The following is a 144,179-nucleotide window of genomic DNA, read 5'->3' on the forward strand; positions in this document are numbered from 1 at the left end:
CTAATACTGGGATATCCTGCAATCACACCTAGCATTCCCTGGCACAGAGACATTAGGAAAATTCTCAGGGGAGACGAGCATAGGCATTCCATAAGAACCCACGCGCTGCCGACCGTTGGTGGAACCTCCCCACTCTCAGGATTCCGAAACCATTGTTAGTGCGTGGGGGAGCTCGAGAGACAACTCCACGCAGCTCTCTTCAGTCACAGGTGTTCCCTGTTCGGGGAAGTCCGAGAAATACCTTCCCTGACCTTGGGGAGGCAGCCTCTGACACTGGGATATCCTGCAATCAACCCTAGCATTCCCTGGCACAGAGACATAAGGAAAACCCTCAGGGGAGACGAGCTTAGGCATTCCGTTAGAACCCACGCGCTGACGACCTTTGGTGGAACCTCCCCACGTTCAGGATTCCGGAACCATTGTCAGTGCGTGGGGGAGCACGAGAGACATCTCCACGCAGCTCTCTTCAGTCACAGGTGTTCCCTGTTCGGGGAAGTCCGAGAAATACCTTCCCTGAACTTGGGGAGGCAGCCTCTGACACTGGGATATCCTGCAATCACCCCAAGCATTCCCAGGCACAGAGACATTAAGAAAACCCTTAGGGGAGACGAGCTTAGGCATTCCGTTTGAACCCACGCGCTGCCGACCGTTGGTGGAACCTCCACACGCTCAGGATTCCGGAACAATTGTCACTGCGTGGGGGAGCTCGAGAGACAAATCCACGCAGCTCTCTTCAGTCACAGGTGTTCCCTGTTCGGGGAAGTCCGAGAAATAACTTCCCTGACCTTGGGGAGGCAGCCTCTGACACTGGGATATCCTGCAAACACCCCTAGCATTCCCTGGCACAGAGACATTAGGTAAACCCTCAGGGGAGACGAGCTTAGGCATTCCGTTAGAACCCACGCGCTGCCGACCGTTGGTGGAACCTCCCCACGCTCAGGATTCCGGAAAAATTGTCAGTGCGTGGGGGAGCTCGAGAGACAACTCCACGCAGCTCTCTTAAGTCACAGGTGTTCCCTGTTCGGGGAAGTCCGAGAAATACATTCCCTGACTTTGGGGAGGCAGTCTCTGACACTGGGATATCCTGCAATCACCCCTAGCATTCCCTGGCAGAGAGACATTAGGAAAAAGCTCAGGGGAGACGAGCTGAGGCATTCCGTTTGAACCCACGCGCTGCCGACCGTTGGTGGAACCTCCCCACGCTCAGGAATCTGGATCCATTTTCAGTGCGAGGGGGAGCACGAGAGACAACTCCACGCATCTCTCTTCACTCACAGGCGTTCCCTGTTTGGGGAAGTCCGAGAAATAACTTCCCTGACCATGGGGAGGCAGCCTCTGACACTGGGATATCCTGCAATCACCCCTAGCATTCCCTGGCACAGAGACATTAGGAAAACCCTCAGGGGAGACGAGCTTAGGCACTCCGTTAGAACCCACGCGCTGCCGACCGATGGTGGAACCTCCGCACGCTCAGGATTCCGGAACCATTGGCAGTGCGTGGGGGAGCTCGAGAGACAACTCCACGCAGGTCTCTTCAGTCACAGTTGATCCCTGTTAGGGGAAGTCCGAGAAATAAATTCCCTGACCTTGGTGTGGCAGCCTCTGACACTGGGATATCCTGCAATCACCCCTAGCATTCCCTGGCACAGAGACATTAGGAAAAACCTCAGGGGAGACGAGTTTAGGCATTCCGTTAGAACCCACGCGCTACCGACAGTTGGTGGAACCTCCCCATGCTCAGGATTCCGGAATCATTGTCAGTGCGTGGGGGAGCTCGAGAGACAACTCCACGCAGCTCTCTTCAGTCACAGGTGTTCCCTGTTCTGGGAAGTCCGAGAAATACCTTCCCTGACCTTGGGGAGGCAGCCTCTGACACTGGGATATCCTGCAATCACCGCTAGCATTCTCTGGCACAGAGACATTAGGAAAACCCTCAGGGTAGACGAGCTTATGCATTCCGTTAGAACCCACGCGCTGCCGACCGTTGGTGGAACCTCCGCACGCTCAGGATTCCGGAACCATTGTCAGTGCGTGGGGGAGCTCGAGAGACAACTCCACGCAGCTCTCTTCAGTCACAGGTGTTCCCTGCTCGGGGAAGTCCGAGAAATAACTTCCCTGACCTTGGGGAGGCAGCCTCTGACACTGGGATATCCTGCAATCACCCCTAGCATTCCCTGGCACAGAGACATGAGGAAAACCCTCAGGGGAAACGAGCTTAGGCATTCCGTTAGAACCCACGCGCTGCCGACCGTTGGTGGAACCTCCCCACGCTCAGGATTCCCTAACCATTGTCAGAGTGTGGGGGACATCGAGAGACAACTCCACGCAGCTCTCTTCAGTCACAGGTGTTCCCTGTTCGGGGAAGTCCGAGAAATACCTTCCCTGACCTTGGGGAGGCAGCATCTGACACTGGGATATCCTGCAATCACCCCTAGCATTCCCTGGCACAGAGAAATTAGGAAAAGCCTCAGGGGAGTCGAGCTTAGGCATTCCGTTAGAACCCACGCGCTGCCGACCATTGGTGGGACCTCCCCACGCTCAGGATTCCGGAACCATTGTCAGTGCATGTGGGAGCTCGGGGGACAACTCCACGCAGCACTCTTAAGTCACAGGTGTTCCCTGCTCGGGGAAGTCCGAGAAATACATTCCCTGATCTTGGGGAGGCAGCCTCTGACACTGGGATATCCTGCAATCACCCCTAGCATTCCCTGGCACAGAGACATTAGGAAAACCCTCAGGGGAGACTAGCTTAGGCATTCCGTTTGAACCCACGCGCTGCCGACCGTTGGTGGAACCTCCCCACGCTCAGGATTCCGGAACCATTGTCAGTGCGTGGGGGAGCTCGAGAGACAACTCCACGCAGCTCACTTCAGTCACAGGTGTTCCCTGTTCGGGGAAGACCGAGAAATACATTCCCTGACCTTGGGGAGACAGCCTCTGACACTGGGAGATCCTGCAATCACCCCAAGCATTCCCTGTCACAGAGACATTAGGAAATCCGTCAGGGGAGACGAGTTTAGGCATTCCGTTAGAACCCACGCGCTGCCGACATTTGGTGGAACCTCCCCACGCTCAGGATTCCGGAAAAATTGTCAGTGCGTGGGGGAGCTCGAGAGAAAACTTCACACAGCTCTCTTCAGTCACAGGGGTTCCCTGCTCGGGGAAGTCCGAGAAATAACTTCCCTGAACTTGGGGAGGCAGCCTGTGACACTGGGATATCCTGCAATCACCCCTAGCATTCCCTTGGTCAGAGATATTAGGAAAACACTCAGGGGAGACGAGCTTAGGCATTCCGTTGGAACCCACGCGCTGCCGACCGTTGGTGGAACCTCCCCACGCTCAGGATTCCGGAACAATTGTCAGTGCGTGGTGGAGTACGAGAGACAATTCCACGCAGCTCTCTTCAGTCACAGGTGTTCCCTGTTCGGGGAAGTCCGAGAAATACCTTCCCTGACCTTGGGGAGGCAGCCTCTGACACTGGGATATCCTGCAATCACCCCTAGCATTCCCTGGCACAGAGACATTAGGAAAAGCCTCAGGGGAGACGAGCTTAGGCATTCCAATAGAACCAACGCGCTGCCGACCGTTGGTGGAACCTCCCCACGCTCAGGAATCCTGAACCATTGTCAGTGAGTGGAGGAGCACGGGAGATAACTCCACGCAGCTCTCTTCATTCACAGGTGTTCCATGCTCAGTGAAGTCCGAGAAATACCTTCCCTGAACGTGGGGATGCAGCCTCTGACACTGGGATATCCTGCAATCACCCCTAGCATTCCCTGGCACAGAGACATTAGGAAAAATCTCAGGGGAGACGAGCTTAAGCATTCCGTTTGAACCCAAGCGCTGCCGAACGTTGGTGGAACCTCCCCACGCTCAGGATTCCGGAACCATTGTCAGTGCGTGGGGGAGCTCGAGAGACAACTCCACGCAGCTCTCTTCAGTCACAGGTGTTCCCTGTTCGGGGAAGTCCGAGAAATAACTTCCTTGACCGTGTGGAGGCAGCCTCTGACACTGGGATATCCTGCAACCTCCGCTAGCATTCCCTGGCACAGAGAAATTAGGAAAAGCCTCAGGGGAGACGAGCTTAGGCATTCCGTTAGAACCAACGCGCTGCCCACCGTTGGTGGAACCTCCCCACGCTCAGGAATCCGGAACAATTGTCAGTGAGTGGAGGAGCCCGAGAGACAACTCCACGCAGCTCTCTTCACTCACAGGTGTTCCCTGTTCGGGGAAGTCTGAGAAATAACTTCCCTGACCTTGGGGAGGCAGCCTCTGACACTGGGATATCCTGCAATCACCCCTAGCATTCCCTGGCACAGAGACATTAGGAAAACCCTCAGGGGAGACGAGCTTAGGCATTCCGTTAGAACCCTCGCGCTGCCGACCGTTGGTGGAACCTCCCCACGCTCAGGATTCCGGAACCAATGTCAGTGCGTGGGGGAGCTCGAGAGACAACTCCACACAGCTCACTTCAGTCACAGGTGTTCCATGTTCGGGGAAGTCCGAGAAATATATTCCCTGACCTTGGGGAGGCAGCCTCTGACACTGGGATATCCTGCAATCACCCCTAGCATTCCCTGGCACAGAGACATTAGGAAATCCGTCAGGGGAGACGAGCTTAGGCATTCCGTTAGAACCCATGCGCTCCCCACCGTTGGTGGAACCTCCCCACGCTCAGGATTCCGGAACCATTGTCAGTGCGTGGGGGAGCTCGAGAGACAACTCCACGCAGCTCTCTTCAGTCACAGGTGTTCCCTGTTCGGGGAAGTCCGAGAAATACCTTCCCTGACTTTGGGGAGGCAGCCACTGACACTGGGATATCCTGCAATCACCCGTAGCATTCCCTGGCACAGAGACATTAGGAGAAGCCTCAGGGGAGACGAGCTTAGGCATTCCGTTAGAACCCACGCGCTGCCGACCTTTGGTGGAACCTCCCCACGCTCAGGATTCCGGAACCATTGTCAGTGCGTGGGGGAGCTCGAGAGACTACTCCACGCAGCTCACTTCAGTCACAGGTGTTCCCTGTTCGGGGAAGTCCGAGAAATAACTTCCCTGTCCATGGGGAGGCAGCCTCTGACACTGGGATATCCTGCAATCAACCCTAGCATTCCCTGGCACAGAGACATGGGGGAAAACCCTCAGGGGAGACGAGCTAAGGCATTCCGTTAGAACCCACGCGCTGCTGACCGTTGGTATAACCTCCCCACGCTCAGGAATCCGGAACCATTGTCAGTGAGTGGAGGAGCCCGAGAGACAACTCCACGGAGCTCTCTTCAGTCACAGGTGTTCCATGTTCGGGGAAGTCCGAGAAATACATTCCCTGACCTTGGATAGGCAGCCTCTGACACTGGGATATCCTGCAATCACCCCTAGCATTCCCTGGCACAGAGACATTAGGAAATCCGTCAGGGGAGACGAGCTTAGGCATTCCGTTAGAACCCATGCGCTGCCGACTGTTGGTGGAACCTCCCCACGCTCAGGATTCCGGAACAATTGTCAGTGCGTGGGGGAGCTCGAGAGACAACTCCACGCAGCTCTCTTCAGTCACAGGTGTTCCCTGTTCGGGGAAGTCCGAGAAATACCTTCCCTGACATTGGGGAGGCAGCCTCTGACACTGGGATATACTGCAATCACCCGTAGCATTCCCTGGCACAGAGACATTAGGAGAAGCCTCAGGGGAGACGAGCTTAGGCATTCCGTTAGAACCCACGCGCTGCCGACCGTTGGTGGAACCTCCCCACGCTCAGGATTCCGGAACCATTGTCAGTGCGTGGGGGAGCTCGAGAGACTACTCCACGCAGCTCACTTCAGTCACAGGTGTTCCCTGTTCGGGGAAGTCCGAGAAATAACTTCCCTGTCCATGGGGAGGCAGCCTCTGACACTGGGATATCCTGCAATCACCCCTAGCATTCCCTGGCACAGAGACATGGGGGAAAACCCTCAGGGGAGACGAGGTTAGGCATTCCGTTATAACCCACGCGCTGCCGACCGTTGGTGGAACCTCCCCACGCTCAGGATTCCGGAAACATTGTCAGTGCGTGGGGGAGCTCGAGAGACAACTCCACGCAGCTCTCTTCAATCACAGGTGTTCCCTGTTCGGGGAAGTCCGAGAAATAACTTCCCTGACCTTGGGGAGGCAGCCTCTGACACTGGGATATCCTGCAATCACCCCTAGCATTCCCTGGCACAGAGACATTAGGAAAACCCGCTGGGGAGGCGAGCTTAGGCATTCCGTTAGAACCCACGCGCTGCCGACCGTTGGTGGGACCTCCCCAATCTCAGGATTCCGGAACCATTGTCAGTGCGTGGGTGAGCTCGAGATACAACTCCACGCAGCTCTCTTAGGTCACAGGTGTTCCCTGTTCGGGGAAGTAGGAGAAATACATTCCCTGACCTTGGGGAGGCAGCCTCTGACACTGGGATATCCTGCAATCACCCCTAGCATTCCCTGGCACAGAGACATTAGGAAAACCAGCAGGGGAGACGAGCTTAGGCATTCCGTTAGAACCCACGTGCTGCCGACCGTTGGTGGAACCTCCCCACGCTCAGGATTCCGGAACCATTGTCAGTGCGTGGGGGATCTCGAGAGAAAACTCCACGCAGCTCTCTTCAGTCACAGGTGTTCCCTGCTCGGGGAAGTCTGAGAAATAACTTCCCTGACCTTGGGGAGGCAGCCTCTGACACTGGGATATCCTGCAATCACCCCTAGCATTCCCTGGAACAGAGACATTAGGAAAACCCTCAGGGGAGACGAGCTTAGGCATTCCGTTAGAACCCACGTGCTGCCGACCGTTGGTGGAACCTCCCCACGCTCAGAATTCCCTAACCATTGTCAGAGTGTGGGGGACCTCGAGAGACAACTCCACGCAGCTCTCTTCAGTCACAGGTGTTCCCTGTTCGGGGAAGTCCAAGAAATACCTTCCCTGACCTTGGGGAGGCAGCCTCTGACACTGGGATATCCTGCAATCACCCCTAGCATTCCCTGGCACAGAGACATTAGGAAAACCCTCAGGGGAGACGAGATTAGGCATTCCGTTAGAACCCACGCGCTGCCGACCGTTGGTGGATCCTCCCCACGCTCAGGATTCTGGAACCATTGTCAGTGCATGGGGAACTCGAGAGACAACTCCACGCAGCTCTCTTCAGTCACAGGTGTTCCCTGTACGGGGAAGTCCGAGAAACACCTTCCCTGACTTTGGGGAGGCAGCTTGTGACACTGGGATATCCTGCAATCACCCCTAGCATACCCTGGCACAGAGACTTAAGGAAAACCCTCAGGGGAGACGAGCTTAGGCATTCCGTTAGAACCCACGCGCTGCCGACCTTTGGTGGAACCTCCCCACGCTCAGGATTCCGGAACCATTGTCAGTGCGTGGGGGAGCTCGAGAGACAACTCCACGCAGCTCTCTTCAGTCACAGGTGTTCCCTGTTCGGGGAAGTCCAAGAAATACCTTCCCTGACCTTGGGGAGGCAGCCTCTGACACTGGGATATACTGCAATCCCCCCTAGCATTCCCTGGCACAGAGACATTAGGAAAAGCCTCAGGGGAGACGAGCTTAGGCATTCCGTTAGAACCCACGCGCTGCCGACCGTTGGTGGAACCTCCCCACGCTCAGGATTCCGGAACCATTGTCAGTGTGTGGGGGAAATCGAGAGACAACTCCACGCTGCTCTCTTCAGTCACAGGTGTTCCATGTTCGGGGAAGTCCGAGAAATAACTTCCCTGACTTTGGGGAGGCAGCCTCTGACACTGGGATATCCTGCAATCACCCCGAGCATTCCCTGGCACAGAGACATTAGGAAAACCCGCAGGGGAGACGAGCTTAGGCATTCCGTTAGAACCCACGCGCTGCCGACCGTTAGTGGGACCTCCCCACGCTCAGGATTCCGGAAACATTGTCAGTGCGTGTGGGAGCTCGAGAGACAACTCCACGCAGCTCTCTTCAGTCACAGGTGTTCCCTGTTCGGGGAAGTCCGAGAAATAACTTCCCTGACCTTGGGGAGGCAGCCTCTGACACTGGGATATCCTGCAATCACCCCTAGCATTCCCTGGCACAGAGACATTAGGAAAACCCGCAGGGGAGACGAGCTTAGGCATTCCGTTAGAACCCACGCGCTGCCGACCGTTGGTGGAACCTCCCCACGCTCAGGATTCCGGAACCATTGTCAGTGCGTGGGGGAGCTCGAGAGAAAACTCCACGCAGCTCTCTTCAGTCACAGGTGTTCCCGGTTCGGGGAAGTCCGAGAAATACCTTCCCTGAACTTGGGGACGCAGCCTCTGACACTGGGATATCCTGCAATCACCCCTAGCATTCCCTGGCACAGAGATATTAGGAAAAACCTCAGGGGAGACGAGCTTAGGCATTCCGTTAGAACCCACGCGCTGCCGACCGTTGGTGGAACCTCCCCACGCTCAGGATTCCGGAACCATTGTCAGTGCGTGGGGGAGCTCGAGAGAAAACTCCACGCAGCTCTCTTCAGTCATAGGTGTTCCCTGTTCGGGGAAGTCCGAGAAATATCTTCCCTGACCTTGGGGAGGCAGCCTCAGACACTGGGATATCCTGCAATCACCCCTAGCATTCCCTGGCACAGAGACATTAGGAAAACCCTCAGGGGAGACGAGCTTATGCATTCCGTTAGAACTCACGCGCTGCCGACCGTTGGTGGAACCTCCTCACGCTCAGGTTCCGGAACCATTGTCAGTGTGTGGGGGAGCTCGAGAGACAACTCCACGCTGCTCTCTTCAGTCACAGGTGTTCCGTGTTCGGGGAAGTCCGAGAAATACATTCCCTGACCTTGGGGAGTCAGCCTCTGACACTGGGATACCTGCAATCACCCCTAGCATTCCCTGGCACAGAGACATTAGGAAAACCCGCAGGGGAGGCGAGCTTAGGCATTCCGTTAGAACCCACGCGCTGCCGACCGTTGGTGGGACCTCCCCACGCTCAGGATTCCGGAACCATTGTCAGTGCGTGGGGGATCTCGAGAGACAACTCCACGAAGCTCTCTTCAGTCACAGGTGTTCCCTTTTCGGGGAAGTCCGAGAAATACGTTCCCTGACCTTGGGGAGGCAGCCTCTGACACTGGGATATCCTGCAATCACCGCTAGCATTCCCTGGCACAGAGACATTAGGAAAAACCTCAGGGGAGACGAGCTTAGGCATTCCGTTAGAACACACGCGCTGCCGACCGTTGGTGGAACCTCCCCAAGCTCAGGATTCCGGAACCATTGTCAGTGCGTGGGGGAGCTCGAGAGAAAACTCCACGCAGCTCCCTTCAGTCACAGGTGTTCCCTGTTCGGGGAAGTCCGAGAAATACCTTCCCTGAACTGGGGGAGGCAGCCTCTGACACTGGGATGTCCTGCAATCACCCCTAGCATTCCCTTGGTCAGAGACACTAGGAAAACACTCAGGGGAGACGAGCTTAGGCATTCCGTTGGAACCCACGCGCTGCCGACCGTTGGTGGAACCTCCCCACGCTCAGGATTCCGGAACCATTGTCAGTGCGTGGGGGAGCTCGAGAGACAACTCCACGCAGCTCTCTTCAGTCACAGGTGTTCCCTGTTCGGGGAAGTCCGAGAAATAACTTCCCTGACCTTGGGGAGGCAGCCTCTGACACTGGGATATCCTGCAATCACCCCTAGCATTCCCTGGCACAGAGACATTAGGAAAACACTCAGGGGAGACGAGCTAAGGCATTCCGTTAGAACCCACGCGCTGCCGACCGTTGTTGGAACCTCCCTACGCTCAGGAATCCGGAACCATTGTCAGTAAGTGGGGGAGGACGAGAGACAACTCCACGCAGCTCTCTTCAGTCACAGGTGTTCCCTGTTCGGGGAATTCCGAGAAATACCTTCTCTGACCTTGGGGAGTCAGCCTCTGACACTGGGATATCCTGCAATCACCCCTAGCATTCCCTGGCACAGAGATATTAGGAAAACCCTCAGGGGAGACGAGCTTAGGCATTCCGTTAGAACCCACGCGCTGCCGACCGTTGGTGGAACCTCCCCACGCTCAGGATTCCGGAACCATTGTCAGTGCGTGGGGGACCTCGAGAGACAACTCCACGCAGCTCTCTTCAGTCACAGGTGTTCCCTGTTCGGGGAAGTCCGAGAAATAACTTCCCTGACCTCGGGGAGGCAGCCTCTGACACTGGGATATCCTGCAATCACCCCTAGCATTCCCTGGCACAGAGACATTAGGAAAACCCTCAGGGGAGACGAGCTTAGGCATTCCGTTAGAACCCAAGCGCTGCCGACCGTTTTTGGAACCTCCCCACGCTCAGGATTCCGGAACCATTGTCAGTGCGTGGGGGAGCTCGAGAGACAACTCCACGCAGCTCTCTTCAGTCACAGGTGTTCCCTGTTCGGGGAAGTCCAAGAAATACCTTCCCTGAACTTGGGGAGGCAGCCTCTGACACTGGGATATCCTGCAATCACCCCTAGCAATCCCTGGCACAGAGACATTAGGAAAACCCTCAGGGGAGACGAGCTTAGGCATTCCGTTAGAACACACGCGCTGCCCACCGTTGGTGGAACCTCCCCACGCTCAGGATTCCGGAACCATTATCAGTGCGTGGGGGAGCTCGAGAGACAACTCCACGCAGCTCTCTTCAGTCACAGGTGTTCCCTGTTCGGGGAAGTCCGAGAAATACCTTCCCTGACCTTGGGGAGGCAGCCTCTGACACTGGGATATCCTGCAATCACCCCTAGCATTCCCTGGCACAGAGACATTAGGAAAACCCTCAGGGGAGACGAGGTTAGGCATTCCGTTAGAACAAACGCGCTGCCGACCGTTGGTGGAACCTCCCCACGCTCAGGATTCCGGAAAAATTGTCAGTGCATGGGGAACACGAGAGACAACTCCACGCAGCTCTCTTCAGTCACAGGTGTTCCCTGTACGGGGAAGTCCGAGAAACAACTTCCCTGACTTTGGGGAGGCAGCCTCTGACACTGGGATATCCTGCAATCACCGCTAGCATTCCCTGGCACAGAGACATTAGGAAAAGCCTCAGGGGAGACGAGCTTAGGCATTCCGTTAGAACCCACGCGCTGCCGACCGTTGGTGGAACCTCCCCACGCTCAGGATTCCGGAACCATTGTCAGTGCGTGGGGGAGCTCGAGAGACAACTCCACGCTGCTCTCTTCAGTCACAGGTGTTCCCTGTTCGGGGAAGTCCGAGAAATAACTTCCCTGACCTTGGGGAGGCAGCCTCTGACACTGGGATATCCTGCAATCACCCCTAGCATTCCCTGGCACAGAGAGATTAGGAAAACCCGTAGGGGAGGCGAGCTTAGGCATTCCGTTAGAACCCACGCGCTGCCGACCGTTGGTGGAACCTCCCCACGCTCAGGATTCCGGAAACATTGTCAGTGCGTGGTGGACCTCGAGAGACAACTCCACGCAGCTCTCTTCAGTCACAGGTGTTCCCTGTTCGGGGAAGTCCGAGAAATAACTTCCCTGACCTCGGGGAGGCAGCCTCTGACACTGGGATATCCTGCAATCACCCCTAGCATTCCGTGGCACAGAGAAATTAGGAAAACCCTCAGGAGAGACGAGCTTAGTCATTCCGTTAGAACCCACGCGCTGCCGACCGTTGGTGGAATCTCACCACGCTCAGGATTCCGGAACCATTGTCAGTGCGTGGGGGAGCTCGTGAGACAACTCCACGCAGCTCACTTCAGTCCCAGGTGTTCCCTGTTCGGGGTAGTCCGAGAAATACCTTCCCTGACCTTGGGGAGGCCGCCTCTGACACTGGGATATCCTGCAATCACCCCTAGCATTCCCTGGCACAGAGACATTAGGAAAACCGTTAGGGGAGACGAGCTTAGGCATTCCGTTAGAACCCACGCGCTGCCGACCGTTGGTGGAACCTCCCGAAGCTCAGGATTCCGGAACCATTGTCAGTGCGTGGGGGAGCTCGAGAGACAACTCGACGAAGCTCTCTTCAGTCACAGGTGTTCCCTGTTCGCGGAAGTCCGAGAAATAACTTCCCTGAACTTGGGGAGTCAGCCTCTGACACTGGGATATCCTGCAATCACCCCTAGCATACCCTGGCACAGAGACATTAGGAAAACCCTCAGGGGAGACGAGCTTAGGCATTCCGTTAGAACCCACGCGCTGCCGACCGTTTTTGGAACCTCCCCACGCTCAGGATTCCGGAAACATTGTCAGTGCGTGGGGGAGCTCGAGAGACATCTCCACGCAGCTCTCTTCAGTCACAGGTGTTCCCTGTTCGGGGAAGTCCAAGAAACACCTTCCCTGAACTTGGGGAGGCAGCCTCTGACACTGGGATATCCTGCAATCACTCCTAGCAATCCCTGGCACAGAGACATTAGGAAAACCCTCAGGGGAGACGAGCTTAGGCATTCCGTTAGAACACACGCGCTGCCGACCGTTGGTGGAACCTCCCCACGCTCAGGATTCCGGAACCATTGTCAGTGCGTGAGGGAGCTCGAGAGACAACTCCACGCAGCTCTCTTCAGTCACAGGTGTTCCCTGTTCGGGGAAGTCCGAGAAATACCTTCCCTGACCTTGGGGAGGCAGCCTCTGACACTGGGAAATCCTGCAATCACCCCTAGCATTCCCTGGCACAGAGACATTAGGAAAACCCTCAGGGGAGACGAGCTAAGGCATTCCGTTAGAACACACGCGCTGCCGACCGTTGGTGGAACCTCCCCACGCTCAGGATTCCGGAAACATTTTCAGTGCATGGGGAACTCGAGAGACAACTCCACGCAGCTCTCTTCAGTCACAGGTGTTCCCTGTTCGGGGAAGTCCGAGAAATACCTTCCCTGACCTTGGGGAGGCAGCCTCTGACACTGGGAAATCCTGCAATCACCCCTAGCATTCCCTGGCACAGAGACATTAGGAAAACCCTCAGGGGAGACGAGCTAAGGCATTCCGTTAGAACACACGCGCTGCCGACCGTTGGTGGAACCTCCCCACGCTCAGGATTCCGGAAACATTTTCAGTGCATGGGGAACTCGAGAGACAACTCCACGCTGCTCTCTTCAGTCACAGGTGTTCCCTGTTCGGGGAAGTCCGAGAAATAACTTCCCTGACCTTGGGGAGGCAGCCTCTGACACTGGGATATCCTGCAATCACCCCTAGCATTCCCTGGCACAGAGAGATTAGGAAAACCCGTAGGGGAGGCGAGCTTAGGCATTCCGTTAGAACCCACGCGCTGCCGACCGTTGGTGGAACCTCCCCACGCTCAGGATTCCGGAAACATTGTCAGTGCGTGGTGGACCTCGAGAGACAACTCCACGCAGCTCTCTTCAGTCACAGGTGTTCCCTGTTCGGGGAAGTCCGAGAAATAACTTCCCTGACCTCGGGGAGGCAGCCTCTGACACTGGGATATCCTGCAATCACCCCTAGCATTCCGTGGCACAGAGAAATTAGGAAAACCCTCAGGAGAGACGAGCTTAGTCATTCCGTTAGAACCCACGCGCTGCCGACCGTTGGTGGAATCTCACCACGCTCAGGATTCCGGAACCATTGTCAGTGCGTGGGGGAGCTCGTGAGACAACTCCACGCAGCTCACTTCAGTCCCAGGTGTTCCCTGTTCGGGGTAGTCCGAGAAATACCTTCCCTGACCTTTGGGAGGCCGCCTCTGACACTGGGATATCCTGCAATCACCCCTAGCATTCCCTGGCACAGAGACATTAGGAAAACCGTTAGGGGAGACGAGCTTAGGCATTCCGTTAGAACCCACGCGCTGCCGACCGTTGGTGGAACCTCCCGAAGCTCAGGATTCCGGAACCATTGTCAGTGCGTGGGGGAGCTCGAGAGACAACTCGACGAAGCTCTCTTCAGTCACAGGTGTTCCCTGTTCGCGGAAGTCCGAGAAATAACTTCCCTGAACTTGGGGAGTCAGCCTCTGACACTGGGATATCCTGCAATCACCCCTAGCATACCCTGGCACAGAGACATTAGGAAAACCCTCAGGGGAGACGAGCTTAGGCATTCCGTTAGAACCCACGCGCTGCCGACCGTTTTTGGAACCTCCCCACGCTCAGGATTCCGGAACCATTGTCAGTGCGTGGGGGAGCTCGAGAGACATCTCCACGCAGCTCTCTTCAGTCACAGGTGTTCCCTGTTCGGGGAAGTCCAAGAAACACCTTCCCTGAACTTGGGGAGGCAGCCTCTGACACTGGGATATCCTGCAATCACTCCTAGCAATCCCTGGCACAGAGACATTAGGAAAACCCTCAGGGGAGACGAGCTTAGGCATTCCGTTAGAACACACGCGCTGCCGACCGTTGGTGGAACCTCCCCACGCTCAGGATTCCGGAACCATTGTCAGTGCGTGGGGGAGCTCGAGAGACAACTCCACGCAGCTCTCTTCAGTCACAGGTGTTCCCTGTTCGGGGAAGTCCGAGAAATAACTTCCCTGACCTTGGGGAGGCAGCCTCTGACACTGGGAAATCCTGCAATCACCCCTAGCATTCCCTGGCACAGAGACATTAGGAAAACCCTCAGGGGAGACGAGCTAAGGCATTCCGTTAGAACACACGCGCTGCCGACCGTTGGTGGAACCTCCCCACGCTCAGGATTCCGGAAACATTTTCAGTGCATGGGGAACTCGAGAGACAACTCCACGCAGCTCTCTTCAGTCACAGGTGTTCCCTGTACGGGGAAGTCCGAGAAACAACTTCCCTGACTTTGGGGAGGCAGCCTCTGACACTGGGATATCCTGCAATCACCCCTAGCATTCCCTGGCACAGAGACATTAGGAAAAGTGTCAGGGGAGACGAGCTTAGGCATTCCGTTTGAACCCACGCGCTGCCGACCGTTGGTGGAACCTCCCAACGCTCAGGATTCCGGAACCATTGTCAGTGTGTGGGGGAGCTCGAGAGACAACTCCACGCAGCTCTCTTCAGTCACAGGTGTTCCCTGTTCGGGGAAGTCCGAGAAATAACTTCCCTGATCTTGGGGAGGCAGCCTCTGACACTGGGATATCCTGCAATCCCCCCTAGCATTCCCTGGCACAGAGACATTAGGATAACCCGCAGGGGAGGCGAGCTTAGGCATTCCGTTAGAACCCACGCGCTGCCGACCGTTGGTGGGACCTCCCCACGCTCAGGATTCCGGAACCATCGTCAGTGCGTGGGGGAGCTCGACAGACAACTCCACGCAGCTCTCTTCAGTCACAGGTGTTCCCTGTTCGGGGAAGTCCGAGAAATAGCTTCCCTGACCTGGGGGAGGCAGCCTCTGACACTGGGATATCCTGCAATCACCCCTAGCAATCCCTGGCACCGAGACATTAGGAAAACCCTCAGGGGAGACGAGCTTAAGCATTCCGTTAGAACACACGCGCTGCCGACCGTTGGTGGAACCTCCCCACGCTCAGGATTCCGGAACCATTGTCAGTGCGTGGTGGAGCTCGAGAGACAACTCCACGCAGCTCTCTTCAGTCACACGTGTTCCCTGTTCGGCGAAGTCCGAGAAATACCTTCCCTGACCTTGGGGAGGCAGCCTCTGACACTGGGATATCTTGCAAACACCGCTAGCATTCCCTGGCACAGAGAAATTAGGAAAACACTCAGGGGAGACGAGCTTAGGCATTCCGTTAGAACCCCCGCTCTGCCGACCGTTGTTGGAACCTGCCCACGCTCAGGATTCCGGAACAATTGTCAGTGCGTGGGGGAGCTCGAGAGACAACTCCACGCAGCTCTCTTCAGTCACATGTGTTCCCTGTACGGGGAAGTCCGAGAAATACCTTCCCTGACCTTGGGGAGGCAGCCTCTGACACTGGGATATCCTGCAATCACCCCTAGCATTTCCTGGCACAGAGACATTTGGAAAATCCTCAGGGGAGATGAGCTTATGCATTCCGTTAGAACCCACGCGCTGCCGATCGTTGGTGGAACCTCCCCACGCTCAGGATTCCGGAACCACTGTCAGTGCGTGGGGGAGCTCGAGAGACAACTCCACGCAGCTCTCTTCAGTCACAGGTGTTCCCTGTTCGGGGAAGTCCGAGAAATACCTTCCCTGACCTTGGGGAGGCAGCCTCTGACACTGGGATATCCTGCAATCACCCCGAGCATTCCCTGGCACAGAGACATTAGGAGAAGCCTCAGGGGAGACGAGTTTAGGCATTCCGTTAGAACCCACGTGCTGCCGACCGTTGGTGGAACCTCCCCACGCTCAGGATTCCGGAACCATTGTCAGTGCGTGGGGGAACTCGAGAGACAACTCCACGCAGCTCTCTTCAGTCACAGGTGTTCCCTGTAAGGGGAAGTCTGAGAAATAGCTTCCCTGAGCTTGGGGAGGCAGCCTCTGACACTGGGATATCCTGCAATCACCCCTAGCATTTCCTGGCACAGAGACATTAGGAAAAACATCAGGGGAGACGAGCTTAGGCATTACGTTAGAACCCACGCGCTGCCGACAGTTGGTGGAACCTCCCCACGCTCAGGATTCCGGAACCATTGTCAGTGCGTGGTGGAGCTCGAGAGACAACTCCACGCAGCTCTCTTCAGTCACAGGTGTTCCCTGTTCGGGGAAGTCCGAGAAATACCTTCCCTGACATTGGGGAGGCAGCCTCTGACACTGGGATATCCTGCAAACACCGCTAGCATTCCCTGGCACAGAAAAATTAGGAAAACACTCAGGGGAGACGAGCTTAGGCATTCCGTTAGAACCCACGCGCTGCCGACCGTTGGTGGAACCTGCCCACGCTCAGGATTCCGGAACATTTGTCAGTGCGTGGGGGAGCTCGAGAGACAACTCCACGCAGCTCTCTTCAGTCACATGTGTTCCCTGTACGGGGAAGTCCGAGAAATACCTTCCCTGACCTTGGGGAGGCAGCCTCTGACACTGGGATATCCTGCAATCACCCCTAGCATTCCCTGGCACAGAGACATTTGGAAAATCCTCAGGGGAGACGAGCTTAGGCATTCCGTTAGAACCCACGCGCTGCCGACAGTTGGTGGAACCTCCCCACGCTCAGGATTCCGGAACCATTGTCAGTGCGTGGGGGAGCTCGAGAGGCTACTCCACGCAGCTCACTTCAGTCACAGGTGTTCCCTGTTCGGGGAAGTCCGAGAAATAACTTCCCTGACCTTGGGGAGGCAGCCTCTGACACTGGGATATCCTGCAATCACCCCTAGCATTCCCTGGCACAGAGACATGAGGGAAAACCCTCAGGGGAGTCGAGCTTAGACATTTCGTTAGAACCCACGCGCTGCCGACCGTTGGTGGGACCTCCCCACGCTCAGGATTCCGGAACCACTGTCAGTGCGTGGGTGAGCTCGAGATAAACTCCACGCAGCTCTCTTCAGTCACAGGTGTTCCCTGTTCGGGGAAGTCCGAGAAATACCTTCCCTGACCTTGGGGAGGCAGCCTCTGACACTGGGATATCCTGCAATCACCCCTAGCATTCCCTGGCACAGAGATATTAGGAAAACCCGCAGGGGAGACGAGCTTAGGCATTCCGTTAGAACCCACGCGCTGCCGACCGTTGGTGGAACCTCCCCACGCTCAAGATTCCGGAAACATTGTCAGTGCGTGGGGGAGCTCGAGAGACAACTCCACGCAGCTCTCTTCAGTCATAGGAGTTCCCTGTTCGGGGAAGTCCGAGAAATATCTTCCCTGACCTTCGGGAGGCAGCCTCTGACACTGGGATATCCTGCAATCACCCCTAGCATTCTCTGGCATAGAGACATTAGGAAAACCCTCAGGGGAGACGAGCTTATGCATTCCGTTAGAACCCACGCGCTGCCGACCGTTGGTGGAACGTCCCCACGCTCAGGATTCCGGAACCATTGTCAATGCGTGGGGGAACTCGAGAGACAACTCCACGCAGCTCTCTTCAGTCACAGGTGTTCCCTGCTCGGGGAAGTCCGAGAAATAACTTCCCTGACCTTGGGGAGGCAGCCTCTGACACTGGGATATCCTGCAATCACCCCTAGCATTCCCTGGCACAGAGACATGAGGAAAACCCTCAGGGGAGACGAGCTTAGGCATTCCGTTAGAACCCACGCGCTGCCGACCGTTGGTGGAACCTCCCCACGCTCAGGATTCCCTAAACATTGTCAGAGTGTGGGGGACATCGAGAGACAACTCCACGCAGCTCTCTTCATTCCCAGGTGTTCCCTGTTCGGGGAAGTCCGAGAAATACCTTCCCTGACCTTGGGGAGGCAGCCTCTGACACTGGGATATCCTGCAATCACCCCTAGCATTCCCTGGCACAGAGACATTAGGAAAACCCTCAGGGGAGACTAGCTTAGGCATTCCGTTTGAACCCACGCGCTGCCGACCGTTGCTGGAACCTCCCCACGCTCAGGATTCCGGAACCACTGTCAGTGCGTGGGGGAGCTCGAGAGACAACTCCACGCAGCTCTCTTCAGTCACATGTGTTCCCTGTACGGGGAAGTCCGAGAAATACCTTCCCTGACCTTGGGGAGGCAGCCTCTGACACTGGGATATCCTGCAATCACCCCTAGCATTTCCTGGCACAGAGACATTTGGAAAATCCTCAGGGGAGATGAGCTTAGGCATTCCGTTAGAACCCACGCGCTGCCGATCGTTGGTGGAACCTCCCCACGCTCAGAATTCCGGAACCACTGTCAGTGCGTGGGGGAGCTCGAGAGACAACTCCACGCAGCTCTCTTCAGTCACAGGTGTTCCCTGTTCGGGGAAGTCCGAGAAATACCTTCCCTGACCTTGGGGAGGCAGCCTCTGACACTGGGATATCCTGCAATCACCCCGAGCATTCCCTGGCACAGAGACATTAGGAGAAGCCTCAGGGGAGACGAGTTTAGGCATTCCGTTAGAACCCACGCGCTGCCGACCGTTGGTGGAACCTCCCCACGCTCAGGATTCCGGAACCATTGTCAGTGCGTGGGGGAGCTCGAGAGGCTACTCCACGCAGCTCACTTCAGTCACAGGTGTTCCCTGTTCGGGGAAGTCCGAGAAATAACTTCCCTGACCATGGGGAGGCAGCCTCTGACACTGGGATATCCTGCAATCACCCCTAGCATTCCCTGGCACAGAGACATGAGGGAAAACCCTCAGGGGAGTCGAGCTTAGACATTTCGTTAGAACCCACGCGCTGCCGACCGTTGGTGGGACCTCCCCACGCTCAGGATTCCGGAACCACTGTCAGTGCGTGGGTGAGCTCGAGATAAACTCCACGCAGCTCTCTTCAGTCACAGGTGTTCCCTGTTCGGGGAAGTCGGAGAAATACCTTCCCTGACCTTGGGGAGGCAGCCTCTGACACTGGGATATCCTGCAATCACCCCTAGCATTCCCTGGCACAGAGACATTAGGAAAACCCGCAGGGGAGACGAGCTTAGGCATTCCGTTAGAACCCACGCGCTGCCGACCGTTGGTGGAACCTCCCCACGCTCAAGATTCCGGAAAAATTGTCAGTGCGTGGGGGAGCTCGAGTGACAACTCCACGCAGCTCTCTTCAGTCATAGGTGTTCCCTGTTCGGGGAAGTCCGAGAAATATCTTCCCTGACCTTCGGGAGGCAGCCTCTGACACTGGGATATCCTGCAATCACCCCTAGCAATCTCTGGCATAGAGACATTAGGAAAACCCTCAGGGGAGACGAGCTTATGCATTCCGTTAGAACCCACGCGCTGCCGACCGTTGGTGGAACGTCCCCACGCTCAGGATTCCGGAACCATTGTCAATGCGTGGGGGAGCTCGAGAGACAACTCCACGCAGCTCTCTTCAGTCACAGGTGTTCCCTGCTCGGGGAAGTCCGAGAAATAACTTCCCTGACCTTGGGGAGGCAGCCTCTGACACTGGGATATCCTGCAATCACCCCTAGCATTCCCTGGCACAGAGACATGAGGAAAACCCTCAGGGGAGACGAGCTTAGGCATTCCGTTTGAACCCACGCGCTGCCGACCGTTGGTGGAACCTCCCCACGCTCAGGATTCCCTAAACATTGTCAGAGTGTGGGGGACATCGAGAGACAACTCCACGCAGCTCTCTTCATTCACAGGTGTTCCCTGTTCGGGGAAGTCCGAGAAATACCTTCCCTGACCTTGGGGAGGCAGCCTCTGACACTGGGATATCCTGCAATCACCCCTAGCATTCCCTGGCACAGAGACATTAGGAAAACCCTCAGGGGAGACTAGCTTAGGCATTCCGTTTGAACCCACGCGCTGCCGACCGTTGCTGGAACCTCCCCACGCTCAGGATTCCGGAACCACTGTCAGTGCGTGGGGGAGCTCGAGAGACAACTCCACGCAGCTCACTTCAGTCACAGGTGTTCCCTGTTCGGGGAAGTCCGAGAAATACATTCCCTGACCTTGGGAAGACAGCCTCTGACACTGGGAGATCCTGCAATCACCCCTAGCATTCCCTGGCACAGAGACATTAGGAAAACCCTCAGGGGAGACGAGCTTAGGCATTCCGTTAGAACCCACGCGCTGCCGACCGTTGTTGGAACCTCCCCACGCTCAGGTTCCGGAACCATTGTCAGTGCGTGGTGGAGCTCGAGAGACAACTCCACGCAGCTCTCTTCAGTCACAGGTTTTCCCTGTTCGGGGAAGTCAGAGAAATGCCTTCCCTGACCTTGGGGAGGCAGCCTCTGACACTGGGATATACTGCAATCACCCGTAGCATTCCCTGGCACAGAGACATTAGGAGAAGCCTCAGGGGAGACGAGCATATGCATTCCGTTAGAACCAACGCGCTGCCGACCGTTGGTGGAACCTCCCCACGCTCAGGAATCCGGAACCATTGTCACTGAGTGGAGGAGCACGGGAGACAACTCCACGCAGCTCTCATAAGTCACAGGTGTTCCATGCTCAGGGAAGTCCGAGAAATACCTTCCCTGAACGTGGGGAGGCAGCCTCTGACACTGGGATATCCTGCAATCACCCCTAGCATTCCCTGGCACAGAGACATTAGGAAAAATCTCAGGGGAGACGAGTTTAGGCATTCCGTTAGAACCCAAGCGCTGCCGACCGTTGGTGGAACCTCCCCACGCTCAAGAATCCGGAACCATTGTCAGTGAGTGGAGGAGCACGGGAGACAACTCCACGCAGCTCTCATCAGTCACAGGTGTTCCATGCTCAGGGAAGTCCGAGAAATACCTTCCCTGAATGTGGGGAGGCAGCCTCTGACACTGGGATATCCTGCAATCACCCCTAGCATTCCCTGGCACAGAGACATTAGGAAAAATCTCAGGGGAGACGAGTTTAGGCATTCCGTTAGAACCCCCGCTCTGCCGACCGTTGTTGGAACCTGCCCACGCTCAGGATTCCGGAACAATTGTCAGTGCGTGGGGGAGCTCGAGAGACAACTCCACGCAGCTCTCTTCAGTCACATGTGTTCCCTGTACGGGGAAGTCCGAGAAATACCTTCCCTGACCTTGGGGAGGCAGCCTCTGACACTGGGATATCCTGCAATCACCCCTAGCATTTCCTGGCACAGAGACATTTGGAAAATCCTCAGGGGAGATGAGCTTAGGCATTCCGTTAGAACCCACGCGCTGCCGATCGTTGGTGGAACCTCCCCACGCTCAGGATTCCGGAACCACTGTCAGTGCGTGGGGGAGCTCGAGAGACAACTCCACGCAGCTCTCTTCAGTCACAGGTGTTCCCTGTTCGGGGAAGTCCGAGAAATACCTTCCCTGACCTTGGGGAGGCAGCCTCTGACACTGGGATATCCTGCAATCACCCCGAGCATTCCCTGGCACAGAGACATTAGGAGAAGCCTCAGGGGAGACGAGTTTAGGCATTCCGTTAGAACCCACGTGCTGCCGACCGTTGGTGGAACCTCCCCACGCTCAGGATTCCGGAACCATTGTCAGTGCGTGGGGGAACTCGAGAGACAACTCCACGCAGCTCTCTTCAGTCACAGGTGTTCCCTGTAAGGGGAAGTCTGAGAAATAGCTTCCCTGAGCTTGGGGAGGCAGCCTCTGACACTGGGATATCCTGCAATCACCCCTAGCATTTCCTGGCACAGAGACATTAGGAAAAACATCAGGGGAGACGAGCTTAGGCATTACGTTAGAACCCACGCGCTGCCTACAGTTGGTGGAACCTCCCCACGCTCAGGATTCCGGAACCATTGTCAGTGCGTGGTGGAGCTCGAGAGACAACTCCACGCAGCTCTCTTCAGTCACAGGTGTTCCCTGTTCGGGGAAGTCCGAGAAATACCTTCCCTGACATTGGGGAGGCAGCCTCTGACACTGGGATATCCTGCAAACACCGCTAGCATTCCCTGGCACAGAAAAATTAGGAAAACACTCAGGGGAGACGAGCTTAGGCATTCCGTTAGAACCCACGCGCTGCCGACCGTTGGTGGAACCTGCCCACGCTCAGGATTCCGGAACATTTGTCAGTGCGTGGGGGAGCTCGAGAGACAACTCCACGCAGCTCTCTTCAGTCACATGTGTTCCCTGTACGGGGAAGTCCGAGAAATACCTTCCCTGACCTTGGGGAGGCAGCCTCTGACACTGGGATATCCTGCAATCACCCCTAGCATTCCCTGGCACAGAGAAATTTGGAAAATCCTCAGGGGAGACGAGCTTAGGCATTCCGTTAGAACCCACGCGCTGCCGACAGTTGGTGGAACCTCCCCACGCTCAGGATTCCGGAACCATTGTCAGTGCGTGGGGGAGCTCGAGAGGCTACTCCACGCAGCTCACTTCAGTCACAGGTGTTCCCTGTTCGGGGAAGTCCGAGAAATAACTTCCCTGACCTTGGGGAGGCAGCCTCTGACACTGGGATATCCTGCAATCACCCCTAGCATTCCCTGGCACAGAGACATGAGGGAAAACCCTCAGGGGAGTCGAGCTTAGACATTTCGTTAGAACCCACGCGCTGCCGACCGTTGGTGGGACCTCCCCACGCTCAGGATTCCGGAACCACTGTCAGTGCGTGGGTGAGCTCGAGATAAACTCCACGCAGCTCTCTTCAGTCACAGGTGTTCCCTGTTCGGGGAAGTCCGAGAAATACCTTCCCTGACCTTGGGGAGGCAGCCTCTGACACTGGGATATCCTGCAATCACCCCTAGCATTCCCTGGCACAGAGATATTAGGAAAACCCACAGGGGAGACGAGCTTAGGCATTCCGTTAGAACCCACGCGCTGCCGACCGTTGGTGGAACCTCCCCACGCTCAAGATTCCGGAAACATTGTCAGTGCGTGGGGGAGCTCGAGAGACAACTCCACGCAGCTCTCTTCAGTCATAGGTGTTCCCTGTTCGGGGAAGTCCGAGAAATATCTTCCCTGACCTTCGGGAGGCAGCCACTGACACTGGGATATCCTGCAATCACCCCTAGCATTCTCTGGCATAGAGACATTAGGAAAAACCTCAGGGGAGACGAGCTTATGCATTCCGTTAGAACCCACGCGCTGCCGACCGTTGGTGGAACGTCCCCACGCTCAGGATTCCGGAACCATTGTCAATGCGTGGGGGAGCTCGAGAGACAACTCCACGCAGCTCTCTTCAGTCACAGGTGTTCCCTGTTCGGGGAAGTCCGAGAAATAACTTCCCTGACCTTGGGGAGGCAGCCTCTGACACTGGGATATCCTGCAATCACCCCTAGCATTCCCTGGCACAGAGACATGAGGAAAACCCTCAGGGGAGACGAGCTTAGGCATTCCGTTAGAACCCACGCGCTGCCGACCGTTGGTGGAACCTCCCCACGCTCAGGATTCCCTAAATATTGTCAGAGTGTGGGGGACATCGAGAGACAACTCCACGCAGCTCTCTTCATTCCCAGGTGTTCCCTGTTCGGGGAAGTCCGAGAAATACCTTCCCTGACCTTGGGGAGGCAGCCTCTGACACTGGGATATCCTGCAATCACCCCTAGCATTCCCTGGCACAGAGACATTAGGAAAACCCTCAGGGGAGACTAGCTTAGGCATTCCGTTTGAACCCACGCGCTGCCGACCGTTGCTGGAACCTCCCCACGCTCAGGATTCCGGAACCACTGTCAGTGCGTGGGGGAGCTCGAAAGACAACTCCACGCAGCTCTCTTCAGTCACATGTGTTCCCTGTACGGGGAAGTCCGAGAAATACCTTCCCTGACCTTGGGGAGGCAGCCTCTGACACTGGGATATCCTGCAATCACCCCTAGCATTTCCTGGCACAGAGACATTTGGAAAATCCTCAGGGGAGATGAGCTTAGGCATTCCGTTAGAACCCACGCGCTGCCGATCGTTGGTGGAACCTCCCCACGCTCAGGATTCCGGAACCACTGTCAGTGCGAGGGGGAGCTCGAGAGACAACTCCACGCAGCTCTCTTCAGTCACAGGTGTTCCCTGTTCGGGGAAGTCCGAGAAATACCTTCCCTGACCTTGGGGAGGCAGCCTCTGACACTGGGATATCCTGCAATCACCCCGAGCATTCCCTGGCACAGAGACATTAGGAGAAGCCTCAGGGGAGACGAGTTTAGGCATTCCGTTAGAACCCACGCGCTGCCGACCGTTGTTGGAACCTCCCCACGCTCAGGATTCCGGAACCATTGTCAGTGCGTGGGGGAGCTCGAGAGGCTACTCCACGCAGCTCACTTCAGTCACAGGTGTTCCCTGTTCGGGGAAGTCCGAGAAATAACTTCCCTGACCATGGGGAGGCAGCCTCTGACACTGGGATATCCTGCAATCACCCCTAGCATTCCCTGGCACAGAGACATGAGGGAAAACCCTCAGGGGAGTCGAGCTTAGACATTTCGTTAGAACCCACGCCCTGCCGACCGTTGGTGGGACCTCCCCACGCTCAGGATTCCGGAACCACTGTCAGTGCGTGGGTGAGCTCGAGATAAACTCCACGCAGCTCTCTTCAGTCACAGGTGTTCCCTGTTCGGGGAAGTCCGAGAAATACCTTCCCTGACCTTGGGGAGGCAGCCTCTGACACTGGGATATCCTGCAATCACCCCTAGCATTCCCTGGCACAGAGACATTAGGAAAACCCGCAGGGGAGACGAGCTTAGGCATTCCGTTAGAACCCACGCGCTGCCGACCGTTGGTGGAACCTCCCCACGCTCAAGATTCCGGAAAAATTGTCAGTGCGTGGGGGAGCTCGAGAGACAACTCCACGCAGCTCTCTTCAGTCATAGGTGTTCCCTGTTCGGGGAAGTCCGAGAAATATCTTCCCTGACCTTCGGGAGGCAGCCTCTGACACTGGGATATCCTGCAATCACCCCTAGCAATCTCTGGCATAGAGACATTAGGAAAACCCTCAGGGGAGACGAGCTTATGCATTCCGTTAGAACACACGCGCTGCCGACCGTTGGTGGAACGTCCCCACGCTCAGGATTCCGGAACCATTGTCAATGCGTGGGGGAGCTCGAGAGACAACTCCACGCAGCTCTCTTCAGTCACAGGTGTTCCCTGCTCGGGGAAGTCCGAGAAATAACTTCCCTGACCTTGGGGAGGCAGCCTCTGACACTGGGATATCCTGCAATCACCCCTAGCATTCCCTGGCACAGAGACATGAGGAAAACCCTCAGGGGAGACGAGCTTAGGCATTCCGTTTGAACCCACGCGCTGCCGACCGTTGGTGGAACCTCCCCACGCTCAGGATTCCCTAAACATTGTCAGAGTGTGGGGGACATCGAGAGACAACTCCACGCAGCTCTCTTCATTCACAGGTGTTCCCTGTTCGGGGAAGTCCGAGAAATACCTTCCCTGACCTTGGGGAGGCAGCCTCTGACACTGGGATATCCTGCAATCACCCCTAGCATTCCCTGGCACAGAGACATTAGGAAAACCCTCAGGGGAGACTAGCTTAGGCATTCCGTTTGAACCCACGCGCTGCCGACCGTTGCTGGAACCTCCCCACGCTCAGGATTCCGGAACCACTGTCAGTGCGTGGGGGAGCTCGAGAGACAACTCCACGCAGCTCACTTCAGTCACAGGTGTTCCCTGTTCGGGGAAGTCCGAGAAATACATTCCCTGACCTTGGGAAGACAGCCTCTGACACTGGGAGATCCTGCAATCACCCCTAGCATTCCCTGGCACAGAGACATTAGGAAAACCCTCAGGGGAGACGAGCTTAGGCATTCCGTTAGAACCCACGCGCTGCCGACCGTTGTTGGAACCTCCCCACGCTCAGGTTCCGGAACCATTGTCAGTGCGTGGTGGAGCTCGAGAGACAACTCCACGCAGCTCTCTTCAGTCACAGGTTTTCCCTGTTCGGGGAAGTCAGAGAAATGCTTTCCCTGACCTTGGGGAGGCAGCCTCTGACACTGGGATATACTGCAATCACCCGTAGCATTCCCTGGCACAGAGACATTAGGAGAAGCCTCAGGGGAGACGAGCATATGCATTCCGTTAGAACCAACGCGCTGCCGACCGTTGGTGGAACCTCCCCACGCTCAGGAATCCGGAACCATTGTCAGTGAGTGGAGGAGCACGGGAGACAACTCCACGCAGCTCTCATAAGTCACAGGTGTTCCATGCTCAGGGAAGTCCGAGAAATACCTTCCCTGAACGTGGGGAGGCAGCCTCTGACACTGGGATATCCTGCAATCACCCCTAGCATTCCCTGGCACAGAGACATTAGGAAAAATCTCAGGGGAGACGAGTTTAGGCATTCCGTTAGAACCCAAGCGCTGCCGACCGTTGGTGGAACCTCCCCACGCTCAAGAATCCGGAACCATTTTCAGTGAGTGGAGGAGCACGGGAGACAACTCCACGCAGCTCTCATCAGTCACAGGTGTTCCATGCTCAGGGAAGTCCGAGAAATACCTTCCCTGAATGTGGGGAGGCAGCCTCTGACACTGGGATATCCTGCAATCACCCCTAGCATTCCCTGGCACAGAGACATTAGGAAAAATCTCAGGGGAGACGAGCTTAGGCATTCCGTTAGAACCCAAGCGCTGCCGACCGTTGGTGGAACCTCCCCACGCTCAGGATTTCGAAAACATTCTCAGTGCGTGGGGGAGCTCGAGAGACAACTCCACGAAACTCTCTTTATTCACAGGTGTTCCCTGTTCGGGGATGTCCGAGAAAAACCTTCCCTGACCTTGGGGAGGCAGCCTCTGACACTGGGATATCCTGCAATCACACCTAGCATTAACTGGCACAGAGACATTAGGAAAACCCTCAGGGGAGACGAGCTTAGGCATTCCGTTAGAACCCACGCGCTGCCGACCGTTGTTGGAACCTCCCCATGCTCAGGGTTCCGGAACCACTGTCAGTGCGTGGGGGAGCCCGAGAGACAACTCCACGCAGCTCTCTTCAGTCACAGGTGTTCCCTGTTCGGGGAAGTCCGAGAAATACCTTCCCTGACCTTGGGGAGGCAGCCTCTGACACTGGGATATCCTGCATACACCCCTAGCATTCCCTGGCAGAGAGACATTAGGAAAATCCTCAGGGGAGACGAGCTTAGGCATTCCGTTAGAACCCTCGCGCTGCCGACCGTTGGTGGAACCTCCCCACGCTCAGGATTCCGGAACCAATGTCAGTGTGTGGGGGATCTCGAGAGACAACTCCACGCAGCTCACTTCAGTCACAGGTGTTCCCTTTACGGGGAAGTCCGAGAAATACATTCCCTGACCTTGGGGAGGCAGCCTCTGACACTGGGATATCCTGCAATCACCCCTAGCATTCCCTGGCACAGAGACATTAGGAAATCCGTCAGGGGAGACGAGCTTAGGCATTCCGTTAGAACCCATGCGCTGCCGACCGTTGGTGGAACCTCCCCACGCTCAGGATTCCGGAACCATTGTCAGTGCGTGGGGGAGCTCGAGAGACAACTCCACGCAGCTCTCTTCAGTCACAGGTGTTCCCTGTTCGGGGAAGTCTGAGAAATACCTTCCCTGACCTTGGGGAGGCAGCCTCAGACACTGGGATATACTGCAATCACCCGTAGCATTCCCTGGCACAGAGACATTAGGAGAAGAATCAGGGGAGACGAGCATAGGCATTCCGTTAGAACCAACGCGCTGCCGACCGTTGGTGGAACCTCCCCACGCTCAGGATTCCGGAACCATTGTCAGTGCGTGGGGGAGCTCGAGAGACTACTCCACGCAGCTCACTTCAGTCACAGGTGTTCCCTGTTCGGGGAAGTCCGAGAAATAACTTCCCTGTCCATGGGGAGGCAGCCTCTGACACTGGGATATACTGCAATCACCCCTAGCATTCCCTGGCACAGAGACATGGGGGAAAACCCTCAGGGGAGACGAGCTTAGGCATTCCGTTAGAACCCACGCGCTGCCGACCGTTGGTGGAACCTCCCCACGCACAGGATTCCGGAACCATTGTCAGTGCGTGGGGGAGCTCGAGAGACAACTCCACGCAGCTCTCTTCAGTCACAGGAGTTCCCTTTACGGGGAAGTCCGAGAAATACCTTCGCTGACCTTGGGGAGGCAGCCTCTGACACTGGGATATCCTGCAATCACCCCTAGCATTCCCTGGCACAGAGACATTAGGAAAAGCCTCAGGGGAGACGAGCTTAGGCATTCAGTAGGAACCCACGCGCTGCCGACCGTTGGTGGAACCTCCCCACGCTCAGGATTCCGGAACCATTGTCAGTGCGTGGGGGAGCTCGAGAGACAACTCCACGCAGCTCTCTTCAGTCACAGGTTTTCCCTGTTCGGGGAAGTCCGAGAAATAACTTCCTTGACTGTGGGGAGGCAGCCTCTGACACTGGGATATCCTGCAATCACCGCTAGCATTCCCTGGCATAGAGAAATTAGGAAAAGCCTCAGGGGAGACGAGCTTAGGCATTCCGTTAGAACCCACGCGCTGCCGACCGTTGGTGGAACCTCCCCACGCTCAGGATTCCGGAACCATTTTCAGTGCGTGGGGGAGCTCGAGAGACAACTCCACGCAGCTCTCTTCAGTCACAGGTGTTCACTGTTCGGGGAAGACCGAGAAATACCTTCCCTGACCATTGGGAGGCAGCCCCTGACACTGGGATATCCTGCAATCACCCCTAGCATTCCCTGGCACAGAGAAATTAGGAAAAGCCTCAGGGGAGACGAGCTTAGGCATTCCGTTAGAACCCATGCGCTGCCGACCGTTGGTGAAACCTCCCCACGCTCAGGATTCCGGAACCATTGTCAGTGCGTGGGGGAGCTCGAGAGACAACTCCACGCAGCTCTCTTCAGTCACAGTTGTTCCCTGTTCGGGGAAGTCCGAGAAATACCTTCCCTGACCTTGGGGAGGCAGCCTCTGACACTGGGATATCCTGCAATCACCCCTAGCATTCCCTGTCACAGAGAATTTTGGAAAAGCCTCAGGGGAGATGAGCTTAGGCTTTCCGTTAGAACCCACGCGCTGCCGACCGTTGGTGGAACCTCCCCACGCTCAGGATTCCGGAACCATTGTCAGTGCGTGGGGGAGATCGAGAGACAACTCCACGCAGCTCTCTTCAGTCACAGGTGTTCCCTGTTCGGGGAAGTCCGAGAAATACTGTCCCTGACCTTGGTGAGGCAGCCTCTGACACTGGGATATCCTGCAATCACCCCTAGCATTCCCTGGCACAGAGACATTAGGAAAACCCTCAGGGGAGACGAGCTTAGGCATTCCGTTAGAACCCACGCGCTGCCGACAGTTGGTGGAACCTCCCCACGCTCAGGATTCCGGAAACATTGTCTGTGCGTGGGGGAAATCGAGAGACAACTCCACGCAGCTCTCTTCAGTCACAGGTGTTCACTGTTCGGGGAAGACCGAGAAATACCTTCCCTGACCATTGGGAGGCAGCCCCTGACACTGGGATATCCTGCAATCACCCCTAGCATTCCCTGGCACAGAGACATTAGGAAAAGCCTCAGGGGAGACGAGCTTAGGCATTCCGTTAGAACCCATGCGCTGCCGACCGTTGGTGAAACCTCCCCACGCTCAGGATTCCGGAACCATTGTCAGTGCGTGGGGGAGCTCGAGAGACAACTCCACGCAGCTCTCTTCAGTCACAGTTGTTCCCTGTTCGGGGAAGTCCGAGAAATTCCTTCCCTGACCTTGGGGAGGCAGCCTCTGACACTGGGATATCCTGCAATCACCCCTAGCATTCCCTGGCACAGAGAATTTAGGAAAAGCCTCAGGGGAGATGAGCTTAGGCATTCCGTTAGAACCCACGTGCTGCCGACCGTTGGTGGAACCTCCCCACGCTCAGGATTCCGGAACCATTGTCAGTGCGAGGGGGAGATCGAGAGACAACTCCACGCAGCTCTCTTCAGTCACAGGTGTTCCCTGTTCGGGGAAGTCCGAGAAATACTGTCCCTGACCTTGGTGAGGCAGCCTCTGACACTGGGATATCCTGCAATCACCCCTAGCATTCCCTGGCACAGAGACATTAGGAAAACCCTCAGGGGAGACGAGCTTAGGCATTCCGTTAGAACCCACGCGCTGCCGACCGTTGGTGGAACCTCCCCACGCTCAGGATTCCGGAACCATTGTCAGTGTGTGGGGGAGCTCGAGAGACAACTCCACGCTGCTCTCTTCAGTCACAGGTGTTCCCTGTTCTGGGAAGTCCGAGAAATAACTTCCCTGACCTTGGGGAGGCAGCCTCTGACACTGGGATATCCTGCAATCACCCCTAGCATTCCCTGGCACAGAGACTTTAGGAAAACCCGCTGGGGAGGCGAGCTTAGGCATTCCGTTAGAACCCACGCGCTGCCGACCGTTGGTGGGACCTCCCCAAGCTCAGGATTCCGGAACCATTGTCAGTGCGTGGGTGAGCTCGAGATACAACTCCACGAAGCTCTCTTCAGTCACAGGTGTTCCCTGTTCGGGGAAGTCCGAGAAATAACTTCCCTGAATTTGGGGAGGCAGCCTCTGACACTGGGATATCCTGCAATCACCCCTAGCATTCCCTGGCACAGAGACATTAGGAAACACGCAGGGGAGACGAGCTTAGGCATTCCGTTAGAACCCACGCGCTGCCGACCGTTGGTGGAACCTCCCCACGCTCAGGATTCCGGAACCATTGTCAGTGCGTGGGGGAGCTCGAGAGAAAACTCCACACAGCTCTCTTCAGTCACAGGTGTTCCCTGTTCGGGGAAGTCCGAGAAATACCTTCCCTGACCTTGGGGACGCAGCTTCTGACACTGGGATATCCTGCAATCACCCCTAGCATTCCCTGGCACAGAGACATTAGGAAAACCCTCAGGGGAGACGAGCTTAGGCATTCCGTTAGAACCCACGCGCTGCCGACCGTTGTTGGAACCTCCCCACGCTCAGGATTCCGGAAACATTTTCAGTGCGTGGGGGAGCTCGAGAGACAACTCCACGCAGCTCTCTTCAGTCATAGGTGTTCCCTGTTCGGGGAAGTCCGAGAAATAACTTCCCTGACCTTGGGGAGGCAGCCTCTGACACTGGGATATCCTGTAATCACCCCTAGCATTCCCTGGCACAGAGACATTTGGAAAACCCTCAGGGGAGACGAGATTAGGCATTCTGTTAGAACCCACGCGCTGCCGACCGTTGGTGGAACCTCCCCACGCTCAGGATTCCGGAACCATTGTCAGTGCGTGGGGGAGCTCGAGAGACAACTCCACGCAGCTCTCTTCAGTCACAGGTGTTCCCTGCTCGGGGAAGTCCGAGAAATACCTTCCCTTATCTTGGGGAGGCAGCCTCTGACACTGGGATATCCTGCAATCACCCCTAGCATTCCCTGGCACAGAGAATTTAGGAAAAGCCTCAGGGGAGATGAGCTTAGGCATTCCGTTAGAACCCACGTGCTGCCGACCGTTGGTGGAACCTCCCCACGCTCAGGATTACGGAACCATTGTCAGTGCGTGTGGGAGATCGAGAGACAACTCCACGCAGCTCTCTTCAGTCACAGGGGTTCCCTGTTCGGGGAAGTCCGAGAAATACTGTCCCTGACCTTGGTGAGGCAGCCTCTGACACTGGGATATCCTGCAATCACCCCTAGCATTCCCTGGCACAGAGACATGAGGAAAACCCTCAGGGGAGACGAGCTTAGGCATTCCGTTAGAACCCACGCGCTGCCGAAAGTTGGTGGAACCTCCCCACGCTCAGGATTCCGGAACCATTGTCAGTGCGTGGGGGAGATCGAGAGACAACTCCACGCAGCTCTCTTCAGTCACAGGTGTTCCCTGTTCGGGGAAGTCTGAGAAATATCTTCCCTGACCTTGGGGAGGCAGCCTCTGACACTGGGATATCCTGCAATCACCCCTAGCATTCCCTGGCACAGAGACATTAGGAAACCCTCAGGGGAGACGAGCTTAGGCATTCCGTTAGAACCCACGCGCTGCCGACCGTTGGTGGAACCTCCCCACGCTCAGGATTCCGGAACCATTGTCAGTGCGTGGGGGAGCTCGAGAGAAAACTCCACACAGCTCTCTTCAGTCACAGGTGTTCCCTGTTCGGGGAAGTCCGAGAAATACCTTCCCTGACCTTGGGGACGCAGCTTCTGACACTGGGATATCCTGCAATCACCCCTAGCATTCCCTGGCACAGAGACATTAGGAAAACCCTCAGGGGAGACGAGCTTAGTCATTCCGTTAGAACCCACACGCTGCCGACCGATGGTGGAACCTCCCCACGCTCAGGATTCCGGAACCATTTTCAGTGCGTGGGGGAGCTCGAGAGACAACTCCACGCAGCTCTCTTCAGTCATAGGTTTTCCCTGTTCGGGGAAGTCCGAGAAATATCTTCCCTGACCTTGGGGAGGCAGCCTCTGACACTGGGATATCCTGTAATCACCCCTAGCATTCCCTGGCACAGAGACATTTGGAAAACACTCAGGGGAGACGAGCTTAGGCATTCTGTTAGAACCCACGCGCTGCCGACCGTTGGTGGAACCTCCCCACGCTCAGGATTCCGGAACCATTGTCAGTGCGTGGGGGAGCTCAAGAGACAACTCCACGCAGCTCTCTTCAGTCACAAGTGTTCCCTGCTCGGGGAAGTCCGAGAAATAACTTCCCTTACCTTGGGGAGGCAGCCTCTGACACTGGGATATCCTGCAATCACCCCTAGCATTCCCTGGCACAGAGACATTAGGAAAACCCTCAGGGGAGACGAGCTTAGGCATTCCGTTAGAACCCACGCGCTACCGACCGTTGGTGGAACCTCCCCACGCTCAGGATTCCGGAACCATTGTCAGTGCGTGGGGGAGCTCGAGAGACAACTCCACGCAGCTCTCTTCACTCATAGGTGTTCCCTGTTCGGGGAAGTCCGAGAAATATCTTCCCTGACCTTGGGGAGGCAGCCTCAGACACTGGGATATCCTGCAATCACCCCTAGCATTCCCTGGCACAGAGACATTAGGAAAACCCTCAGGGGAGACGAGCTTATGCATTCCGTTAGAACTCACGCGCTGCCGACCGTTGGTGGAACCTCCTCACGCTCAAGTTCCGGAACCATTGTCAGTGTGTGGGGGAGCTCGAGAGACAACTCCACGCTGCTCTCTTCAGTCACAGGTGTTCCGTGTTCGGGAAAGTCCGAGAAATAACTTCCCTGACCTTGGGGAGTCAGCCTCTGACACTGGGATATCCTGCAATAACCCCTAGCATTCCCTGGCACAGAGACATTAGGAAAACCCGCAGGGGAGGCGAGCTTAGGCATTCCGTTAGAACCCACGCGCTGCCGACCGTTGGTGGGACCTCCCCACGCTCAGGATTCCGGAACCATTGTCAGTGCGTGGGGGATCTCGAGAGACAACTCCACGAAGCTCTCTTCAGTCACAGGTGTTCCCTTTTCGGGGAAGTCCGAGAAATACCTTCCCTGACCTTGGGGAGGCAGCCTCTGACACTGGGATATCCTGCAATCACCGCTAGCATTCCCTGGCACAGAGACATTAGGAAAAACCGCAGGGGAGACGAGCTTAGGCATTCCGTTAGAACCCACGCGCTGCAGACCGTTGGTGGAACCTCCCCAAGCTCAGGATTCCGGAACCATTGTCAGTGCGTGGGGGAGCTCGAGAGAAAATTCCACGCAGCTCTCTTCAGTCACAGGTGTTCCCTGTTCGGGGAAGTCCGAGAAATACCTTCCCTGACCTTGGGGACGCAGCCTCTGACACTGGGATATCCTGCAATCACCCCTAGCATTCCCTGGCACAGAGATATTAGGAAAACCCTCAGGGGAGACGAGCTTAGGCATTCCGTTAGAACCCACGCGCTGCCGACCGTTGGTGGAACCTCCCCACGCTCAGGATTCCGGAACCATTGTCAGTGCGTGGGGGAGCTCGAGAGACAACTCCACGTAGCTCTCTTCAGTCACAGGTGTTCCCTGTTCGGGGAAGTCCGAGAAATAACTTCCCTGACCTCGGGGAGGCAGCCTCTGACACTGGGATATCCTGCAATCACCCCTAGCATTCCCTGGCACAGAGAAATTAGGAAAACCCTCAGGGGAGACGAGCTTAGGCATTCCGTTAGAACCCACGCTCTGCCGACCGTTGGTGGAATCTCCCCACGCTCAGGATTCCGGAACAATTGTCAGTGCGTGGGGGAGCTCGTGAGACAACTCCACGCATCTCACTTCAGTCCCAGGTGTTCCCTGTTCGGGGTAGTCCGAGAAATACCTTCCCTGACCTTGGGGAGGCAGCCTCTGACACTGGGATATCCTGCAATCACCCCTAGCATTCCCTGGCACAGAGAGATTAGGAAAACCGTTAGGGGAGACGAGCTTAGGCATTCCGTTAGAACACAAGCGCAGCCGACCGTTGGTGGAACCTCCCCACGCACAGGATTCCGGAACAATTGTCAGTGCGTGGGGGAGCTCGAGAGACAACTCCACGCAGCTCTCTTCAGTCACAGGAGTTCCCTTTACGGGGAAGTCCGAGAAATACCTTCCCTGACCTTGGGGAGGCAGCCTCTGACACTGGGATATCCTGCAATCACCCCTAGCATTCCCTGGCACAGAGACATGTGGGAAAACCCTCAGGGGAGTCGAGCTTAGGCATTCCGTTAGAACCCACGCGCTGCCGACCGCTGGTGGAACCTCCCCACGCACAGGATTCCGGAACCATTGTCAGTGCGTGGGGGAGCTCGAGAGACAACTCCACGCAGCTCTCTTCAGTCACAAGTGTTCCCTGTTCGGGGAAGACCGAGAAATACCTTCCCTGACCATTGGGAGGCAGCCTCTGACACTGGGATATCCTACAATCACCCCAAGCATTCCCTGGCACAGAGACATTAGGAAAAGCCTCAGGGGAGACGAGCTTAGGCATTCCGTTAGAACCCACGCTCTGCCGACCGTGGGTGAAACCTCCCCAAGCTCAGGATTCCGGAACAATTGTCAGTGCGTGGGGGAGCTCGAGAGACAACTCCACGCAGCTCTCTTCAGTCACAGGTGTTCCCTGTTCGGGGAAGTCCGAGAAATACCTTCCCTGATCTTGGGGAGGCAGCCTCTGACACTGGGATATCCTGCAATCACCCCTAGCATTCCCTGGCACAGAGAAATTATGAAAAGCCTCAGGGGAGACGAGCTTAGGCATTCCGTTAGAACCCACGTGCTGCCGACCGTTGGTGGAACCTCCCCACGCTCAGGATTCCGGAACCATTGTCAGTGCGTGGGGGAGCTCGAGAGACAACTCCACGCAGCTCTCTTCAGTCACAGGTGTTCCCTGTTCGGGGAAGTCCGAGAAATACCGTCCCTGACCTTGGGGAGGCAGCCTCTGACACTGGGGTATCCTGCAATCACCCCTAGCATTCCCTGGCACAGAGACATGAGGAAAACCCTCAGGGGAGACGAGCTTGTGCATTCCGTTAAACCCACGAGCTGACGACCGTTGGTGGAACCTGCCCGCGCTCAGGATTCCGGAACCATTGTCAGTGCGTGGGGGAGCTCGAGAGACAACTCCACGCAGCTCTCTTCAGTCACAGGTGTTCCCTGTTCGGGGAAGTCCGCGAAATACCTTCCCTGAACATTGGGAGGCAGCCTCTGACACTGGGATATCCTGCAATCACCCCTAGCATTCCCTGGCACAGAGACATTAGGAAAAGCCTCAGGGGAGACGAGCTTAGGCATTCCGTTAGAACCCACGCGCTGCCGACCGTTGGTGAAACCTCCCCAAGCTCAGGATTCCGGAACCATTGTCAGTGCGTGGGGGAGCTCGAGAGACTACTCCACGCAGCTCACTTCAGTCACAGGTGTTCCCTGTTCGGGGAAGTCAGAGAAATAACTTCCCTGACCATGGGGAGGCAGCCTCTGACACTGGGATATCCTGCAATCACCCCTAGAATTCCCTGGCACAGAGACATGAGGGAAAACCCTCAGGGGAGTCGAGCTTAGGCATTCCGTTAGAACACAAGCGCTGCCGACCGTTGGTGGAACCTCCCCACGCACAGGATTCCGGAACAATTGTCAGTGCGTGGGGGAGCTCGAGAGACAACTCCACGCAGCTCTCTTCAGTCACAGGAGTTCCCTTTACGGGGAAGTCCGAGAAATACCTTCCCTGACCTTGGGGAGGCAGCCTCTGACACTGGGATATCCTGCAATCACCCCTAGCATTCCCTGGAACAGAGACATGTGGGAAAACCCTCAGGGGAGTCGAGCTTAGGCATTCCGTTAGAACCCACGCGCTGCCGACCGCTGGTGGAACCTCCCCACGCACAGGATTCCGGAACCATTGTCAGTGCGTGGGGGAGCTCGAGAGACAACTCCACGCAGCTCTCTTCAGTCACAAGTGTTCCCTGTTCGGGGAAGACCGAGAAATACCTTCCCTGACCATTGGGAGGCAGCCTCTGACACTGGGATATCCTACAATCACCCCAAGCATTCCCTGGCACAGAGACATTAGGAAAAGCCTCAGGGGAGACGAGCTTAGGCATTCCGTTAGAACCCACGCTCTGCCGACCGTTGGTGAAACCTCCCCACGCTCAGGATTCCGGAACCATTGTCAGTGCGTGGGGGAGCTCGAGAGACAACTCCACGCAGCTCTCTTCAGTCACAGGTGTTCCCTGTTCGGGGAAGTCCGAGAAATAACTTCCCTCACCTTGGGGAGGCAGCCTCTGACACTGGGATATCCTGCAATCACCCCTAGCATTCCCTGGCACAGAGACATTAGGAAAATCCTCAGGGGAGACGAGCTTAGGCATTCCGTTAGAACCCACGCGCTGCCGACCGTTGGTGGAACCTCCCCACGCTCAGGAATCCGGAACCATTGTCAGTGCGTAGGGGAGCTCGAGAGACAACTCCACGCAGCTCTCTTCAGTCACAAGTGTTCCCTGTTCGGGGAAGATCGAGAAATACCTTCCCTGACCATTGTTAGGCAGCCTCGGACACTGGGATATCCTGCAATCACCCCTAGCATTCCCTGGCACAGAGACATTAGGAAAAGCCTCAGGGGAGACGAGCTTAGGCATTCCGTTAGAACACATGCGCTGCCGACCGTTGGTGAAACCTCCCCACGCTCAGGATTCCGGAACCATTGTCAGTGCGTGGGGGAGCTCGAGAGACAACTCCACGCAGCTCTCTTCAGTCACAGGTGTTCCCTGTTCGGGGAAGTCCGAGAAATAAATTCCCTGACCTTGGGGAGGCAGCCTCTGACACTGGGATATCCTGCAATCACCCCTAGCATTCCCTGGCACAGAGAAATTAGGAAAAGCCTCAGGGGAGATGAGCTTAGGCATTCCGTTTGAACCCACGTGCTGCCGACCGTTGGTGGAACCTCCCCACGCTCAGGATTCCGGAACCATTGTCAGTGCGTGGGGGAGCTCGAGAGACAACTCCACGCAGCTCTCTTCAGTCACAGGTGTTCCCTGTTCGGGGAAGTCCGAGAAATACCGTCCCTGACATTGGGGAGGCAGCCTCTGACACTGGGATATCCTGCAATCACCCCTAGCATTCCCTGGCACAGAGACATGAGGAAAACCCTCAGGGGAGACGAGCTTAGGCATTCCGTTAGAACCCACGCGCTGCCGACCGTTGGTGGAACCTGCTCACGCTCAGGATTCCGGAACCATTGTCAGTGCGTGGGGGAGCTCGAGAGACAACTCCACGCAGCTCTCTTCAGTCACAGGTGTTCCCTGTTCGGGGAAGACCGAGAAATAACTTCCCTGACCATTGGGAGGCAGCCTCTGACACTGGGATATCCTGCAATCACCCCTAGCATTCCCTGGCACAGAGACATTAGGAAAAGCCACAGGGGAGACGAGCTTAGGCATTCCGTTAGAACCCATGCGCTGCCGACCGTTGGTGAAACCTCCCCACGCTCAGGATTCCGGAAATATTGTCAGTGCGTGGGGGAGCTCGAGAGACAACTCCACGCAGCTCTCTTCAGTCACAGGTGTTCCCTGTTCGGGGAAGTCCGAGAAATAACTTCCCTGACCTTGGGGAGGCAGCCTCTGACACTGGGATATCCTGCAATCACCCCTAGCATTCCCTGGTACAGAGAAATTAGGAAAAGCCTCAGGGGAGATGAGCTTAGGCATTCCGTTAGAACCCACGTGCTGCCGACCGTTGGTGGAACCTCCCCACGCTCAGGATTCCGGACCCATTGTCAGTGCGTGGGGGAGCTCGAGAGACAACTCCACGCAGCTCTCTTCAGTCACAGGTGTTCCCTGTTCAGTGAAGTCCGAGAAATACCGTCCCTGAACTTGGGGAGGCAGCCTCTGACAATGGGATATCCTGCAATCACCCCTAGCATTCCCTGGCACAGAGACATTAGGAAAATCCTCAGGGGAGACGAGCTTAGGCATTCCGTTAGAACCCACGCGCTGCCGACCGTTGGTGGAACCTCCCCACGCTCAGGAATCCGGAACCATTGTCAGTGCGTGGGGGAGCTCGAGAGACAACTCCACGCAGCTCTCTTCAGTCACAGGTGTTCCCTGTTCGGGGAAGTCCGAGAAATACCGTCCCTGACCTTGGGGAGGCAGCCTCTGACACTGGGATATCCTGCAATCACCCCTAGCATTCCCTGGCACAGAGACATGTGGAAAACCCTCAGGGGAGTCGAGCTAAGGCATTCCGTTAGAACCCACGCGCTGCCGACCGTTGGTGGAACCTCCCCACCCTCAGGATTCCGGAAACATTGTCAGTGCGTGGGGAGCTCGAGAGACATTTCCACGCAGCTCTCTTCAGTCACAGGAGTTCCCTGTATGGGAAATTCCGAGAAATACCTTCCCTGACCTTGGGGAGGCAGCCTCTGACACTGGGATATCCTGCAATCACCCCTAGCATTCCCTGACACAGAGAAATTAGGAAAACCCTCAGGGGAGGCGAGCTCAGGCATTCCGTTAGAACCCACGAGCTGCCGAACTTTGGTGGAAGCTCTCCACCCTCAGGATTCCGGAACCATTGTCAGTGCGTGGGGGAGCTCGAGAGACAACTCCACGCAGCTCTCTTCAGTCACAGGTGTTCCCTGTTCGCGGAAGTCCGAGAAACACCTTCCCTGACCTTGGGGAGTCAGCCTCTGACACTGGGATATCCTGCAATCACCCCTAGCATTCCCTGGCACAGAGATATTAGGAAAACCCTCAGGGGAGACGAGCTTAGGCATTCCGTTAGAACCCACGCGCTTCCGACCGTTTTTGGAACCTCCCTACGCTCAGGATTCCGGAACCATTGTCAGTGCGTGGGGGAGCTCCAGAGACAACTCCACGCAGCTCTCTTCAGTCACAGGTGTTCCCTGTTCGGGGAAGTCCAAGAATAACTTCCCTGAACTTGGGGAGGCAGCCTCTGACACTGGGATATCCTGCAATCACCCCTAGCAATCCCTGGCACAGAGACATTAGGAAAACCCTCAGGGGAGACGAGCTTAGGCATTCCGTTAGATCACACGCGCTGCCGACCGTTGGTGGAACCTCCCCACGCTCAGGATTCCGGAAACATTGTCAGTGCGTGGGGGAGCTCGAGAGAAAACTCCACGCAGCTCTCTTCAGTCACAGGTGTTCCCTGTTCGGGGAAGTCCGAGAAATACCTTCCCTGACCTTGGGGACGCAGCCTCTGACTCTGGGATATCCTGCAATCACCCCTAGCATTCCCTGGCACAGAGACATTAGGAAAACCCTCAGGGGAGACGAGCTTAGGCATTCCGTTAGAACCCACGCGCTGCCGACCGTTGGTGGAACCTCCCCACGCTCAGGATTCCGGAACCATTGTCAGTGCGTGGGGGAGCTCGAGAGACAACTCCACGCAGCTCTCTTCAGTCACAGGTGTTCCCTGTTCGGGGAAGTCCGAGAAATAACTTCCCTGACCTTGGGAAGTCAGCCTCTGACACTGGGATATCCTGCAATCACCCCTAGCATTCCCTGGCACAGAGACATTAGGAAAACCCGCAGGGGAGGCGAGCTTAGGCATTCCGTTAGAACCCACGCGCTGCCGACCGTTGTTGGAACCTCCCTAACCTCAGGAATCCGAAACCATTGTCTGTAAGTAGGGGAGGACGAGAAACAACTCCACGCAGCTCTCTTCATTCACAGGTGTCCCCTGTTCAGGGAAGTCCGAGAAATACCTTCGCTGATCTTGGGGAGTCAACCTCTGACGCTGGACTATCCTGCAATCACCCCTAGCATTCCCTGGCACAGAGATATGAGGAAAACACTCAGGGGAGACGAGCTTAGGCATTCCGTTAGAACCCACGCGCTGTCGACCGTTGGTGGAACCTGCCCACGCTCAGGATTCCGGAACCATTGTCAGTGCGTGGGGGAGCTCGAGAGACAACTCCACGCAGCTCTCTTCAGTCACAGTTGTTCCCTGTTCGGGGAAGACCGAGAAATACCTTCCCTGACCATTGGGAGGCAGCCTCTGACACTGGGATATCCTGCAATCACCCCTAGCATTCCCTGGCAAAGAGACATTAGGAAAAGCCTCAGGGGAGACGAGTTTAGGCATTCCGTTAGAACCAATGCGCTGCCGACCGTTGGTGAAACCTCCCCACGCTCAGGATTCCGGAACCATTGTCAGTGCGTGGGGGAGCTCGAAAGACAACTCCACGCAGCTCTCTTCAGTCACAGGTGTTCCCTGTTCAGGGAAGTCCGAGAAATACCGTCCCTGACCTTGGGGAGGCAGCCTCTGACACTGGGATATCCTGCAATCACCCCTAGCATTCTCTGGCACAGAGACATGAGGAAAACCCTCAGGGGAGTCGAGCTTAGGCATTCCGTTAGAACCCACGCGCTGCCGACCGTTGGTGGAACCTCCCCAAGCTCAGGATTCCGGAACCATTGTCAGTGCGTGGGGGAGCTCGGGAGACAATTCCACGCAGCTCTCTTCAGTCACAGGAGTTCCCTGTATGGGGAAGTCCGAGAAATACCTTCCCTGACCTTGGGGAGGCAGCCTCTGACACTGGGATATCCTGCAATCACCCCTAGCATTCCCTGGCACAGAGACATGAGGAAAACACTCAGGGTAGTCGAGCTTAGGCATTCCGTTAGAACCCACGCGCTGCCGACCGTTGGTGGAACCTCAACACGCTCAGGATTCCGGAACCATTGTCAGTGCATGGGGAACTCGAGAGACAACTCCACGCAGCTCTTTTCAGTCACAGGTGTTCCCTGTTCGGGGAAGTCCGAGAAATACCTTCCCTGACCTTGGGGAGTCAGCCTCTGACACTGGGATATCCTGCAATCACCCCTAGCATTCCCTGGCACTGAGACATTAGGAAAATCCTCAGGGGAGACGAGCTTAGGCATTCCGTTAGAACCCACGCGCTGCCGACCGTTGGTGGAACCTCCCCACGCTCAGGATTCCGGAACAATTGTCAGTGTGTGGGGGAGCTCGAGAGACAACTCCACGCTGCTCTCTTCAGTCACAGGTGTTCCCTGTTCGGAGAAGTCCGAGAAATAATTTCCCTGAACTTGGGGAGGCAGCCTCTGACACTGGGATATCCTGCAATCACCCCTAGCATTCCCTGGCACAGAGACATTAGGAAAACCCGCAGGGGAGGCGAGCTTAGGCATTCCGTTAGAACCCACGCGCTGCCGACCGTTGGTGGGACCTCCCCACGCTCAGGATTCCGGAACCATTGTCAGTGCCTGTGGGAGCTCGAGAGACAACTCCACGCAGCTCTCTTCAGTCACAGGTGTTCCCTGTTCGGGGAAGTCCGAGAAATACCTTCCCTGACCTTGGGGAGGCAGCCTCTGACACTGGGATATCCTGCAATCACCCCTAGCATTCCCTGGCACAGAGACATTAGGAAAACCCGCAGGGGAGACGAGCTTAGGCATTCCTTTAGAACCCACGCGCTGCCGACCGTTGGTGGAACCTCCCCACGCTCAGGATTCCGGAACCATTGTCAGTGCGTGGGGGAGCTCGAGAGACAACTCCACGCAGATCTCTTCAGTCACAGGGGTTCCCTGTTCGGGGAAGTCCGAGAAATAACTTCCCTTACCTTGGGGACGCAGCTTCTGACACTGGGATATCCTGCAATCACCCCTAGCATTCCCTGGCACAGAGACATTAGGAAAACCCTCAGGGGATACGAGCTTAGGCATTCCGTTAGAACCCACGCGCTGCAGACCGTTGGTGGAACCTCCCCACGCTCAGGATTCCGGAACCATTGTCAGTGCGTGGGGGAGCTCGAGAGACAACTCCACGCAGCTCTCTTCAGTCACAGGTGTTCCCTGTTCGGGGAAGCCCGAGAAATACCGTCCCTGACATTGGTTAGGCAGCCTCTGACACTGGGATATCCTGCAATCACCCCTAGAATTCCCTGGCCAGGAACATTAGGAAAAGCCTCAGGGGTGACGAGCTTAGGCATTCCGTTAGAACCCACGCGCTGCCGACCGTTGGTGGAACCTCCCCACGCTCAGGATTCCGGGACCATTGTCAGTGCGTGGGGGAGCTCGAGAGACAACTCCACGCAGCTATCTCCAGTCACAGGTGTTCCCTGCTCGGGGAAGTCCGAGAAAAACCTTCCCTGACCTTGGGGTGGCAGCCTCTGACACTGGGATATCCTGCAATCACACCTAGCATTCCCTGGCACAGAGACATTAGGAAAACACTCAGGGGAGACGAGCTTAGGCATTCCGTTAGAACCCACGCGCTGCCGACCGTTGGTGGAACCTCCCCACGCTCAGGATTCCGGAATCACTGTCAGTGCGTGGGGGAGCACGAGAGACAACTCCACGCAGCTCTCTTCAGTCACAGGTGTTCCCTGTTCGGGGAAGTCCGAGAAATACCTTCCCTGACCTTTGGGAGGCAGCCTCTGTCACTGGGATATCCTGCAATCACCCCTAGCATACACTGGAACAGAGAAATTAGGAAAACCCTCAGGGGAGACGAGCTTAGGCATTCAGTTAGAACCCACGCGCTGTCGACAGTTGGTGGAACCTCCCCACGCTCAGGATTCCGGAACCATTGTCAGTGCGTGGGGGAGCACGAGAGACATCTCCACGTAGCTCTCTTCAGTCACAGGTGTTCCCTGTTCGGGGAAGTCCGAGAAATACCTTCCCTGACCTTGGGGAGGCAGCCTCTGACTCTGGGATATCCTGAAATCACACCTAGCTTTCCCTGGCACAGAGACATTAGGAAAACCCTCAGGGGAGGCGAGCTTAGGCATTCCGTTAAACCCCACGCGCTGTCGACCGTTGGTGTAACCTCCCCACGCTCAGGATTCCGGGACCATTGTCAGTGCGTGGGGGAGCTCGAGAGACAACTCCACGCAGCTCTCTTCAGTCACAGGTGTTCCCTGCTCGGGGAAGTCCGAGAAAAACCATCCCTGACCTTGGGGAGGCAGCCTCTGACACTGTGTTATCCTGCAATCACCCCTAGCATTCCCTGGCACAGAGACTTTAGGAAAACCCTCAGGGGAGACGAGCTTAGGCATTCCGTTAGAACCCACGCGCAGCCGACCGTTGGTGGAACCTCCCCACCCTCAGGATTCCGGAATCACTGTCAGTGCGTGGGGGAGCACGAGAGACAACTCCACGTAGCTCTCTTCAGTCACTGGTGTTCCCTGTTCGGGGAAGACAGAGAAATACCTTCCCTGACCTTGGGGAGTCAGCCTCTGACACTGGGATATCCTGCAATCACCCCTAGCATTCCCTGGCACAGAGACATTAGGAAAAGCCTCAGGGGAGACGAGCTTAGGCATTCCGTTAGAACCCACGCGCTGCCGACCGTTGTTGGTACCTCCCCACGCTCAGGATTCCGGAACCATTGTCAGTGCGTGGGGGAGCTCGAGTGAAAACTCCACGCAGCTCCCTTAAGTCACAGGTGTTCCCTGTTCGGGGAAGGCCGAGAAATACCTTCCCTGAGCTTGGGGAGGCAGCCTCTGACACTGGGATATCCTGCAATCACCACTAGCATTCCCTGGAAAAGAGACATTAGGAAAACCCTCAGGGGAGACGAGCTTAGGCATTCCGTTAAACCCAACGCGGTGCCGATCGTTGGTGGAACCTCCCCACCCTCAGTATTCCGGAAATATTGTCAGTGCGTGGGGGAGCTGGAGAGGCAACTCCACGCAGCTCTCTTCAGTCACAGGTGTTCGCTGTTCGGGGAAGTCCGAGAAATATCTTCTGTGACCTTGGGGAGGCAGCCTCTGACACTGGAATATCCTGCAATCACCCCTAGCATTCCCTGGCACAGAGACATTAGGAAAACCCTCCGGGGAGACGAGCTTAGGCATTCCGTTAGAACCCACGCGCTGCCGACGGTTGGTGGAACCTCCCCACGCTCTGGATTCCGGAACCATTGTCAGTGCGTGGGGGAGCTCGTGAGACAACTCCACGCAGGTCTCTTCAGTCACAGGTGTTCCCTGTTCGGGGAAGTCCGTGAAATACCTTCCCTGATCTTGGGGAGGCAGCCTCTGACCCTGGGATATCCTGCATTCACCCCTAGCATTCCCTGGCACAGAGACATTAGGAAAACCCTCAGGGGAGACGAGCTTAGGCATTCCGTTAGAACCCACGCGCTGCCGACCGTTGTTGGATCCTCCCCAACCTCAGGATTCTGGAACCATTGTCAGTAAGTGGGGGAGCACGAGAGACATCTCCACGTAGCTCTCTTCAGGCACAGGTGTTCCCTGTTCGGCGAAGTCTGAGAAATACCTTTCGTGACCTTGGGGAGGCAGCCTCTGACACTGGAATATCCTGCAATCACCCCTAGCATTCCCTGGCACAGAGACATTAGGAAAACCCTCAGGGGAGAAGAGCTTTGGCATTCCGTTAGAACCCACGCGCTGCCGACCGTTGGTGGAACCTCCCCACGCTCTGGATTCCGGAACCATTGTCAGTGCGTGGGGGAGCTCGAGAGACAACTCCACGCAGCTCTCTTCAGTCACAGGTGTTCCCTGTTCGGGGAAGTCCGAGAAATACATTCCCTGACCTTGGGGAGGCAGCCTCTGACACTGGGATATCCTGCAATCACCCCTAGCATTCACTGGCACAGAGACATTAGGAAAACACTCAGGGGAGAAGAGCTTATGCATTCTGTTAAAACCCACGCGCTGCCGACCGTTGTTGGAACCTCCCCACGCTCAGGATTTCGGAAACATTGTCAGTGCGTGGGGGAGCTCGAGAGACAACTCCACGCTGCTCACTTCAGTCACAGTTGTTCCCTGTTCGGTGAAGTCCGAGAAATACCTTCCCTGACTTTGGGGAGGCAGCCTCTGACACTGGGATATCCTGCAATCACCCCTAGCATTCAGTGGCACAGAGACTTTAGGAAAACCATCAGGGGAGACGAGCTTAGGCATTCCGTTAGAACCCACGCGCTGCCTACCGTTGGTGGAACCTCCCCACGCTCAGAATTCCGGAACCATTGTCAGTTCCTGGGGGAGCACGAGAGACAACTCCACGCAGCTCTCTTCAGTCACAGGTGTTCCCTGTTCGGGGAAGTCCGAGAAATACATTCCCTGACCTTGGGGAGGCAGCCTCTGACACTGGGATATCCAGCAATCACCCCTAGCATTCACTGGCACAGAGACATTAGGAAAATCCTCAGGGGAGACGAGCTTATGCATTCCGTTAGAACCCACGCGCTGCCGACCGTTGGTGGAACCTCCCCACGCTCAGGATTTCGGAAAAATTGTCAGTGCGTGGGGGAGCTCGAGAGACAACTCCACGCAGCTCACTTCAGTCACAGTTGTTCCCTGTTCGGGGAAGTCGGAGAAATACTTTCCCTGAATTTGGGGAGGCAGCCTCTGGCACTGGGATATACTGCAATCACCCCTACCATTCCCAGGCACAGAGATTTTAGGAAAACCCTCAGAGGAGACGAGCTTAGGCATTCCGTTAGAACCCACGCGCTGCCGACCGTTGGTGGAACCTCCCCACGCTCAGGATTCCGGAACCATTTTCAGTGCGTGGGGGAGCACGAGAGACAACTCCACGCAGCTCTCTTCAGTCACAAGTGTTCCCTGTTCGGGGAAGTCCGAGAAATAAATTCCCTGACCTTGGGGAGGCAGCCTCTGACACTGGGATATCCTGCAATCACCCCTAGCATTCCCTGGCACAGAGACATTAGGAAAACACTCAGGGGAGACGAGCTAAGGCATTCCGTTAGAACCCACGCGCTGCCGACCGTTGTTGGAACCTCCCTACGCTCAGGAATCCGGAACCATTGTCAGTAAGTGGGGGAGGACGAGAGACAACTCCACGCAGCTCTCTTCATTCACAGGTGTCCCCTGTTCGGGGAAGTCCGAGAAATACCTTCGCTGACCTTGGGGAGTCAGCCTCTGACTCTGGACTATCCTGCAATCACCCCTAGCATTCCCTGGCACAGAGAAATTAGGAAAACACTCAGGGGATGCGAGCTTAGGCATTCCGTTAGCACCCACGCGCTGCCGACCGTTGGTGGAACCTCCCCACGCTCAGGATTCCGGAACCAATGTCAGTGCGTGGGGAACACGAGAGACAACTCCACGCAGCTCTCTTCAGTCACAGGTGTTCCCTGTTCGGGGAAGTCCGAGAAATACCTTCCCTGACATATGGGAGTCAGCCTCTGACACTGGGATATCCTGCAATCACCCCTAGCATTCCCTGGCACAGATATATTAGGAAAACGCTCAGGGGAGACGAGCTTAGGCATTCCGTTAGAACCCACGCGCTGCCCACCGTTGGTGGAACCTCCCCACGCTCAGGATTCCGGAACTATTGTCAGTACGTGGGGGAGCTCGAGAGACAACTCCACGCAGCTCTCTTCAGTCACAGGTGTTCCCTGTTCGGGGAAGTCCGTGAAATGACTTCCCTGACCTTGGGGAGGCAGCCTCTGACACTGGGATATCCTGCAATCACCCCTAGCATTCCCTGGCTCAGAGACATTAGGAAAAGCCTCAGGGAAGATGAGTTTAGGCATTCCGTTAGAACCCACTCGCTGCCCACCGTTGGTGGAACCTCCCCACGCTCAGGATTCCGGAACCATTTTCAGTGCGTGGGGGAGCTCGAGAGACAACTCCACGAAGCTCTCTTCAGTCACAGGTGTTCCATGCGCGGGGAAGTCCGAGAAATAACTTCCCTGACCTTGGGGAGGCAGCTTCTGACACTGGGATATCCTGCAATCACCCCTAGCATTCCCTGGCACAGAGACATTAGGAAAAGCTTCAGGGGAGACGAGCTTAGGCATTCCGTTAGAACCCACGCGCTGCCGACCTTTGGTGGAACCTCCCCACGCTCAGGATTCCGGAACCATTTTCAGTGCGTGGGGGAGCTCGAGAGACAACTCCACGCAGCTCTCTTCAGTCACAGGTGTTCCCTGTTCGGGGAAGTCCGAGAAATATCTTCACTGACCTTGGGGAAGCAGCCTCTGACACTGGGATATCCTGCATTCACCCCTAGCATTCCCTGGCACAGAGATATTAGGAAAAGGCTCAGGGAAGATGAGCTAAGGCATTCCGTTAGAACCCACGCGCTGCCGACCGTTGGTGGAACCTCCCCACGCTCAGGATTCCGGAACTATTGTCAGTGCGTGGGGAAGCTCGAGAGACAACTCCACGCAGCTCTCTTCAGTCACAGGAGTTCCCTGTTCGGGGAAGTCCGAGAAATACATTCCCTGACCTTGGGGAGGCAGCCTCTGACACTGGGATATCCTGCAATCACCCCTAGCATTCCCTGGCACAGAGACGTTAGGAAAAGCCTCAGGGAAGATGAGCTTAGGCATTCCGTTAGAACCCACGCGCTGCCGACCGTTGGTGGAACCTCCCCACGCTCAGGATTCCGGAACCACTGTCAGTGTGTGGGGGAGCTCGAGAGACAACTCCACGCAGCTCTCTTCAGTCACAGGGGTTCCCTGTCCGGGGAAGTCCAAGAAAAACCTTCCCTGAACTTGGGGAGGCAGCCTCTGACACTGGGATATCCTGCAATCACCCCTAGCATTCCTTGGCACAGAGACATTAGGAAAAGGCTCAGGGGAGACGAGCTTAGGCATTCCGTTAGAACCCACGCGCTGCCGACCGTTGGTGGAACCTCCCCACGCTCAGGATTTCGGAACCATTGTCAGTGCGTGGGGGAGGACGAGAGACAACTCCACGCAGCTCTCTTCATTCACAGGTGTCCCCTGTTCGGGGAAGTCCGAGAAATACCTTCGCTGACCTTGGGGAGTCAGCCTCTGACTCTGGACTATCCTGCAATCACCCCTAGCATTCCCTGGCACAGAGAAATTAGGAAAACCCTCAGGGGATGCGAGCTTAGGCATTCCGTTAGCACCCACGCGCTGCCGACCGTTGGTGGAACCTCCCCACGCTCAGGATTCCGGAACCAATGTCAGTGCGTGGGGAACACGAGAGACAACTCCACGCAGCTCTCTTCAGTCACAGGTGTTCCCTGTTCGGGGAAGTCCGAGAAATACCTTCCCTGACATATGGGAGTCAGCCTCTGACACTGGGATATCCTGCAATCACCCCTAGCATTCCCTGGCACAGATATATTAGGAAAACGCTCAGGGGAGACGAGCTTAGGCATTCCGTTAGAACCCACGCGCTGCCCACCGTTGGTGGAACCTCCCCACGCTCAGGATTCCGGAACTATTGTCAGTACGTGGGGGAGCTCGAGAGACAACTCCACGCAGCTCTCTTCAGTCACAGGTGTTCCCTGTTCGGGGAAGTCCGTGAAATGACTTCCCTGACCTTGGGGAGGCAGCCTCTGACACTGGGATATCCTGCAATCACCCCTAGCATTCCCTGGCTCAGAGACATTAGGAAAAGCCTCAGGGAAGATGAGTTTAGGCATTCCGTTAGAACCCACTCGCTGCCCACCGTTGGTGGAACCTCCCCACGCTCAGGATTCCGGAACCATTTTCAGTGCGTGGGGGAGCTCGAGAGACAACTCCACGAAGCTCTCTTCAGTCACAGGTGTTCCATGCGCGGGGAAGTCCGAGAAATAACTTCCCTGACCTTGGGGAGGCAGCTTCTGACACTGGGATATCCTGCAATCACCCCTAGCATTCCCTGGCACAGAGACATTAGGAAAAGCTTCAGGGGAGACGAGCTTAGGCATTCCGTTAGAACCCACGCGCTGCCGACCTTTGGTGGAACCTCCCCACGCTCAGGATTCCGGAACCATTTTCAGTGCGTGGGGGAGCTCGAGAGACAACTCCACGCAGCTCTCTTCAGTCACAGGTGTTCCCTGTTCGGGGAAGTCCGAGAAATATCTTCCCTGACCTTGGGGAAGCAGCCTCTGACACTGGGATATCCTGCATTCACCCCTAGCATTCCCTGGCACAGAGATATTAGGAAAAGGCTCAGGGAAGATGAGCTAAGGCATTCCGTTAGAACCCACGCGCTGCCGACCGTTGGTGGAACCTCCCCACGCTCAGGATTCCGGAACTATTGTCAGTGCGTGGGGAAGCTCGAGAGACAACTCCACGCAGCTCTCTTCAGTCACAGGAGTTCCCTGTTCGGGGAAGTCCGAGAAATACATTCCCTGACCTTGGGGAGGCAGCCTCTGACACTGGGATATCCTGCAATCACCCCTAGCATTCCCTGGCACAGAGACGTTAGGAAAAGCCTCAGGGAAGATGAGCTTAGGCATTCCGTTAGAACCCACGCGCTGCCGACCGTTGGTGGAACCTCCCCACGCTCAGGATTCCGGAACCACTGTCAGTGTGTGGGGGAGCTCGAGAGACAACTCCACGCAGCTCTCTTCAGTCACAGGTGTTCCCTGTCCGGGGAAGTCCAAGAAAAACCTTCCCTGAACTTGGGGAGGCAGCCTCTGACACTGGGATATCCTGCAATCACCCCTAGCATTCCTTGGCACAGAGACATTAGGAAAAGGCTCAGGGGAGACGAGCTTAGGCATTCCGTTAGAACCCACGCGCTGCCGACCGTTGGTGGAACCTCCCCACGCTCAGGATTCCGGAACCATTTTCAGTGCGTGGGGGAGCTCGAGAGACAACTCCACGCAGCTCACTTCAGTCACAGGTGTTCCCTGTTTGGGGAAGTCCGAGAAATAATTTCCCTGATCTTGGGAAGGCAGCCTCTGACCCTGGGATATCCTGCAATCTCCCCTAGCATTCCCTGGCACAGAGACTTTAGGAAAACCCTCAGGGGAGACGAGCTTAGGCATTCCGTTAGAACCCACGCGCTGCCTACCGTTGGTGGAACCTCCCCACGCTCAGGATTCCGGAAAAATTGTCAGTGCATGGGGGAGCTCGAGAGACAACTCCACGCAGCTCTCTTCAGTCACAGGTGTTCCCTGTTCGGGGAAGTCCGAGAAATACATTCCCTGACCTTGGGGAGGCTGCCTCTGAAACTGGGATATCCAGCAATCACCCCTAGCATTCACTGGCACAGAGACATTAGGAAAACCCTCAGGGGAGATGAGCTTATGCATTCCGTTAGAACCCACGCGCTGCCGACCGTTGGTGGAACCTCCCCACGCTCAGGATTTCGGAACCATTGTCAGTGCGTGGGGGAGCTCGAGAGACAACTCCACGCAGCTCACTTCAGTCACAGTTGTTCCGTGTTCGGGGAAGTCGGAGAAATACCTTCCCTGAATTTGGGGAGGCAGCCTCTGACACTGGGATATCCTGCAATCACCCCTACCATTCCCTGGCACAGAGATTTTAGGAAAATCCTCAGGGGAGACGAGCTTAGGCATTCCGTTAGAACCCACGCGCTGCCGACCGTTGGTGGAACCTCCCCACGCTCAGGATTCCGGAACCATTGTCAGTGCGTGGGGAACTCGAGAGACAACTCCACGCAGCTCTCTTCAGTCACAGGTGTTCCCTGTTCGGGGAAGTCCGAGAAATACCTTCCCTGACCTTGGGGAGGCAGCCTCTGACACTGGGATATCCTGCAATCACCCCTAGCATTCCCTGGCACAGAGACATTAGGAAAACACTCAGGGGAGGCGAGCTAAGGCATTCCGTTAGAACCCACGCGCTGCCGACCGTTGTTGGAACCTCCCTACGCTCAGGAATCCGGAAACATTGTCAGTAAGTTTGGGAGGACGAGAGACAACTCCACGCAGCTCTCTTTAGTCACAGGTTTCCCCTGTTCGGGGAAGTCCGAGAAATACCTTCGCTGACCTTGGGGTGTCAGCCTCTGACACTGGACTATCCTGCAATCACCCCTAGCATTCCCTGGCACTGAGAAATTAGGAAAACCCTCAGGGGAGGCGAGCTTAGGCATTCCGTTAGAACCCAAGCGCTGCCGACCGTTGTTGGAACCTCCCCACGCTCAGGATTCCGGAACCATATTCAGTGCGTGGGGGAGCTCGAGAGACAACTCCACGCAGCTCTCTTCAGTCACAGATGTTCCATGCTCAGGGAAGTCCGAGAAAAAAATTCCCTGACCTTGGGGAGGCAGCCTCTGCCACTGGGATATCCTGCAATCACCCCTAGCATTCCCTGGCACAGAGACATTAGGAAAACCCTCAGGGGAGACGAGCTTAGGCATTCCGTTAGTACCCACGCGCTGCCGACCGTTGGTGGAACCTCCCCACCCTCAGGATTCCGGAACAATTGTCAGTGCGTGGGGGAGCTCGAGAGACAACTCCACGCAGCTCTCTTCAGTCACAGGTGTTCCCTGTTCGGGGAAGTCCATTAAAAACCTTCCCTGAACTTGGGGAGGCAGCCTCTGACACTGGGATATCCTGCAATCACCCCTAGCATTCCCTGGCACAGAGACATTTGGAAAACCCTCAGGGGAGACGAGCTTAGGCATTCCGTTAGAACCCACGCGGTGCCGACCGTTGGTGGAACCTCCCCACGCTCAGGATTCCGGAACCACTGTCAGTGCGTCGGGGAGCTCGAGAGACAACTCCACGAAGCTCACTTCAGTCACAGGTGTTCCCTGTTCGGGGTAGTCCGAGAAAAACCTTCTCTGACCTTGGGGAGGCAGCCTCTGACACTGGGATATCCTGCAATCACCCCTAGCATTCCCTGGCACAGAGACATTAGGAAAACCCCCAGGGGAGACGAGCTTAGGCATTCCGTTAGAACCCACGCTCTGCCGACCGTTGGTGGAACCTCCCCACGCTCAGGATTCCGGAACCATTGTCAGTGCTTGGGGGAGCTCGAGAGACAACTCCACGAAGCTCTCTTCAGTCACAGGTGTTCCATGCGCGGGGAAGTCCGAGAAATAACTTCCCTGACCTTGGGGAGGCAGCCTCTGACACTGGGATATCCTGCAATCACCCCTAGCATTCCCTGGCACAGAGACATTAGGAAAAGTTCAGGGGAGACGAGCTTAGGCATTCCGTTATAACCCACGCGCTGCCGACCGTTGGTGGAACCTCCCCACGCACAGGATTCCGGAACCATTGTCAGTGCGTGGGGGAGCTCGAGAGACAACTCCACGCAGCTCTCTTCAGTCACAGGTGTTCCCTGTTCGGGGAAGTCCGAGAAATATCTTCCCTGACCTTGGAGAGGCAGCCTCTGACACTGGGATATCCTGCATTCACCCCTAGCATTCCCTGGCACAGAGATATTAGGAAAAGGCTCAGGGAAGATGAGCTTAGGCATTCCGTTTGAACCCACGCGCTGCCGACAGTTGGTGGAACCTCCCCACGCTCAGGATTCCGGAACTATTGTCAGTGCGTGGGGAAGCTCGAGAGACAACTCCACGCATCTCTCTTCAGTCACAGGTGTTCCCTGTTCGGGAAAGTCCGAGAAATACATTCCCTGACCTTGGGGAGGCAGCCTCTGACACTGGGATATCCTGCAATCACCCCTAGCATTCCCTGGCACAGAGACGTTAGGAAAAGCCTCAGGGAAGATGAGCAAAGGCATTCCGTTAGAACCCACGCGCTGCCGACCGTTGGTGGAACCTCCCCACGCTCAGGATTCCGGAACGACTGTCAGTGTGTGGGGGAGCTCGAGAGACAACTCCACGCAGCTCTCTTCCGTCACAGGTGTTCCCTGTCCGGGGAAGTCCAAGAAAAACCTTCCCTGAACTTGGGGAGGCAGCCTCTGACACTGGGATATCCTGCAATCACCCCTAGCATTCCTTGGCACAGAGACATTAGGAAAAGGCTCAGGGGAGACGAGCTTAGGCATTCCGTTAGAACCCACGCGCTGCCGACCGTTGGTGGAACCTCCCACGCTCAGGATTCCGGAACCATTGTCAGTGCGTGGGGGAGCTCGAGAGACAACTCCACGCAGCTCTCTTCAGTCACAGGTGTTCCCTGTTCGGGGAAGTCCGAGAAATACATTCCCTGACCTTGGGGAGGCAGCCTCTGACACTGGGATATCCAGCAATCACCCCTAGCATTCACTGGCACAGAGATATTAGGAAAACCCTCAGGGGAGATGAGCTTATGCATTCCGTTAGAACCCACGCGCTGCCGACCGTTGGTGGAACCTCCCCACGCTCAGGATTTCGGAACCATTGTCAGTGCGTGGGGGAGCTCGAGAGACAACTCCACGCAGCTCACTTCACTCACAGTTGTTCCGTGTTCGGGGAAGTCGGAGAAATACCTTCCCTGAATTTGGGGAGGCAGCCTCTGACACTGGGATATCCTGCAATCACCACTACCATTCCCTGGCACAGAGATTTTAGGAAAACCCTCAGGGGAGACGAGCTTAGGCATTCCGTTAGAACCCACGCGCTGCCGACCGTTGTTGGAACCTCCCCACGCTCAGGATTCCGGAACCATTGTCAGTGCGTGGGGGAGCTCGAGAGACAACTCCACGCAGCTCTCTTCAGTCACAGGTGTTCCCTGTTCGGGGAAGTCCGAGAAATAACTTCCCTGACCTTGGGGAGGCAGCCTCTGACACTGGGATATCCTGCAATCACCCCTAGCATTCCCTGGCACAGAGACATTAGGAAAACACTCAGGGGAGGCGAGCTAAGGCATTCCGTTAGAACCCACGCGTTGCCGACCGTTGTTGGAACCTCCCTACGCTCAGGAATCCGGAAACATTTTCAGTAAGTTTGGGAGGACGAGAGACAACTCCACGCAGCTCTCTTTAGTCACAGGTGTACCCTGTTCGGGGAAGTCTGAGAAATACCTTCGCTGACCTTGGGGTTTCAGCCTCTGACACTGGACTATCCTGCAATCACCCCTAGCATTCCCTGGCACAGAGAAATTAGGAAAACCCTCAGGGGAGGCGAGCTTAGGCATTCCGTTAGAACCCAAGCGCTGCCGACCGTTGGTGGAACCTCTCCACGCTCAGGATTCCGGAACCATATTCAGTGCGTGGGGGAGCTCGAGAGACAACTCCACGCAGCTCTCTTCAGTCACAGATGTTCCATGCTCAGGGAAGTCCGAGAAAAAACTTCCCTGACCTTGGGGAGGCAGCCTCTGCCACTGGGATATCCTGCAATCACCCCTAGCATTCCCTGGCACAGAGACATTAGGAAAAGCTTCAGGGGAGACGAGCTTAGGCATTCCGTTATAACCCACGCGCTGCCGACCGTTGGTGGAACCTCCCCACGCTCAGGATTCCGGAACAATTGTCAGTGCGTGGGGGAGCTCGAGAGACAACTCCACGCAGCTCTCTTCAGTCACAGGTGTTCCCTGTTCGGGGAAGTCCGAGAAATATCTTCCCTGACCTTGGGGAGGCAGCCTCTGACACTGGGATATCCTGCATTCACCCCTAGCATTCCCTGGCACAGAGATATTAGGAAAAGGCTCAGGGAAGATGAGCTTAGGCATTCCGTTAGAACCCACGCGCTGCCGACCGTTGGTGGAACCTCCCCACGCTCAGGATTCCGGAACTATTGTCAGTGCGTGGGGAAGCTCGAGAGACAACTCCACGCATCTCTCTTCAGTCACAGGTGTTCCCTGTTCAGGAAAGTCCGAGAAATACATTCCCTGACCTTGGGGAGGCAGCCTCTGACACTGGGATATCCTGCAATCACCCCTAGCATTCCCTGGCACAGAGACGTTAGGAAAAGCCTCAGGGAAGATGAGCTTAGGCATTCCGTTAGAACCCACGCGCTGCCGACCGTTGGTGGAACCTCCCCACGCTCAGGATTCCGGAACCACTGTCAGTGTGTGGGGGAGCTCGAGAGACAACTCCACGCAGCTCTCTTCAGTCACAGGTGTTCCCTGTCCGGGGAAGTCCAAGAAAAACCTTCCCTGAACTTGGGGAGGCAGCCTCTGACACTGGGATATCCTGCAATCACCCCTAGCATTCCTTGGCACAGAGACATTAGGAAAAGGCTCAGGGGAGACGAGCTTAGGCATTCCGTTAGAACCCACGCGCTGCCGACCGTTGGTGGAACCTCCCCACGCTCAGGATTCCGGAACCATTTTCAGTGCGTGGGGGAGCTCGAGAGACAACTCCACGCAGCTCACTTCAGTCACAGGTGTTCCCTGTTTGGGGAAGTCCGAGAAATAATTTCCCTGATCTTGGGAAGGCAGCCTCTGACCCTGGGATATCCTGCAATCACCCCTAGCATTCCCTGGCACAGAGACTTTAGGAAAACCCTCAGGGGAGACGAGCTTAGGCATTCCGTTAGAACCCACGCGCTGCCTACCGTTGGTGGAACCTCCCCACGCTCAGGATTCCGGAAAAATTGTCAGTGCATGGGGGAGCTCGAGAGACAACTCCACGCAGCTCTCTTCAGTCACAGGTGTTCCCTGTTCGGGGAAGTCCGAGAAATACATTCCCTGACCTTGGGGAGGCTGCCTCTGAAACTGGGATATCCAGCAATCACCCCTAGCATTCACTGGCACAGAGACATTAGGAAAACCCTCAGGGGAGATGAGCTTATGCATTCCGTTAGAACCCACGCGCTGCCGACCGTTGGTGGAACCTCCCCACGCTCAGGATTTCGGAACCATTGTCAGTGCGTGGGGGAGCTCGAGAGACAACTCCACGCAGCTCACTTCAGTCACAGTTGTTCCGTGTTCGGGGAAGTCGGAGAAATACCTTCCCTGAATTTGGGGAGGCAGCCTCTGACACTGGGATATCCTGCAATCACCCCTACCATTCCCTGGCACAGAGATTTTAGGAAAATCCTCAGGGGAGACGAGCTTAGGCATTCCGTTAGAACCCACGCGCTGCCGACCGTTGGTGGAACCTCCCCACGCTCAGGATTCCGGAACCATTGTCAGTGCGTGGGGAACTCGAGAGACAACTCCACGCAGCTCTCTTCAGTCACAGGTGTTCCCTGTTCGGGGAAGTCCGAGAAATACCTTCCCTGACCTTGGGGAGGCAGCCTCTGACACTGGGATATCCTGCAATCACCCCTAGCATTCCCTGGCACAGAGACATTAGGAAAACACTCAGGGGAGGCGAGCTAAGGCATTCCGTTAGAACCCACGCGCTGCCGACCGTTGTTGGAACCTCCCTACGCTCAGGAATCCGGAAACATTGTCAGTAAGTTTGGGAGGACGAGAGACAACTCCACGCAGCTCTCTTTAGTCACAGGTTTCCCCTGTTCGGGGAAGTCCGAGAAATACCTTCGCTGACCTTGGGGTGTCAGCCTCTGACACTGGACTATCCTGCAATCACCCCTAGCATTCCCTGGCACTGAGAAATTAGGAAAACCCTCAGGGGAGGCGAGCTTAGGCATTCCGTTAGAACCCAAGCGCTGCCGACCGTTGTTGGAACCTCCCCACGCTCAGGATTCCGGAACCATATTCAGTGCGTGGGGGAGCTCGAGAGACAACTCCACGCAGCTCTCTTCAGTCACAGATGTTCCATGCTCAGGGAAGTCCGAGAAAAAAATTCCCTGACCTTGGGGAGGCAGCCTCTGCCACTGGGATATCCTGCAATCACCCCTAGCATTCCCTGGCACAGAGACATTAGGAAAACCCTCAGGGGAGACGAGCTTAGGCATTCCGTTAGTACCCACGCGCTGCCGACCGTTGGTGGAACCTCCCCACCCTCAGGATTCCGGAACAATTGTCAGTGCGTGGGGGAGCTCGAGAGACAACTCCACGCAGCTCTCTTCAGTCACAGGTGTTCCCTGTTCGGGGAAGTCCATTAAAAACCTTCCCTGAACTTGGGGAGGCAGCCTCTGACACTGGGATATCCTGCAATCACCCCTAGCATTCCCTGGCACAGAGACATTTGGAAAACCCTCAGGGGAGACGAGCTTAGGCATTCCGTTAGAACCCACGCGGTGCCGACCGTTGGTGGAACCTCCCCACGCTCAGGATTCCGGAACCACTGTCAGTGCGTCGGGGAGCTCGAGAGACAACTCCACGAAGCTCACTTCAGTCACAGGTGTTCCCTGTTCGGGGTAGTCCGAGAAAAACCTTCTCTGACCTTGGGGAGGCAGCCTCTGACACTGGGATATCCTGCAATCACCCCTAGCATTCCCTGGCACAGAGACATTAGGAAAACCCCCAGGGGAGACGAGCTTAGGCATTCCGTTAGAACCCACGCTCTGCCGACCGTTGGTGGAACCTCCCCACGCTCAGGATTCCGGAACCATTGTCAGTGCGTGGGGAAATCGAGAGACAACCCCACGCAGCTCTCTTCAGTCACAGGTGTTCCCTGTTCAGGGAAGTCCGAGAAATACCTTCCCTGACCTTGGGGAGGCAGCCTCTGACACTGGGATATCCTGCAATCTCCCCTAGCATTCCCTGGCACAGAGATATTAGGAAAACACTCAGGGGAGACGAGCTTAGGCATTCCTTTAGAACCCACGCGCTGCCGACCTTTTTTGGAACCTCCACACGCTCAGGATTCCGGAACCATTGTCAGTGCGTGGGGGAGCTCGAGAGACAACTCCACGCAGCTCTCTTCAGTCACAGGTGTTCCCTGTTCAGGGAAGTCCGAGAAATACCTTCCCTGACCTTGGGGTGGCAGCCTCTGACACTGGGATATCCTGCAATCACCCCTAGCATTCCCTGGCACAGAGACATTAGGAAAACCCTTAGGGGAGACGAGCTTAGGCATTCCGTTAGAACCCACGCGGTGCCGACCGTTGGTGGAACCTCCCCACGCTCAGGATTCCGGAAACATTGTCAGTGCGTGGGGGAACTCGAGAGAGAAATCCACGCAGCTCTCTTCAGTCACAGGTGTTCCCTGTTCGTGGAAGTCCGAGAAATAACTTCCCTGACCTTGGGGAGGCAGCCTCTGACACTGGGATATCCTGCAATCACCCCTAGCATTCCCTGGCACAGAGACATTAGGAAAACACTCAGGGGAGACGAGCTAAGGCATTCCGTTAGAACCCACGCGCTGCCGACCGTTGTTGGAACCTCCCTAAGCTCAGGAATCCGGAACCATTGTCAGTAAGTGGGGGAGGACGAGAGACAACTCCACGCAGCTCTCTTCAGTCACAGGTGTTCCCTGTTCGGGGAAGTCCGAGAAATACCTTCCCTGACATATGGGAGGCAGCCTCTGACACTGGGATATCCTGCAATCACCCCTAGCATTCCCTGGCACAGAGATATTAGGAAAACGCTCAGGGGAGACGAGCTTAGGCATTCCGTTAGAACCCACGCGCTGCCCACCGTTGGTGGAACCTCCCCACGCTCAGGATTCCGGGACTATTGTCTGTGCGTGGGGGAGCTCGAGAGACAACTCCACGCAGCTCTCTTTAGTCACAGGTGTTCCCTGTTCGGGGAAGTCCGAGAAATACCTTCCCTGACCATGGGGAGGCAGCCTCTGACACTGGGATATCCTGCAATCACCCCTAGCATTCCCTGGCACAGAGATATTAGGAAAAGCCTCAGGGAAGATGAGCTTAGGCATTCCGTTTGAACCGACGCACTGCCCACCTTTGGTGGAACCTCCCCACGCTCAGGATTCCGGAACCATTTTCAGTGCTTGGGGGAGCTCGAGAGACAACTCCACGAAGCTCTCTTCAGTCACAGGTGTTCCATGCGCGGGGAAGTCCGAGAAATAACTTCCCTGACCTTGGGGAGGCAGCCTCTGACACTGGGATATCCTGCAATCACCCCTAGCATTCCCTGGCACAGAGACATTAGGAAAAGTTCAGGGGAGACGAGCTTAGGCATTCCGTTATAACCCACGCGCTGCCGACCCTTGGTGGAACCTCCCCACGCACAGGATTCCGGAACCATTGTCAGTGCGTGGGGGAGCTCGAGAGACAACTCCACGCAGCTCTCTTCAGTCACAGGTGTTCCCTGTTCGGGGAAGTCCGAGAAATATCTTCCCTGACCTTGGAGAGGCAGCCTCTGACACTGGGATATCCTGCATTCACCCCTAGCATTCCCTGGCACAGAGATATTAGGAAAAGGCTCAGGGAAGATGAGCTTAGGCATTCCGTTAGAACCCACGCGCTGCCGACAGTTGGTGGAACCTCCCCACGCTCAGGATTCCGGAACTATTGTCAGTGCGTGGGGAAGCTCGAGAGACAACTCCACGCATCTCTCTTCAGTCACAGGTGTTCCCTGTTCGGGAAAGTCCGAGAAATACATTCCCTGACCTTGGGGAGGCAGCCTCTGACACTGGGATATCCTGCAATCACCCCTAGCATTCCCTGGCACAGAGACGTTAGGAAAAGCCTCAGGGAAGATGAGCAAAGGCATTCCGTTAGAACCCACGCGCTGCCGACCGTTGGTGGAACCTCCCCACGCTCAGGATTCCGGAACGACTGTCAGTGTGTGGGGGAGCTCGAGAGACAACTCCACGCAGCTCTCTTCCGTCACAGGTGTTCCCTGTCCGGGGAAGTCCAAGAAAAACCTTCCCTGAACTTGGGGAGGCAGCCTCTGACACTGGGATATCCTGCAATCACCCCTAGCATTCCTTGGCACAGAGACATTAGGAAAAGGCTCAGGGGAGACGAGCTTAGGCATTCCGTTAGAACCCACGCGCTGCCGACCGTTGGTGGAACCTCCCACGCTCAGGATTCCGGAACCATTGTCAGTGCGTGGGGGAGCTCGAGAGACAACTCCACGCAGCTCTCTTCAGTCACAGGTGTTCCCTGTTCGGGGAAGTCCGAGAAATACATTCCCTGACCTTGGGGAGGCAGCCTCTGACACTGGGATATCCAGCAATCACCCCTAGCATTCACTGGCACAGAGATATTAGGAAAACCCTCAGGGGAGATGAGCTTATGCATTCCGTTAGAACCCACGCGCTGCCGACCGTTGGTGGAACCTCCCCACGCTCAGGATTTCGGAACCATTGTCAGTGCGTGGGGGAGCTCGAGAGACAACTCCACGCAGCTCACTTCACTCACAGTTGTTCCGTGTTCGGGGAAGTCGGAGAAATACCTTCCCTGAATTTGGGGAGGCAGCCTCTGACACTGGGATATCCTGCAATCACCACTACCATTCCCTGGCACAGAGATTTTAGGAAAACCCTCAGGGGAGACGAGCTTAGGCATTCCGTTAGAACCCACGCGCTGCCGACCGTTGTTGGAACCTCCCCACGCTCAGGATTCCGGAACCATTGTCAGTGCGTGGGGGAGCTCGAGAGACAACTCCACGCAGCTCTCTTCAGTCACAGGTGTTCCCTGTTCGGGGAAGTCCGAGAAATAACTTCCCTGACCTTGGGGAGGCAGCCTCTGACACTGGGATATCCTGCAATCACCCCTAGCATTCCCTGGCACAGAGACATTAGGAAAACACTCAGGGGAGGCGAGCTAAGGCATTCCGTTAGAACCCACGCGTTGCCGACCGTTGTTGGAACCTCCCTACGCTCAGGAATCCGGAAACATTTTCAGTAAGTTTGGGAGGACGAGAGACAACTCCACGCAGCTCTCTTTAGTCACAGGTGTCCCCTGTTCGGGGAAGTCTGAGAAATACCTTCGCTGACCTTGGGGTTTCAGCCTCTGACACTGGACTATCCTGCAATCACCCCTAGCATTCCCTGGCACAGAGAAATTAGGAAAACCCTCAGGGGAGGCGAGCTTAGGCATTCCGTTAGAACCCAAGCGCTGCCGACCGTTGGTGGAACCTCTCCACGCTCAGGATTCCGGAACCATATTCAGTGCGTGGGGGAGCTCGAGAGACAACTCCACGCAGCTCTCTTCAGTCACAGATGTTCCATGCTCAGGGAAGTCCGAGAAAAAACTTCCCTGACCTTGGGGAGGCAGCCTCTGCCACTGGGATATCCTGCAATCACCCCTAGCATTCCCTGGCACAGAGACATTAGGAAAAGCTTCAGGGGAGACGAGCTTAGGCATTCCGTTATAACCCACGCGCTGCCGACCGTTGGTGGAACCTCCCCACGCTCAGGATTCCGGAACAATTGTCAGTGCGTGGGGGAGCTCGAGAGACATCTCCACGCAGCTCTCTTCAGTCACAGGTGTTCCCTGTTCGGGGAAGTCCGAGAAATATCTTCCCTGACCTTGGGGAGGCAGCCTCTGACACTGGGATATCCTGCATTCACCCCTAGCATTCCCTGGCACAGAGATATTAGGAAAAGGCTCAGGGAAGATGAGCTTAGGCATTCCGTTAGAACCCACGCGCTGCCGACCGTTGGTGGAACCTCCCCACGCTCAGGATTCCGGAACTATTGTCAGTGCGTGGGGAAGCTCGAGAGACAACTCCACGCATCTCTCTTCAGTCACAGGTGTTCCCTGTTCAGGAAAGTCCGAGAAATACATTCCCTGACCTTGGGGGGGCAGCCTCTGACACTGGGATATCCTGCAATCACCCCTAGCATTCCCTGGCACAGAGACGTTAGGAAAAGCCTCAGGGAAGATGAGCAAAGGCATTCCGTTAGAACCCACGCGCTGCCGACAGTTGGTGGAACCTCCCCACGCTCAGGATTCCGGAACCACTGTCAGTGTGTGGGGGAGCTCGAGAGACAACTCCACGCAGCTCTCTTCAGTCACAGGTGTTCCCTGTTCAGGGAAGTCCGAGAAATACCTTCCCTGACTTTGGGGAGGCAGCCTCTGACACTGGGATATCCTGCAATCTCCCCTAGCATTCCCTGGCACAGAGACATTAGGAAAACACTCAGGGGAGACGAGCTTACGCATTCCTTTAGAACCCACGCGCTGCCGACCTTTTTTGGAACCTCCCCACGCTCAGGATTCCGGAACCATTGTCAGTGCGTGGGGGAGCTCGAGAGACAACTCCACGCAGCTCTCTTCAGTCACAGGTGTTCCCTGTTTAGGGAAGTCCGAGAAATACCTTCCCTGACCTTGGGGTGGCAGCCTCTGACACTGGGATATCCTGCAATCAACCCTAGCATTCCCTGGCACAGAGACATTAGGAAAACCCTCAGGGGAGACGAGCTTAGGCATTCCGTTAGAACCCACGCGCTGCCGACCGTTGGTGGAACCTCCCCACGCTCAGGATTCCGGAAACATTGTCAGTGCGTGGGGGAGCTCGAGAGAGAACTCCACGCAGCTCTCTTCAGTCACAGGTGTTCCCTGTTCGGGGAAGTCCGAGAAATAACTTCCCTGACCTTGGGGAGGCAGCATCTGACACTGGGATATCCTGCAATCACCCCTAGCATTCCCTGGCCAGAAACATTAGGAAAAGCCTCAGGGGTGACGAGCTCAGGCATTCCGTTAGAACCAACGCGCTGCCGACCGCTGTTGGAACCTCCCCACGCTCAGGATTCCGGAACCATTGTCAGTGCGTGGGGGAGCTCGAGAGACAACTCCACGCAGCTCTCTTCAGTCACAGGTGTTCCCAGTTCGGGGAAGACAGAGAAATATCTTCCCTGACCTTGGGGATGCAGCCTCTGACACAGGGATATCCTGCAATCACCCCTAGCATTCCCTGGCACAGAGACATTAGGAAAACCCTCAGGGGAGACGAGCTTAGGCATTCCGTTAGAACCCACGCGCTGCCGACAGTTGGTGGAACCTCCCCACGCTCAGGATTCCGGAACAATTGTCAGTGCGTGGGGGAGCACGCGAGAAAGCTCCATGCAGCTCTCTTCAGTCACAGGTGTTCCCTGTCTGGGGAAGTCCGAGAAATAACTTCCCTGAGCTTGGGGAGGCACCCTCTGACACTGGGATATCCTGCAATAACCCCTAGCATTCCCTGGCACACAGACATTAGGAAAAAACTCAGGGGTGACGAGCTTAGGCATTCCGTTAGAACCCACGCGCTGCCGACCGTTGGTGGAACCTCCCCACGCTCAGGATTCCGGAACCATTGTCAGTGCGTGGGGGAGCTCGAGAGACAACTCCACGCAGCTCTCTTCAGTCACAGGTGTTCCCTGTTCAGGGAAGTCCGAGAAATACCTTCCCTGATCTTGGGGAGGAAGCCTCTGACACTGGGATATCCTGCAATCACCCCTAGCATTCCTTGGCACAGAGACATTAGGAAAACCCTCAGGGTAGACGAGCTTATGCATTCCGTTAGTACCTACGCGCTGCCGTCCGTTGGTGAAACCTCCCCACGCTCCGGATTCCGGAACCATTGTCAGTGCGTGCGGGAGCTCGAGAGACAACTCCACGCAGCTCTCTTCAGTCACAGGTGTTCCCTTTTCGGGGAGGTTCGGGAAACACCTTCCCTGAACTTGGGGAGGCAGCCTATGACACTGGGATATCCTGCAATCACCCCTAGCATTCCCTGGCACAGAGACATTAGGAAAACCCTCAGGGGAGACGAGCTTAGGCATTTCGTTAGAACCCACGCGCTGCCGTCCGTTTTTGGAACCTCCCGACGCTCAGGATGCCGGAACCATTGTCAGTGCGTTGGGGAGCTCGAGAGACAATTCCACGCAGCTCTCTTCAGTCACAAGGGTGTTCCCTGTTCGGGGAAGACAGAGAAATATCTTCCCTGACCTTGGGGATGCAGCCTCTGACACAGGGATATCCTGCAATCACCCCTAGCATTCCCTGGCACAGAGACATTAGGAAAACCCTCAGGGGAGACGAGCTTAGGCATTCCGTTAGAAACCACGTGCTGCCGAACGTTGGTGGAACCTCCCCACGCTCACGATTCCGGAACCATTGTCAGTGCGTGGGGGAACACGAGAGACAACTCCACGCAGCTCTCTTCAGTCACAGGTGTTCCCTGTCCTGGGAAGTACGAGAAATACCTTCCCTGACCTTGGCGAGGCAGCCTCTGACACTGGGATATCCTGCAATCACCCCTAACATTCCCTGGCACAGAGACATTAGGAAAACCCTCAGGGGAGACGAGCTTAGGCATTCCGTTAGAACCCACGCGCTGCCGACCGTTGGTGGAACCTCCCCACGCTAAGGATTCCGGAACCATTGTCAGTGCGTGGGGGAGCTCGAGAGACAACTCCACGCAGCTCTCTTCAGTCACAGGTGTTCCCTGTTCGGGGAAGTCCGAGAAGTACCTTCCCTGATCTTGGGGAAGAAGCATCTGATACTGGGATAGCCTGCAATCACCCCTAGCATTCCTTGGCACAGAGAAATTAGGAAAAACCTCAGGGGAGACTAGCTTAGGCATTCCGTTATAACCCACGCGCTGCCGACCGTTGGTGGAAAATCCCCACGCTCAGGATTCCGGAACCATTGTCAGTGCGTGGGGGAGCTCGAGAGACAACTCCACGCAGCTCTCTTCAGTCACAGGTGTTCCCTGTTCGGGGAAGTCCGAGAAATAGCTTCCCTGACCTTCGGGAGGAAGCCTCTGACACTGGGATATCCTGCAAACACCCCTAGCATTCCCTGGCACAGAGACATTAGGAAAACACTCAGGGGAGACGAGCTTAGGCATTCCGTTAGAAACCACGCGCTGCCGACCGTTGGTGGAACCTCCCCACGCTCAGGATTCCGGAACCATTGTCAGTGCGTGGGGGAGCTCGAGAGACAACTCCACGCAGCTCTCTTCAGTCACAGGTGTTCCCTGTTCGGGGAAGTCCGAGAATATCTTCCCTGACCTTGGGGAGGCAGCCTCTGACACTGGGATATCCTGCATTCACCCCTAGCATTCCCTGGCACAGAGATATTAGGAAAAGGCTAAGGGAAGATGAGCTTAGGCATTCCGTTAGAACCCACGCGCTGCCGACCGTTGGTGGAACCTCCCCACGCTCAGGATTCCGGAACTATTGTCAGTGCGTGGGGAAGCTCGAGAGACAACTCCACGCAGCTCTCTTCAGTCACAGGTGTTCCCTGTTCGGGGAAGTCCGAGAAATACATTCCCTGACCTTGGGGAGGCAGCCTCTGACACTGGGATATCCTGCAATCACCCCTAGCATTCCCTGGCACAGAGACGTTAGGAAAAGCCTCAGGGAAGATGAGCTAAGGCATTCCGTTAGAACCCACGCGCTGCCGACCGTTGATGGAACCTCCCCACGCTCAGGATTCCGGAACCACTGTCAGTGTGTGGGGGAGCTCGAGAGACAACTCCACGCAGCTCTCTTCAGTCACAGGTGTTCCCTGTCCGGGGAAGTCCAAGAAAAACCTTCCCTGAACTTGGGGAGGCAGCCTCTGACACTGGGATATCCTGCAATCACCCCTAGCATTCCTTGGCACAGAGACATTAGGAAAAGGCTCAGGGGAGACGAGCTTAGGCATTCCGTTAGAACCCACGCGCTGCCGACCGTTTGTGGAACCTCCCCACGCTCAGGATTCCGGAAACATTGTCAGTGCGTGGGGGAGCTCGAGAGACAACTCCACGCAGATCACTTCAGTCACAGGTGTTCCCTGTTTGGGGAAGTCCGAGAAATAACTTCCCTGATCTTGGGAAGGCAGCCTCTGACCCTGGGATATCCTGCAATCACCCCTAGCATTCCTTGGCACAGAGACATTAGGAAAAGTCTCAGTGGAGACGAGGTTAGGCATTCCGTAAGAACTCACTCGCTGCCGACCGTTTGTGGAACCTCCCCACGCTCAGGATTCCGGAACCATTGTCAGTGCGTGGGGGAGCTCGAGAGACAACTCCACGCAGCTCACTTCAGTCACAGTTTTTCCCTGTTTGGGGAAGTCCGAGAAATACCTTCCCTGACTTTGGGGAGGCAGCCTCTGACACTGGGATATCCTGCAATCACCCCTAGCATTCCCTGGCACAGAGACTTTAGGAAAACCCTCAGGGGAGACGAGCTTATGCATTCCGTTAGAACCCACGCGCTGCCGACCGTTGGTGGAACCTCCCCACGCTCAGGATTCCGGAACCATTGTCAGTGCATGGGGGAGCTCGAGAGACAACTCCACGCAGCTCTCTTCAGTCACAGGTGTTCCCTGTTCGGGGAAGTCCGAGAAATACATTCCCTGACCTTGGGGAGGCAGCCTCTGACACTGGGATATCCAGAAATAACCCCTAGCATTCACTGGCACAGAGACATTAGGAAAACCCTCAGGGGAGATGAGCTTATGCATTCCGTTAGAACCCACGCGCTGCCGACCGTTGGTGGAACCTCCCCACGCTCAGGATTTCGGAACCATTGTCAGTGCGTGGGGGAGCTCGAGAGACAACTCCACGCAGCTCACTTCAGTCACAGTTGTTCCGTGTTCGGGGAAGTCGGAGAAATACCTTCCCTGAATTTGGGGAGGCAGCCTCTGACACTGGGATATCCTGCAATCACCCCTACCATTCCCTGGCACAGAGATTTTAGGAAAACCCTCAGGGGAGACGAGCTTAGGCATTCCGTTAGAACCCACGCGCTGCCGACCGTTGGTGGAACCTCCCCACGCTCAGGATTCCGGAACCAATGTCAGTGCGTGGGGGAGCTCGAGAGACAACTCCACGCAGCTCTCTTCAGTCACAGGTGTTCCCTGTTCGGGGAAGTCCGAGAAATAACTTCCCTGACCTTGGGGAGGCAGCCTCTGACACTGGGATATCCTGCAATCACCCCTAGCATTCCCTGGCACAGAGACATTAGGAAAACACTCAGGGGAGGCGAGCTAAGGCATTCCGTTAGAACCCACGCGCTGCCGACCGTTGTTGGAACCTCCCTACGCTCAGGAATCCGGAAACATTGTCAGTAAGATTGGGAGGACGAGAGACAACTCCACGCAGCTCTCTTTAGTCACAGGTGTCCCCTGTTCGGGGAAGTCCGAGAAATAACTTCGCTGACCTTGGGGTTTCAGCCTCTGACACTGGACTATCCTGCAATCACCCCTAGCATTCCCTGGCACAGAGAAATTAGGAAAACCCTCAGGGGAGGCGAGCTTAGGCATTCCGTTAGAACCCAAGCGCTGCCGACCGTTGGTGGAACCTCCCAACGCTCAGGATTCCGGAACCATATTCAGTGCGTGGGGGAGCTCGAGAGACAACTCCACGCAGCTCTCTTCAGTCACAGATGTTCCATGCTCAGGGAAGTCCGAGAAAAAACTTCCCTGACCTTGGGGAGGCAGCCTCTGCCACTGGGATATCCTGCAATCACCCCTAGCATTCCCTGGCACAGAGACATTAGGAAAACCCTCAGGGGAGACGAGCTTATGCATTCCGTTAGAACCCACGCGGTGCCGACCGTTGGTGGAACCTCCCCACGCTCAGGATTCCGGAATCACTGTCAGTGCGTGGGGGAGCTCGAGAGACAACTCCACGAAGCTCACTTCAGTCACAGGTGTTCCCTGTTCGGGGTAGTCCGAGAAAAACCTTCTCTGACCTTGGGGAGGCAGCTTCTGACACTGGGATATCCTGCAATCACCCCTAGCATTCCCTGGCACAGAGACATTAGGAAAACCCCCAGGGGAGACGAGCTTATGCATTCCGTTAGAACCCACGCGCTGCCGACCGTTGGTGGAACCTCCCCACGTCAGGATTCCGGAACCATTGTCAGTGCGTGGGGGAGCTCGAGAGACAACCCCACGCAGCTCTCTTCAGTCACATGTGTTCCCTGTTCAGGGAAGTCCGTGAAATAACTTCCCTGACCTTGGGGATGCAGCCTCTGACACTGGGATATCCTGCAATCTCCCCTAGCATTCCCTGGCACAGAGACATTAGGAAAACACTCAGGGGAGACGAGCTTAGGCATTCCTTTAGAACCCACGCGCTACCGACCTTTTTTGGAACCTCCCCACGCTCAGGATTCCGGAACCATTGTCAGTGCGTGGGGGAGCTCGAGAGACAACTCCACGCAGCTCTCTTCAGTCACAGGTGTTCCCTGTTCAGGGAAGTCCGAGAAATACCTTCCCTGACCTTGGGGTGGCAGCCTCTGACACTGGGATATCCTGCAATCACCCCTAGCATTCCCTGGCACAGAGACATTAGGAAAACCCTCAGGGGAGACGAGCTTAGGCATTCCGTTAGAACCCACGCGCTGCCGACCGTTGGTGGAACCTCCCCACGCTCAGGATTCCGGAAACATTGTCAGTGCGTGGGGGACCTCGAGAGAGAACTCCACGCAGCTCTCTTCAGTCACAGGTGTTCCCTGTTCGGGGAAGTCCGAGAAATAACTTCCCTGACCTTGGGGAGGCAGCCTTGGACACTGGGATAACCTGCAATCACCCCTAGCATTCCTTGGCACAGAGACATTAGGAAAACCCTCAGGGGAGACGAGCTTAGGCATTCCGTTAGAACCCACGCGCTGCCGACCGTTGGTGGAACCTCCCCACGCTCAGGATTCCGGAACCATTGTCAGTGCGTGGGGGAGCTCGAGAGACATCTCCACGCAGCTCTCTTCAGTCACAGGTGTTCCCTGTTCGGGGAAGTCCGAGAAGTACCTTCCCTGATCTTGGGGAAGAAGCATCTGATACTGGGATAGCCTGCAATCACCCCTAGCATTCCTTGGCACAGAGAAATTAGGAAAAACCTCAGGGGAGACTAGCTTAGGCATTCCGTTATAACCCACGCGGTGACGACCGTTGGTGGAACCTCCCCACGCTCAGGATTCCGGAACCATTGTCAGTGCGTGGGGAAGCTCGAGAGACAACTCCACGCAGCTCTCTTCAGTCACAGGAGTTCCCTGTTCGGGGAAGTCCGTGAAACATTTTCCCAGACCTTGGGGAGGCAACCTCTGACACTGGGATATCCTGCAATCACCCCTAGCATTCCCTGGCACAGAGACATTAGGAAAACCCTCAGGGGAGACGAGCTTAGTCATTCCGTTTGAACCCACGCGCTGCCGACCGTTGGTGGAAAATCCCCACGCTCAGGATTCCGGAAACATTGTCAGTGCGTGGGGGAGCTCGAGAGACAACTCCACGCAGCTCTCTTCAGTCACAGGTGTTCCCTGTTCGGGGAAGTCCGAGAAATAGCTTCCCTGACCTTCGGGAGGAAGCCTCTGACACTGGGATATCCTGCAAACACCCCTAGCATTCCCTGGCACAGAGACATTAGGAAAACCCTCAGGGGAGACGAGCTTAGGCATTCCGTTAGAACCCACGCGCTGCCGACCGTTGGTGGAACCTCCCCACGCTCAGGATTCCGGAATCATTGTCAGTGCGTGGGAGAGCTCGAGAGACAACTCCACGCAGCTCTCTTCAGTCACAGGTGTTCCCTGCTCGGGGAAGTCCGAGAAATACCTTCCCTGACCTTGGGGAAGCAGCCTCTGACACTGGGATATCCTGCTAACACCCCTAGCATTCCCTGGCACAGAGACATTAGGAAAACCCTCAGGGGAGACGAGCTTAGGCATTCCGTTAGAACCCACGCGGTGCCGACCGTTGGTGGAACCTCCCCACGCTCAGGATTCCGGAATCACTGTCAGTGCGTGGGGGAGCTCGAGAGACAACTCCACGAAGCTCACTTCAGTCACAGGTGTTCCCTGTTCAGGGTAGTCCGAGAAAAACCTTCTCTGACCTTGGGGAGGCAGCCTCTGACACTGGGATATCCTGCAATCACCCCTAGCATTCCCTGGCACAGAGACATTAGGAAAACCCCCAGGGGAGACGAGCTTATGCATTCCGTTAGAACCCACGCGCTGCCGACCGTTGGTGGAACCTCCCCACGTCAGGATTCCGGAACCATTGTCAGTGCGTGGGGGAGCTCGAGAGACAACCCCACGCAGCTCTCTTCAGTCACAGGTGTTCCCTGTTCAGGGAAGTCCGTGAAATAACTTCCCTGACCTTGGGGATGCAGCCTCTGACACTGGGATATCCTGCAATCTCCCCTAGCATTCCCTGGCACAGAGACATTAGGAAAACACTCAGGGGAGACGAGCTTAGGCATTCCTTTAGAACCCACGCGCTACCGACCTTTTTTGGAACCTCCCCACGCTCAGAATTCCGGAACCATTGTCAGTGCGTGGGGGAGCTCGAGAGACAACTCCACGCAGCTCTCTTCAGTCACAGGTTTTCCCTGTTCAGGGAAGTCCGAGAAATACCTTCCCTGACCTTGGGGTGGCAGCCTCTGACACTGGGATATCCTGCAATCACCCCTAGCATTCCCTGGCCCAGAGACATTAGGAAAACCCTCAGGGGAGACGAGCTTAGGCATTCCGTTAGAACCCACGCGCTGCCGACCGTTGGTGGAACCTCCCCACGCTCAGGATTCCGGAAACATTGTCAGTGCGTGGGGGACCTCGAGAGAGAACTCCACGCAGCTCTCTTCAGTCACAGGTGTTCCCTTTTCGGGGAAGTCCGAGAAATAACTTCCCTGACCTTGGGGAGGCAGCCTTGGACACTGGGATAACCTGCAATCACCCCTAGCATTCCTTGGCACAGAGACATTAGGAAAACCCTCAGGGGAGACGAGCTTAGGCATTCCGTTAGAACCCACGCGCTGCCGACCGTTGGTGGAACCTCCCCACGCTCAGGATTCCGGAACCATTGTCAGTGCGTGGGGGAGCTCGAGAGACATCTCCACGCAGCTCTCTTCAGTCACAGGTGTTCCCTGTTCGGGGAAGTCCGAGAAGTACCTTCCCTGATCTTGGGGAAGAAGCATCTGATACTGGGATAGCCTGCAATCACCCCTAGCATTCCTTGGCACAGAGACATTAGGAAAAGCTTCAGGGGAGACGAGCTTAGGCATTCCGTTAGAAACCACGCGCTGCCGACCGTTGGTGGAACCTCCCCACGCTCAGGATTCCGGAACCATTGTCAGTGCGTGGGGGAGCTCGAGAGACAACTCCACGCAGCTCTCTTCAGTCACAGGTGTTCCCTGTTCGGGGAAGTCCGAGAAATATCTTCCCTGACCTTGAGGAGGCAGCCTCTGACACTGGGATATCTTGCATTCACCCCTAGCATTCCCTGGCACAGAGATATTAGGGAAAGGCTCAGGGAAGATGAGCTTAGGCATTCCGTTAGAACCCACGCGCTGCCGACCGTTGGTGGAACCTCCCCACGCTCAGGATTCCGGAACTATTGTCAGTGCGTGGGGAAGCTCGAGAGACAACTCCACGCAGCTCTCTTCAGTCACAGGTGTTCCCTGTTCGGGGAAGTCCGAGAAATACATTCCCTGAACTTGGGGAGGCAGCCTCTGACACTGGGATATCCTGCAATCACCCCTAGCATTCCCTGGCACAGAGACGTTAGGAAAAGCCTCAGGGAAGATGAGCTAAGGCATTCCGTTAGAACACACGCGCTGCCGACCGTTGGTGGAACCTCCCCACGCTCAGGATTCCGGAACCACTGTCAGTGTGTGGGGGAGCTCGAGAGACAATTCCACGCAGCTCTCTTCAGTCACAGGTGTTCCCTGTCCGGGGAAGTCCAAGAAAAACCTTCCCTGAACTTGGGGAGGCAGCCTCTGACACTGCGATATCCTGCAATCTCCCATAGCATTCCTTGGCACAGAGATATTAGGAAAAGGCTCAGGGGAGACGAGCTTAGGCATTCCGTTAGAACCCACGCGCTGCCGACAGTTGGTGGAACCTCCCCACGCTCAGGATTCCGGAAACATTGTCAGTGCGTGGGGGAGCTCGAGAGACAACTCCACACAGATCACTTCAGTCACAGGTGTTCCCTGTTTGGGGAAGTCCGAGAAATACCTTCCCTGATCTTGGGAAGGCAGCCTCTGACCCTGGGATATCCTGCAATCACCCCTAGCATTCCTTGGCACAGAGACATTAGGAAAAGTCTCAGTGGAGACGAGGTTAGGCATTCTGTAAGAACTCACTCGCTGCCGACCGTTTGTGGAACCTCCCCACGCTCAGGATTCCGGAACCATTGTCAGTGCGTGGGGGAGCTCGAGAGACAACTCCACGCAGCTCACTTAAGTCACAGTTTTTCCCTGTTTGGGGAAGTCCGAGAAATACCTTCCCTGACTTTGGGGAGGCAGCCTCTGACACTGGGATATCCTGCAATCACCCCTAGCATTCCCTGGCACAGAGACTTTAGGAAAACCCTCAGGGGAGACGAGCTTAGGCATTCCGTTTGAACCCACGCGCTGCCGACCGTTGGTGGAACCTCCCCTCGCTCAGGATTCCGGAACCATTGTCAGTGCATGGGGGTGCTCGAGAGACAACTCCACGCAGCTCTCATCAGTCACAGGTGTTCCCTGTTCGGGGAAGTCCGAGAAATACATTCCCTGACCTTGGGGAGGCAGCCTCTGACACTGGGATATCCAGCAATCACCCCTAGCATTCACTGGCACAGAGACATTAGGAAAACCCTCAGGGGAGATGAGCTTATGCATTCCGTTAGAACCGACGCGCTGCCGACCGTTGGTGGAACCTCCCCACGCTCAGGATTCCGGAAACATTGTCAGTGCGTGGGGGAGCTCGAGAGACAACTCCACGCAGCTCTCTTCAGTCACAGGTGTTCCCTGTTCGGAGAAGTCCGAGAAATAACTTCCCTGACCTTGGGGAGGCAGCCTCTGACACTGGGATATCCTGCAATCACCCCTAGCATTCCCTGGCACAGAGACATTAGGAAAACACTCAGGGGAGGCGAGCTAAGGCATTCCGTTAGAACCCACGCGCTGCCGACCGTTGTTGGAACCTCCCTACGCTCAGGAATCCGGAAACATTGTCAGTAAGTTTGGGAGGACGAGAGACAACTCCACGCAGCTCTCTTTAGTCACAGGTGTCCCCTGTTCGGGGAAGTCCGAGAAATAACTTCGCTGACCTTGGGGTGTCAGCCTCTGACACTGGACTATCCTGCAATCACCCCTAGCATTCCCTGGCACAGAGAAATTAGGAAAACCCTCAGGGGAGGCGAGCTTAGGCATTCCGTTAGAACCCAAGCGCTGCCGACCGTTGGTGGAACCTCCCCACGCTCAGGATTCCGGAACCATATTCAGTGCGTGGGGGAGCTCGAGAGACAACTCCACGCAGCTCTCTTCAGTCACAGATATTCCATGCTCAGGGAAGTCCGAGAAAAAACTTCCCTGACCTTGGGGAGGCAACCTCTGCCACCGGGATAACCTGCAATCACCCCTAGCATTCCCTGGCACAGAGACATTAGGAAAACCCTCAGGGGAAACGAGCTTAGGCATTCCGTAAGAACACACGCGCTGCCGACCGTTGGTGGAACCTCCCCACGCTCAGGATTCCGGAATCATTGTCAGTGCGTGGGAGAGCTCGAGAGAAAACTCCACGCAGCTCTCTTCAGTCACAGGTGTTCCCTGCTCGGGGAAGTCCGAGAAATACCTTCCCTGACCTTGGGGATGCAGCCTCTGACACTGGGATATCCTGCAATCACCCCTAGCATTCCCTGGCACAGAGACATTAGGAAAACCCTCAGGGGAGACGAGCTTAGGCATTCCGTTAGAACCCACGCGGTGCCGACCGTTGGTGGAACCTCCCCACGCTCAGGATTCCGGAAACACTGTCAGTGCGTGGGGGAGCTCGAGAGACAACTCCACGAAGCTCACTTCATTCACAGGTGTTCCCTGTTCGGGGTAGTCCGAGAAAAACCTTCTCTGACCTTGGGGAGGCAGCCTCTGACACTGGGATATCCTGCAATCACCCCTAGGATTCCCTGGCACAGAGACATTAGGAAAACCCCCAGGGGAGACGAGCTTAGGCATTCCGTTAGAACCCACGCGTTGCCGATCGTTGGTGGAACCTCCCCACGTCAGGATTCCGGAACCATTGTCAGTGCGTGGGGGAGCTCGAGAGACAACCCCACGCAGCTCTCTTCAGTCACAGGTGTTCCCTGTTCAGGGAAGTCCGAGAAATACTTTCCCTGACCTTGGGGAGGCAGCCTCTGACACTGGGATATCCTGCAATCTCCCCTAGCATTCCCTGGCACAGAGACATTAGGAAAAAACTCAGGGGAGACGAGCTTATGCATTCCTTTAGAACCCACGCGCTGCCGACCTTTTTTGGAACCTCCCCACGCTCAGGATTCCGGAACCATTGTCAGTGCGTGGGGGAGCTCGAGAGACAACTCCACGCAGCTCTCTTCAGTCACAGGTGTTCCCTGTTCAGGGAAGTCCGAGAAATACCTTCCCTGACCTTGGGGTGGCAGCCTCTGACACTGGGATATCCTGCAATCACCCCTAGCATTCCCTGGCACAGAGACATTAGGAAAACCCTCAGGGGAGACGAGCTTAGGCATTCCGTTAGAACCCACGCGCTGCCGACCGTTGGTGGAACCTCCCCACGCTCAGGATTCCGGAAACATTGTCAGTGCGTGGGGGACCTCGAGAGAGAACTCCACGCAGCTCTCTTCAGTCACAGGTGTTCCCTGTTCGGGGAAGTCCGAGAAATAACTTCCCTGACCTAGGGGAGGCAGCCTCTGACACTGGGATATCCTGCAATCACCCCTAGCATTCCCTGGCCAGAAACATTAGGAAAAGCCTCAGGGGTGACGAGCTTAGGCATTCCGTTAGAACCCACGCGCTGCCGACCGCTGTTGGAACCTCCCCACGCTCAGGATTCCGGAACCATTGTCAGTGCGTGGGGGAGCTCGAGAGACAACTCCACGCAGCTCTCTTCAGTCACAGGTGTTCCCTGCTCGGGGAAGTCCGAGAAATACCTTCCCTGACCTTGGGGAGGCAGACTCTGACACTGGGATATCCTGCAATCACCCCTAGCATTCCCTGGCACAGAGACATTAGGAAAACCCTCAGGGGAGACGAGCTTAGGCATTCCGTTAGAACCCACGCGCTGCCGACCGTTGGTGGAACCTCCCCACGCTCAGGATTCCGGAACCATTGTCAGTGCGTGGGGGAGCACGTGAGAAAGCTCCATGCAGCTCTCTTCAGTCACAGGTGTTCCCTGTTCGGGGAAGACAGAGAAATATCTTCCCTGACCTTGGGGATACAGCCTCTGACACAGGGATATCCTGCAATCACCCCTAGCATTCCCTGGCACAGAGACATTAGGAAAACCCTCAGGGGAGACGAGCTTAGGCATTCCGTTAGAACCCACGCGCTGCCGACCGTTGGTGGAACCTCCCCACGCTCAGGATTCCGGAACCATTGTCAGTGCGTGGGGGAGCACGAGAGAAAGCTCCATGCAGCTCTCTTCAGTCACAGGTGTTCCCTGTTCGGGGAAGTCCGAGAAATACCTTCCCTGAGCTTGGGGAGGCACCCTCTGACACTGGGATAACCTGCAATAACCCCTAGAATTCCCTGGCACAGAGACATTAGGAAAACCCTCAGGGTAGACGAGCTTATGCATTCCGTTAGAACCCACGCGCTGCCGTCCGTTGGTGACACCTCCCCACGCTCCGGATTCCGGAACCATTGTCAGTGCGTGCGGGAGCTCGAGAGACAACTCCACGCAGCTCTCTTCATTCACAGGTGTTCCCTTTTCGGGGAGGTTCAAGAAATACCTTCCCTGAACTTGGGGAGGCAGCCTATGACACTGGAATATCCTGCAATCACCCCTAGCATTCCCTGGCACAGAGACATTAGGAAAACCCTCAGGAGAGACGAGCTTAGGCATTTCGTTAGAACCCACGCGCTGCCGACCGTTTTTGGAACCTCCCCACGCTCAGGATGCCGGAACCTTTGTCAGTGCGATGGGGAGCTCGAGAGACAATTCCACGCAGCTCTCTTCAGTCACAGGTGTTCCCTGTTCGGGGAAGACAGAGAAATATCTTCCCTGACCTTGGGGATGCAGCCTCTGACACAGGGATATCCTGCAATCACCCCTAGCATTCCCTGGCACAGAGACATTAGGAAAACCCTCAGGGGAGACGAGCTTAGGCATTCCGTTAGAACCCACGCGCTGCCGACCGTTGGTGGAACCTCCCCACGCTCAGGATTCCGGAACCATTGTCAGTGCATGGGGGAGCTCGAGAGACAACTCCACGCAGCTCTCATCAGTCACAGGTGTTCCCTGTTCGGGGAAGTCCGAGAAATACATTCCCTGACCTTGGGGAGGCAGCCTCTGACACTGGGATATCCAGCAATCACCCCTAGCATTCACTGGCACAGAGACATTAGGAAAACCCTCAGGGGAGATGAGCTTAAGCATTCCGTTAGAACCGACGCGCTGCCGACCGTTGGTGGAACCTCCCCACGCTCAGGATTCCGGAAACATTGTCAGTGCGTGGGGGAGCTCGAGAGACAACTCCACGCAGCTCTCTTCAGTCACAGGTGTTCCCTGTTCGGAGAAGTCCGAATAATAACTTCCCTGACCTTGGGGAGGCAGCCTCTGACACTGGGATATCCTGCAATCACCCCTAGCATTCCCTGGCACAGAGACATTAGGAAAACACTCAGGGGAGGCGAGCTAAGGCATTCCGTTAGAACCCACGCGCTGCCGACCGTTGTTGGAACCTCCCTACGCTCAGGAATCCGGAAACATTGTCAGTAAGTTTGGGAGGACGAGAGACAACTCCACGCAGCTCTCTTTAGTCACAGGTGTCCCCTGTTCGGGGAAGTCCGAGAAATAACTTCGCTGACCTTGGGGTGTCAGCCTCTGACACTGGACTATCCTGCAATCACCCCTAGCATTCCCTGGCACAGAGAAATTAGGAAAACCCTCAGGGGAGGCGAGCTTAGGCATTCCGTTAGAACCCAACCGCTGCCGACCGTTGGTGGAACCTCCCCACGCTCAGGATTCCGGAACCATATTCAGTGCGTGGGGGAGCTCGAGAGACAACTCCACGCAGCTCTCTTCAGTCACAGATATTCCATGCTCAGGGAAGTCCGAGAAAAAACTTCCCTGACCTTGGGGAGGCAGCCTCTTCCACTGGGATATCCTGCAATCACCCCTAGCATTCCCTGGCACAGAGACATTAGGAAAACCCTCAGGGGAAACGAGCTTAGGCATTCCGTAAGAACACACGCGCTGCCGACCGTTGGTGGAACCTCCCCACGCTCAGGATTCCGGAATCATTGTCAGTGCGTGGGAGAGCTCGAGAGACAACTCCACGCAGCTCTCTTCAGTCACAGGTGTTCCCTGCTTGGGGAAGTCCGGGAAATACTTTCCCTGACCTTGGGAATGCAGCCTCTGACACTGGGATATCCTGCAATCACCCCTAGCATTCCCTGGCACAGAGACATTAGGAAAACCCTCAGGGGAGACGAGCTTAGGCATTCCGTTAGAACCCACGCGGTGCCGACCGTTGGTGGAACCTCCCCACGCTCAGGATTCCGGAACCACTGTCAGTGCGTGGGGGAGCTCGAGAGACAACTCCACGAAGCTCACTTCATTCACAGGTGTTCCCTGTTCGGGGTAGTCCGAGAAAAATCTTCTCTGACCTTGGGGCGGCAGCCTCTGACACTGGGATATCCTGCAATCACCCCTAGCATTCCCTGGCACAGAGACATTAGGAAAACCCCCAGGGGAGACGACTTAGGCATTCCATTAGAACCCACGCGTTGCCGATCGTTGGTGGAACCTCCCAACGTCAGGATTCCGGAACCATTGTCAGTGCGTGGGGGAGCTCGAGAGACAACCCCACGCAGCTCTCTTCAGTCACAGGTGTTCCCTGTTCAGGGAAGTCCGAGAAATACTTTCCCTGACCTTGGGGAGGCAGCCTCTGACACTGGGATATCCTGCAATCTCCCCTAGCATTCCCTGGCACAGAGACATTAGGAAAACACTCAGGGGAGACGAGCTTAGGCATTCCGTTAGAACCCACGCGCTTCCGACCGTTGGTGGAACCTCCGCACGCTCAGGATTCCGGAAAAATTGTCAGGGCGTGGGGGAGCTCGAGAGACAACTCCACGCAGCTCTCTTCAGTCACAGGTGTTCCCTGTTCAGGGAAGTCCGAGAAATACCTTCCCTGACCGTGGGGTGGCAGCCTCTGACACTGGGATATCCTGCAATCACCCCTAGCATTCCCTGGCACAGAGACATTAGGAAAACCCTCAGGGGAGACGAGCTTAGGCATTCCGTTAGAACCCACGCGCTGCCGACCGTTGGTGGAACCTCCCCACGCTCAGGATTCCGGAAACATTGTCAGTGCGTGGGGGACCTCGAGAGAGAACTCCACGCAGCTCTCTTCAGTCACAGGTGTTCCCTGTTCGGGGAAGTCCGAGAAATAACTTCCCTGACCTTGGGGAGGCAGCCTCTGACACTGGGATATCCTGCAATCACCCCTAGCATTCACTGGCCAGAAACATTAGGAAAAGCCTCAGGGGTGACGAGCTTAGGCATTCCGTTAGAACCAACGCGCTGCCGACCGCTGTTGGAACCTCCCCACGCTCAGGATTCCGGAACCATTGTCAGTGCGTGGGGGAGCTCGAGAGACAACTCCACGCAGCTCTCTTCAGTCACAGGTGTTCCCTGCTCGGGGAAGTCCGAGAAATACCTTCCCTGACCTTGGGGAGGCAGACTCTGACACTGGGATATCCTGCAATCACCCCTAGCATTCCCTGGCACAGAGACATTAGGAAAACCCTCAGGGGAGACGAGCTTAGGCATTCCGTTAGAACCCACGCGCTGCCGACCGTTGGTGGAACCTCCCCACGCTCAGGATTCCGGAACCATTGTCAGTGTGTGGGGGAGCACGAGAGAAAGCTCCATGCAGCTCTCTTCAGTCACAGGTGTTCCCTGTTCGGGGAAGACAGAGAAATATCTTCCCTGACCTTGGGGATACAGCCTCTGACACAGGGATATCCTGCAATCACCCCTAGCATTCCCTGGCACAGAGACATTAGGAAAACCCTCAGGGGAGACGAGCTTAGGCATTCCGTTAGAACCCACGCGCTGCCGACCGTTGGTGGAACCTCCCCACGCTCAGGATTCCGGAACCATTGTCAGTGCGTGGGGGAGCACGAGAGAAAGCTCCATGCAGCTCTCTTCAGTCACAGGTGTTCCCTGTTCGGGGAAGTCCGAGAAATACCTTCCCTGAGCTTGGGGAGGCACCCTCTGACACTGGGATAACCTGCAATAACCCCTAGCATTCCCTGGCACAGAGACATTAGTAAAACCCTCAGGGTAGACGAGCTTATGCATTCCGTTAGAACCCACGCGCTGACGTCCGTTGGTGAAACCTCCACACGCTCCGGATTCCGGAACCATTGTCAGTGCGTGCGGGAGCTCGAGAGACAACTCCACGCAGCTCTCTTCATTCACAGGTGTTCCCTTTTCGGGGAGGTTCAAGAAATACCTTCCCTGAACTTGGGGAGGCAGCCTATGACACTGGGATATCCTGCAATCACCCCTAGCATTCCCTGGCACAGAAACATTAGGAAAACCCTCAGGAGAGACGAGCTTAGGCATTTCGTTAGAACCCACGCGCTGCCGACCGTTTTTGGAACCTCCCCACGCTCAGGATGCCGGAACCTTTGTCAGTGCGATGGGGAGCTCGAGAGACAATTCCACGCAGCTCTCTTCAGTCACAGGTGTTCCCTGTTCGGGGAAGACAGAGAAATATCTTCCCTGACCTTGGGGATGCAGCCTCTGACACAGGGATATCCTGCAATCACCCCTAGCATTCCCTGGCACAGAGACATTAGGAAAACCCTCAGGGGAGACGAGCTTAGGCATTCCGTTAGAAACCACGTGCTGCCGAACGTTGGTGGAACCTCCCCACGCTCACGATTCCGGAACAATTGTCAGTGCGTGGGAAAACTCGAGAGACAACTCCACGCAGCTCTCTTCAGTCACAGGTGTTCCCTGTTCTGGGAAGTACGAGAAATACTTTCCCTGGCCTTGGGGAGGCAGCCTCTGACACTGGGATATCCTGCAATCACCCCTAACATTCCCTGGCACAGAGACATTAGGAAAACCCTCAGGGGAGACGAGCTTAGGCATTCCGTTAGAACCCACGCCCTGCCGACCGTTGGTGGAACCTCCCCACGCTCAGGATTCCGCAACCAATGTCAGTGCGTGGGGGAGCTCGAGAAACAACTCCACGCAGCTCTCTTCAGTCACAGGTGTTCCCTGTTCGGGGAAGTCCGAGAAATACATTCCCTGACCTTGGGGAGGCAGCCTCTGACACTGGGATATCCTGCAATCACCCCTAGCATTCCCTGGCAAAGAGACATTAGGAAAAACCTCAGGGGAGACGAGCTAAGGCATTCCGTTAGAACCCACGCGCTGCCGACCGTTGGTGGAACCTCCCCAAGCTCAGGATTCCGGAACCATTGTAAGTGCGTGGGGGAGCTCGAGAGACAACTCCACGCAGCTCTCTTCAGTCACAGGTGTTCCCTCTTCGGGGAAGTCCGAGAAATAACTTCCCTGACCTTGGGGAGGCAGCCTTGGACACTGGGATAACCTGCAATCACCCCTAGCATTCCCTGGCACAGAGACATTAGGAAAACCCTCAGGGGAGACGAGCTTAGGCATTCCGTTAGAACCCACGCGCTGCCGACCGTTGGTGGAACCTCCCAACGCTCAGGATTCCTGAACCATTGTCAGTGCGTGGGGGAGCTCGAGAGACATCTCCACGCAGCTCTCTTCAGTCACAGGTGTTCCCTGTTCGGGGAAGTCCGAGAAGTACCTTCCCTGATCTTGGGGAAGAAGCATCTTATACTGGGATAGCCTGCAATCACCCCTAGCATTCCTTGGCATAGAGAAATTAGGAAAAACCTCAGGGGAGACTAGCTTAGGCATTCCGTTATAACCCACGCGGTGACGACCTTTGGTGGAACCTCCCCACGCTCAGGATTCCGGAACCATTGTCAGTGCGTGGGGAAGCTCGAGAGACAACTCCACGCAGCTCTCTTCATTCACAGGAATTCCCTGTTCGGGTAAGTCCGGGAAACAACTTCCCTGACCTTGGGGAGGCAGCGTATGTCACTGGGATATCCTGCAAACCACCCTAACATTCCCTGGCACAGAGACATTAGGAAAAACCTCAGGGGAGACGAGCTTAGGCATTCCGTTAGAACCCACGCGCTGCCGACCGTTGGTGGAACCTCCCCACGCTCAGGATTCCGGAACCATTGTCAGTGCGTGGGGGAGCTCGATAGACAACTCCACGCAGCTCTCTTCATTCACAGGAGTTCCCTTTTCGGGGAAGTCCGGGAAATACCTTCCCTGACCTTGGGGAGCAAGCCTCGGTCACTGGGTTATCCTGCAATCACCCCTAGCATTCCCTGGCACAAAGACATTAGGAAAACCCTCAGGGGAGACGAGCTTAGGCATTCCGTTAGAACCCACGCGCTTCCGACCGTTGGTGGAACCTCCGCACGCTCAGGATTCCGGAAAAATTGTCAGGGCGTGGGGGAGCTCGAGAGACAACTCCACGCAGCTCTCTTCATTCACAGGAGTTCCCTGTTCGGGGAAGTCCGGGAAATACCTTCCCTGACCTTGGGGAGGCAGCGTATGTCACTGGGATATCCTGCAAACCCCCTACCAGTCCCTGGCACAGACACATTAGGAAAACCCTCAGGGGAGACGAGCTTAGGCATTCCGTTAGAACCCACGCGCTTCCTACCGTTGGTGGAACCTCCCCACGCTCAGGATTCCGGAAAAATTGTCAGTGCGTGGGGGAGCTCGAGAGAAAATTCCACGCAGCTCTCTTCATTCACAGGATTTCCCTGTTCGGGTAAGTCCGGGAAATAACTTCCCTGACCTTGGGGAGCTAGCCTCGGTCACTGGGTTATCTTGCAATCACCCCTAGCATTCCCTGGCACAGAGACATTAGGAAAACCCTCAGGGGAGACGAGCTTAGGCATTCCGTTAGAACCCACGCGCTGCCGACCGTTGGTGGAACCTCCCCACTGTCAGGATTCTGGAACCATTGTCAGTGCTTGGGGGAGCTCGAGAGAAAACTCCACGCAGCTCTCTTCATTCACAGGAGTTCCCTGTTCGGGTAAGTCCGGGAAAAACATTCCCTGACCTTGGGGAGGCAGCCTCGGTCACTGGGATATCCTACAATCACCCCTAGCATTTCCTGGCACAGAGACATTAGGAAAACCCTCAGGGGAGACGAGCTTAGGCATTCCGTTAGAACCCACGCGCTGCCGACCGTTGGAGGAACCTCCCCACGCTCAGGATTCCGGAACCATTTTCAGTGCGTGGGGGAGCTCGAGAGACAACTCCACGCAGCTCTCTTCATTCACAGGAGTTCCCTGTACGGGGAAGTCCGGGAAATACCTTCCCTGAACTTTGGGAGGCAGCGTATGTCACTGGGATATCCTGCAAACCCCCCTACCATACACTGGCACAGAGAAATTAGGAAAACACTCAGGGGAGACGAGCTTAGACATTCCGTAAGAACCCACGCGCTGCCGACCGTTGGTGGAACCTCCCCACGCTCAGGATTCCGGAACCATTATCAGTGCGTGGGGGAGCTCGAGAGACAACTCCACGCAGCTCTCTTCATTCACAGGATTTCCCTGTTCGGGGAAGTCCGAGAAATACATTTTCTGACCTTGGGGAGGCAGCATCAGTCACTGGGTTATCCTGCAATCACCCCTAGCATTCCCTGGCACAGTGATATTAGGTAAACCCTCAGGGGAGACGAGCTTAGGCATTTCGTTAGAACCCACGCGCTGCCGACCGTTGGTGGAACCTCCCCACGCTCAGGATTCCGGAACCATTGTCAGTGCGTGGGGGAGCTCGAGAGACAACTTCACGCAGCTCTCTTAATTCACAGGAGTTCCCTGTATGGGGAAGTCCGGGAAATAACTTCCCTGATCTTGGGGAGGCAGCGTATGTCACTGGGATATCCTGCAAAACCCCCTACCATTCCCTGGCACAGAGACATTAGGAAAACCCTCAGGGGAGACGAGCTTAGGCATTCCGTTAGAACCCACGCGCTGCCGACCGTTGGTGGAACCTCCCCACGCTCAGGATTCCGGAACCATTGTCAGTGCGTGGGGGAGCTCGAGAGACAACTCCACGCAGCTCTCTTCATTCACAGGAGTTCCCTGTTCGGGGAAGTCCGGGAAATACCTTCCCTGACCTTGGGGATGCAGCGTATGTCACTGGGATATCCTGCAAAACCCCCTACCATTCCCTGGCACAGAGACATTAGGAAAACCCTCACGGGAGACGAGCTTAGGCGTTCCGTTAGAACCCACGCGCTGCCGACCGTTGGTGGAACCTCCCCACGCTCAGGATTCTGGAACCATTGTCAGTGCTTGGGGGAGCTCGAGAGAAAACTCCACGCAGCTCTCTTCATTCACAGGAGTTCCCTGTTCGGGTAAGTCCGGGAAAAACATTCCCTGACCTTGGGGAAGCAGCCTCGGTCACTGGGATATCCTGCAATCACCCCTAACATTTCCTGGCACAGAGACATTAGGAAAACCCTCAGGGGAGACGAGCTTAGGCATTCCGTTAGAACCCACGCGCTGTCGACCGTTGGTGGAACCTCCCCACGCTCAGGATTCCGGAAACATTGTCAGTGCGTGGGGGAGCTCGAGAGACAACTCCACGCAGCTCTCTTCATTCACAAGAGTTCCCTGTTCGGGGAAGTCCTGGAAATAACTTCCTTGACCTTGGGAATGCAGCGTATTTCACTGGGATATCCTGCAAAGTCCCCTACCATTCCCTGGCACAGAGACATTAGGAAAACCCTCAGGGGAAACGAGCTTAGGCATTCCGTTAGAACCCACGCGCTGCCGACCGTTGTTGCAACCTCCCCACGCTCAGGATTCCGGAACCATTGTCAGTGCGTGGGGGACCTCGAGAGACAACTCCACGCAGCTCTCTTCAGTCACAGGTGTTCCCTGTTCGGGGAAGTCCGGGAAATACCTTCCCTGAACTTGGGGAGGCAGCCTCGGTCACTGGAATAACCTGCAATCACCCCTAGCATTCCCTGGCACAGAGACATTAGGAAAACCCTCAGGGAAGGCGAGCTTAGGCATTCCGTTAGAATCCACGCGCTACCGACCGTTGGTGGAACCTCCCCACGCTCAGGATTCCGGAACAATTGTCAGTGCGTGGGGGGGCTCGAGAGACAACTCCACGCAGCTCTCTTCATTCACAGGAGTTCCCTGTTCGGGGAAGTCCGGGAAATACCTTCCCCTACCTTGGGGAGGCATCGTATGTCACTGGGATATCCTGCAAACCCACCTACCAATCACTGGCACAGAGAAATTAGGAAAAGCCTCAGGGGAGACGAGCTAAGGTATTCCGATAGAACTCACGCGCTGCCGACCGTTGGTGGAACCTCCCCACGCTCAGGATTCCGGAAACATTGTCAGTGCGTGGGGGAGCTCGAGAGAAAATTCCACGCAGCTCTCTTCATTCACAGGAGTTCCCTCTTCGGGTAAGTCCGGGAAATAACTTCCCTGACCTTGGGGAGGCAGCCTCGGTCACTGGGATATCCTGCAATCACCCCTAGCATTCCCTGGCACAGAGACATTAGGAAAACCCTCAGGGGAGACGAGCTTAGGCATTCCGTTAGAACCCACGCGCTGCCGACCGTTGGTGGAACCTCCCCACGGTCAGGATTCTGGAACCATTGTCAGTGCTTGGGGGAGCTCGAGAGAAAACTCCACGCAGCTCTCTTCATTCACAGGAGTTCCCTGTACGGGTAAGTCCGGGAAAAACATTCCCTTACCTTGGGGAGGCAGCCTCGGTCACTGGGATATCCTGCAATCACCCCTAGCATTTCCTGTCACAGAGACATTAGGAAAACCCTCAGGGGAGACGAGCTTAGGCATTCCGTTAGAACCCACGCGCTGCCGACCGTTGGTGGAACCTCCCCACGCTCAGGATTCCGGAAACATTGTCAGTGCGTGGGGGAGCTCGAGAGACAACTCCACGCAGCTCTCTTCATTCACAGGAGTTCCCTGTTCGGGGAAGTCCGGGAAATAACTTCCCTGAACTTGGGGAGGCAGCGTATGTCTCTGGGATATCCTGCAAACCCACCTACCAATCACTGGCACAGAGACATTAGGAAAACCCTCAGGGGAGATGAGCGTAGACATTCCGATAGAACCCACGCGCTGCCGACCGTTTGTGGAACCTCCCCACGCTCAGGATTCCGGAACCATTGTCAGTGCGTGGGGGAGCTCGAGAGACAACTCCACGCAGCTCTCTTCATTCACAGGAGTTCCCTGTTTGGGGAAGTCCGGGAAATACCTTCCCTGACCTTGGGGAGGCAGCGTATGTCACTGGGATATCCTGCAAACCCCCCTACCATTCCCTGGCACAGAGAAATTTGGAAAACCCTCAGGGGAGACGAGCTAAGGTATTCCGATAGAACTCACGCGCTGCCGACCGTTGATGGAACTTCCCCACGCTCAGGATTCCGGAACCATTATCAGTGCGTGGGGGTGCTCGAGAGACAACTCAACGCAGCTCTCTACATTCACGGGGGTTCCCTGTTCGGGGAAGTCCGGAAAATATCTTCCCTGACCTTGGGGAGGCAGCGTATGTCACTGGGATATCCTGCAAACCCCCCTAGCATTCCCTGGCACAGAGACATTAGGAAAACACCCAGGGGAGACGAGCTTAGACATTCCGTTAGAACCCACGCGCTGCCGACCGTTGGTGGAACCTCCCCACGCTCAGGATTCCGGAAACATTGTCAGTGCGTGGGGGAATTCGAGAGACAACTCCACGCAGCTCTCTTCATTCACAGGAGTTCCCTGTACGGGGAAGTCAGAGAAAAACCTTTCCTGAACTTGGGGTGGCAGCCTAGATCACTGGGTAATCCTGCTATCACCCCTAGCATTCCCTGGCACAGAGACATTAGGAAATCCCTCAGGGGAGACGAGCTTAGGCATTCCGTTAGAACCCACGCGCTGCCGACCGTTGGTGGAACCTCCCCACGCTCAGGATTCCGGAACCATTGTCAGTGCGTGGGGGAGCTCGAGAGACAACTCCACGCAGCTCTCTACATTCACAGGAGTTCCGGGTACGGGGAAGTCCGGGAAATACGTTCCCTGACCTTGGGGAGGCAGCGTATGTCACTGGGATATCCTGCAAACACCCCTACCTTTCCCTGGCACAGAGACATTAGGAAAACCCTCAGGGGAGACGAGCTTAGGCATTCCGTTAGAACCCACGCGCTGCCGACCGTTGGTGGAACCTCCCCACGCTCAGGATTCCGGAACTATTGTCAGTGCGTGGGTGAGCTCGAGAGACAACTCCACGCAGCTCTCTTCATTCACAGGAGTTCCCTATTCGGGGAAGTCCGGGAAATAACTTCCCTGTCCTTGGGGAGGCAGCGTACGTCACTGGGATATCCTGCAAACCCCCCTACCATTCCCTGGCACAGAGACATTAGGAAAACACTCAGGGGAGACGAGCTTAGGCATTCCGTTAGAACTTACGCGCTGCCGACCGTTGGTGGAACCTCCCCACGCTCAGGATTCCGGAACCATTGTCAGTGCGTGGGGGAGCTCGAGAAACAACTCCACGCAGCTCTCTTCAGTCACAGGTGTTCCTTGTTCGGGGAAGTCCGGGAAATACCTTCCCTGACCTTGGGGAGGCAGCCTCGGTCACTGGGATATCCTGCAATCACCCCTAGCATTCCCTGGCACAGAGACATTAGGAAAACACTCAGGGGAGACGAGCTTAGGCTTTCCGTTAGAACCCACGCGGTGCCGACCGTTGGTGGAACCTCCCCACGCTCAGGATTCCGGAATCATTGTCAGTGCGTGGGGGAGCTCGAGAGAAAACTCCACGCAGCTCTCTTCATTCACAGGAGTTCCCTGTTCGGGGAAGACCAGGAAATAATTTCCCTGAACTTGGGAAGGCAGCGTATGTCACTGGGATATCCTGCAAAACCACCTAACATTCACTGGCACAGAGACATTAGGAAAACCCTCAGGGGAGTCGAGCTTAGACTTTCCGTTAGAACCCACGCGCTGCCGACCGTTGGTGGAACCTCTCCAAGCTCAGGATTCAGGAACCATTGTCTGTGCGTGGGGGAGCTCGAAAGACAACTCCACGCAGCTCTCTTCATTCACAGGAATTCCCTGTTCGGGGAAGTCCGAGAAATACTTTTCCTGACCTTGGGAAGGCAGCCTCTGTTACTGGGATATCCTGCAATCACCCATAGCATTCCCTGGCACAGAGACATTAGGAAAACCCTCAGGGGAGACGAGCTTAGGCATTCCGTTAGAATCCACGCGCTGTCGACCGTTGGTGGAACCTCCCCACGCTCAGGATTCCGGAAACATTGTCAGTGCGTGGGGGAGCTCGAGAGACAACTCCACGCAGCTCTCTTCATTCACAGGAGTTCCCTGTTCGGGGAAGTCCGGGAAATACCTTCCCTGACCTTGGGGAGGCAGCGTATGTCTCTGGGATATCCTGCAAACCCCCCTACCATTCCCTGGCACAGAGACATTAGGAAAACCCTCAGGGGAGACGAGCTTAGGCATTCCGTTAGAACCCACGAGCTGCCGACCGTTGGTGGAACCTCCCCACGCTCAGGATTCCGGAAAAATTGTCAGTGTGTGGGGGAGATCGAGAGACAACACCACGCAGATCTCTTCATTCACAGGAGTTTCCTGCTTGGGGAAGTACTGGAAATACCTTCCCTGACCTTGGGGAGGCAGCGTATGTCACTGGGATATCCTGCAAAACCCCCTACCATTCCCTGGCACAGAGACATTAGGAAAACCCTCAGGGGAGACGAGCATAGGCATTCCGTTAGAACCCACGCGATGCCGACCGTTGGTGGAACCTCCCAACGCTCAGGATTCCGGAACCATTGTCAGTGCGTGGGGGAGCTCGAGAGACAACTCCACGAAGCTCTCTTCATTCACAGGATTTCCCTGTTCGGGGAAGTCCGGGAAATATCTTCCCTGAACTTGGGGAGGCAGCGTATGACACTGGGATATCCTGAAAACCCAACTACCATTTCCTGGCACAGAGACATTAGGAAAACCCTCAGGGGAGACGAGCTTAGGCATTCCGTTAGAACCCACGTGCTGCCAACCGTTGGTGGAACCTCCCCACGCTCAGGATTCCGGAACCATTGTCAGTGCGTGGGGGAGCTCGAGAGACAACTCCACGCAGCTCTCTTCATTCACAGGAGTTCCCTGTTCGGGGAATTCCGAGAAATAACTTTCCTGACATTGGAGAGGCAGCCTCGGTCACTGGGATATCCTGCAATCACACCTAGCATCCCTGGCACAGAGATATTAGGAAAACTCTCAGGGGATACGAGCTTAGGCATTCCGTTAGAACCCACCCTGACGACCGTTGGTGGAACCTCCCCACGCTCAGGATTCCGGAACAATTTTCAGTGCGTGGGGGAACTCGAGAGACAACTCCACGCAGCTCTCTTCATTCACAGGAGTTCCCTGTTCGGGGAAGTCAGGGAAATAACTTCCCTGACCTTGGGGAGGCAGCGTATGTCACTGGGATATCCTGCAAATCCCCCTACCAATCTCTGGCACAGACACATTAGGAAAACCCTCAGGGGAGACGAGCTTAGGCATTCCGTTAGAACCCACGCGCTGCTGACCGTTGGTGGAACCTCCCCACGCTCAGGATTCCGGAACCATTGTCAGTACGTGGGGGAGCTCGATAGACATCTCCACGCAGCTCTCTTCATTCACAGGAGTTCCCTGTTCGGGGAAGTCCGGGAAATACCTTCCCTGAATTTGGGGAGGCAGCGTATGTCACTGGGATATCCTGCAAACCCCCCTACCATTCCCTAGCGCAGACACATTAGGAAAACCCTCAGGGGAGACGAGCTTAGACATTCTGTTAGAACCCACGCGCTGCCGACCGTTGGTGGAACCTCCCCACGCTCAGGATTCCGGAACCATTGTCAGTGCGTGGGGGAGCTCGAGAGAAAACTCCACGCAGCTCTCTTCATTCACAGGAGTTCCCTGTTCGGGGAAGTCCGAGAAATACCTTTCCTGATCTTCGGGAAGCAGCCTCGGTCACTGGGATATCCTGCAATCACCCCTAGCATTCCCTGGCACAGAGACATTAGGAAAACCCTCAGGGGAGACGAGATTAGGCATTCCGTTAGAACCCATGCGCTGCCGACCGTTGCTGGAACCTCCCCACGCTCAGGATTCCGGAACCATTGTCAGTGCGTGGGGGAGCTCGAGAGACAACTCCACGCAGCTCTCTTCATTCACAGGAGTTCCCTGTCCGGGAAATTCCGGGAAATACCTTCCCTGAACTTGGGGAGGCAGCGTATGTCACTGGGATATCCTGCAAACCCCCCTACCATTCCCTGGCACAGACACATTAGGAAAACCCTCAGGGGAGACGAGCTTAGGCATTCCGTTAGAACCCACGCGCTGCCGACCGTTGGTGGAACCTCCCCACGCTCAGGATTCCGGAACCATTGTCAGTGCGTGGGGGAGCTCGAGAGAGAACTCCACGCAGCTCTCTTCAGTCACAGGTGTTCCCTGTACGGGGAAGTCCGGGAAATACCTTCCCTGACCTTGGGGAGGCAGCCTCGGTCACTGGGATATCCTGCAATCACCCCTAGCATTCCCTGGCACAGAGACATTAGGAAAACCCTCAGGGGGACTAGCTTAGGCATTCCTTTAGAACCCACTCGCTGCTGACCGTTGGTGGAACCTCCCCACGCTCAGGATTCCGGAAACATTGTCAGTGCGTGGGGGAGCTCGAGAGACAACTCCACGCAGCTCTCTTCATTCACAGGAGTTCCCTGTTCGGGGAAGTCCGGGAAATACCTTCCCTGAACTTGGGGAGGCAGCGTATGTCACTGGGATATCCTGCAAACCCCCCTACCATTGCCTGGCACAGACACAATAGGAAAACACTCAGGGGAGACGAGCTTAGGCATTCCGTTAGAACCCACGCGCTCACGACAGTTGGTGGAACCACCCCACGCTCAGGATTCCGGAAACATTGTCAGTGCGTGGGGGAGCTCGAGAGACAACTCCACGCAGCTCTCTTCATTCACAGGAGTTCGCTGTTCGGGGAAGTCCGGGAAATACATTCCCTGACCTTGGGGAGGCAGCGTATAACACTGGGATATCCTGCAAAACCCCCTACCATTCCCTGGCTCAGAGACATTAGGAAAACACTCAGGTGAGACGAGCTTAAGCATTCCGTTAGAACCCACGCGCTGCCGACCGTTGGTGGAACCTCCCCACGCTCAGGATTCCGGAACCATAGTCAATGCGTGGGGGAGCTCGCGAGAAAACTCCACGCAGCTCTCTTCATTCACAGGAGTTCCCTGTTCCGGGAAGTCCGGGAAATACCTTCCCTGACCTTGGGGATGCAGCGTATGTCACTGGGATATCCTGCAAACCCCCCTACAATTCCCTGGCACAGAGAAATTAGGAAAACCCTCAAGGGAGACGAGCTTAGGCATTCCGTTAGAACCCACGCGCTGCCGACCGTTGGTGGAACCTCCCCACGTTCAGGATTCCGGAACCATTGTCAGTGCGTGGGGGAGCTCGAGAGACAACTCCACGCAGCTCTATTCATTCACAGGAGTTCCCTGTTCGGGGAAGTCCGGGAAATAACTTTCCTGAACTTGGGGACGCAGCCTCGGTCACTGGGATATCCTGGAATCACCCCTTGCATTCCCTGGCACAGAGAAAGTAGGAAAACACTCAGGGGAGACAAGATTAGGCATTCCGTTAGATCCCACGCGCTGCCGACCGTTGGTGGAACCTCCCCACGCTCAGAATTCTGGAACCATTGTCAGTGCGTGGGGGAGCTCGAGAGACAACTCCACGCAGCTGTCTTCATTCACAGGAGTTCCCTGTTCGGGGAAGTCCGTGAAATAGCTTCCCTGAATTTGGGGAGGCAGCGTATGTCACTGGGATATCCTGCAAACCCCCATACCATTCCCTGGCACAGACACATTAGGAAAACCCTCAGGGGAGACGAGCTTTGGCATTCCGTTAGAACCCACGCGCTGCCGACCGTTGGTGGAACCTCCCCACGCTCAAGATTCCGGAACCATTGTCAGTGCGTGGGGGAGCTCGAGAGAAAACTCCACGCAGCTCTCTTCATTCACAGGAGTTCCCTGTTCGGGGAAGTCCGGGAAATACCTTCCCTGACCTTGGGGAAGCAGCGTATGTCACTGGGATATCCTGCAAACCCCCCTACCATTCCCTGGCACAGACACATTAGGAAAACACTCAGGGGAGACGAGCTTAGGCATTCCGTTAGAACCCACGCGCTGCCGACCGTTGGTGGAACCTCCCCACGCTCAGGATTCCGGAACCATTGTCAGTGCGTGGGGGAGCTCGAGAGACAACTCCACGCAGCTCTCTTCATTCACAGGAGTTCCCTGTTCGGGGAAGTCCGGGAAATAACTTCCCTGAACTTGGGGAGGCAGCGTATTACACTGGGATATCCTGCAAACCCCCCTAACATTCCCTGGCACAGAGACATTAGGAAAACCCTCAGGGGAGACGAGCTTAGGCATTCTGTTAGAACCCACGCGCAGCCGACCGTTGGTGGAACCTCCCAACGCTCAGGATTCCGGAACCATTGTCAGTGCGTGGGGGAGCTCGAGAGACAACTCCACGCAGTTCTCTTCATTCACAGGAGTTCCCTGTTCGGGGAAGTCCAGGAAATACATTCCCTGAACTAGGGGAGGCAGCGTATGTCACTGGGATATCCTGCAAATACCCCTACCATTCCCTGGCAAAGAGATTTTAGTAAAATCCTCAGGGGAGACGAGCTTAGGCATTCCGTTAGAACCCAAGCGCTGCCGACCGTTGGTGGAACCTCCCCACGCTCAGGATTCCGGAAACATTGTCAGTGCGTGGGGGAGCTCGAGAGACAACTCCACGCAGCTCTCTTCATTCACAGGAGATCCCTGTTCGGGGAAGTCCGAGAAATAACTTTCCTGAACTTGGGGAGGCAGCCTCGGTCTCTGGGATATCCTGCAATCAACCCTAACATTCCCTGGCACAGACCCATTAGGAAAACCCTCGGGGGAGACGAGCTTATGCATTCCATAAGAACCCACAAGCTGCCGACCGTTGGTGGAATCTCCCCACGCTCAGGATTCCGGAATCATTGTCAGTGCGTGGGGGAGCTCGAGAGACAACTCCACGCAGCTCTCTTCATTCACAGGAGTTCCCTGTTCGGGGAAGTCCGGGGAATACTTTCCCTGACCTTGGGGAGGCAGCGTATGTCACTGGGATATCCTGCAAACCCGCCTAACATTCCCTGGCACAGAGACATTAGGAAAACCCTCAGGGGAGGCGAGCTTAGGCATTCCGTTAGAACCCACGCGCTGCCGACTTTGGTGGAACCTCCCCACGCTCAGGATTCCGGAACCATTGTCAGTGCGTGGGGGAGCTCGAGAGACAACTCCACGCAACTCTCTTCATTCACAGGAGTTCCCTTTACGGGGAAGTCCGGGAAATACCTTCCCTGACCTTGGGGACGCAGCGTATGTCACTGGGATATCCTGCAAACCCCCCTACCATTCCCTGGCACAGAGACATTAGGAAAACCCTCAGGGGAGACGAGCTTAGGCATTCCGTTAGAACTTACGCGCTGCCGACCGTTGGTGGAACCTCCCCACGCTCAGGATTCCGGAACAATTGTCAGTGCGTGGGGGAGCTCGAGAAACAACTCCACGCAGCTCTCTTCAGTCACAGGTGTTCCTTGTTCGGGGAAGTCCGGGAAATACCTTCCCTGACCTTGGGGAGGCAGCCTCGGTCACTGGGATATCCTGCAATCACCCCTAGCATTCCCTGGCACAGAGACATTAGGAAAACACTCAGGGGAGACGAGCTTAGGCTTTCCGTTAGAACCCACGCGGTGCCGACCGTTGGTGGAACCTCCCCACGCTCAGGATTCCGGAATCATTGTCAGTGCGTGGGGGAGCTCGAGAGAAAACTCCACGCAGCTCTCTTCATTCACAGGAGTTCCCTGTTCGGGGAAGACCAGGAAATAATTTCCCTGAACTTGGGAAGGCAGCGTATGTCACTGGGATATCCTGCAAACCCACCTAACATTCACTGGCACAGAGACATTAGGAAAACCCTCAGGGGAGTCGAGCTTAGACTTTCCGTTAGAACCCACGCGCTGCCGACCGTTGGTGGAACCTCTCCAAGCTCAGGATTCAGGAACCATTGTCAGTGCGTGGGGGAGCTCGAAAGACAACTCCACGCAGCTCTCTTCATTCACAGGAATTCCCTGTTCGGGGAAGTCCGAGAAATACTTTTCCTGACCTTGGGAAGGCAGCCTCGGTTACTGGGATATCCTGCAATCACCCATAGCATTCCCTGGCACAGAGACATTAGGAAAACCCTCAGGGGAGACGAGCTTAGGCATTCCGTTAGAATCCACGCGCTGTCGACCGTTGGTGGAACCTCCCCACGCTCAGGATTCCGGAAACATTGTCAGTGCGTGGGGGAGCTCGAGAGACAACTCCACGCAGCTCTCTTCATTCACAGGAGTTCCCTGTTCGGGGAAGTCCGGGAAATACCTTCCCTGACCTTGGGGAGGCAGCGTATGTCTCTGGGATATCCTGCAAACCCCCCTACCATTCCCTGGCACAGAGACATTAGGAAAACCCTCAGGGGAGACGAGCTTAGGCATTCCGTTAGAACCCACGAGCTGCCGACCGTTGGTGGAACCTCCCCACGCTCAGGATTCCGGAAAAATTGTCAGTGTGTGGGGGAGATCGAGAGACAACACCACGCAGATCTCTTCATTCACAGGAGTTTCCTGCTTGGGGAAGTACTGGAAATACCTTCCCTGACCTTGGGGAGGCAGCGTATGTCACTGGGATATCCTGCAAAACCCCCTACCATTCCCTGGCACAGAGACATTAGGAAAATACTCAGGGGAGACGAGCATAGGCATTCCGTTAGAACCCACGCGATGCCGACCGTTGGTGGAACCTCCCAACGCTCAGGATTCCGGAACCATTGTCAGTGCGTGGGGGAGCTCGAGAGACAACTCCACGAAGCTCTCTTCATTCACAGGATTTCCCTGTTCGGGGAAGTCCGGGAAATATCTTCCCTGAACTTGGGGAGGCAGCGTATGACACTGGGATATCCTGAAAACCCAACTACCATTTCCTGGCACAGAGACATTAGGAAAACCCTCAGGGGAGACGAGCTTAGGCATTCCGTTAGAACCCACGTGCTGCCAACCGTTGGTGGAACCTCCCCACGCTCAGGATTCCGGAACCATTGTCAGTGCGTGGGGGAGCTCGAGAGACAACTCCACGCAGCTCTCTTCATTCACAGGAGTTCCCTGTTCGGGGAATTCCGAGAAATAACTTTCCTGACATTGGAGAGGCAGCCTCGGTCACTGGGATATCCTGCAATCACACCTAGCATCCCTGGCACAGAGATATTAGGAAAACCCTCAGGGGATACGAGCTTAGGCATTCCGTTAGAACCCACCCTGACGACCGTTGGTGGAACCTCCCCACGCTCAGGATTCCGGAACAATTTTCAGTGCGTGGGGGAACTCGAGAGACAACTCCACGCAGCTCTCTTCATTCACAGGAGTTCCCTGTTCGGGGAAGTCAGGGAAATAACTTCCCTGACCTTGGGGAGGCAGCGTATATCACTGGGATATCCTGCAAATCCCCCTACCAATCTCTGGCACAGACACATTAGGAAAACCCTCAGGGGAGACGAGCTTAGGCATTCCGTTAGAACCCACGCGCTGCTGACCGTTGGTGGAACCTCCCCACGCTCAGGATTCCGGAACCATTGTCAGTACGTGGGGGAGCTCGATAGACAACTCCACGCAGCTCTCTTCATTCACAGGAGTTCCCTGTTCGGGGAAGTCCGGGAAATACCTTCCCTGAATTTGGGGAGGCAGCGTATGTCACTGGGATATCCTGCAAACCCCCCTACCATTCCCTAGCGCAGACACATTAGGAAAACCCTCAGGGGAGACGAGCTTAGACATTCTGTTAGAACCCACGCGCTGCCGACCGTTGGTGGAACCTCCCCACGCTCAGGATTCTGGAACCATTGTCAGTGCGTGGGGGAGCTCGAGAGAAAACTCCACGCAGCTCTCTTCATTCACAGGAGTTCCCTGTTCGGGGAAGTCCGAGAAATACCTTTCCTGATCTTCGGGAGGCAGCCTCGGTCACTGGGATATCCTGCAATCACCCCTAGCATTCCCTGGCACAGAGACATTAGGAAAACCCTCAGGGGAGACGAGATTAGGCATTCCGTTAGAACCCATGCGCTGCCGACCGTTGCTGGAACCTCCCCACGCTCAGGATTCCGGAACAATTGTCAGTGCGTGGGGGAGCTCGAGAGACAACTCCACGCAGCTCTCTTCATTCACAGGAGTTCCCTGTCCGGGAAATTCCGGGAAATACCTTCCCTGAACTTGGGGAGGCAGCGTATGTCACTGGGATATCCTGCAAACCCCCCTACCATTCCCTGGCACAGACACATTAGGAAAACCCTCAGGGGAGACGAGCTTAGGCATTCCGTTAGAACCCACGCGCTGCCGACCGTTGGTGGAACCTCCCCACGCTCAGGATTCCGGAACCATTGTCAGTGCGTGGGGGAGCTCGAGAGAGAACTCCACGCAGCTCTCTTCAGTCACAGGTGTTCCCTGTACGGGGAAGTCCGGGAAATACCTTCCCTGACCTTGGGGAGGCAGCCTCGGTCACTGGGATATCCTGCAATCACCCCTAGCATTCCCTGGCACAGAGACATTAGGAAAACCCTCAGGGGGACTAGCTTAGGCATTCCTTTAGAACCCACTCGCTGCTGACCGTTGGTGGAACCTCCCCACGCTCAGGATTCCGGAACCATTGTCAGTGCGTGGGGGAGCTCGAGAGACAACTCCACGCAGCTCTCTTCATTCACAGGAGTTCCCTGTTCGGGGAAGTCCGGGAAATACCTTCCCTGAACTTGGGGAGGCAGCGTATGTCACTGGGATATCCTGCAAACCCCCCTACCATTGCCTGGCACAGACACAATAGGAAAACACTCAGGGGAGACGAGCTTAGGCATTCCGTTAGAACCCACGCGCTCACGACAGTTGGTGGAACCTCCCCACGCTCAGGATTCCGGAAACATTGTCAGTGCGTGGGGGAGCTCGAGAGACAACTCCACGCAGCTCTCTTCATTCACAGGAGTTCGCTGTTCGGGGAAGTCCGGGAAATACATTCCCTAACCTTGGGGAGGCAGCGTATAACACTGGGATATCCTGCAAAACCCCCTACCATTCCCTGGCTCAGAGACATTAGGAAAACACTCAGGTGAGACGAGCTTAAGCATTCCGTTAGAACCCACGCGCTGCCGACCGTTGGTGGAACCTCCCCACGCTCAGGATTCCGGAACCATAGTCAATGCGTGGGGGAGCTCGCGAGAAAACTCCACGCAGCTCTCTTCATTCACAGGAGTTCCCTGTTCCGGGAAGTCCGGGAAATACCTTCCCTGACCTTGGGGATGCAGCGTATGTCACTGGGATATCCTGCAAACCCCCCTACAATTCCCTGGCACAGAGAAATTAGGAAAACCCTCAAGGGAGACGAGCTTAGGCATTCCGTTAGAACCCACGCGCTGCCGACCGTTGGTGGAACCTCCCCACGTTCAGGATTCCGGAACCATTGTCAGTGCGTGGGGGAGCTCGAGAGACAACTCCACGCAGCTCTATTCATTCACAGAAGTTCCCTGTTCGGGGAAGTCCGGGAAATAACTTTCCTGAACTTGGGGACGCAGCCTCGGTCACTGGGATATCCTGGAATCACCCCTTGCATTCCCTGGCACAGAGAAAGTAGGAAAACACTCAGGGGAGACAAGATTAGGCATTCCGTTAGATCCCACGCGCTGCCGACCGTTGGTGGAACCTCCCCACGCTCAGAATTCTGGAACCATTGTCAGTGCGTGGGGGAGCTCGAGAGACAACTCCACGCAGCTGTCTTCATTCACAGGAGTTCCCTGTTCGGGGAAGTCCGAGAAATAGCTTCCCTGAATTTGGGGAGGCAGCGTATGTCACTGGGATATCCTGCAAACCCCCATACCATTCCCTGGCACAGACACATTAGGAAAACCCTCAGGGGAGACGAGCTTTGGCATTCCGTTAGAACCCACGCGCTGCCGACCGTTGGTGGAACCTCCCCACGCTCAAGATTCCGGAACCATTGTCAGTGCGTGGGGGAGCTCGAGAGAAAACTCCACGCAGCTCTCTTCATTCACAGGAGTTCCCTGTTCGGGGAAGTCCGGGAAATACCTTCCCTGACCTTGGGGAAGCAGCGTATGTCACTGGGATATCCTGCAAACCCCCCTACCATTCCCTGGCACAGACACATTAGGAAAACACTCAGGGGAGACGAGCTTAGGCATTCCGTTAGAACCCACGCGCTGCCGACCGTTGGTGGAACCTCCCCACGCTCAGGATTCCGGAACCATTGTCAGTGCGTGGGGGAGCTCGAGAGACAACTCCACGCAGCTCTCTTCATTCACAGGAGTTCCCTGTTCGGGGAAGTCCGGGAAATACCTTCCCTGAACTTGGGGAGGCAGCGTATTACACTGGGATATCCTGCAAACCCCCCTAACATTCCCTGGCACAGAGACATTAGGAAAACCCTCAGGGGAGACGAGCTTAGGCATTCTGTTAGAACCCACGCGCAGCCGACCGTTGGTGGAACCTCCCAACGCTCAGGATTCCGGAAACATTGTCAGTGCGTGGGGGAGCTCGAGAGACAACTCCACGCAGTTCTCTTCATTCACAGGAGTTCCCTGTTCGGGGAAGTCCAGGAAATACATTCCCTGAACTAGGGGAGGCAGCGTATGTCACTGGGATATCCTGCAAATACCCCTACCATTCCCTGGCAAAGAGATTTTAGTAAAATCCTCAGGGGAGACGAGCTTAGGCATTCCGTTAGAACCCAAGCGCTGCCGACCGTTGGTGGAACCTCCCCACGCTCAGGATTCCGGAAACATTGTCAGTGCGTGGGGGAGCTCGAGAGACAACTCCACGCAGCTCTCTTCATTCACAGGAGATCCCTGTTCGGGGAAGTCCGAGAAATAACTTTCCTGAACTTGGGGAGGCAGCCTCGGTCTCTGGGATATCCTGCAATCAACCCTAACATTTCCTGGCACAGACCCATTAGGAAAACCCTCGGGGGAGACGAGCTTATGCATTCCGTAAGAACCCACAAGCTGCCGACCGTTGGTGGAATCTCCCCACGCTCAGGATTCCGGAACCATTGTCAGTGCGTGGGGGAGCTCGAGAGACAACTCCACGCAGCTCTCTTCATTCACAGGAGTTCCCTGTTCGGGGAAGTCCGGGGAATACTTTCCCTGACCTTGGGGAGGCAGCGTATGTCACTGGGATATCCTGCAAACCCGCCTAACATTCCCTGGCACAGAGACATTAGGAAAACCCTCAGGGGAGTCGAGCTTAGGCATTCCGTTAGAACCCACGCGCTGCCGACTTTGGTGGAACCTCCCCACGCTCAGGATTCCGGAACCATTGTCAGTGCGTGGGGGAGCTCGAGAGACAACTCCACGCAACTCTCTTCATTCACAGGAGTTCCCTTTACGGGGAAGTCCGGGAAATACCTACCCTGACCTTGGGGACGCAGCGTATGTCACTGGGATATCCTGCAAACCCCCCTACCATTCCCTGGCACAGAGACATTAGGAAAACCCTCAGGGGAGACGAGCTTAGGCATTCCGTTAGAACCCACGCCCTGCCGACCGTTGGTGGAACCTACCCACGCTCAGGATTCCGGAAACATTGTCAGTGCGTGGGGGAGCTCGAGAGACAACTCCACGCAGCTCTCTACATTCACAGGAGTTCCCTGTTCGGGGAAGTCCGGGAAATACTTTCCCTGACATTGGGTAGGCAGCCTATGTCACTGGGATATCCTGCAAACCCCCCTAGAATTGCCTGGCACAGACACAATAGGAAAAACCTCAGGGGAGACGAGCTTAGGCATTCCGTTATAACCAACGCGCTGCCGACCGTTGGTGGAACCTCCACACGCTCAGGATTCCGGAACCATTGTCAGTGCGTGGGGGAGCTCGAGAGACAACTCCACGCAGCTCTCTTCAGTTACAGGTGTTCCCTTTTCGGGGAAGTCCGGGAAATAACTTCCCTGACCTTGGGGAGGCAGACTTGGACACTGGGATATCCTGCAATCACCCCTAGCTTTCCCTGGCACAGAGACATTAGGAAAACCCTCAGGGGAGACGAGCTTAGTCATTCCGTTAGAACCCAGGGGCTGCCGACCGTTGGTGGAACCTCCCCACGCTCAGGATTCCGGAACCATTGTCAGTGCGTGGGGGAGCTCGAGAGACAACTCCACACAGCTCTCTTCATTCACAGGAGTTCCCTGTTCGGGGAAGTCCGGGAAATAACTTCCCTGATCTTGGGGAAGCAGGGTATGTCACTGGGATATCCTGCAATCCCACCTACCATTCACTGACACAGAGACATTAGGAAAACCCTCAGGGGAGACGAGCTTAGGCATTCCGTTAGAACCCACGGGCTGCCGAACGTTGGTGGAACCTCCCCACGCTCAGGATTCCGGAACCATTGTCAGTGCGTGGGGGAGCTTGAGAGACAACTCCACGCAGCTCTCTTCATTCTCAGGAGTTCCCTGTTCGGGGAAGTCCGGGAAATACATTCCCTGACCTTGGGGAGGCAGCGTATTTCACTGGGATATCCTGCAAACCCCCCTACCATTCCCTGGCACAGAGACATTAGGAAAACCCTCTGGGGAGAGGAGCTTATGCATTCCGTTAGAACCCACGTGCTGCCGACCGTTGGTGGAACCTCCCCACGCTCAGGATTCCGGAACCATTGTCAGTGCGTGGGGGATCTCGAGAGAAAACTCCACGCAGCTCTCTTCATTCACAGGAGTTCCCTGTTCGGGGAAGTCCGGGAAATAACTTCCCTGACCTTGGGGAGGCAGCGTATGTCACTGGGATATCCTGCAAACCCCCCTAACATTCCCTGGCACAGAGACATTAGGAAAACCCTCAGGGGAGACGAGCTTAGGCATTCCGTTAGAACCCACGCGCTGCCGACCGTTGGTGGAACCTCTCCACGCTCAGGATTCCGGAACCATTGTCAGTGCGTGGGTGAGCTCGAGAGACAACTCCACGGAGCTCTCTTCATTCACAGGTGTTCCCTGTTCGGGGAAGTCCGGGAAATACCTTCCCTGAATTTGGGGAGGCAGCGAATGTCACTGGGATATCCTGCAATCCCACCTAACATTCAGTGGCACAGAGATATTAGGAAAACCCTCAGGGGAGACGAGCTTAGACATTCCGTTAGAACCCACGCATTGCCGACCGTTGGTGGAACCTCCCCACGCTCAGGATTCCAGAACCATTGTCAGTGCGTGGGGGAGCTCGAGAGACAACTCCACGCAGCTCTCTTCATTCACAGCAGTTCCCTGTTCGGGGAAGTCCGGGAAAAACCTTTCCTGAACTTGGGGAGGCAGCGTATGTCACTGGGATATCCTGCAAACCCCCCTACCATTCCCTGGCACAGAGACAGTAGGAAAAAACTCAGGGGAGACGAGCTTAGGCATTCCGTAAGAACCCACGCGCTGCCGACAGTTGGTGGAACCTCCCCACGCTCAGGATTCCGGAACAATTGTCAGTGCGTGGGGGAGCTCGAGAGACAACTCCACGCAGCTCTCTTCATTCACAGGAATTCCCTGTTCGGGGAAGTGCGGGAAATAACTTCCCTGACATTGGGGAGGCAGCGTATGTCACTAGGATAACCTGCAAACCCCCCTACCATTCCCTGGCACAGAAAAATTAGGAAAATCCTCAGGGGAGACGAGCTTAGGCATTCCGTTAGAACCCACGCGCTGCCGACCGTTGGTGGAACCTCCCCACGCTCAGGATTCCGGAATCATTGTCGGTGCGTGTGGGAGCTCGAGAGAAAACTCCACGCAGCTCTCTTCATTCACAGGAGTTCCCTGCTCGGGTAAGTCCGGGAAATACCTTCCCTGAACTTGGGGAGTCAGCGTATGTCACTGGGATATCCTGCAAACCCCCCTTCCATTCCCTGGCACAGAGACATTAGGAAAACCATCAGGGGAGACGAGATTAGACATTCCGTTAGCACCCACGCGCTGCCGACCGTTGGTGGAACCTCCCCACGCTCAGGATTCCGGAACCATTGTCAGTGTGTGGGGGAGCTCGAGAGACAACTCCACGCAGCTCTCTTCATTCACAGGGGTTCCCTGTTCGGGGAAGTCCGAGAAATAAGTTTTCTGACCTTGGGGAGGAAGCCTCGGTCACTGGGATATCCTGCAATTACCCCTACCATTCCCTGGCACAGAGATATTAGGAAAACCCTCAGGGAAGACGAGCTTAGGCATTCCGTTAGATCCCACGCACTGCCGACCGTTGGTGGAACCTCCCCACGCTCAGGATTCCGGAACCATTGTCAGTGCATGGGGGAGCTCGAGAGACAACTCCACGCAGCTCTCTTCAGTCACAGGTGTTCCCTGTTCGTGGAAGTCTGGGATATAGCTTCCCTGATCTTGGGGAGGCAGCCTCGGTCACTGGGATATCCTGCAATCACCCCTAGCATTCACTGGCACAGAGATATTAGGAAAACCCTAAGGGGAGACGAGCTTAGGCATTCCGTTAGAACCCACGCACTGCCGACCGTTGGTGGAACCTCCCCACACTCAGGATTCCGGAACCATTGTCAGTGCGTGGGGGAGCTCGAGAGACAACTCCACGAAGCTGTCTTCATTCACAGGAGTTCCCTGTTCGGGGAAGTCCGGGAAACACCTTCCCTGAACTTGGGGACGCAGCGTATGTCACTGGGATATCCTGCAAACCCCCCTACCATTCCCTGGCACAGAGACATTAGGAAAACCCTCTGGGGAGAAGAGCTTAGGCATTCCGTTAGAACCCACGCGCTGCCGACCGTTGGTGTAACCTCCCCACGCTCAGGATTCCGGAACAATTGTCAGTTCGTGGGGAGCTCGAGAGAAAACTCCACGCAGCTCTCTTCATTCACAGGAGTTCCCTGTTCGAGTAAGTCCGGGAAATAACTTCCCTTACCTTGGGGAGGCAGCGTATGTCACTGAGATACCCTGCAAACCCCCCTACCATTCCCTGGCACAGACACATTAATAAAACCCTCAGGGGAGACGAGCTTAGGCATTCCGTTAGAACCCACGCGCTGCCGACCGTTGGTGGAACCTCCCCACGCTCAGGATTCCGGAATCATTGTCAGTGCCTTGGGGAGCTCGAGAGACAACTCCACGCAGCTGTCTTCATTCACAGGAGTTCCCTGTTCGGGCAAGTCGGGGAAATACCTTCCCTGACCTTGGGGAGGCAGCGTATGTCACTGGGATATCCTGCAAACCCCCCTACCATTCCCTGGCACAGAGATATTAGGAAAACCCTCAGGGGAGACGAGCTTAGGCATTCCGTTAGAACCCAGGGGCTGCCGACCGTTGGTGGTATCTCCCCACGCTCAGGATTCCGGAACAATTGTCAGTGCGTGGGGGAGCTCGAGAGACAACTCCACGCAGCTCTCTTCAGTCACAGGTGTTCCCTGTTCGGGGAAGTCCGGGAAATAACTTCCCTGACCTTGGGGAGGCAGACTTGGACACTGGGATATCCTGCAATCACCCCTAGCTTTCCCTGGCACAGAGACATTAGGAAAACCCTCAGGGGAGACGAGCTTAGTCATTCCGTTAGAACCCAGGGGCTGCCGACCGTTGGTGGAACCTCCCCACGCTCAGGATTCCGGAACCATTGTCAGTGCGTGGGGGAGCTCGAGAGACAACTCCACGCAGCTCTCTTCATTCACAGGAGTTCCCTGTTCGGGGAAGTCCGGGAAATAACTTCCCTGACCTTGGGGAGGCAGCGTATGTCACTGGGATATCCTGCAATCCCACCTACCATTCACTGACACAGGGACATTAGGAAAACCCTCAGGGGAGACGAGCTTAGGCATTCCGTTAGAACCCACGGGCTGCCGAACGTTGGTGGAACCTCCCCACGCTCAGGATTCCGGAACCATTGTCAGTGCGTGGGGGAGCTTGAGAGACAACTCCACGCAGCTCTCTTCATTCTCAGGAGTTCCCTGTTCGGGGAAGTTCGGGAAATACATTCCCTGACCTTGGGGAGGCAGCGTATGTCACTGGGATAACCTGCAAACCCCCCTACCATTCCCTGGCACAGAGACATTAGGAAAACCCTCTGGGGAGAGGAGCTTATGCATTCCGTTAGAACCCACGTGCTGCCGACCGTTGGTGGAACCTCCCCACGCTCAGGATTCCGGAACCATTGTCAGTGCGTGGGGGATCTCGAGAGAAAACTCCACGCAGCTCTCTTCATTCACAGGAGTTCCCTGTTCGGGGAAGTCCGGGAAATAACTTCCCTGACCTTGGGGAGGCAGCGTATGTCACTGGGATATCCTGCAAACCCCCCTAACATTCCCTGGCACAGAGACATTAGGAAAACCCTCAGGGGAGACGAGCTTAGGCATTCCGTTAGAACCCACGCGCTGCCGACCGTTGGTGGAACCTCCCCACGCTCAGGATTCCGGAACCATTGTCAGTGCGTGGGGGAGCTCGAGAGACAACTCCACGGAGCTCTCTTCATTCACAGGTGTTCCCTGTTCGGGGAAGTCCGGGAAATACCTTCCCTGAATTTGGGGAGGCAGCGAATGTCACTGGGATATCCTGCAATCCCACGTAACATTCAGTGGCACAGAGATATTAGGAAAACCCTCAGGGGAGACGAGCTTAGACATTCCGTTAGAACCCACGCACTGCCGACCGTTGGTGGAACCTCCCCACGCTCAGGATTCCAGAACCATTGTCAGTGCGTGGGGGAGCTCGAGAGACAACTCCACGCAGCTCTCTTCATTCACAGCAGTTCCCTGTTCGGGGAAGTCCGGGAAAAACCTTTCCTGAACTTGGGGAGGCAGCGTATGTCACTGGGATATCCTGCAAACCCCCCTAACATTCCCTGGCACAGAGACAGTAGGAAAAAACTCAGGGGAGACGAGCTTAGGCATTCCGTAAGAACCCACGCGCTGCCGACCGTTGGTGGAACCTCCCCACGCTCAGGATTCCGGAACAATTGTCAGTGCGTGGGGGAGCTCGAGAGACAACTCCACGCAGCTCTCTTCATTCACAGGAGTTCCCTGTTCGGGGAAGTCCGGGAAATACCTTCCCTGACCTTGGGGAGGCAGCGTATGTCACTAGGATAACCTGCAAACCCCCCTACCATTCCCTGGCACAGAAAAATTAGGAAAATCCTCAGGGGAGACGAGCTTAGGCATTCCGTTAGAACCCACGCGCTGCCGACCGTTGGTGGAACCTCCCCACGCTCAGGATTCCGGAATCATTGTCAGTGCGTGTGGGAGCTCGAGAGAAAACTCCACGCAGCTCTCTTCATTCACAGGAGTTCCCTGCTCGGGTAAGTCCGGGAAATACCTTCCCTGAACTTGGGGAGTCAGCGTATGTCACTGGGATATCCTGCAAACCCCCCTTCCATTCCCTGGCACAGAGACATTAGGAAAACCATCAGGGGAGACGAGATTAGACATTCCGTTAGCACCCACGCGCTGCCGACCGTTGGTGGAACCTCCCCACGCTCAGGATTCCGGAACCATTGTCAGTGTGTGGGGGAGCTCGAGAGACAACTCCACGCAGCTCTCTTCAGTCACAGGTGTTCCCTGTTCGTGGAAGTCTGGGATATAGCTTCCCTGATCTTGGGGAGGCAGCCTCGGTCACTGGGATATCCTGCAATCACCCCTACCATTCCCTGGCACAGAGACATTAGGAAAACCCTCAGGGAAGACGAGCTTAGGCATTCCATTAGATCCCACGCACTGCCGACCGTTGGTGGAACCTCCCCACGCTCAGGATTCCGGAACCATTGTCAGTGCATGGGGGAGCTCGAGAGACAACTCCACGCAGCTCTCTTCAGTCACAGGTGTTCCCTGTTCGTGGAAGTCTGGGATATAGCTTCCCTGATCTTGGGGAGGCAGCCTCGGTCACTGGGATATCCTGCAATCACCCCTAGCATTCCCTGGTACAGAGATATTAGGAAAACCCTAAGGGGAGACGAGCTTAGGCATTCCGTTAGAACCCACGCACTGCCGACCGTTGGTGGAACCTCCCCACACTCAGGATTCCGGAACCATTGTCAGTGCGTGGGGGAGCTCGAGAGACAACTCCACAAAGCTGTCTTCATTCACAGGAGTTCCCTGTTCGGGGAAGTCCGGGAAACACCTTCCCTGACCTTGGGGACGCAGCGTATGTCACTGGGATATCCTGCAAACCCCCCTACCATTCCCTGGCACAGAGATATTAGGAAAACCCTCTGGGGAGAAGAGCTTAGGCATTCCGTTAGAACCCACGCGCTGCCGACCGTTGGTGGAACCTCCCCACGCTCAGGATTCCGGAACAATTGTCAGTTCGTGGGGAGCTCGAGAGAAAACTCCACGCAGCTCTCTTCATTCACAGGAGTTCCCTGTTCGAGTAAGTCCGGGAAATACCTTCCCTGACCTTGGGGAGGCAGCGTATGTCACTGAGATACCCTGCAAACCCCCCTACCATTCCCTGGCACAGACAGATTAATAAAACCCTCAGGGGAGACGAGCTTAGGCATTCCGTTAGAACCCACGCGCTGCCGACCGTTGGTGGAACCTCCCCACGCTCAGGATTCCGGAATCATTGTCAGTGCCTTGGGGAGCTCGAGAGACAACTCCACGCAGCTCTCTTCATTCACAGGAGTTCCCTGTTCGGGCAAGTCGGGGAAATACCTTCCCTGACCTTGGGGAGGCAGCGTATGTCACTGGGATATCCTGCAAACCCCCCTACCATTCCCTGGCACAGAGACATTAGGAAAACCCTCAGAGGAGACGAGCTTAGGCATTCCGTTAGAACCCACACGCTGCCGACCGTTGTTGGAACCTCCCCACGCTCAGGATTCCGGAACCATTGTCAGTGCGTGGGGGAGCTCGAGAGAAAACTCCACGCAGATCTCTTCATTCACAGGATTTCCCTGTTCGGGGAAGTCCGAGAAATACCTTTCCTGACCTGGGGAGGCAGCCTCGGTCACTGATATATCCTGCAATCACCCCTAGCATTCCCTGGCACAGAGACATTAGGAAAACCCTCAGGGGAGACGAGCTTAGGCATTCCGTTAGAACCCACGCGCTGCCGACCGTTGGTGGAACCTCCCCACGTTCAGGATTCCGGAAAAATTGTCAGTGCGTGGGGGAGCTCGAGAGACAACTCCACGCAGCTCTCTTCATTCACAGGATTTCCCTGTTCGGGGAAGTCCGTGAAATATCTTCCCTGAACTTGGGGAGGCAGCGTATGTCACTGGGATATCCTGCAAACCCCCCTACCATTCCCTGGCAAAGAGACATTAGGAAAACCCTCTGGGGAGACGACCTTAGGCATTCCGTTAGAACCCACGCTCTGCCGACCGTTGGTGGAACCTCCCCACGCTCAGGATTCCGGAAAAATTGTCAGTGCGTGGGGGAGCTCGAGAGAGAACTCCACGCAGTTCTCTTCATTCACAGGATTTCCCTGTTCGGGGAAGTCCGGGAAATACCTTCCCTGAACTTGGGGAGGCAGCGTATGTCACTGGGATATCCTGCAAACCCCCCTAACATTCCCTGGCACAGAGACATTAGGAAAACCCTCAGGGGAGACGAGCTTAGGCATTCCGTTAGAACCCACGCGCTGCCGACCGTTGGTGGAACCTCTCCACGCTCAGGATTCCGGAACCATTGTCAGTGCGTGGGGGAGCTCGAGAGACAACTCCACGGAGCTCTCTTCATTCACAGGTGTTCCCTGTTCGGGGAAGTCCGGGAAATACCTTCCCTGAATTTGGGGAGGCAGCGAATGTCACTGGGATATCCTGCAATCCCACCTAACATTCAGTGGCACAGAGATATTAGGAAAACCCTCAGGGGAGACGAGCTTAGACATTCCGTTAGAACCCACGCATTGCCGACCGTTGGTGGAACCTCCCCACGCTCAGGATTCCAGAACCATTGTCAGTGCGTGGGGGAGCTCAAGAGACAACTCCACGCAGCTCTCTTCATTCACAGCAGTTCCCTGTTCGGGGAAGTCCGGGAAAAACCTTTCCTGAACTTGGGGAGGCAGCGTATGTCACTGGGATATCCTGCAAACCCCCCTACCATTCCCTGGCACAGAGACAGTAGGAAAAAACTCAGGGGAGACGAGCTTAGGCATTCCGTAAGAACCCACGCGCTGCCGACAGTTGGTGGAACCTCCCCACGCTCAGGATTCCGGAACAATTGTCAGTGCGTGGGGGAGCTCGAGAGACAACTCCACGCAGCTCTCTTCATTCACAGGAATTCCCTGTTCGGGGAAGTGCGGGAAATAACTTCCCTGACATTGGGGAGGCAGCGTATGTCACTAGGATAACCTGCAAACCCCCCTACCATTCCCTGGCACAGAAAAATTAGGAAAATCCTCAGGGGAGACGAGCTTAGGCATTCCGTTAGAACCCAAGCGCTGCCGACCGTTGGTGGAACCTCCCCACGCTCAGGATTCCGGAATCATTGTCGGTGCGTGTGGGAGCTCGAGAGAAAACTCCACGCAGCTCTCTTCATTCACAGGAGTTCCCTGCTCGGGTAAGTCCGGGAAATACCTTCCCTGAACTTGGGGAGTCAGCGTATGTCACTGGGATATCCTGCAAACCCCCCTTCCATTCCCTGGCACAGAGACATTAGGAAAACCATCAGGGGAGACGAGATTAGACATTCCGTTAGCACCCACGCGCTGCCGACCGTTGGTGGAACCTCCCCACGCTCAGGATTCCGGAACCATTGTCAGTGTGTGGGGGAGCTCGAGAGACAACTCCACGCAGCTCTCTTAATTCACAGGGGTTCCCTGTTCGGGGAAGTCCGAGAAATAAGTTTTCTGACCTTGGGGAGGAAGCCTCGGTCACTGGGATATCCTGCAATTACCCCTACCATTCCCTGGCACAGAGATATTAGGAAAACCCTCAGGGAAGACGAGCTTAGGCATTCCGTTAGATCCCACGCACTGCCGACGGTTGGTGGAACCTCCCCACGCTCAGGATTCCGGAACCATTGTCAGTGCATGGGGGAGCTCGAGAGACAACTCCACGCAGCTCTCTTCAGTCACAGGTGTTCCCTGTTCGTGGAAGTCTGGGATATAGCTTCCCTGATCTTGGGGAGGCAGCCTCGGTCACTGGGATATCCTGCAATCACCCCTAGCATTCCCTGGCACAGAGATATTAGGAAAACCCTAAGGGGAGACGAGCTTAGGCATTCCGTTAGAACCCACGCACTGCCGACCGTTGGTGGAACCTCCCCACACTCAGGATTCCGGAACCATTGTCAGTGCGTGGGGGAGCTCGAGAGACAACTCCACGAAGCTGTCTTCATTCACAGGAGTTCCCTGTTCGGGGAAGTCCGGGAAACACCTTCCCTGAACTTGGGGACGCAGCGTATGTCACTGGGATATCCTGCAAACCCCCCTACCATTCCCTGGCACAGAGACATTAGGAAAACCCTCTGGGGAGAAGAGCTTAGGCATTCCGTTAGAACCCACGCGCTGCCGACCGTTGGTGTAACCTCCCCACGCTCAGGATTCCGGAACAATTGTCAGTTCGTGGGGAGCTCGAGAGAAAACTCCACGCAGCTCTCTTCATTCACAGGAGTTCCCTGTTCGAGTAAGTCCGGGAAATAACTTCCCTTACCTTGGGGAGGCAGCGTATGTCACTGAGATACCCTGCAAACCCCCCTACCATTCCCTGGCACAGACACATTAATAAAACCCTCAGGGGAGACGAGCTTAGGCATTCCGTTAGAACCCACGCGCTGCCGACCGTTGGTGGAACCTCCCCACGCTCAGGATTCCGGAATCATTGTCAGTGCCTTGGGGAGCTCGAGAGACAACTCCACGCAGCTGTCTTCATTCACAGGAGTTCCCTGTTCGGGCAAGTCGGGGAAATACCTTCCCTGACCTTGGGGAGGCAGCGTATGTCACTGGGATATCCTGCAAACCCCCCTACCATTCCCTGGCACAGAGATATTAGGAAAACCCTCAGGGGAGACGAGCTTAGGCATTCCGTTAGAACCCAGGGGCTGCCGACCGTTGGTGGTATCTCCCCACGCTCAGGATTCCGGAACAATTGTCAGTGCGTGGGGGAGCTCGAGAGACAACTCCACGCAGCTCTCTTCAGTCACAGGTGTTCCCTGTTCGGGGAAGTCCGGGAAATAACTTCCCTGACCTTGGGGAGGCAGACTTGGACACTGGGATATCCTGCAATCACCCCTAGCTTTCCCTGGCACAGAGACATTAGGAAAACCCTCAGGGGAGACGAGCTTAGTCATTCCGTTAGAACCCAGGGGCTGCCGACCGTTGGTGGAACCTCCCCACGCTCAGGATTCCGGAACCATTGTCAGTGCGTGGGGGAGCTCGAGAGACAACTCCACGCAGCTCTCTTCATTCACAGGAGTTCCCTGTTCGGGGAAGTCCGGGAAATAAATTCCCTGATCTTGGGGAAGCAGGGTATGTCACTGGGATATCCTGCAATCCCACCTACCATTCACTGACACAGGGACATTAGGAAAACCCTCAGGGGAGACGAGCTTAGGCATTCCGTTAGAACCCACGGGCTGCCGAACGTTGGTGGAACCTCCCCACGCTCAGGATTCCGGAACCATTGTCAGTGCGTGGGGGAGCTTGAGAGACAACTCCACGCAGCTCTCTTCATTCTCAGGAGTTCCCTGTTCGGGGAAGTTCGGGAAATACATTCCCTGACCTTGGGGAGGCAGCGTATGTCACTGGGATAACCTGCAAACCCCCCTACCATTCCCTGGCACAGAGACATTAGGAAAACCCTCTGGGGAGAGGAGCTTATGCATTCCGTTAGAACCCACGTGCTGCCGACCGTTGGTGGAACCTCCCCACGCTCAGGATTCCGGAACCATTGTCAGTGCGTGGGGGATCTCGAGAGAAAACTCCACGCAGCTCTCTTCATTCACAGGAGTTCCCTGTTCGGGGAAGTCCGGGAAATAACTTCCCTGACCTTGGGGAGGCAGCGTATGTCACTGGGATATCCTGCAAACCCCCCTAACATTCCCTGGCACAGAGACATTAGGAAAACCCTCAGGGGAGACGAGCTTAGGCATTCCGTTAGAACCCACGCGCTGCCGACCGTTGGTGGAACCTCCCCACGCTCAGGATTCCGGAACCATTGTCAGTGCGTGGGGGAGCTCGAGAGACAACTCCACGGAGCTCTCTTCATTCACAGGTGTTCCCTGTTCGGGGAAGTCCGGGAAATACCTTCCCTGAATTTGGGGAGGCAGCGAATGTCACTGGGATATCCTGCAATCCCACGTAACATTCAGTGGCACAGAGATATTAGGAAAACCCTCAGGGGAGACGAGCTTAGACATTCCGTTAGAACCCACGCACTGCCGACCGTTGGTGGAACCTCCCCACGCTCAGGATTCCAGAACCATTGTCAGTGCGTGGGGGAGCTCGAGAGACAACTCCACGCAGCTCTCTTCATTCACAGCAGTTCCCTGTTCGGGGAAGTCCGGGAAAAACCTTTCCTGAACTTGGGGAGGCAGCGTATGTCACTGGGATATCCTGCAAACCCCCCTACCATTCCCTGGCACAGAGACAGTAGGAAAAAACTCAGGGGAGACGAGCTTAGGCATTCCGTAAGAACCCACGCGCTGCCGACCGTTGGTGGAACCTCCCCACGCTCAGGATTCCGGAACAATTGTCAGTGCGTGGGGGAGCTCGAGAGACAACTCCACGCAGCTCTCTTCATTCACAGGAGTTCCCTGTTCGGGGAAGTCCGGGAAATACCTTCCCTGACCTTGGGGAGGCAGCGTATGTCACTAGGATAACCTGCAAACCCCCCTACCATTCCCTGGCACAGAAAAATTAGGAAAATCCTCAGGGGAGACGAGCTTAGGCATTCCGTTAGAACCCACGCGCTGCCGACCGTTGGTGGAACCTCCCCACGCTCAGGATTCCGGAATCATTGTCAGTGCGTGTGGGAGCTCGAGAGAAAACTCCACGCAGCTCTCTTCATTCACAGGAGTTCCCTGCTCGGGTAAGTCCGGGAAATACCTTCCCTGAACTTGGGGAGTCAGCGTATGTCACTGGGATATCCTGCAAACCCCCCTTCCATTCCCTGGCACAGAGACATTAGGAAAACCATCAGGGGAGACGAGATTAGACATTCCGTTAGCACCCACGCGCTGCCGACCGTTGGTGGAACCTCCCCACGCTCAGGATTCCGGAACCATTGTCAGTGTGTGGGGGAGCTCGAGAGACAACTCCACGCAGCTCTCTTCAGTCACAGGTGTTCCCTGTTCGTGGAAGTCTGGGATATAGCTTCCCTGATCTTGGGGAGGCAGCCTCGGTCACTGGGATATCCTGCAATCACCCCTACCATTCCCTGGCACAGAGACATTAGGAAAACCCTCAGGGAAGACGAGCTTAGGCATTCCATTAGATCCCACGCACTGCCGACCGTTGGTGGAACCTCCCCACGCTCAGGATTCCGGAACCATTGTCAGTGCATGGGGGAGCTCGAGAGACAACTCCACGCAGCTCTCTTCAGTCACAGGTGTTCCCTGTTCGTGGAAGTCTGGGATATAGCTTCCCTGATCTTGGGGAGGCAGCCTCGGTCACTGGGATATCCTGCAATCACCCCTAGCATTCCCTGGTACAGAGATATTAGGAAAACCCTAAGGGGAGACGAGCTTAGGCATTCCGTTAGAACCCACGCACTGCCGACCGTTGGTGGAACCTCCCCACACTCAGGATTCCGGAAACATTGTCAGTGCGTGGGGGAGCTCGAGAGACAACTCCACAAAGCTGTCTTCATTCACAGGAGTTCCCTGTTCGGGGAAGTCCGGGAAACACCTTCCCTGACCTTGGGGACGCAGCGTATGTCACTGGGATATCCTGCAAACCCCCCTACCATTCCCTGGCACAGAGATATTAGGAAAACCCTCTGGGGAGAAGAGCTTAGGCATTCCGTTAGAACCCACGCGCTGCCGATCGTTGGTGGAACCTCCCCACGCTCAGGATTCCGGAACAATTGTCAGTTCGTGGGGAGCTCGAGAGAAAACTCCACGCAGCTCTCTTCATTCACAGGAGTTCCCTGTTCGAGTAAGTCCGGGAAATACCTTCCCTGACCTTGGGGAGGCAGCGTATGTCACTGAGATACCCTGCAAACCCCCCTACCATTCCCTGGCACAGACAGATTAATAAAACCCTCAGGGGAGACGAGCTTAGGCATTCCGTTAGAACCCACGCGCTGCCGACCGTTGGTGGAACCTCCCCACGCTCAGGATTCCGGAATCATTGTCAGTGCCTTGGGGAGCTCGAGAGACAACTCCACGCAGCTCTCTTCATTCACAGGAGTTCCCTGTTCGGGCAAGTCGGGGAAATACCTTCCCTGACCTTGGGGAGGCAGCGTATGTCACTGGGATATCCTGCAAACCCCCCTACCATTCCCTGGCACAGAGACATTAGGAAAACCCTCAGAGGAGACGAGCTTAGGCATTCCGTTAGAACCCACACGCTGCCGACCGTTGTTGGAACCTCCCCACGCTCAGGATTCCGGAACCATTGTCAGTGCGTGGGGGAGCTCGAGAGAAAACTCCACGCAGATCTCTTCATTCACAGGATTTCCCTGTTCGGGGAAGTCCGAGAAATACCTTTCCTGACCTGGGGAGGCAGCCTCGGTCACTGATATATCCTGCAATCACCCCTAGCATTCCCTGGCACAGAGACATTAGGAAAACCCTCAGGGGAGACGAGCTTAGGCATTCCGTTAGAACCCACGCGCTGCCGACCGTTGGTGGAACCTCCCCACGTTCAGGATTCCGGAAAAATTGTCAGTGCGTGGGGGAGCTCGAGAGACAACTCCACGCAGCTCTCTTCATTCACAGGATTTCCCTGTTCGGGGAAGTCCGTGAAATATCTTCCCTGAACTTGGGGAGGCAGCGTATGTCACTGGGATATCCTGCAAACCCCCCTACCATTCCCTGGCAAAGAGACATTAGGAAAACCCTCTGGGGAGACGACCTTAGGCATTCCGTTAGAACCCACGCTCTGCCGACCGTTGGTGGAACCTCCCCACGCTCAGGATTCCGGAAAAATTGTCAGTGCGTGGGGGAGCTCGAGAGAGAACTCCACGCAGTTCTCTTCATTCACAGGATTTCCCTGTTCGGGGAAGTCCGGGAAATACCTTCCCTGAACTTGGGGAGGCAGCGTATGTCACTGGGACATCCTGCAAACCCCCCTACCATTCCCTGGCACAGAGAAATTAGGAAAACCCTCTGGAGAGACGACCTTAGGCATTCCGTTAGAATCCACGCGCTGCCGACCGTTGGTGGAACCTCCCCACGCTCAGGATTCCGAAACCATTGTCAGTGGGTGGGGGTGCTTGAGAGACAACTCCACGGAGCTCTCTTCATTCACAGGAGTTCCCTGTTCGGGGAAGTCCCGGAAATACTTTCTCTGAACTTGGGGAGGCAGCGTATGTCACTGGGATATCCTGCAAACCCCCCTAAAATTCCCTGGCACAGAGACATTAGGAAAACCCTCAGGGGAGAAGAGCTTAGGCATTCCGTTAGAACCCACGCGCTGCCGACCGTTGGTGGAACCTCCCCACGCTCAGGATTCCGGAAAAATTGTCAGTGCGTGGGGGAGCTCGTGAGACAACTCCACGCAGCTCTCTTCAGTCACAGGTGTTCCCTGTTCGCGGAAGCCCGTGAAATACCTTCCCTGAACTTGGGGAGGCAGCCTCGGTCACTGGGATATCCTGCAATCACCCCTAGCATTCCCTGGCACAGAGACATTAGGAAAACCCTCAGGGGAGACGAGTTTAGGCATTCAGTTAGAACCCACGCGCTGCCGACCGTTGGTGGAACCTCCCCACGCTCAGGATTCCGGAACCATTGTCAGTGCGTGGGGGAGCTCGAGAGACAACTCCACGCAGCTCTCTTCATTCACAGGAGTTCCCTGTTCTGGGAAGTCCGGGAAATAACTTCCCTGACTTTGGTGAGGCAGCGTATATCAATGGGATACCCTGCAAACCCACCTAACATTCATTGGCACAGATACATTAGGAAAACCCTCAGGGGTGACGAGCTTAGGCATTCCGTTAGAACCCACGCGCTGCCGACCGTTGGTGGAACCTCCCCACGCTCAGGATTCCGGACCCATTGTCAGTGCGTGGGGGAGCTCGAGAGACAACTCCACGCAGCTCTCTTCATTCACAGTAGTTCCCTGTTCGGGGAAGTCCGAGAAATAACTTTCCTGACCTTGGGGAGGCAGCCTCGGTCACTGGGTTATCCTGCAATCACCCCTAGCATTCCCTGGCACAGAGACATTAGGAAAACCCGCAGGGGAGACGAGCTTAGGCATTCCGTTAGAACCCACGCGCTGCCGACCGTTGGTGGAACCTCCCCACGCTCAGGATTCCGGAACCATTGTCAGTGCGTGGGGGAGCTCGAGAGAAAACTCCACGCAGCTCTATTCAGTCACAGGAGTTCCCTGTTCGGGGAAGTCCGGGAAATAACTTCCCTGACCTTGGGTAGGCAGCGTATGACACTGGGATATCCTGCAAACCCCCCTACCATTCACTGGCACAGACACATTAGGAAAATCCTCAGGGGAGACGAGCTTAGGTATTCCGTTAAAACCCACGCGCTGTCGACAGTTGGTGGAGCCTCCCCACGCTCAAGATTCCGGAACCATTGTCAGTGGGTGGGGGAGCTCGAGAGACAACTCCACGAAGCTCTCTTCATTCACAGGATTACCCTGTTCGGGGAAGTCCTGTAAATACATTCCCTGACCTTGGGGAGGCAGCGTATGTCACTGGGATATCCTGCAAACCCCCCTACCATTCCCTGGCACAGAGACATTAGGAAAACCCTCAGGGGAGACGAGCTTAGGCATTCCGTTAGAACCCATTCGCTGCCGACCGTTGGTGGAACCTCCCCACGCTCAGGATTCCGGAAACATTGTCAGTGCGTGGGGGAGCTCGAGAGAAAACTCCACGCAGCTCTCTTCATTAACAGGAGTTCCCTGTTCGGGGAAGTCCGGGAAATAACTTCCCTGACCTTGGGGAGGCAGCTTCGGTCACTGGGATACATTGCAACTCCCCTAGCATTCCCTGGCACAGAGATATTAGGAAAATCCTCAGGGGAGACGAGCTTAGGCATTCCGTTAGAACCCACGCGCTGCCGACCGTTGGTGGAACCTCCCCACGCTCAGGATTCCGTAACCATTGTCAGTGCGAGGGGGAGCTCGAGAGACAACTCCACGCATCTCTCTTCAGTCACAGGTGTTCCCTGTTCGTGGAAGTCTGGGATATAGCTTCCCTGAACTTGGGGAGGCAGCCTCGGTCACTGGGATATCCTGCAATCACCCCTAGCATTCCCTGGCACAGAGACATTAGGAAAACCTTCAGGGGAGACGAGCTTAGGCATTCCGTTAGAACCCACGCGCTGCCGACCGTTGGTGGAACCTCCCCACGCTCAGGATTAAGGAAACCATTGTCAGTGCGTAGGGGAGCTGGAGAGACAACTCCACGCAGCTCACTTCATTCACATGTGTTCCCTGTTCGTGTAAGTCTGGGATATAACTTCCCTGAACTTGGGGAGGCAGCCTCGGTCACTGGGATATCCTGCAATCACCCCTAGCATTCCCTGGCACAGAGATATTAGGAAAACCCTCAGGGGAGGCGAGCTTAGGCACTCCGTTAGAACCCACGCGGTGCCGACCGTTGGTGGAACCTCCATACGCTCAGGATTCCGGAATCATTGTCAGTGCGTGGGGGAGCTCGAGAGACATCTCCACGCAGCTCTCTTCAGTCACAGGTGTTCCCTGTTTGGGGAAGTCCGGGAAACACCTTACCTGACCTTGTGGAGGCAGCCTCGGGCACTGGGATATCCTGCAATCACCCCTAGCATTCCCTGGCACAGAGATATTAGGAAAACCCTCAGGGGAGACGAGCTTTGGCATTCCGTTAGAACCCACGCGCTGCCGACAGTTGTTGGAACCTCCCCACACTCAGGATTCCGGAACCATTTTCAGTGCGTGGGGGAGCTCGAGAGACAACTCCACGCAGCTCTCTTCAGTCACAGGTGTTCCCTGTTCGGGGAAGTCCGGGAAATACATTCCCTACTTTGGGGAGGCAGCGTATGTCACTGGGATAACCTGCAAACTCCCCTACCATTCCCTGGTACAGAGAAATTAGGAAAACCCTCAGGGGAGACGAGCTTAGGCATTCCGATAGAACCAACGCGCTGCCGAGCGTTGGTGGAACCTCCCCACGCTCAGGATTCCGGAACCATTGTCAGTGCGTGGGAGAGCTCGAGAGACAACTCCACGAAGTTGTCTTCAGTCACAGGAGTTCCCTGTTCGGGGAAGTCCGGGAAATACCTTCCCTGACCTTGAGGAGGCAGCGTATGTCACTGGGATATCCTGCAAACCCCCCTACCATTCCCTGGCACAGAGACATTAGGAAAAACCTCAGGGGAGACGAGCTTAGGCATTCCGTTTGAACCCACGCGCTGCCGACCGTTGGTGGAACCTCCCCACTCTCAGGATTCCGGAAACATTGTCAGTGCGTGGGAGAGCTCGAGAGACAACTCCACGCAGATCTCTTCATTCACAGGAGTTCCCTGTTGGGGAAGTCCGGGGAATACATTCCCTGAACTTGGGGAGACAGCGTATGTCACTGGGATATCCTGCAAACCCACCTACCATTCCCTGGCACAGAGACATTAGGAAAACCCTCAGGGGAGACGAGCTTAGGCATTCCGTTAGAACCCACGCGCTGCCGACCGTTGGTGGAACCTCCCCACGCTCAGGATTCCGGAACCATTGTCAGTGCGTGGGGGAGCTCGAGAGACAATTCCACGCAGCTGTCTTCAGTCACAGGTGTTCCCTTTTCGTGGAAGTCTGGGATATACCTTCCCTGACCTTGGGGAGGCAGCCTCGGTCACTGGGATATCCTGCAATCACCCCTAGCATCCCTGGCACAGGGAAATTAGGAAAATCCTCAGGGGAGACGAGCTTAGGCATTCAGTTAGAACCCACGTGCTGCCGACCGTTGGTGGAACCTCCCCACGCTCAGGATTCCGGAAACATTGTCAGTGCGTGGGGGAGCTCGAGAGACAACTCCACGCAGCTCTCTTCATTCACAGGAGTTCCCTGTTTGGGGAAGTCCGGGAAATAACTTCCCTGAACTTGGGGAGGCAGCGTATGTCCCTGGGATATCCTGCAAACCCACCTACCATTCACTGGCCCAGAGAAATTAGGAAAACCCTCAGGGAAGACGAGCTTAGGCATTCCGTTAGAACCCACGTGCTGCCGACCGTTGGTGGAACCTCCCCACGCTCAGGATTCCGGAAATATTGTCAGTGCGTGGGGGACCTCGAGAGAAAACTCCACGCAGCTCTCTTCATTCACAGGAGTTCCCTGTTCGGGGAAGTACGGGAAATAACTTTCCTGACCTTGGGGAGGTAGCCTCGGTCACTGGGATATCCTACAATCACCCCTAGCATTCCCTGGCACAGAGACATTAGGAACACCCTCAGTGGAAGCGCGCTTAAGTATTCCGTTAGAACCCACGCGCTGCCGACTGTTCGTGGAACCTCCCCACGCTCAGGATTCCGGAACCATTTTCAGTGCATGGGGGAGCTCGAGAGACAACTCCACGCAGCTCTCTTCATTCACAGGAGTTCCCTGTTCGGGGAAGTCCGGGAAATACCTTCCCTGAACTTGGGGAGGCAGAGTATGTCACTGGGATATCCTGCAAACCCCCGTACCATTCCCTGGCACAGAGACATTAGGAAAACCCTCAGTGGAGAGGAGCTTAAGCATTCCGTTAGAACCCACGTGCTGCCGACCGTTGGTGGAACCTACACACGCTCAGGATTCCGGAACCATTGTCAGTGCGTGGGGGAGCTCGAGAGAAAACTCCACGTAGCTCTCTTCATTCACAGGAGTTCCCTGTGCGGGAAGTCCGAGAAATAGCTTTCCTGACCTTGGGGAGGCAGCCTCGGTCACTGGGATATCCTGCAATCACCCCTAGAATTCCCTGGCACAGAGACATTAGGAAAATCCTCAGGGGAGACGAGCTTAGGCATTCCGTTAGAAACCACGCGCTGCCGACCGTTGGTGGAACCTCCCCACGCTCAGGATTCCGGAAACATTGTCAGTGCGTGGGGGAGATCGAGAGAAATCTCCACGCAGCTCTCTTCATTCACAGGAGTTCCCTGTTCGGGGAAGTCCGGGAAATAACTTCCCTGACCTTGGGGAGGCAGCGTATGTCACTGGGATATCCTGCAAAACCCCTACCATTCCCTGGCACAGACACATTAGGAAAACCCACAGGGGAGGCGAGCTTAGGCATTCCGTTACAACCCACGCGCTGCCGACCGTTGGTGGAACCTCCCCACGCTCAGGATTCCGGAACAATTGTCAGTGCGTGGGGGAGCTCGAGAGACAACTCCACGCAGCTCTCTTCTGTCACAGGTGTTCCCTGTTCGTGGAAGTCTGGGTTATAAATTCCCTGATCTTTCGGAGGCAGCCTCGGTCACTGGGATATCCTGCAATCACCCCTAGCATTCCCTGGCACAGAGACATTAGGAAAACCCTCAGGGGAGACGAGCTTAGGCATTCCGTTAGAACCCACGTGCTGCCGACCGTTGGTGGAACCTCCCAACGCTCAGGATTCCGGAACAATTGTCAGTGCGTGGGGGAGCTCGAGAGACAACTCCACGCAGCTCTCTTCAGTCACAGGTGTTCCCTGTTCGGGGAAGTCCGGGAAACACCTTCCCTGACCTTGGGGAGGCAGCCTCGGGCACTGGGATATCCTGCAATCACCCCTAGCATTCCCTGGCACAGAGACATTAGGAAAACCCTAAGGGGAGTCGAGCTTAGGCATTCCGTTAGAACCCACGCGCTGCCGACCGTTGGTCGAACGTCCCCACGCTCAGGATTCCGGAAACATTGTCAGTGCGTGGGGGAGCTCGAGAGACAACTCCACGCAGCTCTCTTCATTCACAGGGATTCCCTGTTCGGGGAAGTCCGCGAAATATCTTCCCTGACCTTGGGGAGGCAGCCTCTGACACCGGGATATCCTGCAATCACCCCTAGCATTTCCTGGCACAGAGACATTAGGAAAACTATCAGCGGAGACGAGCTTAGGCATTCCGTTCGAACCCACGCGCTGCCGACCGTTGGTGGAACCTCCCCAAGCTCAGGATTCCGGAACCATTGTCAGTGCGTGGGGGAGCTCGAGAGACAACTCCACGCCGCTCTCTTCAGTCTCAGGTGTTCCCTGTTCGCGGAAGTCCGAGAAATACCTTCCCTGACCTTGGGGAGGCAGCCTCTGACACTGGGATATCCTGCAATCAACCCTAGCATTCCCTGGCCCAGAGACATTAGGAAAACACTCAGGGGAGACAAGCTTAAGCATTCCGTTAGAACCCACGCGCTGACGACCGTTGGTGGGACCTCCCCACGCTCAGGATTCCGGAAACATTGTCAGTGCGTGGGGGAGCTCGAGAGACAACTCCACGCAGCTCTCTTCAGTCACAGGTGTTCCCTCTTCGGGCAAAGCCGAGAAATACCTTCCCTGAACTTGGGGAGGCAGCCTCGGACCCTGGGATATCCTGCAATCACACCTAGCATTCCCTGGCACAGAGACATTAGGAAAAACCTCAGGGGAGACGAGCTTAGGCATTCCATTAGAACCCACGCGCTGCCGACATTTGGTGGAACCTCCCCACGCTCAGGATTCCGGAACCATTGTCAGTGCGTGGGGAAATCGAGAGACAACTCCACGCATCTCCTTCAGTCACAGGTATTCCATGTTCATGGAAGTCCGAGAAATACCTTCCCTGACCTTGGGGAGACAGCCTCTGACACTGGGATATCCTGCAATCACCCCTAGCATTCCCTGGCACAGAGACATTAGGAAAACACTCAGGGGAGACGAGCTTAGGCATTCCGTTAGAACCCACGCGCTGCCGACCGTTGGTGGAACCTCCCCACGCTTAGGATTCCGGAACCATTGTCAGTGCGTGGGGGAGCTCGAGAGACAACTCCACGCAGCTCTCTTCAGTCACAGGTGTTCCCTGTTCGGGGAAGTCCGAGAAATAGCTTCCCTGACTTTGGGGAGGCAGCCTCGGACACTGGGATATCCTGCAATCACCCCTAGCATTCCCTGGCACAGAGACATTAGGAAAACCCTAAGGGGAGACGAGTTTAGGCATTCCGATAGAACCAAGGCGCTAACTACCGTTGGTGGAACCTCCCCACGCTCAGGATTCCGGAAACATTGTCAGTGCGTGGGGGACCTCGAGGGACAACTTCACGCAGCTCTCTTCAGTCACAGGTGTTCCTTGTTCGGGGAAGTCCGAGAAACATCTTCCCTGACCTTGGGGATTCCGCCTCTGACACTGGGATATAATGCAATCACCCTAGCATTCCCTGGCACAGAGACATTAGGAAAACCCTCAGGGGATACGAGCTTAGGCATTCCGGTAGATCCCACGCGCTGCCGACCGTTGGTGGAACCTCCCCACGCTCAGGATTCCGGAACCATTGTCAGTGCGTGGGGGAGCTCGAGAGACAACTCCACGCAGCTCTCTTCAGTCACAGGTGTTCCCAGTACGGGGAAGTCCGAGAAATACCTTCCCTGACTTTGGGGAGGTAGCCTATGACACTGGGATATCCTGCAATCACCCCTAGCATTCCCTGGCACAAAGACATTAGGAAATCCCTCAGGGGAGACGAGCTTAGGCATTCCGTTAGAACCCACGCACGGCCGACCGTTGGGGAACTTCCCCACGCTCAGGATTCCGGAACCATTGTCAGTGCGTGGGTGAGCTCGAGAGACAACTCCACGCAGCTCTCTTCAGTCACAGGTGTTCCCTTTTCGGGAAAGTCCGAGAAATATCTTCCCTGAACTTGGGGAGGCAGCCTCAGACACTGGGATACCCGGCAATCACCCATAGCATTCCCTGGCAAAGAGACATTAGGAAAGTCCTCAGGGGAGACGAGCTTAGGCATTCCGTTAGAACCCAAGAGCTGTCGACCGTTGGTGGAACCTCCCCATGCTCAGGATTCCGGAAACATTGTCAGTGCGTGGGGGAGCTCGAGAGACAACTCCACGAAGCTCTCTTCAGTCACAGGTGTTCCCTGTTCGGGGAAGTCCGAGAAATAGCTTCCCTGACCTTCGGGAGGAAGCCTCTGACACTGGGATATCCTGCAATCACCCCTAGCATTCCCCGGCACAGAGACATTAGGAAAACCCTCAGGGGAGACGAGCTTAGGCATTCCGTTAGAACCCACGCACGGCCGACCGTTGGGGATCTTCCCCACGCTCAGGATTCCGGAACCATTGTCAGTGCGTGGGTGAGCTCGAGAGACAACTCCACGCAGCTCTCTTCAGTCACAGGTGTTCCCTTTTCGGGAAAGTCCGAGAAATACCTTCCCTGAACTTGGGGAGGCAACCTCAGACACTGGGATACCCGGCAATCACCCATAGCATTCCCTGGCACAGAGAAATTAGGAAAAACCTCAGGGGAGACGAGCTTAGGCATTCCGTTAGAACCCACGCGCTGCCGACCGTTGGTGGAACCTCCCCACGCTCAGGATTCCGGAACCATTGTCAGTGCGTGGGGGAGCTCGACAGACAACTCCACGCAGCTCTCTTCAGTCACAGGTATTCCCTGTTCGGGGAAGTCCCTGAAATACCTTCCCTGAACTTTGTTGAGGCAGCCTCTGACACTGGGATATCCTGCAATCACCCCTAGCATTCCCTGGCAAAGAGACATTAGCAAAACCCTCAGGGGAGACGAGCTTAAGCATTCCGTTAGAACCCACGCACTGCCGACCGTTGGTGGAACCTCCCCACGCTCAGGTTTCCTGAACCATTGTCAGTGCGTGGGTGAGCTCGAGAGAAAACTCCACTCAGCTCTCTTCAGTCACAGGGGTTCCCTGATCGGGGAAGCCCGAGAAATACCTTCCCTGACTTTGGGGAGGCAGCCTCTGACACTGGGATATCCTGCAATCACCCATAGCATTCCCTGGCACAGAGACATTAGGAAAACCATCAGGGGAGACGAGCTTAGCCTTTCCGTTTGAACCCACGCGCTGCCGACCGTTGGTGGAACCTCCCCACGCTCAGGATTCCGGAAAAATTGTCAGTGCGTGGGGGAGCTCGAGAGAAAACTCCAAGCAGCTCTCTTCAGGCACAAGTGTTCCCTGTTCGGACAAGTTCGAGAAATAACTTCCCTGAATTTGGGGAGGCAGCCTCTGACACTGGGATATCCTGCAATCACCCCTAGCATTCCCTGGCACAGAGACATTAGGAAAACCCTCAGGGGAGACGAGCTTAGGCATTCCGTTAGAACCCACGCGCTGCCGACCGTTGGGGTAACCTCCCCACGCTCAGGATTCCGGGACCATTGTCAGTGAGTGGGGTAGCTCGAGAGACAACTCCACGCAGCTCTCTTCAGTCACAGGTGTTCCCTGTTCGGGGAAGTCCGATAAATACCTTCCCTGACCTTGGGGAGGCAGCCTCTGACACTGGGATATCCTGCAATCACCCCTAGCATTCCCTGGCACAGAGACATTAGGAAAACCCTCAGGGGAGACGAGCTTAGGCATTCCGTTAGAACCCACGCGCTGCCGACCGTTGGTGGAACTTCCACAATCTCAGGATCCGGAACCATTGTCAGTGCGTGGGGGAGCTCGAGAGACAACTCCACGCAGCTCTCTTCAGTCACAGATATTCCCTGTTCGGGGAAGTCCGAGAAATACCTTCCCTGACCTTGGGGTTGCAGCGTCTGACACTGGGATATCCTGCAATCACCCCTAGCATTCCCTGGCACCGAGACATTAGGAAAACCCTCAGGGGAGACGAGCTTAGGCATTCCGTTAGAACCCAGGCGCTGCCGACCGTTGGTGGAACCTCCCCACGCTCAGGATTCCGGAACCATTGTCAGTGCGTGAGGGAGTTCGAGAGACAACTCCACGCAGCTCTCTTCAGTCACAGGTGTTCCCTGTTCGGGGAAGTCCGAGAAATACCATCCCTGACTTTGGGGTGGCAGCGTCTGACACTGGGATATCCTGCAATCACCCCTAGCATTCCCTGGCACAGAGACATTAGGAAAACACTCAGGGGAGACGAGCTTACGCATTCCGTTAGAACCCACGCGCTGTCGACCGTTGGTGGAACCTCCCCACGCTCAGGATTCCGGAAATATTGTCAGTGAGTGTGTGATCTCGAGAGACAACTCCACGCAGCTCTCTTCAGTCACAGGTGTTCCCTGTACAGGGAAGTCCGAGAAATAACTTCACTGACCTTTGGGAGGCAGCCTCTGACACTGGGATATCCTGCAATCACCCCTAGCATTCCCTGGCACAGAGATATTAGGAAAAACTTTAGGGGAGATGAGCTTAGGCATTCCGTTAGAACCAACGCGCTGCCGACCGTTGGTGGAACCTCCCCACGCTCAGGATTCCGGAACCATTGTCAGTGCGTGGGGCAGCCCGAGAGACAACTCCACGCAGCTCTCTTCAGTCACAGGTGTTCCCTGATCGGGGAAGTCCGAGAAATACCTTCCCTGACCTTGGGGAGTCAGCCTCTGACACTGGGATATCCTGCAATCACCCCTAGCATTCCCTGGCATAGAGACATTAGGAAAATCCTCAGGGGAGACGAGCTTAGGCATTCCGTTAGAACCCACGCGCTGCCGACCGTTGGTGGAACCTCCCCACGCTCAGGATTCCGGAAACATTGTCAGTGCGTGGGGAAGCCCGAGAGACAACTCCACGCAGCTCTCTTCAGTCACAGGTTTTCCCTGTTCGGGGAAGTCCGAGAAATACCTTCCCTGACATTGGGGAGGCAGCCTCTGACAATGGGATATCCTGCAATCACCCCTAGCATTCCCTGGCACAGAGATATTAGGAAAACCCTCAGGGGAGACGAGCTTAGGCATTCCGTTAGAACCCACGCGCTGCCGACCGTTGCTGGAACCTCCCAACGGTCATGATTCCGGAAACATTGTCAGTGCGTGGATGAGCTCGAGAGACAACTCCACGCAGCTCTCTTCATTCACAGGTGATCCCTGTTAGGGGAAGTCCGAGATCTACATTCCCTGACCTTGGGGAGGCAGCCTCTGACACTGGGATATCCTGCAATCACCTCTAGCATTCCCTGGCATAGAGACATTAGGAAAACCCTCAGAGGAGACGAGCTTAGGCATTCCGTTAGAACCCACGCCCTGCCGACCGTTGGTGGAACCTCCCCACGCTCAGGAATCCGGATCCATTGTCAGTGCCAGGGGGAGCACGAGAGACAAATCCACGCATCTCTCTTCACTCACAGGTGTTCCCTGTTCGGGGAAGTCCGAGAAATAACTTCACTGACCTTGGGTAGGCAGCCTCTGACACTGGGATATCCTGCAATCACCCCTAGCATTCCCTGGCACAGAGATATTAGGAAAACCCTCAGGGGAGATGAGCTTAGGCATTCCGATAGAACCCACGAACTGTCGAAATTTGGTGGACCTCCCCACGCTCTGGATTCCGGAACCATTGTCAGTGCGTGGGGGAGCTCGAGAGAAATCTCCACGCATCTCTCTTCGATCACAGGTGTTCCCTGTTCGGGGAAGTCCGAGAAATATCTTCCCTGACCTTCGGGAGGCAGCCTCTGACACTGGGATATCCTGCAATCACCCCTAGCATTCCCTGGCACAGAGATATTAGGAAAACCCTCAGGGGAGACGAGCTTAGGCATTCCGTTTGAACCCACGCGCTGCCGACCGTTGGTGGAACCTCCCCACGCTCAGGATTCCGGAACCATTGTCAGTGCATGGGGGAGCTCGAGAGACAACTCCACGCAGCTCTCTTCAGTCACAGGTGTTCCCTGTTCGGGGAAGTCTGAGAAATACCTTCCCTGACCTTGGGGAGGCAGCCTCTGACACTGGGATATCCTGCAATCACCCCTAGCATTCCCTGGCAAAGAGACATTAGGACAAACCTCAGGGGAGACGAACTTAGGCATTCCGTTAGAAACCACGCGCTGCCGACCGTTGGTGGAACCTCCCCACGCTCAGGATTCCGGAACCAATGTCAGTGCGTGGGGGAGCTCGAGAGACAACTCCACGCAGCTCTCTTCAGTCACAGGTGTTCCCTGTTCGGAGAAGTCCGAGAAAAATATTCCCTGACCTTGGGGAGGCAGTCACTGACCCTGGGATATCCTGCAATCACCCCTAGCATTCCCTGGCACAGAGACATTAGGAAAACCCTCAGGGGAGACGAGCTTAGGCATTCCGATAGAACCCACGCCCTGCCGACCGTTGTTGGAACCTCCCCACGCTCAGGATTCCGGAACCAATGTCAGTGCGTGGGGGAGCTCGACAGACAACTCCACGCAGCTCTCTTCAGTCACAGGTGTTCCCTTTCGGGGAAGTCCGAGAAATAACTTCCCTGACCTTGGGGAGGCAGCTTCTGACACTGGGATATCCTGCAATCTCCCCTATCATTCCCTGGAACAAAGACATTAGGAAAAAACCCAGGGGAGACGAGCTTAGGCATTCCGTTAGAACCCACGCGCTGCCGACCGTTGGTGGAACCTCCCCACGCTCAGGATTCCGGAAAAATTGTCAGTGCGTGGGGGAGCTCGAGAGACATCTCCACGCAGCTCTCTTCAGTCACAGGTGTTCCCTGTTCGGGGAAGTCCGAGAAATACCATCCCTGACCTTGGGGAGGCAGACTCTGACACTGGGAAATCCTGCAATCACCCCTAGCATTCCCTGGCACAGAGACATTAGGAAAATCCTCAGGGGAGACGAGCTTAGGCATTCCGTTAGAACTCACGCGCTGCCGACCGTTGGGGGAACCTCCCCACGCTCAGGATTCCGGAACCATTGTCAGTGCGTGGGGGAGCTCGAGAGACCACTCCACGCAGCTCTGTCCAGTAACAGGTGTTCCATGTTAGGGGAAGTCTGAGAAATACCTTCCCTGACCTTGGGGAGGCAGCCTCTGACACTGGGATATCCTGCAATCACCCCTAGATTTCCCTGGCACAGAGATATAAGGAAAATCCTCAGGGGAGACGAGCTTAGGCATTCCGTTAGAACCCACGCGCTGCCGACCGTTGGTGGAACCTCCCCACGCTCAGGATTCCGAAAAAATTGTCAGTGCGTGGGGGAGCTCGAGAGACAATTCAACGCAGCTCTCTTCAGTCACAGGTGTTCCCTGTACGGGGAAGTCCAAGAAATACCTTCCCTGACCTTGGGGAGGCAGCCTCTGACACTGGGATATCCTGCAATCACCCCTAGAATTCCCTGGCACAGAGACATTTGCAAAACAAGCAGGGGAGTCGAGCTTAGGTATTCCGTTAGAACCTACGCGCTGCCGACCTTTGGTGGAACCTCCCCACACTCAGTATTCCGGAAGCATTGTCAGTGGTTGGGGGTGCTCGAGAGACAACTCCACGCAGCTCTCTTCAGTCACAGGGGTTCCCTGTTCGGGGAAGTCCGAGAAATAACTTCCCTGACTTTGGGGAGGCAGCCTCTGATCTGGGATACCCTGCATTCACCCCTAGCATTCCCTGGCACAGAGAATTTAGGAAGATCCTCAGGAGAGACTAGCTTAGGCATTCCATTAGAACCTATGCGCTGCCGACCGGTGGTGGAACCTCTAAACGCTCAGGATTCCGGGACCATTGTCAGTGCGTGGGGGATCTCGAGAGAGAATTCCACGCAGCTCTCTTCAGTCACAGGTGTTCCCTGTTAGGGGAAGTCCGAGAAATACCTTCCCTTACCTTGGGGAGGCAGCCTCTGAAACTGGGATATCCTGCAATCACCCCTAGCATTCCCTGGCACAGAGATATTAGGAAAACCCTCAGGGGAGACGAGCTTAGGCATTCCGTTAGAACCCACGCGCTGCCGACCGTTGGTGGAACCTCCCAACCCTCAGGATTCCGGAAGCATTGTCAGTGGTTGGGGGTGCTCGAGAGACAACTCCACGCAGCTCTCTTCAGTCACAGGGGTTCCCTGTTCGGGGAAGTCCGAGAAATACCTTCCCTGACTTTGGGGAGGCAGCCTCTGATCTGGGATACCCTGCATTCACCCCTAGCATTCCCTGGCACAGAGAATTTAGGAAAATACTCAGGGGAGACGAGCTTAGGCATTCCGTTAGAACCCACGCGCTGCCGACCGTTGGTGGAACCTCCCCATCCTCAGGATTCCGGAACCATTGTCAGTGCATGGGGGAGCTCGAGAGACAACTCCACGCAGCTCTCTTCAGTCACAGGAGTTCCCTGTTCGGGGAAGCCTGAGAAATACCTTTCCTGACCTTGGGGAGGCAGCCTCTGACACTGGAATATACTGCAATCAACCCTAGCATTCCCTGGCACAGAGATACTAGGAAAACCCTCAGGGGATACGAGCTTAGGCATTCTGGTAGATCCCAAGCGCTGCCGACCGTTGGTGAAACCTCCCCAAGCTCAGGATTCCGGAACCATTGTCAGTGCGTGGGGGAGCTCGAGAGACAACTCCACGCAGCTCTCTTCAGTCACAGGTGTTCCCAGTACGGGGAAGTCCGAGAAATACCTTCCCTGACTTTGGGGAGGTAGCCTATGACACTGGGATATCCTGCAATCACCCCTAGCATTCCCTGGCACAAAGACATTAGGAAATCCCTCAGGGGAGACGAGCTTAGGCATTCCGTTAGAACCCACGCACGGCCGACCGTTGGGGAACTTCCCCACGCTCAGGATTCCGGAATCATTGTCAGTGCGTGGGTGAGCTCGAGAGACAACTCCACGCAGCTCTCTTCAGTCACAGGTGTTCCCTGTTCGGGAAATTCCGAGAAATACATTCCCTGAACTTGGGGAGGCAGCCTCAGACACTGGGATACCCGGCAATCTTCCCTAGCATTCCCTGGCACAGAGACATTAGGAAAATTCTCAGGGGAGACGAGCTTAGGCATTCCGTTAGAACCCAAGCGCTGTCGACCGTTGGTGGAACCTCCCCATGCTCAGGATTCCGGAAACATTGTCAGTGCGTGGGGGAGCTCGAGAGACAACTCCACGCAGCTCTCTTCAGTCACAGGTGTTCCCTGTTCGGGGAAGTCCGAGAAATACCTTCCCTGACCTTGGGGATGCAGCCTCTGACACTGGGATATCCTGCAATCACCCCTAGCATTCCCCGGCACAGAGATATTAGGAAAACCCTCAGGGGAGACGAGCTTAGGCATTCCGTTGGAACCCATGCGCTGCCGACCGTTGGTGGAACCTCCCCACGCTCAGGATTCCGGAACCATTGTCAGTGCGTGCGGAAACTCGAGAGACAACTCCACTAAGCTCTCTTCAGTCACAGGTGTTCCCTGTTCGGTGAAGTCCGAGAAAAAACTTCCCTGACCTTGGGGAGGCAGCCTGTGACACTGGGATATCCTGCAATCACCCCTAGCATTCCCTGGCACAGAGAAATTTGGAAAAACCTCAGGGGAGACGAGCTTAGGCATTCCGTTAGAACCCACGCGCTGCCGACCGTTGGTGGAACCTCCCCACGCTCAGGATTCCGGAACCATTGTCAGTGCGTGGGGGAGCTCGACAGACAACTCCACGCAGCTCTTTTCAGTCACAGGTATTCCCTGTTCTGGGAAGTCCCTGAAATAGCTTCCCTGAACTTGGGGAGGCAGCCTCTTATACTGGGATATCCTGCAATCACCCCTAGCATTCCCTGGCAAAGAGACATTAGCAAAACCCTCAGGGGAGACGAGCTTAAGCATTCAGTTAGTACCCACGCACTGCCGACCGTTGGTGGAACCTCCCCACCCTCAGGATTCCTGAACCATTGTCAGTGCGTGAGGGAGCTCGAGAGAAAACTCCACTCAGCTCTCTTCAGTCACAGGGGTTCCCTGAACGGGGAAGCCCGAGAAATAACTTCCCTGACTTTGGGGGGCAGCCTCTGACACTGGGATATCCTGCAATCACCCCTAGCATTCCCTGGCACAGAGACATTAGGAAAACCCTCAGGGGAGACGAGCTTAGGCATTCCGTTAGAACCCACGCGCTGCCGACCGTTGGGGGAACCTCCCCACGCTCAGGATTCCGGGACCATTGTCAGTGAGTGGGGTAGCTCGAGAGACAACTCCACGCAGCTCTCTTCAGTCACAGGTGTTCCCTGTTCGGGGTAGTCCGAGAAATTTCTTCCCTGACCTTGGGGAGGCAGCCACTGACACTGGGATATCTTGCAATCACCCCATGCATTCCCTGGCACAGAGACATTAGGAAAAGCCTCAGGGGAGACGAGCTTAGTCATTCCGTTAGAACCCACGCGCTGCCGACCGTTGGTGGAACCTCCCCAAGCTCAGGATTCCGGAATCATTGTCAGTGCGTGGGGGAGCTCGAGAGAAAATTCCACGCAGCTCTGTTCAGTCAGAGGTGTTCCCTGTTTGCGTAAGTCGGAGAAATACTTTCCCTGACCTTGGGGAGGCAGCCTCTGACACTGGGATATCCTGCAATCACCCCTAGAATTCCCTGGCACAGAGACATTAGGAAAAACCTCAGGGGAGACGAGCTTAGGCATTCCGTAAGAATCCACGCGCTGCCGACCGTTAGTGGAACCTCCCCACGCTCAGGATTCCGGAACGATTGTCAGTGCGTGGGGAAGCTTGAGAGACAACTCCACGCAGCACTCTTCAGTCACAGGTGTTCCCTGTTCGCGGAAGTCCGAGAAATACCTTCCCTGTCCTTGTAGAGGCAGCCTCTGACACTGGGATATCCTGCAATCACCCCTAGCATTCCCTGGCACAGAGACATTAGGAAAACCCTCAGGGGAGACGAGCTTAGGCATTCCGTTAGAACCCACGCGCTGCCGACCGTTGGTGGAACCTCCCAACACTCAGGATCCCGGAACCATTGTCAGTGCTTGGGGGAACTCGAGGGACAACTCCAAGAAGCTCTCTTCAGTCACAGGTGTTCCCTGTTTGGGGAAGTCCGAGAAATAACTTCCCTGACCTTGGGGAGGCAGCCTCTGACACTGGGATATCCTGCAATCATCCCTAGCATTCCCTGGCACAGAGACATTAGGAAAACCCTCACGGGAGACGAGTTTAAACATTCCGTTAGATCCCACGCGCTGCGGACTGTTGGTGGAACCTCCCCACTCTCAGGATTCCGGAACCATTGTCAGTGCATGGGGGAACTCGAGGGACAACTCCAAGAAGCTCTCTTCAGTCACAGGGGTTCCCTGTTCGGGGAAGTCCGAGAAATACCTTCCCTGACCTTGGGGAGGCAGCCTCTGACACTGGGATATCCTGCAATCACCCCTAGCATTCCCTGGCACAGAGACATTAGGAAAACCCTCAGGAGAGACGAGCTTAGTCATTCTGTTAGAACCCACGCGCTGCTGACCGTTGGTGGAACCTTCCCACGCTCAGGATTCCGCAGCCATTGTCAGTGCGTGGGGGAGCTCGAGAGGCAACTCCACGCTTCTCTTTTCAGTCACTGGTCTTACCCGTTCGGGGAAGTCCGAGAAATAACTTAGCTGACCTTGGGTAGGCAGCCTCTGACACTGGGATATCCTGCAATATCCCCTAGCATTCCCTGGCACAGGGAAATAAGGAAAAGCCTCAGGGGAGACGAGCATAGGCATTCCGTAAGAACCCTCACGCTGCCGACCGTTGGTGGAACCTCCACACTCTCAGGATTCCGCAGCCTTTGTCAGTGCGTGGGGGACTTCGAGAGGCAACTCCACGCAGCTCTCTTCAGTCACAGATTTTCCCTGTTCGGGGAAGTCCGCGAAATATCTTCCCTGAATTTGGGGAGGTAGCCTCTGACACTGTGATTTCCTGCAAAACCCCTAGCATTCCCTGGTAGAGGGAAATTAGGAAAAAACACAGGGGAGACGAGCTTAGGCATTCGGTTAGAACCCACGCGCTGCCGACCGTTGGTGGAACCTCCCCACGCTCAGGATTCCGCAGCCATTGTAGGTGCGTGGGGGTGCTCGAGAGGCAACTACACGCAGCTCTCTTCAGTCACAGGTGTTCCCTGTTCGGGGAAGTCCGAGAACTACATTCCCTGACCTTGGGGAGGCAGCGTCTGTCAGTGGGATTTCCTGCAATCACCCCTAGCATTTCCTGGCACAGAGACATTAGGAAAATTCTCAGCGGAGACGAGCATAGGCATTCCGTTCGAACCCACGCGCTGCCGACCTTTGGTGGAACCTCCCCACGCTCAGGATTCCGGAAACATTGTCAGTGCGTGGGGGAGCTCGAGAGACAACTCCACGCAGCTCTCTTCAGTCACAGGTTTTCCCTGTTCGGGGAAGTCCGAGAAATAGCTTCCCTGACTTTGGGGAGGCAGCCTCGGACACTGGGATATCCTGCAATCACCCCTAGCATTCCCTGGAACAGAGACATTAGGAAAACCCTAAGGGGAGACGAGTTTAGGCATTCCGATAGAACCAAGGCGCTGACGACCGTTGGTGGAACCTCCCCACGCTCAGGATTCCGGAAACATTGTCAGTGCGTGGGGGACCTCGAGGGACAACTTCACGCAGCTCTCTTCAGTCACAGGTGTTCCTTGTTCGGGGAAGTCCGAGAAACACCTTCCCTGACCTTGGGGAGTCCGCCTCTGACACTGGGATATAATGCAATCACCCTAGCATTCCCTGGCACAGAGACATTAGGAAAACCCTCAGGGGATACGAGCTTAGGCATTCCGTTAGAACCCACGCACGGCCGACCGTTGGTGGAACCTCCCCATGCTCAGGATTCCGGAAACATTGTCAGTGCGTGGGGGAGCTCGAGAGACAACTCCACGCAGCTCTCTTCAGTCACAGGTGTTCCCTGTTCGGGGAAGTCCGAGAAACACCTTCCCTGACCTTGTAGAGGCAGCCTCTGACACTGGGATATCCTGCAATCACCCCTAGCATTCCCCGGCACAGAGACATTAGGAAAACCCTCAGGGGATACGAGCTTAGGCATTCCGTTGGAACCCACGCGCTGCCGACCGTTGGTGGAACCTCCCCACGCTCAGGATTCCGGAACCATTGTCAGTGCGTGCGGAAACTCGAGAGACAACTCTACTCAGCTCTCTTCAGTCACAGGTGTTCCCTGTTCGGGGAAGTCCGAGAAATACATTCCCTGACTTTGGGGTTGCAGCGTCTTACACTGGGATATTCTGCAATCACCCCTAACATTCCCTGGCACAGAGACATTAGGAAAACCCTCAGGGGAGACGAGCTTAAGCATTCCGTTAGAACCCACGTGCTGACGACCGTTGGTGGAACCTCCCCACGCTCAGGATTCCGGAAACATTGTCAGTGCGTGGGTGATCTCGAGAGACAACTCCACGCAGCTCTCTTCAGTCACAGGTGTTCCCTGTTCGGGTTAGTCCGAGAAATTACTTCCCTGGCCTTTGGGAGGCAGCCACTGACACTGGGATATCCTGCAATCACCCCTAGCATTCCCTGGCACAGAGACATTAGGAAAAGCCTCAGGGGAGACGAGCTTAGTCATTCCGTTAAAACCCACGCGCTGCCGACCGTTGGTGGAACCTCCCCACGCTCAGGATTCCGGAAACATTGTCAGTGCGTGGGGGAGCTCAAGAGAAAATTCCACGCAGCTCTCTTCAGTCACAGGTGTTCCCTGTTCGGGGAAGTCCGAGAAATAAATTCCCTGACCTTGGGGAGGCAGCCTCTGACTCTGGGATATCCTGCAATCACCCCTAGCATTCCCTGGCACAGAGACATTAGGAAAACCCTCAGGGGAGAGGAGCTTAGGCATTCCGTTAGAACCCAGGCGCTGCCGACCGTTGGTGGAACCTCCCCACGCTCAGGATTCCGGAACCATTGTCAGTGCTAGGGGGAGCTCGAGAGACAACTCCACGCAGCTCTCTTCAGTCACAGGTGTTCCCTGTTCGAGGAAGTCCGAGAAATAACTTCCCTGACCTTGGGGAGGCAGCCTCTAACACTGGGATATCCTGCAATCACCCCTAGCATTCCCTGGCACAGAGAAATTAGGAAAACCCTCAGGGGAGACGAGCTTAGGCATTCCGTTAGAACCCACGCGCTGCCGACCGTTGGTGGAACCTCCCCACGCTCAGGATTCCGGAACCATTGTCAGTGCGTGGGGGAGCTCGAGAGAAAACTCCACGAAACTCTCTTCAGTCACAGGTGTTCCCTGTTCGGGGAAGTCCGATAAATAACTTCCCTGACCTTGGGGAGGCAGCCTCTGACAGTGGGATATCCTGCAATCACCCCTAGCATTTCCTGGCACAGAGACATAAGGAAAACCCTCAGGGGAGACGAGCTTAGGCATTCCGTTAGAACGCACGCGCTGCCGACCGTTGGTGGAACCTCCCCACGCTCACGATTCCGGAAACATTGTCAGTGCGTGGGGGAGCTCGAGAGACAACTCCACGCAGCACTCTTCAGTCACAGGTGTTCCCTCTTCGGGAAAGTCCGAGAAATACATTCCCTGCCCTTAGGGAGGCAGCCTTTGACCCTGGGATATCCTGCAATCACCCCTAGCATTCCCTGGCACAGAGACATTAGGAAAACCCTCAGGGGAGACGAGCTTAAGCATTCCGTTAGAACCCACGTGCTGACGACCGTTGGTGGAACCTCCCCACGCTCAGGATTCCGGAAACATTGTCAGTGCGTGGGTGATCTCGAGAGACAACTCCACGCAGCTCTCTTCAGTCACAGGTGTTCCCTGTTCGGGGTAGTCCGAGAAATTACTTCCCTGGCCTTTGGGAGGCAGCCACTGACACTGGGATATCCTGCAATCACCCCTAGCATTCCCTGGCACAGAGACATTAGGAAAAGCTTCAGGGGAGACGAGCTTAAGCATTCCATTTGAACCCACGAGCTGCCGACCATTGGTGGAACCTCCCCACGCTCAGGATTCCGGAACCATTGTCAGTGCGTGGGGGACCTCGAGAGACAACTCCACGCAGCTCTCTTCAGTCACATGTGTTCCCTGTTCGGGGAAGTCCGAGAAATAACTTCCCTGACCTGGGGAGGCAGCCTCTGACACTGGGATATCCTGCAATCACCCCTAGCATTCCCTGGCACAGAGACATTAGGAAAAGCTTCAGGGGAGACGAGCTTAGGCATTCCATTAGAACCCACGCGCTGCCGACCGTTGGTGGAACCTCCCCACGCTCAGGATTCCAGAACCATTGTTAGTGCGTGGGGGAGCTCGAGAGAAAACTCCAAGCAGCTCTCTTCAGTCACAGGTGTTCCCTGTTCGCGGAAGTCCGAGAAATAACTTCCCTGACCTTGGGGAGGCAGCCTCTGACACTGGGATATCCTGCAATCACCCCTAGCATTCCCTGGCACAGAGACATTAGGAAAACCCTCAGGGGAGACGAGCTTAGGCATTCCGTTAGAACCCACGCGCTGCCGACCGTTGGTGGAACCTCCCCACGCTCAGGATTCCGGAAACATTGTCAGTGCGTGGTGGAGCTCTAGAGACAACTCCACGCAGCTCTCTTCAGTCACAGGTGTTCCCTGTTCGGGGAAGTCCGAGAAATACCTTTTCTGAACTTGGGGAGGCAGCCTCGGACACTGGGATATCCTGCAATCACCCCTAGCATTCCCTGGCACAGAGATATTAGGAAAACCCTCAGGGGAGACGAGCTTAGGCATTCCGTTAGAACCCACGCGCTGCCGACCGTTGGTGGAACCTCCCCACGCTCAGGATTCCGGAAATATTGTCAGGGCGTGGGGGAGCTCGAGAGACAACTTCACGCAGCTCTCTTCAGTCACAGGTGTTCCCTGTTCGGGGAAGTCCGAGAAATACTTTCCCTGTCCTTGTAGAGGGAGCCTCTGACAATGGGATATCCTGCAATCACCCCTAGCATTCCCTGGCACAGAGACATTAGGAAAACCCTCAGGGGAGACGAGCTTAGGCATTCCGTTTGAACCCACGCGCTGCCGACCGTTGGTGGAACCTCCCAACGCTCAGGGTTCCGGAAACATTGTCAGGGCGTGGGGGAGCTCGAGAGACAATTCCACGCAGCTCTCTTCAGTCACAGGTGTTCCCTGTTCGCGGAAGTCCGATAAACAACTTCCCTGACCTTGGGGAAGAAGCCTCTGACACTGGGATATCCTGCAATCACCCCTAGCATTCCCTGGCACAGAGACATTAGGAAAACCCTCAGGGGAGACGAGCTTAGGCATTCCGTTAGAACCCACGCGCTGACGACTGTTGGTGGATCCTCCCCACGCTCAGGATTCCGGAACCATTTTCAGTGCGTGGGGGAGCTCGAGAGACAACTCCACGCAGCTCTCTTCAGTCACAGGTGTTCCCTGTTCGCGGAATTCCGAGAAATACCTTCCCTGACCTTGGGGAGGCAGCCTCTGACAGTGGGATATCCTGCAATCACCCCTAGCATTTCCTGGCACAGAGACATAAGGAAAACCCTCAGGGGAGACGAGCTTAGGCATTCCGTTAGAACCCACGCGCTGCCGACCGTTGGTGGAACCTCCCCACGCTCACGATTCCGGAAAAATTGTCAGTGCGTGGGGGAGCTCGAGAGACAACTCCACGCAGCACTCTTCAGCCACAGGTGTTCCCTCTTCGGGAAAGTCCGAGAAATACCTTCCCTGCCCTTAGGGAGGCAGCCTTTGACCCTGGGATATCCTGCAATCACCCCTAGCATTCCCTGGCACAGAGACATTAGGAAAATAATCAGGGGAGACGAGCTTAGGCATTCCGTTAGAACCCACGCGCTGCCGACCGTTGGTGGAACCTCCCCTCGCTCAGGATTCCGGAACCATTGTCAGTGCGTGGGGGATTTCGAAAGACAACTCCACGCAGCTCACTTCAGTCACAGGTGTTCCCTGTTCGGGGAAGCCCGAGAGATAACTTCCCTGACCTTGGAGAGGCAGCCTCTGACACTGGGATATCCTGCAATCACCCCTATCATTCCCTGGCACCGAGACATTAGGAAAAACCTCAGGGGAGACGAGCTAAGGCATTCCGTTAGAACCCACGCGGTGACGACTGTTGGTGGAACCTCCCCACACTCAGGATTCCGGAACCATTGTCAGTGCGTGGGGGAGCTCGAGAGACAACTCCACGAAGCTCTCTTCAGTCACAGGTGTTCCCTGTTCGCGGAAGTCCGAGAAATACCTTCCCTGACCTTGGGGAGGCAGCCTCTGACACTGGGATATCCTGCAATCACCCCTAGCATTCCCTGGCACAGAGACCTTAGGAATTCACTCAGGGGAGACGAGCTTAGGCAGTCCGTTAGAACCCACGCGCTGCAGACCGTTGGTGGAACCTCCCCACGCTCAGGATTCCGGAACCAATGTCAGTGCGTGGGGGAGCTCGAGAGAAAACTCCACGCAGCTCTCTTCAGTCACAGGTGTTCCCTGTTTGGGGAAGTCCGAGAAATACCTTCCCTGAACTTGGGGAGGCAGCCTCTGACACTGGGATATCCTGCAATCACCCCTAGCATTCCCTGGCACAGAGACATTAGGAATTCACTCAGGGGAGACGAGCTTAGGCATTCCGTTAGAACCCACGCGCTGCCGACCGTTGGTGGAACCTCCCCACGCTCAGGATTCCAGAACAATTGTCAGTGGGTGGGGGAGCTCGAGAGACAACTCCACGCAGATCTCTGAACTCACAGGTGGTCCCTGTTTGGGGAAGTCCGAGAAATAGCTTCCCTGACCTTGGGGAGGCAGCCTCTGACACTGGGATATCCTGCAATCACCCCTAGCATTCCGTGGCACAGAGACATTAGGAAAACCCTCAGGGGAGACGAGCTTAGGCATTCCGTTAGAACCCACGCGCTGCCGACCGTTGGTGGAACCTCCCCACGCTCAGGATTCCGGAACCATTGTCAGTGCGTGGGGGAGCTCGAGAGAAAATTCCACGCAGCTCACTTCAGTCACAGGTGTTCCCTGTTCGGGGAAGTCCGAGAAATAAATTCCCTGACCTTGGGGAGGCATCCTCTGACACTGGGATATCCTGCAATCACCCCTAGCATTCCCTGGCACAGAGACATTAGGAAAACCCTCAGGGGAGACGAGCTTTGGCATTCCGTTAGAACCCACGCGCTGCCGACCGTTGGTGGAAACTCCCCACGCTCAGGATTCCAGAACCATTGTCAGTGGGTGGGGGAGTTCGAGAGACAACTCCACGCAGCTCTCTTCAATCACAGGTGTTCCCTGTTCGGGGAAGTCCGAGATATACCTTCCCTGACCTTGGGGAGGCAGCCTCTGACACTGGGATATCCTGCAATCACCCCTAGCATTCCCTGGCACAGAGACATTAGGAAAACCCTCAGGGGAGACGAGCTTAGGCGTTCCGTTAGAACCCACGCGCTGCCGACCGTTGGTGGAACCTCCCCACGCTCAGGATTCCAGAAAAATTGTCAGTGGGTGGGGGAGCTCGAGAGACAACTCCACGCAGCTCTCTTCACTCACAGGTGGTCCCTGTTTGGGGAAGTCCGAGAAATACCTTCCCTAAATTTGGGGAGGCAACCTCTGACACTGGGATATCCTGCAATCACTCCTAGCATTCCCTGGCACAGAGACATTAGGAAAACACTCAGGGGAGACGAGCTTAGGCATTCAGTTTGACCCCACGCCCTGCCGACCGTTGGTGGAACCTCCCCACGCTCAGGATTCCAGAACCATTGTCAGTGGGTGGGGGAGCACGAGAGACAACTCCACGCAGCTCTCTTCACTCACAGGTGTTCCCTGTGTGGGGAACTCCGACAAATACTTTCCCTGACCTTGGGGAGGCAGCCTCTGACACTGGGATAACCTGCAATCACACCTAGCATTCCCTGGCACAAAGAAATTAGGAAAACTCTCAGGGGAGACGAGCTTAGGTATTCCGTTAGATCCCACGCGCTGCCGAACTTTGGTGGAACCTCCACACGCTCAGGATTCCGGAATCAATGTCAGTGCGTTGGGGAGCTCGAGAGACAACTCCACGAAGCTCTCTTCAGTCACAGGTGTTCCCTGTTCGGGGAAGTCCGAGAAATACCTTCCCTGACCTTGGGGAGGCAGCCTCTGACACTGGGATATCCTGCAATCACCCCTAGCATTCCCTGGCACAGAGACATTAGGAAAACCCTCAGGGGAGACGAGCTTAGGCATTCCGTTAGAACCCACGCCCTGTCGACCGTTGGTGGAACCTCCCGACGCTCAGGATTCCCGAAAAATTGTCAGTGCGTGGGGGAGCTCGAGAGACAACTCCACGCAGCTCTCTTCACTCACAGGTGGTCCCTGTTTGGGGAAATCCGAGAAATACCTTCCCTGACCTTGGGGAGGCAACCTCTGACACTGGGATATCCTGCAATCAACCCTAGCATTCCCTGGCACAGAGACATTAGGAAAACCCTCAGGGGAGACGAGCTTAGGCATTCCGTTTGAACCCACGCCCTGCCGACAGTTGGTGGAACCTCCCCACGCTCAGGATTCCATAACAATTGTCAGTGGGTGGGGGAGCACGAGAGACAACTCCACGCAGCTCTCTTCACTCACAGGTGTTCCCTGTATGGGGAACTCCGACAAATACCTTCCCTGACCTTGGGGAGGCAGCTTCTGACACTGGGATAACCTGCAATCACCCCTAGCATTCCCTGGCACAGAGACATTAGGAAAACACTCAGGGGAGGCGAGCTTATGCATTCCGTTAGAACCCACGCGCTGCCGACCGTTGGTGGAACCTCCCCACGCTCAGGATTCCGGAACCATTTTCAGTGAGTGGGGGAGCTCGAGAGAAAACTCCACGCAGCTCTCTTCAGTCTCAGGTTTTCCCTGTTCGGGGAAGTCCGAGATATACCTTCCCTGACATTGGGGAGGCAGCCTCTGACACTGGGATATCCTGCAATCACCCCTAGCATTCCCTGGCACAGAGACATTAGGAAAATCCTCAGGGGTGACGAGCTTAGGCATTCCGTTAGAACCCACGCGCTGCCGACCGTTGGTGGAACCTCCACACGCTCAGGATTCCGGAACCATTGTCAGTGCATGGGGAACTCGAGAGACAACTCTACGCAGCTCTCTTCAGTCACAGGTGTTCCCTGTTCGGGGAAGTCCGAGAAATACCTTCCCTGAACTTGGGGAGGCAGCCTCGGACACTGGGATATCCTGCAATCACCCCAAGCATTCCCTGGCACAGAGACCGTAGGAGAACCCTCAGGGGAGACGAGCTTAGGCAGTCCGTTAGAACCCACGCGCTGCCGACCGTTGGTGGAACCTCCCCACGCTCAGGATTCCGGAACCAATGTCAGTGCGTGGGGAAGCTCGAGAGAAAACTCCACGCAGCTCTCTTCAGTCACAGGTGTTCCCTGTTTGGGGAAGTCCGAGAAATACCTTCCCTGAACTTGGGGAGGCAGCCTCTGACACTGGGATATCCTGCAATCACCCCTAGCATTCCCTGGCACAGAGACATTAGGAATTCACTCAGGGGAGACGAGCTTAGGCATTCCGTTAGAACCCACGCGCTGCCGACCGTTGGTGGAACCTCCCCACGCTCAGGATTCCAGAACAATTGTCAGTGGGTGGGGGAGCTCGAGAGACAACTCCACGCAGATCTCTGAACTCACAGGTGGTCCCTGTTTGGGGAAGTCCGAGAAATAGCTTCCCTGACCTTGGGGAGGCAGCCTCTGACACTGGGATATCCTGCAATCACCCCTAGCATTCCGTGGCACAGAGACATTAGGAAAACCCTCAGGGGAGACGAGCTTAGGCATTCCGTTAGAACCCACGCGCTGCCGACCGTTGGTGGAACCTCCCCACGCTCAGGATTCCGGAATCATTGTCAGTGCGTGGGGGAGCTCGAGAGAAAATTCCACGCAGCTCTCTTCAGTCACAGGTGTTCCCTGTTCGGGGAAGTCCGAGAAATAAATTCCCTGACCTTGGGGAGGCATCCTCTGACACTGGGATATCCTGCAATCACCCCTAGCATTCCCTGGCACAGAGACATTAGGAAAACCCTCAGGGGAGACGAGCTTTGGCATTCCGTTAGAACCCACGCGCTGCCGACCGTTGGTGGAAACTCCCCACGCTCAGGATTCCAGAACCATTGTCAGTGGGTGGGGGAGTTCGAGAGACAACTCCACGCAGCTCTCTTCAATCACAGGTGTTCCCTGTTCGGGGAAGTCCGAGATATACCTTCCCTGACCTTGGGGAGGCAGCCTCTGACACTGGGATATCCTGCAATCACCCCTAGCATTCCCTGGCACAGAGACATTAGGAAAACCCTCAGGGGAGACGAGCTTAGGCGTTCCGTTAGAACCCACGCGCTGCCGACCGTTGGTGGAACCTCCCCACGCTCAGGATTCCAGAAAAATTGTCAGTGGGTGGGGGAGCTCGAGAGACAACTCCACGCAGCTCTCTTCACTCACAGGTGGTCCCTGTTTGGGGAAGTCCGAGAAATACCTTCCCTAAATTTGGGGAGGCAACCTCTGACACTGGGATATCCTGCAATCACTCCTAGCATTCCCTGGCACAGAGACATTAGGAAAACACTCAGGGGAGACGAGCTTAGGCATTCAGTTTGACCCCACGCCCTGCCGACCGTTGGTGGAACCTCCCCACGCTCAGGATTCCAGAACCATTGTCAGTGGGTGGGGGAGCACGAGAGACAACTCCACGCAGCTCTCTTCACTCACAGGTGTTCCCTGTATGGGGAACTCCGACAAATACTTTCCCTGACCTTGGGGAGGCAGCCTCTGACACTGGGATAACCTGCAATCACACCTAGCATTCCCTGGCACAAAGAAATTAGGAAAACTCTCAGGGGAGACGAGCTTAGGTATTCCGTTAGATCCCACGCGCTGCCGAACTTTGGTGGAACCTCCACACGCTCAGGATTCCGGAATCAATGTCAGTGCGTTGGGGAGCTCGAGAGACAACTCCACGAAGCTCTCTTCAGTCACAGGTGTTCCCTGTTCGGGGAAGTCCGAGAAATACCTTCCCTGACCTTGGGGAGGCAGCCTCTGACACTGGGATATCCTGCAATCACCCCTAGCATTCCCTGGCACAGAGACATTAGGAAAACCCTCAGGGGAGACGAGCTTAGGCATTCCGTTAGAACCCACGCCCTGTCGACCGTTGGTGGAACCTCCCGACGCTCAGGATTCCAGAAAAATTGTCAGTGCGTGGGGGAGCTCGAGAGACAACTCCACGCAGCTCTCTTCACTCACAGGTGGTCCCTGTTTGGGGAAGTCCGAGAAATACCTTCCCTGACCTTGGGGAGGCAACCTCTGACACTGGGATATCCTGCAATCAACCCTAGCATTCCCTGGCACAGAGACATTAGGAAAACCCTCAGGGGAGACGAGCTTAGGCATTCCGTTTGAACCCACGCCCTGCCGACAGTTGGTGGAACCTCCCCACGCTCAGGATTCCATAACAATTGTCAGTGGGTGGGGGAGCACGAGAGACAACTCCACGCAGCTCTCTTCACTCACAGGTGTTCCCTGTATGGGGAACTCCGACAAATACCTTCCCTGACCTTGGGGAGGCAGTTTCTGACACTGGGATATCCTGCAATCACCCCTAGCATTCCCTGGCACAGAGACATTAGGAAAACACTCAGGGGAGGCGAGCTTATGCATTCCGTTAGAACCCACGCGCTGCCGACCGTTGGTGGAACCTCCCCACGCTCAGGATTCCGGAACCACTTTCAGTGAGTGGGGGAGCTCGAGAGAAAACTCCACGCAGCTCTCTTCAGTCTCAGGTTTTCCCTGTTCGGGGAAGTCCGAGATATACCTTCCCTGACATTGGGGAGGCAGCCTCTGACACTGGGATATCCTGCAATCACCCCTAGCATTCCCTGGCACAGAGACATTAGGAAAATCCTCAGGGGTGACGAGCTTAGGCATTCCGTTAGAACCCACGCGCTGCCGACCGTTGGTGGAACCTCCACACGCTCAGGATTCCGGAACCATTGTCAGTGCATGGGGAACTCGAGAGACAACTCTACGCAGCTCTCTTCAGTCACAGGTGTTCCCTGTTCGGGGAAGTCCGAGAAATACCTTCCCTGAACTTGGGGAGGCAGCCTCGGACACTGGGATATCCTGCAATCACCCCAAGCATTCCCTGGCACAGAGACCGTAGGAAAACCCTCAGGGGAGACGAGCTTAGGCATTCCGTTAGATCCCACGCGCTGACGACCGTTGGTGGAACCTCCGCACGCTCAGGATTCCAGAACAATTGTCAGTGCGTGGGGGAGCACGAGAGACAACTGCACGCAGCTCTCTTCAGTCACAGGTTTTCCCTGTTCGTGGAAGTCCGAGAAATAACTTCCCTAACCTTGGGGAGGCAGCCTCTGACACTGGGATATCCTGCAATCACCCCTAGCATTCCCTGGCACAGAGACATTAGGAAAATTCTCAGGGGAGACGAGTTTATGCATTCCGTTAGAACCCACGCGCTGCCGACCGTTGGTGGAACCTCCCCACGCTCAGGATTCCGGAACCATTGTCAGTGCGTGGGGCAGCTCCAGAGACAACTCCACGCAGTTCTCTTCAGTCACAGGGGTTCCCTGTTCGGGGAAGACCGAGAAATAACTTCCCTGACCTTGTGGAGGCAGCCTTTGACCCTGGGATATCCTGCAATCACCCCTAGCATTCCCTGGCACAGAGACATTAGGAAAACCCTCAGGGGAGACGAGCTTAGGCATTCCGTTAGAACCCACGCGCTGCCGACCGTTGGTGGAACATCCCCACGCTCAGGATTCCGGAACTATTGTCAGTGCGTGGGGGAGCTCGAGAGAAAACTCCACGCATCTCTGTTCAGTCACAGGTGTTCCCTGTTCGGGGAAGTCCGAGAAATAACTTCCCTGACCTTGGGGAGGCAGGCTCTGACACTGGGATATCCTGCAATCACCCCTAGCATTCCCTGGCACAGAGAATTTAGGAAAACACTCAGGGGAGGCGAGCTTAGGCATTCCGTTTGAACCCACGCGCTGACGACCGTTGGAGGAACCTCCCCACGCTCAGGATTCCGGAACCATTGTCAGTGCGTGGGGGAGCTCGAGAGAAAACTCCACACAACTCTCTTCAGTCACAGGTGTTCCCTGTTCGAGGAAGTCCGAGAAATACCTTCCCTGACCTTGGGGAGGCAGCCTCGGACACTGGGATATCCTGCAATCACCCCTAGCATTCCATGGCACAGAGACATTAGGAAAACCCTCAGGGGATACGAGCTTAATTATTCCGTTAGAATGCACGCGCTGCCGACCGTTGGTGGAACCTCCCCAAGCTCAGGATTCCGGAACCATTGTCAGTGCGTGGGGGAGCTCGAGAGAGAACTCCACGAAGCTCTCTTCGGTCACTGGTGTTCCCTGTTCGGGGAAGTCCGAGAAATACCTTTCCTAACCTTGGGGAGGCAGCCTCTGACACTGGGATATCCTGCAATCACCCCTAGCATTCCCTGGCACAGAGACATTAGGAAAACCCTCAGGGGAGACGAGCTTACGCATTCCGTTAGAACCCACGCGCTGCCGAAAGTTGGAGGAACCTCCCCACGCTCAGGATTCTGGAACCATTGTCAGTGCGTGGGGGAGCTCGAGAGAAAATTCCACGCAGCTCTCTTCAGTCACAGGTGTTCCCTGTTCGGGGAAGTCCGAGAAATAACTTCCCTGATCTTGGGGAGACAGCCTCTGACACTGGCATATCCTGCAATCACCCCTAGCATTCCCTGGCACAGAGACATTAGGAAAACCCTCAGGGGAGACGAGCTTAGGCATTCCGTTAGAACCCACGCGCTGCCGACCGTTGGTGGAACCTCCCCACGCTCAGGATTCCGGAACCATTGTCAGGGCGTGGTGGAGCTCGAGAGACAACTCCACGCAGCTCTCTTCAGTCACAGGTGTTCCCTGTTCGGCGAAGTCCGAGAAATACCTTCCCTGACCATGGGGATGCAGCCTAATACACTGGGATATACTGCAATCACCCCTAGCATTCCCTGGCACAGAAATATTAGGAAAAACCTCAGGGGATACGAGCTTTGATATTCCGTTAGAACCCACACGCTGCCGACCGTTGGTGGAACCTCCCCACTCTCAGGATTCCGGAAACATTGTCATTGCGTGGGGGAGCTCGAGAGACAACTCCACGCAGCTCTCTTCAGTCACAGGTGTTCCCTGTTCGGCGAAGTCCGAGAAATACCTTCCCTGACCTTGGGGGGCAGCCTCTGACACTGGGATATCCTGCAATCACCCCTAGCATTCAATGGCACAGAGACATTAGGAAAAACCT

The sequence above is a fragment of the Vicugna pacos genome, unplaced genomic scaffold (assembly GCF_048564905.1).
Source record: "Vicugna pacos unplaced genomic scaffold, VicPac4 SAC-SAT, whole genome shotgun sequence".
Lineage (NCBI taxonomy): Eukaryota > Metazoa > Chordata > Mammalia > Artiodactyla > Camelidae > Vicugna > Vicugna pacos.